Source organism: Staurois parvus, unplaced genomic scaffold, assembly GCF_062004578.1.
Source record: "Staurois parvus isolate SC_StPar_1 unplaced genomic scaffold, SC_StPar_1.0 ptg001287l, whole genome shotgun sequence".
NCBI lineage: Eukaryota > Metazoa > Chordata > Amphibia > Anura > Ranidae > Staurois > Staurois parvus.
In genome coordinates this window covers 404,559-548,737 of record NW_028319083.1, presented here as the reverse complement: position 1 = coordinate 548,737, position 144,179 = coordinate 404,559, and the positions used below count along the sequence as shown (strand labels likewise).

Sequence of the window (144,179 nt, the reverse complement as noted above, 5' to 3'; positions counted from 1 at the left end):
ACACGCTGATCTGTCACACTTTATATACACAGAAAGGACACGCTGATCTGTCACACTTTATATACACAGAAAGGACACGCTGATCTGTCACACTTTATATACACAGAGAGGACACAGTACAAGGTGGGTGGGGGCGCGGACTGTTCAGTCACACTGTACGCGGCGGGTGGGGGCGCGGACTGGTCGGTCACACTGTATGCGGCGGGTGGGGGCGCGGACTGTTTGATCACACTGTATGCGGCGGGTGGGGGCGCGGACTGTTTGATCACACTGTACGTGGCGGGTGGGGGCGCGGACTGCTTGGTCACACTGTACGCGGCGGGTGGGGGCGCGGACTGTTCGGTCACACTGTATGCGGCGGGTGGGGGCGCGGACTGTTCGGTCACACTGTACGCGGCGGGTGGGGGTGCGGACTGTTCGGTCACAGTATACGCGGCGGGTGGGGGGTGCGGACTGTTCGGTCACACTGTACGCGGTGGGTGGGAGTATGGACTGCTCTGTCACACTGTACGCGGTGGGGGGGTACGGACTGCTCTGTCACACTGTATATACACAGAAGTGACATGTTCACCTGTTACGTTGTCTATAACACTCAGGGATGATCCCTCCACGGATCCCACATTCACTGAGGATGTAATGATCCTTTATGAAGGAAGCGGATTGATTGATTTTCAAACCTTTCCATAGAGAGGTAATGTAGACATGGCTCCTCAATGCCCTCGTATACAAGATAAATACACGGAGATTGGGACATCTTCTACCCCCCACCTCCGGAAGTCTCCTTCTCCTGCCCCCCTCATTCTCACACACCTGTGACACAAAGGACCCTGTAATTAACATACTGACACGTCCTGCGTCACTCACCCACACAACACCCGCTCCCCGCACCATCCCTGCATCTGTAACCTTTCTCCAGCAAGCCCTGCAGCATGGCAAGCAATGAATTACATATGTTGGCTGGATATTTATAGCCACATTCTGCATAGAAGAATTCACAGCTACATGCATCCATTTTAATGAAACCGCCGCGGTATTCTATAAAAGCAGAGGATGTGAGAAGTGGAGGCTTTTGTCTATTCCAAATAATGAGAGGAGCGCTTTGCTTTCACTGTTTACGACCCGTAGAGGAGTTACTTCTGAAAACTGAAGGTGTTTACATCTTCATCTCATTCCATGAACAGAACAGAGATGTGCTTCTTATCAGAAAGTAGCGAGAAGTTGCGTCATTTTTACATCATTTAGATCTACTAAACAGAGCCAAAAATACAAAGCCGTTTATTCAGTCTGAATATATCGGGTCTACTTAGCATTCATCAATGCAAGGCTTGGAAGTGAGGGGTTCTGTGGAGTCATTCAGGTTATGGCGATGGGGGTCAGAAGGCAACAGAGTGCAGCTCAAGGTTTATAAAGTACAATCCAACTTTCCTTAAAGTAGAATATGTGCGAATGTCACACTTTGTTCAGATATGTCAATAACAAGGCCTTCATTTATCCTTTTACCAGTACAGTGCCAGTACATTTATCATTTTATCAGTACACTACTGGTACATTGACCCTTTTACCAGTGCAGTACCGGTATATTTATCCTTGTACCAGTACATTTATCATTTTACCAGTATAGTATCAGTACATTTATCCCTTTACCAGTACAATACCAATACACTTCTTTTAACCAGTACAGTACCAGTACATTTATCCTTTTACCAGTACGCTTATCCTTTTACCAGTACAGTGCTGGTAAATGTATTCTTTTACCAGTATAGTACCAGTATATTTATCCTTTTACCAGTACAGTGGCAGTACATTTATTCTTTTACCAGTACGCTTATCCTTTTACCAGTACAGTACCGGTACATTTATCCTTTTATCAGTCCACTTATCTTTTTACCAGTACAGTGCTGGTAAATGTATTCTTTTACCAGTATAGTACCAGTACATTTATCCTTTTACCAGTACAGTGGCAGTACATTTAGCCTTTTACCAGTCCATTTATCCTTTTACCAGTACACTTATCTTTTTACCAGTACAGTGCTGGTAAATGTATTCTTTTACCAGTATAGTACCAGTATATTTATCCTTTTACCAGTACAGTACCGGTACATTTATCCTTTTACCAGTACAGTGCCAGTACATTTATCCTTTTACCAGTACGCTTATCCTTTTACCAGTACGCTTATCTTTTTACCAGTACAGTACCGGTACATTTATCATTTTACCAGTACAGTGGCAGTACATTTATCCTTTTACCAGTACAGTACCAGTACATTTATTCTTTTACCAGTACGCTTATCCTTTTACCAGTACAGTACCGGTACATTTATCCTTTTATCAGTCCACTTATCTTTTTACCAGTACAGTGCTGGTAAATGTATTCTTTTACCAGTATAGTACCAGTATATTTATCCTTTTACCAGTACATTTATCCTTTTACCAGTACAGCACCAGTACACTTATCCTTTTACCAGTACAGTACCGGTACGTTTATCCTTTTACCAGTACAGTGGCAGTACATTTAGCCTTTTACCAGTACACTTATCTTTTTACCAGTACAGTGCTGGTAAATGTATTCTTTTGCCAGTATAGTACCAGTATATTTATCCTTTTACCAGTACAGTACCGGTACATTTATCCTTTTACCAGTACAGTACCAGTACGTTTATCCTTTTACCAGTACAGTGCCAGTACGCTTATCCTTTTACCAGTACAGTACCGGTACATTTATCATTTTACCAGTACAGTACCAGTCCATTTATCCTTTTACCAGTCCATTTATCCTTTTACCAGTCCACTTATCTTTTTACCAGTACAGTGCTGGTAAATGTATTCTTTTACCAGTACAGTACCAGTACATTTAGCCTTTTACCAGTACAGTACCAGTACATTTATCCTTTTACCAGTACAGTACCAGCATATTTATCCTTTTTCCAGTATAGTACCAGTACACATTTTTACTGGTGCATATATCTATTGCCACCTATACACCTCCTATGCCTAATGCACCTAAACGGGTTGGCAAAATGCGGCTTTAGCTGACATATGCAGATCGGAGCTCATTCCTTTGATCTACAAATGAATGAAACAGAATGAAATAGAAGAAACACAAAAAGGAGCATTGTTACTTTGTATATCTCTGTCTGTGTCTGAGCAATATGTCATTTTTTTGCCTGCAGCAGCTTTAATGAAAGCTGCATTTACAGTATATTGTGACAGCAGGGAAGCTGTATGGGAGAGTGACAGTGAAGTTTTTTGGTGGTGTTGTACCTCCTGTGTCCACAACTGGATAAATCAGAACTACACTACACCTGAGCGCCACAAACCAAAAACAATATTGAATTTACTTTTAATATTCAAGGCAAACTCCCCCATTCATTCATGTCTCCATGCTTTTTATTGCTGAGAAATAACCCCCCAAGCCGTGGCCATCTTGAGTAGGGGCAGATAATTCATGTAGCATTTACTTGCTTGAATCCATCTGACGTTAGCTCAGGCATGCAGGCAGGAGAGTGTGCTTAGCTAAGAAAACCCCTCCTGGGGAGACATGGGATGTGTGATGTCATTTGCCTAGGCATGGAAACCAGGAAGTAACTGAAGAAATGTAAAAAAAAAGTTTAAAACAAGTGAATATAATTTACATTCCTATCTATTTACTAATGCTAGCAGTATAAGGATTAAAAATATCCAATGCTGATTGAGGGAGCGAAGTTCAGCTTTAAGGATGCTGCCTGCGCTGATCAGCGGCAGCGGCATCACACTCAGCAATTGCAGCTGGGAATTCAGAGCCATATATCCAGTTTAACTGTTTCCAGGTTGCCAGCCCTCATCAGTGCAAGATACTGAAGTCACCACTGCTCTATAGAAAAAACACAGGACAGCCAATAGGATCAAAGTGAAAATGAAAGTTTATATTTTGAAACTGTCACTAAGAGACAGACCTCCATTTTTTTTCATCCTCTGTATTTATAGAATATCCTCCACATTATCATAATTGTTGGTCGAACTGGAAGGGCTATGTAAGGCTGGTCATACATGGGTCGAAATTCTTCCAAAAATCGGACCTAAGAATAATCGGCTGATTTTCGCTCTGTTAGTGGGTCAGTGGCACCGGCCGATTTTCATGGTTCCTCCCTTTTTCGGTGATCGGGCATGTTGGAAAATGTGAGAAAACGACCGATCTTCGACTCAATGATGGTACGATTGGTTTTTCAAAAAGAATATGCGCATGAGCCGTGACCTGGAAGGAACAGAAGTTTCGCCTGTTATATGGGGGGAACTTTATGACTTGGTCGGCCGATTTTCAACATCATTGATGGCACCATCGGATTACTGAGCAAACGACGTTTCCGATTTTCGGACGAAAAATCGTTTGCAATTCGAACCATGTAACAATAATCATATAATGTCCTAATGAGGACAGAACTGCAGAATGCAGCACTTCTAATCAATCCAAAAAGATATTCGTAACTACACGTGATGAAAGCTTCTGACTGGCTTGTGTATGAAAATGAATGTCAATACAAGCGCTATTGGAAGGCTGATGTCAGAACCCAGATGAAGTGACCACTTACCTCAACTACTGCCGCTGGGCCGCAAACGTTGCAGAACAGCGATGCAGCAGCATGTTGCTGCTCCGGCCAGTGATGGAGCGACTCTATAGGAAAAGAAAAGTGGTCTTTTAGTAATCCTGAAATCACTGACAAATTGTCACCGGTGACAGGATCCCTTGTCTGACACCATACTGAACGTTTTAATCCAGCATAATGATTGGATTGTGTAAGCAAAACGTGGCTCCATGCCCCCATCCCACTGGTTTAAAGTCCCAAAATGAGCACTTCTAAAACCAGTTGTCCTCCGTCTCTGTACCTCTGAAAATTCCTGGGACCCAATGGAGGCAAAGAAACTTGCAATACCCATGGAGCCTTACCATGACTTTGCAGCCTAGTCAGTTCTGTGCATCATTAGCAGGGGATTCCAGAAAAACTGAAAACATCCTTTCCATTTAGAACTGATAACAATGACTTTCCCCTCTAGCAGCTCCTACGTTTTCTTAAGACGGAATTCTGAATTCATACATTCACCCTGATGAAGTCTGGCTTTGTAGTACAACCTCAAGTCTCACTTCCATTTCTTTTAATGTGTTCCTTTCCCCAGGGGACATAGTAGTGCTTTGTCCAGTCTTCCTGTGTGCTGTCTGATGCTAACTGCAAGATGGGACAAGGCAACCCCTCCTCCCTCCACAGACGACCGACAACGCAGCTAGCAAGGAGACCACTGCTTTGAAAATGGACACACTTCCATCTCCAAACATTAGCTTGTTTGCCTGGAATATTTTAGCTGATAAGCCCTCCCCTCTGCATTTTGTGTGGAATGCTTATCTTCGGCAAGTGCCTCCAGATGAAGAAAAGTGCTATCTGTCAAATCAGCTATTTGTCTCCTTGCTAGCTGCGTTGTCGGATGGTCATGGAGGGAAGAGGGGTGCCCTGTCTGACCCCACAGCTAGACTTAGACAACACATAGCGAAATGGGACAAACTATTACAAGTACATTGTCCCCATGGGAACAGAATACGGCCAGAAGAAAGTCTCTCCGTTGTTTGCTTTGAAGCAGTGGGGAAGGCGAAGCTTGTCCTTGTTGCTACAAAGAAGGGTCCCTGTAGGCTCTTACAATGTGCAGCGACCATGCTGCGCAAGCTTGTTATTGAAAAATATATACTGATGCGTAACGCTGTTCAGTTTGTGTAAAGGCCAGTTTCACACAGTCTTCGGCTTGTACATGAGCAGTGGGAACAGCAAGCTTTGTTGAAGCTTATAAAGTACCCTTTGTGATGGGAGTCACTTTGGGTGGGGGGCCCATGGAACCCAGCTCCCTTTGGAGAGGTGGGGAGACCACTTTCTCAGCTCCCCATATCCCTATTATGTGTAAGTCACCCTGTGCCTGTTAGGGGTACAGGGTGATCTGTCCTCATATTGTGTAGACATGTCTAGTAGATAGGTGCGTTGGCGGTTGTGGATTGTTTGGTGTTATGTGGTTGCATATCATTGTCCCATTGTTCTATTGTGTGTCTTGCTTGGGAGCAAACTATTATGGGATGTATGTGTTTATGTGTATTGGCTTAGTGGGGAAGGGGGTGTCTCCAGCAGCCCTCCCTCATGATGTGACTGTCTGTTGGTGTGTCTCTTGTTCCTAAATGTAGATTGCCCTGCCCTGTGTGATTATGCTGGGAGAGGGGATTGCCCCTTGAGTGTATAAAAAGTCAGTTCAGGTTTCAAATAAAGAGTTCAATGTTCAGACAGATTGGTGTTGTCTAGTCTTGTATGGTCTGCTGTGGTGTCTGTGGTCGGTGTTCGGACGGGGAAGCGGTATTCTAACGGAAGTACTCAAGCGCAGTCTGGGGTCGGTTCCATTACGCCCTTTATCTCTAGTTTATAAATGTTGAAAACAGGTGCTCATGGAAGGTCTGATTGCCACTTTAAACAAGCTGCTAGCAGGCTTCAGAAAAGCTTGTTGAAAGCCTGCTAGCAGCTTGCTTAAAGTGGCAGTCAACACTCCTGTTGAGATCTGTGTTCAACATTTACAAACTATACCTGGAATGGTACTTTAAAAGCTTCAACAAAGCTTGCTGAAAGCTCTGCAAATGCTTTGTCAAAGCTTGCTGTTCACACTGCTTATACAAGCTGAAGTCTGTATGAAACAGGCCTAAAAGAATAGCCCTGGTGACTTTTTTTTTATGCCCCCAGATCGTTTTCTCATTGGCATTGCTTTTATTATTGCCCAGCCTGAATGGAGCAAACTATTCTATCAACTGATAGTAAATTGAATAAATGTGTTTCCAAAGGGTGGGATTAGAGTATGACTAATCTGCGGTACTTGCTTCTGTAACTGCGTGTCTTGGAGTGAGATGGTTTTGGGCAACAGGACTGCAGACGTCAGGGATTCGTACATAAGACGCTCAGGCTGCAATTTTTGTGTCGTGTGGATAAAACTAGCAAGGGTTGCATATTGGCAGTCATGTGATTTGGACTTTCTGTTCCAGTGAATCAGCACCTAGATGAAAAATGATTGTTTTCCTTTAGAATATGCTGAATCGGCGTCCAGGAGCTGGTCATCAGCGGCAAGATCTAGAATGACATACTTTTGGCATGAATGGCAGACTTACAATGTCACGTTTGTTGCATATGTAGAGAAGGGAGAATTTGAGCTTTAGCTACTTTAGGAAGTTTCCCAGATTGCCGTGAAGCCCTTTATTACATGCTGTTCTTGTGCTGTTTTTTTTAACCTGCCATATGTCTACAATCTGCAGTAGAAGTTGTGTGCAATTAGGCAAACTGAAAAAAATGTGAATGTTGGCTATATTGGTTAAACGTTTGTGGACATGTGGACTTTGTGAAGCTTTCTGGACATCCCATTCTAAAACCATAGGCATTGATATGGAATTGCCTCCTTCCCTTTGTGGCTCTTATAGCCTTCACTCTTTTAGGAAGGTTTTGAAGTGTGTCTCTAGGAATTTAAGGCCTTTCTGCCAAAAAGAGCATTTGGACTTTTGTTAAGCTTTTTGGACATCCCATTCCAAAACCGTGGCCGTTGATATGGAGTGGCCCCCTTCCCTTTGTGTCTTTTATAGCATTTACTCTTTTAGCAAGGATGATTTTGAAGTGTGTCTCTAGGACTTTGTGGCCTTTCAGCCAAAAAGAGCATATGGACTTTTGTGAAGCTTTCTGGACATCCCATTCCAAAACAGTGGACGTTGATATGGAGTGGCCCCCTTCCCTTTTAGGCTCTTGTAGCCTTCACTCTTTTAGCAAGGATGATTTTGAACTGTATCTCTAGGACTTTGCGGCGTTTCAGTCAAAAAGATCATATGGACTTTTGTGAAGCTTTCTGGACATCCCATTCCAAAACCGTGGACGTTGATATGGAGTGGCACCCTTTCCTTTGTGGCTCTTCTAGCCTTCACTCTTTTAGGAAGAATGGTATTGAAATGTGTCTCTAGGAATTTACGGCCTTTCAGCCAAAAAGAGCATATGGACTTTTGTGAAGCTTTCTGGACATCCCATTCCAAAACCGTGGACGTTGATATGGAGGGGCCCCCTTCCCTTTATAGTTCTTATAGCCTTCACTCTTTTAGGAAGGATGGGTTTGAAGTGTGTCTCTGGAAATTTGTGCCTTTTCAGCCAAAAGAGCATACGTGAGATCAGATACTGATGTTGGGTAAGAAGACCTGGCTAACGGTTGTGTTCCAGTTAATTCAAAACATTTACAGTAGGGTTGAGGTCAGGGTTCTTTGTAGACCACTCATGTTCCTCCACACCAAACTCCTCAAACCATGTCCTTATAGAGCTGGCTTTGTACACAGAGCACAGTCATGTTGGAGCAGATAAGGACCAAACGATGCTGCAGCATTAACCGTATCCTTCATGGAATCACCAGCATTTGGAGGGGTGTCTTCAGAATTGTAGACATATAGCAGCTGTGATGGTGAGGTCAACAAACATTTTGTCATATAGTGTAAATATCAATGTAACAGAACGTGTGAAGAAGATATTGACTTAGCAAAAGGAACCATTTTTAAATAATTTTCAACCAGAAGCCTTTGAAGTAGTCTCTATCTTCTACATTTGAGGTTCCCCAACTAGCCTTCAATCTTTGCCAGATGTGCATAATTTGTGCCTCTCCTCACAAAGGGTCCAGGCCAATTTGGCTACTTAATTTGACCAGGAATGAACCCAGCTTTGATGTAGGGGAATATTGACAATACATTCATTGTTGGTGTGGCTCAGGTTGTGACTGCGCTCTGTGTGAGTCAGGTCAATAGGTATACGGTAAATGTATCCATACATGAGGTAAAATGATCATTCCAAAAGACAACTGCTTGACTTTTGAGTGATATACCCATACCCCAGAGGGCAAAAGTTGGCCATTTTGTTTGTCAGCACCCTATAGAAATCGAGCGATATTAGCAATCTCTTCCACTGGTTTTATCTTAATTTCCTGAAACTGTCAGGATTTTTTGCACTGACTGATTCTTTGTGCCCATGTATGGGTATAGAGTTTTCCAACGAAGATCTAAATTCTCTGCTGACTGGGTGGCCTTGGGCGCATTCATCTCACCACATATATAATATATAATATCTCTGACATGGCAATTTTCTTCTGTCTCTCTCAGAATCTCTGTCATCCCTCCCTATTATCATAGTAAACGTTTGTCCTCTCCATTTCATCCATTTTCTCCTTGGTAAAAAATATGCCAAATCTCCACACCCAGCAACCTCCTACCCCACCAGCATCTGTCCTTCCCCTAAATGTACCATTTGTTTGCACCCTTTGTTGCTGTGGTCTCCCTGGCTCTGGTCTTATTGCAGGTGTGTGTTTTCAGTGGGGGCCGAGAGCGGGATATGAACATCCGCTATCACCCTTTCCGCCTCACCCCGTACCTGATGAAGGTGCGAGATTCGGACAACACTGAGGGGCAGCCCTGCTGTCTGCTAATCGCTGAGAAGATCCACTCTGGATATGAGGGTAAGAGAACAGACCTTAAGTCATCAAGCACCTAAATTAGGTAGCAGAAAGGAAGGCAAGGTAAGGTGCTCAGTAGGTGATGGGATGGAGGCTCCCAAATTTAAGGGTTTAGCTGTTTAACTAGAGTTGTAATTTAAGCAAAGCTCCTTTGCTTGAGGCTCTTTGGTTAAAGTGTCACTGAGATGTCCTACTTTACCTTCAAGTGCTCCCTTGGACATGAGCGTAAACCTGACATGAGATCTAAGCATGTGCTATAGAGGTCTGTGGAAGAGGAACTTAGAGCAGAATTTGGGATTCCAAGGATTGTTTTTTTTTTTTCAATGAGAAAATATAGTTGGTATGGCTTCGGGGGGGGGGACTGACAACTCATGGGGCCCCTGGGCAATAAGGGATCATGGGGCCCCTGTGTCCTTGCCCAAACTCAAAAAAGCCTATGAAAAAGGTACCAGGGGCATCTCATGGGCCCCTACTGACCTCGGGCCCTCAAGCAGTGCCCGAGTTTCCAAATGGTCAGTCCGCCCCTGTATGTCTTGAGTAGTGTAGCTAAGAAGAGTCTAGCTGGAGTGTCGGGAGATTCTGGTAAGATCTATTTTCCTGATATTTCATAGAAGTATCCATTTAATATATATTAAACACTCTGGTGGAGTAACCATTAACCAAGGAATAATTCAATTCAGAATTCTTCTTTTAAGAAGCCTGAGGTGGTGTCCCACCAAGAAAAGCAAGTGATGAGACATTTGCCTATCCTGGATTCCACCAAAATCCACCTCAATGTTCTTTAGAACTAAGGCAGTGGGTCCACTTGGCAGGCACATTGTTTTTCCCTTCCTTCCCTGTTATACATAGAGTAGTAAACAGTTACTGCTTCACATAGAGATTTCCCTGCAAGTTGGAGGATCTCTTGTCAGCAATAATGAGCTCTTCTGGTGGTCACATGTCTGCGGTATTGCTCTCTGCATTCGCCCTACACATTTGCCCTACGTAGCTTGATTGTTGCAGATGGTGGAAAAATAAATAGTATATTAGAATATTACATAACCTGATATCCTGAGTTTACTGTATATCCTTCCTGATTGGAGCTCTCCATTAGGTCCCATTGAGACACCATATGCATTGGGCTACGTTGGGCAACATTTCCCAACACAGTCCCAATGCGATGAAAAGGCTATCTGCCTTAAATCCTATAGGTTCAGTTCACACCACTCCAGGATATTTGCATTGCAGTGTGCTGTGATGCCGTACTTCATTTACAATGTGATGAATTCAGGGGAGGATTGGGTAGCAGGCAGCATCTAGAAAGGAAGGTAGAGATGGGGCCTATTGTCCTCTTGATGGGTCTTTCTCTTTCCTCAGCACCACGAATACCGGCAGATAAGCGAATTTTCACCACCAGGCATACGCCCAGCTGTGTGTTCCAGGAGGTAGATGAGAGGTAAGCTTCATCTCTCTTTGTGTACCACAAAAAAGTGCAGCGCATAAAATAAACCAATAAATATCTGAGATGATGTAAAACATATTGTTCCTCAATCAAAATATAGTCATAATCATCAATCAAGAAAACAGTAAAACAGCTCATGTGAGCACATATAGGAGTCCCAATATATAAACTCTATGGCGTGAAGGTGCTATTCAAAGTGAAAATCTAGCAGGCTGTGCACATATATTCTGGAAATCAGGAATCAACCGTAAAGTGGAAGGTGATAATCATCCGGTGGTGTGCGATAGATTAGTGGGATTGCAAACTCACCAGAAGCGCAATCGTAATGCGCATTAGTTAATATTAGCCAGCCTGGAGGTCTCCCTTCAATGGAACCTGGTCTGGTCTAGGATACCCCCTCTGATGGTATGGGCGCTTAGGGCGATGTCAATCAGAGGTCCCTCTCATGGATGGTATGGTGAGTCGGATGTAACCTGGGTCCTGAGGGTTTCAGTGTTCATAGTAGAGCAAATATCATCCAAGTAAACGAAGTTGAATAGCTCTGTAAACAATCAAATAAAGTAGCCTGTGCTGCCAATGTTACTGACCAGTCAGCTAGTTATGGTGGCCGACAGACCTCCGTGATCCGGCGGCGTGACGTCACTGGGTAGTGGGGCTCCTCCTCCACATCTCTTTGTCTGTGTGTCTATCTGTTCATTGTCCTGGAACTCTGTCTGATGGTCCTCCATTTTCTTCCAGAGCTGTCCCTCTCCTCGGCTACCTCCCACAAGACCTTATCGGCATGCCTGTTTTGTTTTTCATTCATCCCGAGGACCGACCGCTCATGCTTGCCATACACACTAAAGGTAATTTTGTTTGGGGGGAAAAAAGTGCTTTAATTATTTTTTTTAGCAAAATGTGAACTTATCTTTTAACACCCAAGAGCTTGATGCCTGTAAAAGCTCCTAAAAGCTTTAGACACTTTTACAGGCATCAGGCATTTTTTTCTGCAAAAATGCAGCTGGCTCCTAAGTTAAATAAACGTCCTGTGTGTATGAGGCTGTGACGGGATATGGGCCGTATGAATTCATGGACATCTTTGCCCTTCAGTCTTACAGCAGGCTGGCCAGCCTTTCGATCACTCTCCCATCCGCCTGTGTGCACGTTCTGGGGAGTATGTCACCATCGACACAAGCTGGAGCAGTTTCGTCAATCCGTGGAGTCGCAAAGTTTCCTTCATTCTTGGAAGGCACAAAGTTCGCACGTAAGTTCTGCTGTGGGGCGACTACCATTGGCCTGACATTTTTTAGGGTGCTTCAGTTTAAATAAGGCCTACTGCTAAACGGTAATGGGTTGAATTTAGTGTGCTCCACTACATGTGAGATCTAGTGTGATCCACTACATGTGAGATCACTACATGTGAGATTTAGTGTGATCCACTACATGTGAGATCACTACATGTGAGATTTAGTGTGATCCACTACATGTGAGATCACTACATGTGAGATTTAGTGTGATCCACTACATGTGAGATCACTACATGTGAGATTTAGTGTGATCCACTACATGTGAGATCACTACATGTGAGATTTAGTGTGGTCCACTACATGTGAGATCACTACATGTGAGATCACTACATGTGAGATTTAGTGTGGTCCACTACATGTGAGATCACTACTAGATTGTAAGCTCGAAAGAGCAGGGCCCTCGATCCCCTCATGTTTTCCATTGTATTGGTACTGTTCTGTCACATGTTCTGTCCCCCTTTGTAATGTACAGCGCTGAGCGAACTATTGGCGCTTTATAAATACTGTATAATAATGTGAGATTTAGTGTGATCCACTACATGTGAGATCACTACATGTGAGATTTAGTGTGATCCACTACATGTGAAATCACTACATGTGAGATTTAGTGTGGTCCACTACATGTGAGATCACTACATGTGAGATCACTACATGTGAGATTTAGTGTGGTCCACTACATGTGAGATCACTACATGTGAGATCACTACATGTGAGATTTAGTGTGGTCCACTACATGTGAGATCACTACATGTGAGATTTAGTGTGGTCCACTACATGTGAGATTTAGTGTGGTCCACTACATGTGAGATCACTACATGTGAGATTTAGTGTGATCCCTACATGTGAGATCCACTACATGTGAGATTTAGTGTGGTCCACTACAAGGGAGATCACTACATGTGAGATTTAGTGTGGTCCACTACATGTGAGATCACTACATGTGAGATTTAGTGTGGTCCACTACATGTGAGATCACTACATGTGAGATTTAGTGTGGTCCACTACATGTGAGATTTAGTGTGGTCCACTATTATTATTATTACTACGAGTTTATATAGCGCCAAAGGGTTTGCTCAGCGCTGTACAATAGGGGGGACAATACATGGCACAGTACAACAAAGACAGACAGCGTACGAGGGGTAAGAGGGCCCTACTCTTACGAGCTTACAATCTAGGAGGGAGGGGGTAAAGGTACAGTAGGAAGTGGCTGGGGGGGATGAAGTGGTAGGAGGAATGAGGGAGGATGGCCGTTAGGTGAGGGTGGGGTAGGCTTCCCTGAAGAGATGGGTTTTGAGGGAGCGCCTGAATGTGAATAGAGAAGGCGACAGTCTTCGCATTGACAGTATTCGCATGTTTTGCATTGTATTGGTATTGTTCTGTCACATGTTCTGTCCCCCTTTGTAATGTACAGCGCTGAGCGAACTATTGGCGCTTTATAAATACTGTATAATAATGTGAGATTTAGTGTGGTCCACTACATGTGAGATCACTACATGTGAGATTTAGTGTGGTCCACTGCATGTGAGATCCACTACATGTGAGATTTAGTGTGGTCCACTACATGTGAGATCACTACATGTGAGATTTAGTGTGGTCCACTGCATGTGAGATCCACTACATGTGAGATTTAGTGTGGTCCACTACATGTGAGATCACTACATGTGAGATTTAGTGTGGTCCACTACGTGTGAGATCACTACATGCGGGATTTAGTGTGGTCCACTACATGAGAGATTCCCATTATTCCTGGCACATCAGCTGTAAGTTAGGCAGCAGAAGTGACCCGTGTTGGGTACAGAATTAAGGAAGGGGAAGACTCTGCACTGCGTGTTACAAACCCCCGCCCGCTGTCTGTTCTGTGTGTGTCTCTGACAGTCTCCTGTCTCAGGCAGTACAGGCAGCAGGGAAGGTATTGCAGTCAGATTTCCGATACACCTGGAAAATGGTATTGTGGTTCCAAGGATAGAGAGCAGCATGACCAGAAAACTTACATTTTACACAGCCGTGTAGCATAAGGGGGCTATAACACCGGAACAGCTTTTTGGGAGAAAAAAAGGAGAGCCAGTAACTTTTAGTCGCTTGAAGGAAAAATTTTTATTTTTTTCACCTGTTTTGAAGTTGTCCATGTCTCTGCCTGGTCCCTCTAACCCTTTGGGTTCTGTGTCTGTCTCCATCTTACCCAGTTCTTGTTGTCTCTCTATAGAAGTCCTCTCAACGAAGACATCTTTACTGCTCCCAAAGGGGCAGAAATGAAGCCTATAGACCCGGACATTCAGGAACTGTCGGAGAAGATACACAGGATATTGATGCAGGTACAGACCATTCCTTCTCTGATTTCTTTCCTTCCATATTTTCTCCTACTTTTATTTCATCTTTCCTTCCTTTCCCCCTCCCTCTCATCTCCTTTTGTCTCATTTCTTTCTTCTCCTCTCCTTTCCACTTTTCTCCTTTCTTTTCCTTTCTTCCTCTTTCCTCTCCTCCTTTCCCCTCTCCTCTCCTCCTTCCTTTCCTCTCCCTTCACCTCATTTCACCTCTTGCTCTTCTCCCTCCGCTCTCCTCCCTCCGCTCTCCTCGCCTATCTCTTCGCTCACCTCTCTCTCCTCTATTTTCGTTCTCTTTCTCTCTTTCCTTTTTCCGTTCTTCTTTCTTTCCTCTCTACTCTTTCTTCTCTACTTTCTTTCCTCTCTCCTCTTCCCTCTTTTCTCTCCTCTCCTCTCCCCTCTTTTCTCTCCTCTCCTTTTCTCTCCTCTCCTCTCCCTCTTTTCTCTCCTCTCCTCCCCCCTCTTTTCTCTCCTCTCCTTTCCCCTCTTTTCTCTCCTCTCCTTTTCTCTCCTCTCCCCTCTTTTCTCTCCTCTCCTCTCCCCTCCCCTCTCCCCTCTTTTCTCTCCTCTCCTCTCCCCTCTTTTCTCTCCTCTCCCCTCTTTTCTCTCCTCTCCCCTCTTTTCTCTCCTCTCCCCTCTTTTCTCTCCTCTCCCCTCTTTTTTCTCCTCTCCCTTTCTCTCCTCTCCCTTCTTTTCTCTCCTCTCCCCTCCCCTCTCCCCTCTATTCTCCCCTCCCCCCTCTTTTCTCTCCTCTCCCCTCTTTTCTCCCCTCCCCTCTCCCCTCTTTTCTCTCCTCTCCCCTCTTTTCTCCCCTCCCCTCTCCCCTCTTTTCTCTCCTCTCCCCTCTTTTCTCTCCTCTCCTTTTCTCTCCTCTCCTCTCCCCTCCCCTCTCCCCTCCCCTCTTTTCTCTCCTCTCCTCTCCTCTCCCCTCCCCTCCCCTCTCCCCTCCTTTCTCTCCTCTCCCCTCTTTTCTCTCCTCTCCCCTCTTTTCTCTCCTCTCCCCTCTTTTCTCTCCTCTCCCCTCCTTTCTCTCCTCCCCCCTCCTTTCTCTCCTCTCCCCTCTTTTCTCTCCTCTCCCCTCTTTTCTCCCTTTGATTTTTTTACCTTCCTTTCCTACTGGCTTTTATTTTTTTCTATATTTTCCTTTTCCATTCCTCCCTTTCTTGTAGTCATTTGTGCTCTTTGTGTCATTTAATTAATTATTTTGATTGGCTTTTGAAACAGCTGCCATTTGTCTATAGGCATCAACCTCATTGGTGCAGCTGCCTGAACTTCTTTCTAATTGGCTGCCACAGGTAGTCCGTTGTAAGTGTAGTAGGAAAGCTGAGAATTTCGTTAAACTGCTCCATGAAAACTCTTATTGAGCAATTTACCTCAATTACTAAGTCTGGAGCAACTGCACTTGCAGTTCGCAGACTATTTGCCTTTAGTAATTCCACCCCAGTGTCTAGCAGCTGTTGCACGATATCGACTCGGCTGAAAACCTCAAAAATACTGTATATGTTTTTTTTTTATCCACCTGAATTATCTCTGCTGATTTAGGGAAGTTAGGACTTCACATTCTCATTATATTCCAGTTGTAACGTGACAATTGTACACATTGTATTTTACAGCCTGTACATAGCACGTCCTCCGGAGGCGGGAATGGAAGCGGCGGCAGCAACACATCCCAAGAACCGTATCACTGCAATGCTTCGTCCAGTGACAGCAATGCCATGGTCATCGAGGAGCGGACAGAGCCCAAACCTGTACGGGTGACAATGAATCTGTTAACACTGAGCTGCTCAGATCTTGATGAATAATAATACAGTGTAAAATTAATAATTATAATGAATTAGTAATGTATAATGATGTGTAATTTATCAATATAATTGTAATTTATCATTAACCTCTTCACGCCGCCGAACGCAAATGTGCAGCCTCCCGGCATCTGGACCTAGACGCCGAGCGGCCACACATTTGCGTTCTATTAAAAAAAGACATATCTGCTGAGAGCGCGTGCACTGCACGCTCCCTGCACACATGTCCGGTACTCACAGAAAGGTCCCGATCTCCTCTTTCAATTGGGACCTTTCCTGATCATGTGATGGCGTGTCACGGCGGTCACATGACCCTAAACCCTGCCCCACCTCCTGGCTTCTGAAACCCTTAAAGGACCGGGAGGCGCGGGCGCGAAGGGGTTAATGTATAATATTAATGTAATAACGTGTAATATTAATTAACCACTTCCTGTCTGCCCATGTACATAAACGGCCGGGCGGGAGCAATGCAGGAGCGGGTGGCCTGTTATAAACGTCCTCCCACATTCCCTGCCTGTGCGCGCTCCTTGGGAGCGCATGGCACTGCGATCTCCGGACACAGCGAAACACCAATCGCTGTACGAGACCTCTGTGTGATTCATATGATCCGTAATTGGCCAATCATGAATAGTAGTAAGCAAGATGTCACTTGCTGACATCATTCCTTACTACGTGTGAAATCTGTGAATGAGGGGATCATTGCCGAAGCGTGCTCCCTGGGAGCGAGCAGCACCGCGATCGGTGCCAGCTGTGCCCTCCGGACACAGATCGCTGTACAGGACCTCTGTGTGAGGTCCCAATTCATGTGATCACTGATTGGTCAATCAGTGATCACATGAAGAGTAGTAAGAAAGATGTCACTTCCTGACATCATTGCTTACCACGTGTAAAATCTGTGAATGATCACAGAGATTACATGGTACAGGGCTATTGACAACAGTTTTGTACCATGTGACAAGCTGTGACCAATCACAGCTCACACAGTCTTTCTCAATGGCTGCAAGAATGCAGCCAGAGAGAAGGAGCAATGATTGATTGCTTTTGCACCCATAAAGGCTGTAAAAGCAGTGTAAAAAAAAAACAAAAAACCATCACCCCCCACAAGCAGTACAGTACGTTTGCCCGCACCTGCCTGCACTGGATCACCATTGCATGTGATCTGGTTGCATGTGCTACTTTTGGTGCGGTGCAGTGCGATTTCAGCCAATTCCATATGAACGTGTGAATCGCATAGGAATGCAAAGCACGTTCCTGTGTGATACAGATGTGGGAAAAGTGAAGCGAATGAAGTGCAGCAATCAATAAATAAAAAACAGTGACCCCCTCCCCCCCCCAAAACCTATATAGGTTCATTTTTAAAATGGTTCTGGCAAGGATGGTCCAAAGCTGACTGTCATCAGCATCAACCAATAGGATCACAGATATTCTGTTACGGTAGCAAATGAGAAACTTTTCAGACCAGTTTGTGCCTCAAATCCTCCTCATTCCTCATCATGTGTTTTGTTGTTCCTTTAGATGACATTTCAGGAACTTTGCCAGAATGTCCACACAGTGAAGAGTGGGGGCCAGCAGATCTTCCTGGGCTCCAGGGTCATACGACCACCTCATCGAGGACATTTTCAGGGTACGTCCCCTCAGACTTATTGCTGTTCAGACATCTTTTGCAGCATTGTTGAATTCCTAAAGTAGAAGTTGAGTTGCGCACATACAAACCCTTGATCGTAGGGTGGACCTGTCATCGACACTAAGAGACAGAACATACACCAATCAGCCATAACATTTCGAACACTGAGAGGTAAAGTGAATCACCTTGCTACGATGGCATATATGGGCGGGATATATTAGGCAGCAAATGAACATGTTCTCCCTGAAGTTGATGTGTTGAAAGTAGAAAAAATGGACAAGTGTAAGGATCTGAGTGACTTTGACAAGGGCCAGATTGTAATGACTAGACCAGGGGTGGGCAACCTGCGGCTCTCTAGCTGTTGTGGAACTACATTTCCCATGAGGCATTGCAACATTACAAAACTGACAGTTACAGCTAAGACTTGCAGAGGCATGATGTAACTTGTAGTCCTGCATTGGCTGGAGAGCCGCAAGTTGCCTACCCCTGGACTAGACGATTGGGTCATAGCAACTCCAAAACTGCAGCTGTTGTGGGATGTTCCTGTTCTGCAGTGGTCAGGACCGACCAAAAGTGGTCCAAGGAAGTAAAACCGATGAACTGGTGACAGGGTCATTGATGCATATGGGGGGCGAAAGCTGGCCCATATAGTCCAATCCGATAGAAGGGCTACTGCAGCTCAGGTGTCAGAACACACAGTGCATTGCAGTTTGCTGTGTATGGGGCTGTGTAGCCGCACACTGGTTGAGGTGCCCATGCTGACCCGTGTCCACAGCCAAAAGGGCCTACAATGGACACGGGAGCATCAGAACTGGACCACAAAGCAATGGATAAAGGTGGCCCGGTCTGATGAATCAAGTTTTCTTTTACATCAGGTGGATGGCTGGGTGCGTGTGCGTTGCTTACCTGGGGAAGAGATGGCACCAGGGTGCAGTATGAGAAGTCTGATCCATGGCGGCCCCACCTTGTACCTAACAGGGCTTAAAGGATCTGCAACTGGCGGCTTGGTATCAGATACCACATCATACTTTCAGAGGTCTGGTGGAGTCCATGTCTCGATGGGTCAGGGCTGTTTTGGCTGCAAAAGGGTGACCTACTCAGTATTAGGTGGGTGGTCATAATGTTATGGCTGAGTGGTGTATGTCAGAATGACCAAATCACGATTATTTTCAGTAAAAAAAAAGTACTATTTGCCATAAATTAACACATCTGGTCCTGAGCTCCCTCCTGTAGCCTAGGAAGCCTGGATCACATGGTCCCTGGCTAAAAGGAGCTTTTAGGATGTTTAATGTGATTAGAGACTGCCAGTCACCTATTTAGGATGTTTGATGTCATTAGAGACTGCCAGTCACCTGTTTAGGATGTTTGATGTCATTAGAGACTGCCAGTCACCTGTTGTAGTCTTGATATTAAGCAGTTGATGACTGTCCAACAGTAAAAATACTGCAGACCGGTGGCTCTCCTGCACTGGATCGCGTACATGAGCCGGCTCTTCCGAGTAGGAGGCATGCACGAACACGCGCCTGCCTCCCCGTCTGTACTGTGATTCACTCTAACACAGTGGGCTCCGGCCAATGATTTAGCAAATTTTTTTTCTCCTTGCAAAGCAGCTACATTCTACCAAATACTGTGTCCTGTACCTCTGAATGGCCAGTCAAAGTATAAAAACTGACCACACTAACACAGATCCCCTCCTATGCTTTGTGTGGTCAGTTTAGAACAAGGAACGAAGGTGACTGGCAGGATCAACAAGGTACTTCAGATGGAAGAAGTACATGAAAATGATAGAGACTATGGGCAGCACAGTGGCTAAATGGTTAGCTCTTCCACTTGGCACTACTCGGGTCGTTGGTTCAAATCCCAACCATGGCACAACCTGCTTGGAGTTTCTATGTTCTCCCTGTGCCAGCATCTGTTTGCTCCGGGTACTTTGGTTTCCTCCCACACTCCAAAGACATGTTGGTAGGTTAATTGGATCCTGTCTAAGTTGTCCCTAGTATGTGTATGTATGAATGTGAGTTAGGGACCTTAGATTGTACACCCCTTGAGGGTTAGGGACCTTAGATTGTACACCCCTTGAGGGTTAAGGACCTTAGATTGTACCCCCCTTGAGGGTTAGGGACCTTAGATTGTACACCCCTTGAGGGTTAGGGACCTTAGATTGTACACCCCTTGAGGGTTAGGGACCTTAGATTGTACACCCCTTGAGGGTTAGGGACCTTAGATTGTACCCCCCTTGAGGGTTAGGGACCTTAGATTGTACCCCCCTTGAGGGTTAGGGACCTTAGATTGTACCCCCCTTGAGGGTTAGGGACCTTAGATTGTACCCCCCTTGAGGGTTAGGGACCTTAGATTGTACACCCCTTGAGGGTTAGGGACCTTAGATTGTACCCCCCTTGAGGGTTAGGGACCTTAGATTGTACGCCCCTTGAGGGTTAGGGACTGATGTGAATGTACAATATATATGTAAAGCGCTGCGTAAATTGGTGGCGCTATATAAGTACCAATAATAATAATAATTTATAAACTACACATACGGAAACACATAGAAAACAAATGCATATTTATGGTAACATTAGATGTGACTTTTCTTCCCCCAGCTCTCGCTCCGGCTCGCATAGTCCCTCCAGCCAACGTAGACAACACTCCTCCTGACACGGCGGCCCCTCGAATCCCTGAAGAACTTGCACGAAAAGAGACCTCTAACTATTCCTACCAGCAGATCAACTGCCTGGACAGCATCATCCGGTAAGAAGGGATCAGTAATCCAGCTGTGTGCAGGCCAATGCCATCCTCACCGTACCACCCTCCTGTGCCCTTTGCTGGTTGGCAGACTAGACTTTGGCACAATCAATGAGGCCCACTCAGTGGAATCTGGCCTTGGGCCTCTTTTTTCCTTTGCTGATCTTCCATCTCCTTTACAGATACCTGGAGAGCTGTAACCTTCCCGGCACGGTGAAGAGAAAATGTGGCTCCTCATCGTACACCTCATCCACCTCCACCTCCGAGGAGGAGAAACAGAGGACCGGGGAGAGCGACAAGGAAGGTGAGACTGGGGACACACGCTGGTGCAAGTAGCAGAAATTGAGGGGTGGAAATGTTAAAGTCGTGTTTTGCTGTTTGCATTTCTTCACAGATCCCTCGGCTGGCCCACCACAGCGGCAGGATCTGCCTCCTCCACCCACACCAGCAGCAGTGGCCTCCTCACCTCTGGCTCCTCTGCCTCCTCTTCCCCCCAGCAAGGCAGAGAGCGTGGTGTCCATCACTAGCCAAGGAAGCTTCAGCAGCACAATAGTCCATGTGGGAGACAAAAAACCGCCAGACTCGGGTAATTTGCTTGGGGGCCAGTCTACTGCTGAGGATTCGGGGTGGAAGGGACTGGTGGACCAATGCTGAGCAACGTGTGCAAAATCTACATCTTGTGTGCAAAATTGTGTATCTTTTTTTTTTCCTTCTGCTTTGGTGTGGTACTGCGGGTCTGTCACTTTCCAGCAGGGCAGATGAGGTCTGACGCTTAATTCTTTCAGAAGATCAACTATATAAAAAAAAAAAACAAGCTGAAAGTCTAAATCATACTCGCAATGGGAGCACTCGAATTCCTCCTAGTGAAGAGATGTTAAAGCGGAGCTCCACCCAAAAGGGGAAGTTCCGCTTTAAGGACTGCTCCCTTGCTCCCCATTAAGGATTGCACCTTTGGGGGGCGGGGGAGCGGGTACCCGAATTTAACAGGTACCTGCTCCCATTTCCGGTCCGATTGCCCAGGCCAGGGGTAGGCAACTTGCAGCTCTCCAGCTACAAGTTCCTTCATGCCTCTGCAAGTCATAGCTGTAACTGTCAATTTTGCAATGTCTCATGGGAAACAGCTAGAGAGCCGCAGGTTGCCTACCCCTGGCCTAGGCGATCGGAAACAGAAGGGGTCCTCCCTCCCCTCCCTGTAGTCTTTTGGGACACGTGACAGGTCCCAGAAGACTACAGGACCATTCATGAAGTGCAGCGCTACTCGCACATGTGCAGTGGGTACCCGGCTGTGAAGCCGTAAGCTGTCACCGCCGGGTATCCACACTGAAGATCGTGGAATCCAAGACGGCCAGTGAAACGGGCTGCGGGGGACACACCGTGGGACCAAGGGACAGGTAAGTGGCTGTTTTTTAAAAGTCAGCAGCTACAGTTTTTGTAGCTGCTGAATTTTATTTTTTAACAGGTGAGTGGAACTCGGCTTTAATTAACCACTTGAGCTCCGGAAGATTTTACCCCCTTCATGGTCAGGCTGTTTTTTGCTATTTAGCAGTGCACTACTTTTAATGGCGCGGTCAACACTGTACCCAAATAAAATTTATATCACTTTTTTCACACAAATAGAGCTTTTTTCCGGTGGTATTTGATCACCACTGGGATTTTTATTTTTATATTTCAATATTTTTATTGAGAAACAAGCATATTAAAGCGTAAAACAAGATGGCAAACAATAAAAGAGAAAAAAAAAGGGCCCACCCGCATGGTGGAACAAGATGTAGAATCATAATCATAACACTGGTAGGTGGATTTTTATTTTTTATACATTTTTTATATTTTTTTTATTTATATAATTTTTATGCAATATAAACAAAACAAGACCCAAAATAAATAAAATTAAAAAGAAAATTAAGAAAAAAATTTAAAATAAAATTTAAAAAAAAGTCTACTGTAAAACATATTCAATTAAAAAAAAAATCTAATTTCTTAATGAATTTTGGCCAAAATGTATTCTTCTAAATGTCTTTGGTACAAAAAAATAATCCCAATAAGTGTATATTGATTGGTTTGCCTGAAACTTATAGCGTCTACAAACTATTGTATAGATACTGGGATTTGTATTTATTTATTTTATACTAATAATGGTGGTGATCAGTGCCTTTTAGTAGGACTGCGATAGTGCAGCTGGCAATCTGACACTAACTGATGCTGGGAGTGGGGCTGACTAACTGCCACTGACATCTCCAGTGACACTAATACAGTGATCAGTGCTAAAATATAGACTGTCACTGTACTAATGACACTGGCAGGGAAGGGGTTAACGTCTAGGGCGATCAAAGGATTAACTATGTGCTGTGTGTGTGTGTGCTTTCAACTGTAAGCACACTGCTTTGTCTGACTATGCAGAGCCAGACAAAGCAGTGTGCAGGAGCTGACAGGGGAGAGATCTGTATTGTTTACATACAGTCCTCTCCCTCCGTCGGTGATTCTAAGCGATCACCGGGTGCCAGCGATTGACAGCCGAGGCTGCAAATAGCGGGCGGGTAGGGCGCGTGTACGGCTCACGGGCGTCCCCTACCTAAAATGTAAAGGATTAAATGTGTGCCTAACAATGTTTAGTGCATGTACTGTGTTCTGTTTTATTAAGCACTGTGCTGTTTTTTACTCCCTGCTTTGCAGAGAGAAAAAAAATACTGCATATTGCTGCTGTCTGAAGAGAGCCCTGTGTTGTTTACCAACACAGAGCTCACTGCTATCATTCCCAAAGCTGATCAGAAGGTCCCGGCCATAAATCATTGGCTGGGACTTGCTGATTGCCTTGCGCCTCCTCGAATGATAGCCCAGTGGTTCGGGTCTGCACGCATGCATGCGCTCGCGGACCCGGAAGGAAGCAGCGACGTACAGGTACGTGATTGTGCCTGTACAAGCCGACCTGCCGAAGTAAATGTACTGTGGCGGGTTGGCAAGCAGTTCTAGTGGACCTTGCATGAAAACAGTCTTGCTAGGCAGTAGCTCCTTCCGCCCTAGACTGGAAAAAAATGATTGAAGCAGCCTTTCCCAAGCTTTTTGACATGCAGGATCAGCCTCAGGGAACCCCTAAATATAATTACTATGTCTTCAGCTCCTAGAACAGTAGTGTGATCGTGGGGAAAAATGACCCTTCTATTTGTGGTCAGTGCTCAGAATCCCCCCTAAAGCCTCAGTTTAGGTATTTTTCTTATAATAATTCCAGTGATGGATATTTTATGACAGATTGGGGTTCAGTGAGCGCTAAAAGAAACAGCAGCTGATACACTAAAAAAGGGAAACTATAAAACCTTCCAAAATAATCTTAACATATGTAGTGCAGCGCTCAGAATAATGTATATGGGCACACCTACTATGGGATATATAAAACGGTACAAAGGTGCCTGAAATAACCAGTATTACTAAAGACACAGTGTATAAATAATGTCCTTAACAGCAGTGCAGTGGTTAAATTATACCAGACACATTCACTAGCTTCATAATACAGTGCAAATGATAGTCCAAAAAAATATTTGATGGCGATGAAACCACGATTAAACTGAAAAAAGGTGACTTGATTAAATCCCAGTGACAACTATGATCCGGTGTTGTGCAGGAATAATGAGTGAATTGCACACTCACCAGAGGTGCAATATAAATGCACATTTATGTCATATGCAACAAAGGTCCCCTCAGTCATAGATGGGATGTAGCCTGGAATGGATAACTCCTCAGTGGATAATAGAACTCCTAGAGGTCCCCTTTAAAGGCCTGGCTACAGACGGGATCTGCTGGGTACAGCTCTCCTCTGGGCCCTGGGATGGTCACCTGGTGGTCCAGGGGGGTTAAATGCTCAACGTAGAGCAGAACAAAGTACCCATGATGCAGTAATTTGATCAAAATGGAAATGACTTTATTAAAAGTCAAAGTAAAAGCACACTTTTTAGGTACTGGAGTAAAATTCAATCCTTGTGCACAAAGGATGCAATAATAGTAGAATGCAGCGTAAACTGTAGTGCACACTGACCAGCTGGTAGTATTGGGTGGCCGCCGGACCTCCTTGATGACGTCACGGCTAGCAGGGGCTCCTCCTTGACGCACGTTTTGTGTCACACGTACATCTTCAGAAGGGGTAAGCGCCATGGCAGCCGGACGTCAAAGCAGCTATATATATAGTATAGTGTATTGGGCGCCTGCATCAATTAACCTCCCTGGCGGTCTGATTATTTCCGCGGTCTGATTATTTGTGCTGAAATCGGTACTTTTTTTTGCATGGAAATATGTCGTTTTTTAATTGTAGGCCTGTAATTCTTAGGAATAACTCACTGAAATCTGTCCGAACAAGAGTCTAGTAAACATCCCGGGTAAAATTAAATTTGAAACCCAAAATCATAAATTATAATTTAATAAATAATCATAAAAAATAATAAAATAATAATAATAAATTTAATTCAATAATGTAATCAAACCAAAAACACTGAAATTTTAAATATAGAGGCAAATTCGCACATTGCTGAGCTCAGTCGCAGAATCGTTTTCAGTGTCTGATGAGGAATTTCCCCCACGAATCATTATCACTCAATTCTGCAAGTGGTTCTGATTTACTATCGCTGTTCTCTAGCCGGTCTAAAACCGCTTTTGACCTAAAGGGACGCTTTTTGGACGCCATGGACGTTTCTCAGTTTCCAGGCAGAAAGAACAGTCAAAATGCAGGCAGGGCGCCGGACAAAGCACTCGGGACAAAATGTATGTGAAATGCATTGAAACAGCAATGTTTTACTATATAATAATCATTTTTTAAAAAATGACATTTTTTAAAAATTTCAAATTTGCCGCCGGTTCCGGCGCCCGTACGTCCCGACGTCACAGGGACCGGAACACGGAAGCCGGATGCCGGCATCGGCCGGAGGAGATAGCCGGGGACGCTGCAGGGGACACATCGCGGGAGCGAAGGACAAGGTAAGTGCTGCAGGGACTCCCTGAGCAACGCCGCAGTGTATTCCTGAGTGTAGCTCGGGGTTACCGCTCTTGGTACTGAAATTTTACCCCGAGCTACACTCGGGAATACCGCCAGGGGGGTTAAGCAGGCACCATTTTGCCGATGACCGGTGCGCAGGATTTTATACATAGTTCCATTTGTTCCATCTTGGACCAATGGGTGTAGCTCTGATAAACCGCTTGATGACATTTCTCAGATACTCAGACTTTAGCGGTTTCCTTCCCGATCGGGTCACATGTAAGCCTGTCTTGCTTGGTTGGAATGCACTTTTTTCCTTAATCTTTTAATTTATAAAATGTAAGAGTGTCTCTGCCAGGGGCGGACTGACAACTCATGGGGCCCCCGGGCAACAGGAGATCATGGGGCCCCTGTGTCCTTGCCCAAACTCAAAAAAGCCTATGAAAAAGTTACCAGGGGCATCTCATGGGGCCCCCTACTGACCCCAGCCCTCCGGCAGTGCCCAAGTTTCCAAATGGTCAGTCCGCCCCTGGTCTCTGCCTTGCCTGCCCTTTCCATATGTACAAGTAAAAAAAAAATAAAGAATTCCTAGGTTTTTTATGAAGAACTTATGCATTATATTCTTGTGTTTTCTTCCCACAGCTGAAATGGTACCTTTGGAGGAGTCCCCATGCCCTGCAGCCCCACCACCTCCACTGCGACCGCTGGGGCTGACCAAAGAAGTCCTCTCTGCCCACACTCAACGGGAGGAGCAAGCCTTCCTAACCCGCGTGCACAACCTCAGCCAGCTGCGGGTGTTCGACCCTGTTCCTGCGGGAGCATGGGAGGAGCAGGGCCAACGGGGACCTAGAGGTCAGTTTTCCATCTTCACTGGTACTTTTAGAAGGTTCCAGTCTGCCCTTTGCTTTTGACATCCATTTGTTGTCACTTTAAAATAAGCCATGTTCTCCCAAAAAGAAAATAAGTACACATCTCTCTCCTTACCTGTGCCTCTAAACACCGTTGTAGTGAAGAGGAACTAAATATAATAATTTGGTGCTGCGCTAATAATTTATCCCTTGAATCAAAATAAATAGAAAACTTCACAGAGCATGTAAATCCCAAAATATATATAGAATAGAATGCACATAAAAATCATATATAACAGTGGAACCCCCAAAGTACTAAATCTAGGGTGTAACCTAAGTGCACCATATATAGGTACTAATGAATATGAAGATTTATAGAATAGAATGCACAGGAAAATACTAAATCATATTTTTATCTAGATTTAGTACTTTGGGGATTCCACTGTTATATATGATTTTTATGTGCATTCTATTCTATATATATTTTGGGATTTATATGCTTTCTGTGAAGTTTTCTGTTTATTTTGATTCAAGGGATAAATTATTAGCACAGCACCAAATTATTATATTTAATTATTGTCCATTGTGGTATGTGGTAGGGTGTTAGCGGCTATATTTAGAGATTGACATTCTGAGCGCGGGAGGACTATATAGATATATTAATGAAGAGGAACTGCGTACCAAGAATTCTTCAAAATCTGACACTTTCAGGAGTGTCAATTTCCTTGTCCCCCTGCTGTGCTCAGTGGTTTGATCCGCTGGGCCTTACATCACCACTGTGTCCTGTTTTATCATAGAGGTTGGTGGGAAGAACCACTAAGTGCAACGAGGGATCAGATGATCAATTCTCTCTTGTATTAAGAGGTATAGACTCCAAAGAGAGAGATATCATTTCCCCCGGTACAAATCATTAGTAAGACCTCATCTGGAATATGCAGTTCAGTTTTGGGCACCAATTCACAAAAAGAACATTGGGGAACTGGAGAAAGTACAGAGAAGGGCAACCAAACTGATAAGAGGAATGGAGGAGATCAGCTATGAGGAAAGATTAGAGGAACTGAATGTATTCTCTCCTGAGAAGAGGAGATTAAGGGGGATATGATCTCCATGTATAATACATAAGGGGGGATATGATCTCCATGTATAATACATAAGGGGGGATATGATCACCGTGTATAATACATAAGGGGGGATGTGATCTCCGTGTATAATACATAAGGGGGGATGTGATCTCCGTGTATAATACATAAGGGGGATATGATCTCCATGTATAATACATAAGGGGGGGATATGATCTCCATGTATAATACATAAGGGGGGATGTGATCACCGTGTATAATACATAAGGGGGGATGTGATCTCCGTGTATAATACATAAGGGGGGGATGTGATCTCCGTGTATAATACATAAGGGGGGGATGTGATCTCCGTGTATAATACATAAGGGGGGGATGTGATCTCCGTGTATAATACATAAGGGGGGGATATGATCTCCGTGTATAATACATAAGGGGGGATATGATCTCCGTGTATAATACATAAGGGGGGATATGATCTCCGTGTATAATACATAAGGGGGGGATATGATCTCCATGTATAATACATAAGGGGGGGATATGATCTCCATGTATAATACATAAGGGGGGATATGATCTCCATGTATAAATACATAAGGGGGGATATGATCTCCATGTATAATACATAAGGGGGGGATATGATCTCCATGTATAATACATAAGGGGGGATATGATCTCCATGTATAATACATAAGGGGGATATGATCTCCATGTATAATACATAAGGGGGGATATGATCTCCATGTATAATACACAAGGGGGGATATGATCTCCATGTATAAATACATAAGGGGGGATATGATCTCCATGTATAATACATAAGGGGGGGATATGATCTCCATGTATAATACATAAGGGGGGATATGATCTCCATGTATAAATACATAAGGGGGGATATGATCTCCATGTATAATACATAAGGGGGGGATATGATCTCCATGTATAATACATAAGGGGGGATATGATCTCCATGTATAATACATAAGGGGGATATGATCTCCATGTATAATACATAAGGGGGGATATGATCTCCATGTATAATTAATAAGGGGGGATATGATCTCCATGTATAATACATAAGGGGGGATATGATCTCCATGTATAATACATAAGGGGGGATATGATCTCCATGTATAATACATAGGGGGGGATATGATCACCATGTATAATACATAAGGGGGGATATGATCTCCATGTATAATACATAAGGGGGGATATGATCTCCATGTATAATACATAAGGGGGGATATGATCTCCATGTATAATACATAAGGGGGGATATGATCTCCATGTATAATACATAAGGGGGGATATGATCTCCATGTATAATACATAGGGGGGGATATGATCTCCATGTATAAATACATCAGTGGTTCATATAGTGAACTCGGTGTAGTTATTCCCCCTGAGGTCATCACAGAGGACAAGGGGGCATGCTTTAAGTCTGGAGGAAAAGAAATGTAATCTCCAAACACGGAAAGGTTTCTTCACAGTGAGAGCTGTGAAAATGTGGAATAGACTCCCTCAAGAGTTGGTTGTGGCCAGCTCAGTGGATTGCTGTAGGAAAGTCCTGGATTGTTTCTTGGATACACAGAATATAACTGGATATAACATTTATAGGTAAAGTTGATCCAGGGAATATCCGATTGCCTCTCGGGGGATCAGAAAGAATGTTTTTCCCCTGCAGGTGCAAATTGGATCATGCTTTGCTGTTTTTTTTTTTTACCTTCCTCTGGATCAACTGTGGGTATAGGATTAGAACTTTTTTTTTTCATTTATATGGTTGAACTGGATGGACTTTTGTCTTTTTTCAGCCAGACTATGTAACATTCTCAGTAGTGTCTGATTCTAAAGTTCTCCAGTGGCACTTTCTCCTAAATAAGGGGCCTTCAGCAGCATGAGCAATGGTAGAGGTAAGTATTTACTATATTGTTTCCAGGAGAACATTGTTTTGCCATTTTTATTTTACCGACCGAGCCGCTTTTAGAAGGCAACTCCAGCACAGAGGGCTTAGTACAGATCTAGTAGCAAGAGCCCAAAAATCAATGTAATAATATATTCTACTCTAATAAACTGGGCTATAGGAAGTCTAATTATTTCAGCATGGTGTCCTTGTCCTATGGGCTCACCTACATTGGAAAGTGACCTCTACAGTGGGATGGCTCTCCTTGGACCTCTCATACCTCAATATCTGAGCAGCCTTCCAGTTAGTTGGAGATGTTCAGCTTTTGTGTCCCATCCCTCCTTCCTATAGACAACCTGCATGTGCCATTCTCATCCTCCAAGGGGGATGCCAGAGCCCTATGTGATTTAAAGTGCTTCTAAAGCAAGGGTGTCCAAACTATGGCCCTCCAGGTGTTGAGGAACTGCAAGTCCCATGAGGCCTTGCAAGACTCTGACATCCACAGGCAAGACAACCCAGAGGCATGATGGGACTTGTAGTACTTCAACAGCATTACGGTAAAGAACCTTGTGTGCACAGGATCCCCCCAGCCCCCTTTATACTGACCTGAGTCCGAAACCCTCCAGCCTCCATTCTACTGACCTGAGTCCGAATCCCCCCAGCCCCCCATTAAACTGACCTGAGTCTGATCTCAATCCAAGAACAGCGGCTCTGTCTGCTCTCTCTCTCCTCACAGGACAGAGAGGCAGCAGCAGGAGCCAATGACTGTCAAATTCTGTGTTGGGGGGCTGGGCTATGCTGTCTGTGTCTATGAACGCAGGCAGCCTGGCTCGGGATTGAGTCTTCACAAGTGGCCCCATAGGAATCAGATTCCTAGGGGGGCATGCGCCGAAGAGGAGGGACCAGGAGTGCCGACGTTGACCCCAGAAGAGGAGGATTAGGGCTGTTTGGTGCAAAACCAGTGAAGGTAATTATGACAATCCTTTAGGAATGAAATGTCTATGCATGTTTTCTCCTGCTGAGGGGTAGTCCACTTCTTTAGTAAATTTACTGACATATGTACATTATTCAGGTTCATATTAATGAAGACACCTGTATTTATTTAGCAACATGATCTGTCCTGTGGAATTTATGTATCCGTAAATAAAGTTGACCTATGCTGTGAACATTGATCTGTGTTAATAGTCTTCTAAGGATTCATTAATTGAGAGAAGCAGAATGGCTGAAAGCTTTCCTGGGGCAGATGCTGCTCCTGGCACCCAATGGTCCTGCCAAGATGACCGAAGGCTCTAAATCAGTGGTTCTCAACCTGTGGGTCGTGACCCCTTTGATGGTCGAACGACCCTTTCACAGGGGTCACCTAAGATCATGGGAAATATATTTCCGATGTGTAAACAGCAGCTACTGTGCAGAAAGCAGCTGCTGTGCTGAAAGCAGCTACTGTGTAGAAAGCAGCTACTTTGCAGAAAGCAGCTGCTGTGTAGAAAGCAGCTACTGTGTAGAAAGCAGCTACTGTGTAGAAAGCAGCTACTGTGTTGAAAGCAGCAGTATTGGAGGTAAAACGACACTCATGAATTATAATTACTGGGTAAATAATTTTATGGTTGGGGGTCACCACAACATGAGGAACTGTATTAAAGGGTCACGGCATTAGGAAGGTTGAGAACCACTGCTCTAAATAGTCACATCACACAACCTCTGCTGGAGGGGGAGATTGGCCATTTGAACGTTAACCCTTTAGCAGAGTTCATGTGACTAAGGGCTGAGGCCTGTATAGTTACCTGACTCTAGGAAAAGATGCCCATCATGGCCATTCAGAATAAGTAATTTGGCTATGAATTGTTTAGATGTTTTCAGAAATTGGTACTTTATTTGGTGGTCATTTGTGAATATTACTTATTCTAATTTTCTTCCACACAGGAACTAAGCCCTCCAGATCCCACCAACATCACCACAGCTCTGCCAGCAATCCTGCTCCCCCATCGCGGGATGGTACAAATAATGGAGGTCGTCGGGGCAAAAGCAGAAAATCCAAAGCCAAGAGGCCAAAGCAGGGCAAACCTTTGTCACCCACTTCCATGCCAACGACCAATCTCCCTGAGGCTCCTCTCCTGCCTCCTCCGCCCCCAGTCATCCCTGGTTATCCCCTCCCCATGTTCCCTCCCCGACCTCCTGTTCCTGAACCAGCCCCGCCCCTCCCTAGATACCCTCTTGTCACACCCATTGTTGCCCTCGTACTCCCCAACTATCTCTTCCAACCTCCCCCAGTGGCACCGCCCTTCTTTCCTGGAGTTTCAGGGTTCCCTACCTTTAATCCCACTCCAGAAGCTCCAACGCCAGCCTCTGAAGCCCCTCCACCCACACCAACTCCTCCCACCCCTGTGGCCACCTGCCCACCACCTCCTCCTTCACGCTCCTCTTCCCCGCCCCAGCGGCTCTTCCCGTCACGATGCAGCTCTCCGCTACAGCTTGACTTACTGCAGATGGAGGAGCTGCCGCAGCCCAGTACTGGAGGAGGAGGACCAGGAGGGGAGCCAGAGGAGGAAGGAGGAGGAGCCCCTGGTAATACTACATCCGGAGGGCCCAACCAGGGGACAGGAACTGGAGAAGAAGACAGACAGCCAGAGAACTGCATGGTGATTATTTATGTTTCAATGCCTCCTTTACATTGTTACAGTGTCATGCGCTGTCATCACCTTTCCCATCTTGTCATTCTGTATCCACCCGACCTTTACAAATCCCATGTGACCCCAATATTATATCTTGGTGTGTGTATACCACCCTATTATATCCTTTGTGTGTGTTCTGTACTGTCCTCCCTATCTCCGTCCTGTCATTGTGTGTACCATTCTGTACTATCCTCATCTCCTCTGTCTACTCAGACCTATCTAACGGCCTCCTTTCTTGTCCATGGAGGGACACAGGAAATGTATAATATTTGGGATATTTTGCCACATAAAGGAGGAATGTACACCCGCAAACAAAAAGACTGTAGGCCAGCCCAGCATAGCCCCTCCAGCTACCAACATGTCTCCATTTTTGCTAGTGTCCTAGGAGGGTGGACTTCTTTATTGCAGCTTTGCTGTGTTGATGACTGAAGGTTTTAGACAAATTCATTTTTTTTGGTAGAACCTTTTTTCTTTAATTAAGACTACATCACTGCTGGAACATCAATTGCAGCAATCCAGTGTGGCTGTCCTCAGTGCCACGTCTGGACCCCCTGCATTGCTGTAGGGATAACTTTGGGCACTGGGTTCCTTGTAGGACACTTTCCAGAATCTGTGCTGCTACAGGTTAGTCATGGAGTGCTTTCCAGGCCCAGAGCTCTTGGAATTGCCTCAGCTCTTGTCCTGCTTCTGGAGAGTTGCTTTTTGAGTAGGCCGGTTGGGCTGAGCACTCGGAGCTACCTCATTTACTTAGGTCCCTGGGCACCTTTTAAAATTCTCCATTTCCCACAAGATTTCTCTACATACAGGGTTAATACTGTTGGACTGAATGCTGACATCATCTACTGGGGGGGGGGGGGTCCCGTGTCCCATGCGCTCAGCTCTGTTTCTTGTCATACAGCATCAAGGAATCATATCCATGCTGCTCCTGCTTGCAAAAGCAAGGTAAAACTCCAGGCTTTGGTCCAATCCTGTTCCATGCCTACAATGATTTTGGTCACCTGTAGCCATCTGCTACCAGCTGTCCAGGTTTTGTGATTCTCTGGTGACCTTGCCATGAGTCCTGAGCCTTGCGTTGCTTTACCACTGTGTTTCTATAACATGTCTGATTCTGGACATGGGGGAGGAGGACAATCCCATTGTACCAAGTGCCTTCATCTCTCACTCTACCAGCGTCTCCAGGGCTGTTTGTATTGTGCCTACTGATAGTGGCGACACATGCTGCCTGGAGTGATGTTGCCCTCTTAGAGTTGGCACCAAGAAGTGACATACAACACATTAAACACCCAACTCTTTTTTAAGCAAGCAAGCTTATGGTCTCACGGATCAGGTTCCACCCTCTCCATTGAAAAAATGAGGCATATGCCGGTAGTGGGAAGGGCCTGGACTGGCCTACAGTTTCATTTTGTTTGTTAGGGCCCATTTTTCCCCTAGGCAGCAGTACAACCTGAAGGTTAAATGCTTCACGTTGGTTTCCCATGAAAATAATTATATCATGAAAATTCTCTTTCTCCTCATCTCCAGGGTGATAATCAGGAGTCCTCATCGCACCACGATGCTCTGTCTAGTTCTAGTGATCTTCTGGATCTCCTCCTCCAAGAGGATTCCTGCTCTGGCACCGGCTCTGCTGTTTCTGGTTTCATGGGCTCTAATGGAGGCAGCACTTCCGCATGCGGCACCAGTAAGATATTTGATTTATTTGTGTTTATCTGTAGATTAACTGAGACAACATTTTTTTTGTTATATTTGCAATACACGTTTATATCTTTTTGTAGAACAAAAAATTTCAAGCAAACCTGTCCTATAAACTAAAAACCAAACCAGTGCTGTGTGCTTTTAGTGCCTCTCCAATCCCTGCTTCAGCTCTTCAGTAAGTGCACACTCTATAATAGTCTCCCTGATGCCCATGAAACAGCGCTGGGGCCTTGGGATTGGCTGTAGAAACCTGAAGAGAGGCAGGGGGCACGTCTTGGGCTCTGTTTCTTTGAATCACCAACATTTTGAAAAACACACAGGAGGGCTCAAATGCAGCCCTCCTCAGATCAGGAATCTTCAACAAACTGCCTAGTACATTACCACCATAAAATGGAACGGGTGTGGAGCATAGCTCTGGAGAAAGGGGCATGTTCCCCGAAACACGTCAGCCTTCCAACTGTGGTATGCATGGTTAGATGACATTGCCTTACAGCTGGAGTTGTTTTTTAACACGTCTGTTCCATTTTATGTTTGTATGTTTTTGTCTTCTGGATTCAATAAATATTTATGGTGGTAATGCTCTAGGCGTTTGCAGTTTGTTGATTCCTGATCTGAGGAGGGCTGCATTGGGCAAGACATTACAGGCTATGACACCATCAGATGTACTACTGTCTGAGTGCTGGGGTATTTGAACTTTTGTGAACACCAGCATTTTGACTGAGTTGTAGCTTAGATTGGGGTGACGGGCGATTGATAGGTTTTTGGTTTGCTGCAAATGTTGTTTCATATTACGGTCCATGGGGATGCAAAGGTGGCCCTCCTGCATTGCCCAATTTTGGGTCTGTCGAGGTCTCAGCAGAAATTGGCATCCTACCTATTCATTTCAGCCAGACATGCTATAGCTCAAGCTTTGAGAACCCCTTCGGTTGTCTTCCAGGGGGTGAAGACCCGGATGAATGCTATGCTGATCAATGAACAGATGGGTAGCCTTCTTCAAGATTCTCATCCGAGATTCCTTAAGGTTTGGGAACCTTGGATACATTATTCCCCGCCATCCTTGCCTCCTACTAGTTATGGTCTCTTATAGTCGTTGCCTGTGCTGGCCCTGGATCCGTGACTCTTCTAGTCTTCTTTTCTTCCATGTTTTCTCTCTGAATCCTTCTTTTTTCCTTCTTTTTTCTATGTTTTTATATTTTCTTATTGCTTTTTTCTATGTTTTTTTTTTCCGGTAATATGATGGATTGCTGCTGCTACTATTCGCTTTTTGCCGTCCCTCTTTGATGTGATTGGACATTCCATTATTTGGCTAATACAAGTCAGCAGGATGCATCTCTATTTATGTATGTTATTATTCTGCTCTGACCCTGCGTGGGCGTATCTTGAGCTTGTTGTATTATTAAAACAAAAACTTTCTTAATAAAAATATTAAAATAGATTGGGGTGACGAGCTACAGGCAAGCTACATGGATGGGTGCCCAGCACAAGAGTAAGTTTGACTTCTAGTTTGCACGACAGGTTTGTTTAAAATATTATTCCATGGATTTTAATTGAACCACTTTATCCCTCCTAATCCATATTTCGCTTCCTTTTTCCTTTTCTTCTCTTAGGGAGCAGCGAGAGCAGCAACACCAGCAAATATTTTGGGAGCATCGATTCATCGGAGACAGATTTGAGGGTTAAAAAGGCAGAGCGGGAAGAGGCTGAGCGGAAAGTTATCAGATATGTCATGCAGGACCCACTGTGGCTACTGATGGCCAATGCTGACCATGAAGTGATGATGTCCTACCAGATTCCCTCAAGGTTAGAACCCTAGATGTTTACTACATGAATAAGGTCTTTAGACTGTTCTAAAATTAGTGTCTGTTATATTTATGGTTTCCGTTGTTTGCATCCACACAGAGACATGCAAAGCGTCCTTCAGGAAGATCGGGAGAAACTCAAGCAACTCCAGAGAAACCAGCCGAGGTTTAGTGAGGAGCAGAAGAGGGAGCTGGGGGAAGTCCATAGCTGGGTCAGAAGAGGACGATTACCGCACGTCATCAATATCACTGTGAGTGTACACGTTTATTGCTCTCACCGCTAGGGGGACTCAGCCTCTATATATCACGGTTACTGTTATCACTGAGAGTGAAAGTAAAGAAATTCCCAAATTTTGGGTTGTCCACAGAATAGTAATAATGGGGACATTAGTTCATGTGACCCATGAGTCCCGTGAAGACTGAGATTGAGCTCTACACTCACTTTTGCAGCAGTTGTTTTCTTATTCCGGGTCACAATCCTGCTCAATGTCCTTTTTGTCTCATGTTGACTGCACTATTGCTTATCAGACGATTGTTTCCTGGAAACTGTATACGCCATCATAACCTTTGATATTGTACCTGGCGACACGGCAAATAAATTGGCAACTTCAGTCACAGAGGCACCAGCTAAGTGGCACCAGCAATTTGCCCTTTTTGAAGCTCAGCAAGCTCTGACATGACCCCGTTACTTGCAGTGAATGACAAAAGTTAGGATTTTCACCTGTTAGGTGTCTCATCACATAGCAGGAGCAAAAGAATGTTGCTTCACTTCTGCTTTCAATGCAAAACATGTTTTCACACCTGCAAATCATGTAGTGTTTCCATTTTTTTGTCTAACCCCTGTACTTTAACCCCATTTATGCGGGTGGTGCCGCTGCAGATCCGCATGAAAATCCGTGCAGCTGCACCACCCTCACAGAGAAATGCGGACCCGAGGGCGGGTGCCATTAGTTCTAATGGCACTGTTAGGAATCCGCCTGGTGATGCCTCTGGCAGCCCACTAGGCAGGATTACCCAGAGCGTGGAGTCTAAGTCCCGGTCTGCGTGTTCACCGGGGCCCCTGATGGTGGGGATGGACTTGAAGCAGACCAGGACCAGGTCACGACCTCCGAGCAATCCCACCCGTGGCAGAGGGAACCTCCGGGGATGGATACAGGAGGAGAGCCTGATGTGAGGAGGCCGGCAGGCCCAGGCAGGATGGATGGATGGAGGGATGGATGGACGGATCGTGGTCAAACTAGCTAGTTGTCACCGAGGGGGCAGCGAGGTACAGAAACGGCAGGCAAAGGATAGTCAGGTCACTTGCAGGGTCAGTAAGGGAAGGTCAGTCCGCAGAGAGGTCAAAACAAGCTGGGGGTCAATATCAGGAGAAAGCAGCGTAGTCAGGGCAATCCGGGTCAATATCAGGAGAAGGCAGCGTAGTCAGGGCAATCCGGGTCAATATCAGGAGAAGGCAGCGTAGTCAGGGCAATCCGGGTCAATATCAGGAGAAGGCAGCGTAGTCAGGGCAATCCGGGTCAATATCAGGAGAAGGCAGCGTAGTCAGGGCAATCCGGGTCAATAATGGTACAGGTACAGGAAGAGACCTTGCGGCAATTCATTACAGCGCAAGGCATCTTTAAATACCGCGCCCTGTGCTGTCATTGGCCACCCAGCAGGGACTCGTGGCGCCTACTGCGCATGCGCGAGTCTCCCTCAGCCGCGGCCGGCCGGGACCTAGTGCCCGTATCCCGGCGCGAGCTGACAAGACCGCGCATGCGTCGGGCGCGATGCTGCAGCGGACCCTGACAGGCACACTGCCCGCACTGGGAAACGCAACCGTACTGGGAACCTCGGTTCCTGTGCGGGCTGTGTTTTCCAAAGTAGTGCAGGGACTTCTTTCCCTGTGTGTCAGGGGCACGGGAGTCCATTCAAATGATTGTGCTCTCGTACCCGAGCAAAACGTGGCCTGCACGGCCGCATAGGTGTGAACCTAGGGTAAGTCGCTACAACACTGAATTTTTATTTCTAGGGATGGTTGTGTGCGCTGTTATTCAATTGTATTCGCTCCTTGTCAGATCAGACATTTCCGCCCAGGGTCAGGCTTAGAGGCCTTTCTCCTGCCCAAGCCCAGGGTTGATATCTCATACTTTTTTTAACGTAATCTTGACACCAGCCTTGTTATGTAAATGTTTTTTTTCTTCATATACCAATTGTAGGGGATTTTACAGGGGAAGGGCCCTTGACATTATAAGCGGACCTTGCATTTTACGCCGCAGTCCGATTTTAGGCGTTTTATTGGTTTCAGCTGTTTCTGAATAATAATTGTTTGTCCTTTCCAGGCCTGCACAGGTTGCTCTCCGGATGCTCCTCCTTATGAAGATGACCTGGACCTCTCTATAATGATGGAAGAGGGAGGAGAGTGCACAGAGGGGGGAGAAGAGGCCAGGGCGAAAACGAATGCCAGCTGAAAAGCCTCCTTGCTTCTTCTGAGCTGATCAGTGACAATCCTAAGCTGCCTTATACACAAACTTGCCACAGCGATTTACTCGATAGAACTGCTGGAACGCCCTCGCAACGACGCTTGGAGGGGGGTGGGAAGATGTACCGGCTGTAAAGCTGACATTCATCCTCCGCCGTGATTCGGCCACAGTGGATTTCCACAATCCTAGGTTTGGGTCTCGCAGAACCTCTAAGTGTTATCCGTGTGGGCTACAAAAAACATGATGGCTTAACCAGGCCACCATTTTGAAGAATGAAAGAGATCTGGATGAATGTTTATTTTTCCTATATATATTTTTGTAAATTTTTAATTTATCATCTTGTGAAAGTTAAGAGAAAGGGAAAGCTTTATGTTATTTTGGGCTGCTGGTCAACGTGTCGTTGTCCGCTGTTCGTACAGTTTTTGTAAATAAAGATATGTTGTTTTTTTATTCCTTACAAATATGGAGAAAGTTATTGTTAGAAGCTTTTGCTTCATCTTCCCATTTAAGGGCTACATGGGTGTCGGGCTCAGAACAAGATGAATTGATGTAGCCACAAGGAAAGAGCTTTTTTAGGAAAAGTGGATTGCTTTTGAGATGCATATACCATCTGATTACATTGCAATTAGGGGAGGACTGACAACGCATGGGGCCCCTGGGCAATAGGGGATCATGGGGCCCTCATGTCCTCACCCACACTTAAAACCACACCCCAAAAAAAGCCTATAAAAGGTACTAAGGGCATCTCATGGGGCCTCTGGACAATAGGGGATCATGGGGACCCTGTGTCCTCACCCACACTTAAAACCACACCCCAAACTTGCCTATGAAAGGTACTAAGTGTGGGTGAGGACACAGGTGCCCCATGATTCCCTATTGCCCAGGGGCCCCATGAGATGCCCTTAGTACCTTTCATAGGATTTTTTTGGGTGTGGTTTTAAGGGCATCTCATGGGGCCCCTGGGCAATAGGGGATCATGGGGCCCGTGTCCTCACCCACACTTAGTACCTTGCATAGGCTTTTTTTGGGTGTGGTTTTAAGGGCATCTCATGGGGCCCCTGGGTAATAGGGGATCATGGGACCCCTGTGTCCTCACCCACACTTAGTACCTTTCATAGGCTTTTTTTGGGTGTGGTTTTAAGTGTGGGTGTGGACACAGGGGTCCCATGATCCCCTATTACCCAGGGGCCCCATGAGATGCCCTTAAAACCACACCCAAAAAAAGCCTATGAAAGGTACTAAGTGTGGGTGAGGACACGGGGGCCCCATGATCCCCTATTGCCCAGGGGCCCCATGCGATGCCCTTAGGACCTTTCATAGGCTTTTTTGTCTATCCCACCTCACACCCTAAAGGCCTATCAGAAAGGGACTAAATTACTACTAGAATCATCTGGTGGCTAAATTCTATAACTACACAACATTTTTACTATGAATGCCTATATCATAATGCTGCATTATGGGATTGATGAATAGGGACTTGATGCCAATGCTACACCAAAAGAACATGACGTCCCAGGGGCGGACTGACAACTCATGGGGGCCCCGGGCAATAGGGGATCATGGGGCCCCTGTGTCCTTGCCCAAACTCAAAAAAGCCTATGAAAAAGGTACCAGGGGCATCTCATGGGGCCCCCTACTGACCCTGGGCCCTCGGGCAGTGCCCGAGAACCCGAATGGTCAGTCTGCCCCTGATTGCAATCCCGCTGGTTTGTACAGAAGAAAAGCCACTTGGTGCAAAAACATGACAAAAGCAACACTGCTGCATGCAGTTCAACACAAAACTCAAACACTGTGCTGTACTGTTCAGGATCTTTCAAAATGTTAAAAGCAATGAGGCACAGGTTCCAGCCATCTGTGTTATCATGCTCTTGGTATTGCTTTGTTACAAACCTATGGCATGCTGGTAGTGGGAGGGGTTATCCTGGGCTGGCCTACAGTATTTTTTTATTTTGTTTGCCAATGACCAAGCCTCTTAAAAGTGAAGGTTAATCATTTCATATATCCTGCCAATGACTCTTAAAGGATTTTACAGTACAAAAATGATTTTCCTCCATTGTGGGACACCAGAAGTCTTTAACCTTCAGGACGTCCAAAAGCAGTCCAGCCAAAGGCTGGGCAACACAGCAGACGCTAACAGGCCCAAGAAAAGAACAGAGATCTGGGGACTGACTGCAGCTTAAAGTGCCAGTTGAAGGACCTTATGCCTGAAGCTGGCATCAGTTGACGAGGTGGCAGCATTGTCAAGCTGGAAAACAGTTGCTTGATGCCAAAAAGCCCAAGAAGCATTCAAAGATCTACACCTGAAACTCGAAAAATTAGAATATCATGCAAAAGTTCATTTATTTTAGTAATGCAACTTAAAAGGTGAAACTAATATATGAGATAGACTCATTACATGCAAAGCAAGATAGTTCAAGCTGTGATTTGTCATCATTGTGATGATTATGGCTTACAGCTCATGAAAACCCCAAATCCACAATCTCAGAAAATGAGAATATTCCATGCAATCAATAAAACAAGGATTGTACATAGAACAATATCGGACCTCTGAAAAGTAGAAGCATGCATATGTACTCAGTACTTGGTTTGGGCCCCTTTTGCAGCAATTACTCCCTCAGTGCGACGTGGCAAGGAAGCTATCAGCCTGTGGCACTGCTGAGGTGTTATGGAAGACCAGGATGCTTCAATAGCGGCCTTCAGCTCTTCTGCATTGTTCGGTCTCATGTCTCTCATCTTTCTCTTGGCAATGCCCCATAGATTCTCTATGCGGTTCAGGTCAGGCGAGTTTGCTGGCCAATCAAGCACAGTAATCCCACAGTCATTGAACCAGGTTTTGATGCTTTTGGCAGTGTGGGCAGAGCCAAGTCCTGCTGGAAAATGAAGTCAGCATCCCCATAAAGCTCGTCTGCGGAAGGAAGCATGAAGTGCTCCAAAATCTCCTGGTAGATGGTTGCGTTGACCCTGGACTTAATGAAGCACAGTGGACCAACACCAGCAGATGACATGGCTCCCCAAATCAACACAGACTGTGGAAACTTCACACTGGACTTCAAGCATCTTGGAGTGTGTGCCTCTCCATTCTTCCTCCATACTCGGGGTCCTTGGGCCTCTCCATTCTTCCTTGGGGGTCCTCGGTTTCCAAATGAGATGCAAAAGTTGCTCTCATCAGAAAAGAGGACTTTGGACCACTGAGCAACAGACCAGGTCTGTTTTTCTTTAGCCCAGGTATGACGCTTCTGATGTTGTTTGTTGTTCAGGAGCGGCTTGACAAGAGGAATACGACATTTGAAGCCCATGTCCAGGATCCGTCTGTGTGTGGTGGCTCTTGATGCACTGACTCCAGCCTTAGTCCACTCCTTGTGAAAGTCCCCAACACTTTTGAATGGCCTTTTCCTGACAATCCTCTCCAGGCTGCAGTCATCCCTGCTGCTTGTGCACCTTTTTCTTCCACACTTTTCCCTTCCACATAACTTTCTATTAATGTGCTTTGATACAGCACTTTGGGAACATCCAACTTCTATTGCAATTACCTTTGAGGCTTTCCCTCCTTATGGAGGGTGTCAATGATGGTTTTCTGCACAACTGTCAGATCAGCAGTCTTTCCCATGATTGTGATTCCTACTGAACCAGACTGAGAGACCATTTAAAGGCTCAGGAACCCTTTGCAGGTGTTATGGCCTAATTAGCTGATTAGAGTGGGACACTTTGAGCCGAGAATATTGCACATTTTCACAATATTCTAATTTTCTGAGATTGTGGATTTGGGGTTTTCATGAGCTGTAAGCCATAATCATCACAATGATGACAAATCACGGCTTGAACTATCTTGCTTTGCATGTAATGAGTCTGTCTCATATATTCGTTTCACCTTTTAAGTTGCATTACTGAAATAAATTAACTTTTGCACAATATTCAAATTTTTCGAGTTTCACCTGTAGATCAAAGTGCACCTTGACAGGAAAAGGTGGAACCCAATCCTCGAGACCATAAACATGGACGATTGTTTGCTGAGTCACCTAAAAATAGTAGAATGAATAGCTGGTGCACCCTCATGGGGTCAATCATGGAAAACAAAAAGGAAATTGGTCTTTCTGAAAGAAGAAGCAGTATCTCGCAGATAGACTCTTACAGCCTGGACCCCATCCAGACAATGGAGTTGAATTTCCTTTTGTTGCACTGGAGTCGGTCAGAGGGATGGAAGAATGATATCCTTGAGTTGAAAGGCAGAAACTACCTTGGGCTTGAAGGATGTTCTGGGCCTCACCATCACTTGGTCCCTGTGCAAAACCAGAAAGAGCACATGGATTGTCTGCCAGGAGTCTCACCTTGTTGGTGTACCATATCCACCTGGGCCAGTCCTGAAGAATGGGCATCACCAGAATGCTGTCCATCCTAATCCTGCAAAACAGAGGAAGATGTTGGGGGGGGGGGGGGAGGAATAGATCAGAGTGTATGGAGCCCACATAGCCACCAGGGCATCCTGTGACTTTACTGCACCTTCCGGTGAAAATGTCTGTACCTGGAAACAAATCTGTCCAGTTTGTTGTTGAATCTGGAGGACCGTATCTTGTGCCCCCCAGATGGGACACCCATGGGTGTAGAGACCAATCCCTTGGGTCCAGGCACTGTTAGTTGTGGCAGTCTGCCAATTGTTTATACCTGGGATGTACATGGAGGACAAGGCTGGAACATGCATGATAATCTGCCCAGGACAGAATCCAATCTACCCGCTTCGCCATAGCGAGACTTCTGGTTGCTCCGATGGTTGATATGCCATCACCATGTTGCTGTCTGACTGAATCTGGATCAGATGACCCTCTAGCAGAATGGTCTAATGATGCAGAGTTCCAGAATGTTGATAATAAGACAAGACTCCTCTGCTGACCAAGTCCCCTGCCCAACAGGCTAATATCTGTTGACAGGATCTTCCAAAGACATTAAGGGACTTCCCCGATTCCAGAGCTATGAAGTCAGGGACAAGCTGGTTTTTGGTGCCAAATTAGTTTGTCTGTCCAAGAACTAGAGCGACTTGTCCCTTGCTGATAGAATGTTGTGTTGTAGAGGTCTGGAGAGAAATTGTACAATCAGAATTGTCTTAAATGGGGCTACAATCTGACCTAGGACTTTCATACAAAAGCATAAAGTCAGACAACTCCTGGACTGGACAGCCTGAATTTTAAATTGGAGAGTCTGAAGTTTCTCCTGTGGGACACTGTGGTCTGAGCTGTGTCCAGGGCAAGACCAACATACTCCAACTGATAAGTTAGTGCCAGTGGCAAGTTCTGAAGTTTCAGGAGCCATCTGAATCACTGTAGCGTCCAGACAGTCAGTCAGTTGTCTGACCAGAGCCTGCATTGACTGGTCCTTTAACAGGAAGTTGTCCAAGTGTCCCACCATAAAGAACATCTGTGCTCAGCTGAACATCATTGACTGCTTTTACAGAGGAAACAGTCAGAAAACAGGGAATTTGAAAGACGCCCAGCGACCTGTGTAATTAAGGTAGCTCTTGGTGCTTGGTCCGACTGACGTCTCTGGTAATGCCAGCAGCTCTGGACTGGGAAAGTACTCACCAGCAACTTTTAATTGATGAAAAAAGAGATTTGAAGAGTAAGAACGTGCTAGCAAAAATAGGTTTGTCTTTTATTCAGCTCTGCTATGTGAAAGACTTCCATGTTTCTAGAACACTAGCAAGATACTAAGTCGTACCCAAATTACTTCCTGTGTTCCTCAATGGACGAGAAAGAAGCAACAACATCTATACAAAACCTTAAAGTATAATAAGCAGCACACAAATATAGGCAAGAGTTTGGTTTATGGACACTACTCCAAATTAATGAGTTCAGGTGTTTCCATTGTGGGGGTTTTACACAAATGTGCATTTCCAACCATGTTGTAGGTTTGAGAAAGGCCCATTTCTGTTCCAGCATGACTGTGCCCTTGTTTACAAAACCAACTCCATAAAAGACATGGTTTGACATGGAAGAACTCAAATGGTCTGCACACAGCCCTGACTTCAACCCTACTGAACACCTCTGGGATGAATTGAAATGCTGGCTGGGAACCAGGTCTTCTAGTTCAGCATTAGTACCTGACCTCACAAATGGTTTGGTTGAATGGGCACACATTCCCACAGGAACACTAAAATCTCATGGAAAGGCTTCTTAGAAGAGTGGAGGTTGTTAGTCACAAAGGGGGTCAACTCCATATGAATGCCTATGGTTTGGGAATGGAATGTCCAACAAGCTCATATACAGTTGTGTTGAAAATAATAGCAGTGTGTTGCAAAAAGTGAATAAAGCTCAAAATCCTTCTAATAGCTTTTATTTCCATCCACACAAATGCATTGGGAACACGACACATTCTATTCCAAATCAAAACATGAAGAAAAATAGATCAGATTTGTGTTGTTCCTCTAAAAAAAATTGAATATTAGACTGTTCAAAAAAAGTGTTTGTATTCTTCTTTACAAACTCAAGAATACACTATATAAACTGAGAAATGTTTGAAGATTTTGCTTTCCTTTGAATCACAATGAATATTTGGTTGTAGTCGCACTGTTTCTGAGAACTGCTGTACATCTGTGTTGCATGGAGTCACCCAACTTCTGGCCCCTGTGATCAGGTATTCCAGCCCAGGATGATTGGACTACATTCCATAGTTCTTCTCTATTTCTTGGTTTTGCCTCAGAAACTGCATTTTTGAGGTCACCCCACAAGTTTTCTATTGGATTAAGATCCGGGGATTGGGCTGGCCACTCCAGAACGTCCATCTTGTTGGTCTGGAACCAAGATGTTGCACGTTTACTGGTGTGTTTGGGGTCGTTGTCTTGTTGGAACACCCATTTCAAGGGCATTTCCTCTTCAGCATAAGGCAGCATGACCTCTTCAAGTGTTCTGATGTATTCAAACTGATCCATGATCCCTGGTATGCGATAAATAGGCCCAACACCGTAGTATGAGAAACATCCCCATATCATGATGCTTGCACCACCATGCTTCACTGTCTTCACAGTGTACTGTGGCTTGAATTCACTGTTTGGGGGTCGTCTGACAAACTGTCTCCGGCCACTAGACCCAAAAAGAACAATCTTACTTTCATCAGTCCACAAAATATTGCGTCATTTCTCTTTAGGCCAGTCAATGTGCTCTTTGGCAGATTGTAACCTCTTCAGCACATGTCTTTTTTCCAACAGTGGGACTTTGCGGGGGCTTCTTGCAGATAGTTTGGCTTCACATAGGCGTCTTCTAATTGTAACAGTCCTCACAGGGAACGTCACACCTTCTTTCATCTTCCTGGAGCTGATTATTGGCTGAGTCCGCGCCATTTTGGCTATTCTATCCATTCGAATGGTAGTTTTTCGCTTTCTTCCACGTCTTTCAGGTTTTGGTTGACATTTTAAAGCATTTGCGATCATTTTAGCTGAGCAGCCGATCATTTTCTGCACTTCTTTATATGGTTTCCCCTCTCCAATCAACTTTTTAATCAAGGTACGCTGTTCTTCTGAACAATGTCTGGAACGACCCATTTTCCTCAGAATTTCAGACAGAAATGCACTGTAACCAACATGTACAACATTTGCTGCCTTCCTTCCTTAAATAAGGGCAATAATTGCCACCTGTTTATCAAAGAATGAATGACCTCACTAATAGAACTCCACACTGCTATTATTTTGAACATGTCCCTTTCAATGAGTGATTCAATGACACAGAATCAGCAGCATGCATGTCATGACTGTTGGGTCTGTTGGATTTCTATTACTCTACTACACCTGCTAGGAAATTATTTGCCATGTAGAAATATCATTTCTACCAAAAACAGTGATTGATCCGGTTAGTGATGTCTGACTGCTATTATTTTGAACACAACTGTAGGTATGATGGTCAGGTGTCCACGAACTTGATGCCTACTGTGGAAGGAATATATAGGTCTCCAATTGCCAGTGATTTCGTTGCTCAGAACAGACTACAAGTGACAAATAGCACTACCACAATCCAACCAATAGGCGATATACAAAAACTGTCAAAATTAATGAAAAAAAAAAAGTTATGCCTGTCTCCATCCACACCACGTCCTTTTGTCTAAGACTACACTACTGATTTTCCAATGGAGAACAAAATGAAGCCAATTTTCCTAAATTAGTCGTATCACACTCTATTTGGAAGCATTAAACATTCTGCAGCGCGCAGGGCATTAAAGTAGAACTCCTGGCAAACAGCTAAATATAGATTTAAAGCCAGCCTGTGCATTGCCCTATAGTTTCTTTGGGGATTACTTGGAGTTTTGCATGAATTGGGCATAAAATGTGCTCTGAACGTCATCTAAGTCACAACAATAGAAGAACACAGTCTGCTAAACATAATACTACACAAACATTAGATGTTGCCATGGTTTAATTGCACATAACATGTAAACATTCACAGTGCAGGGAGGAAAACGTATGTGAGGCCCTAGCTTAATGACTTCTCCCAGAGCTAATTGGAGCCAGGAGTGAGCCAACCTTGACTCCAATCAGTGTGATGATATTGGATGTGTTCCTGACAGCTGTCCTGCCCTTAAAAAACACACACCTGTTTTGGGTTTACTGGTTTCAAGAAGCATTGTCTGATGTGAACCATGCCTCGCAGAAAAGAGCTCTCAGAAGACCTATGATCAAGAACTGTTGACTTGCATGAAGCCGGAAAGGGTTAAAAAAGTATCTCCAAAAGCCTTGATGTTCATGTGTCCACGGTAAGACAGACTGTCTACAAATGGAGAAAGTTTAGCACTGTTGCTACTCTCCCTAGGCGTGGTTGTCCTGTAAGAGGAGTGGTCCAAAATGACTCCAGATCATTGTGCAGGTCTGATCTGCAACTACAGGAAACATTTGGTTGAGGTTATTGCTGCCAAAGGAGGGTCAACCAGTTATTAAGTCCAAAGGTTCACATACTTTTTCCTCCCTGCACTGTGAATGTTTACATGTTATGTGCAATTAAACCATGGCAACTTCTAATGTTTGTGTAGTATTATGTTTAGCAGACTGTGTTCTTCTATTGTTGTGACTTGATGATGTTCAGAGCACATTTTATGCCCAATTCATGCAAAACTCCACGTAATCCCAAGGGGTTCACATACTTTTTCTTGCAACTGTACCTTTCATTCACTCCTCCACCTCCCTGTTCAGCTGGCAGGAGGGAGCAGAAGGAGCCAGTAGTCTCCCGGTCTCTTTGCCCATTCACAATAAAGCAACAGAATTGCTTTAATACCCCTCCCCCACCACTATAAATGTACCTTTCCTGCCCCCCCCACCTCTACGTTTAATGTTGGAAGCCATAGCAAATACACGGTACTTTTGGATATAGAGGAGTATGCGACAGTGCGGGTATTGTAGTGATTGGTCCAGTGCTGGGGAGAGGTCTCAGCCCTCTGTAAGCTTTGATGGAGCGTTGTCACATGCAGGGGCGGACTGACCATTTGGAAACTCGGGCACTGCCCGAAGGCCCGGGGTCAGTAGGTAGCCGCATGAGATGCCCGTTACCTTTTTCATAGGCTTTTTTGAGTTTGGGCAAGGACACAGGGGCCCCATGATTCCCTATTGCCCGGGGGCCCCATGAGTTGTCAGTCCACCCCTGGTCACATGGGAAATCCATAGCCCATGTGTGACTTGGAGCTTAGATGGGTCTTTGCTTTCACCCCTGGTGTCTGAACAGAGCAGCTACAGTGGGGTAGGTACAGTATATGCATCAGTAGAGACCTGCAAGGTCAAAGCACAGATATATTTTAACAAGACCCTCAGCAAATAAGGGGACCGGAGGGTCTCCGTGGTGAGGAAGGACTGCAAGCATTACACTGATTCTCCCTGGAGAAGAGACGATTGGGAGGGGATAGCGATATACAAATACCTCAATGGTGATCCCAGCATAGGGGGAAAACTATTCAGCCTCAGGGAATGTAAGAAGACACGTTGGTCACTCCATGACATTGGAGGAGAAATAGTTTAACCTTAAACTGCGTAGGGGGTTCTTCACGGTTAGAGCGGTAAGGATGTGGAACTCCCTTCCATAGTCAGTGGCACCAGCGGGAGGTGTCGATAGTTTAAAAAAGCTCTTAGGTTAGGTTCACATTGATGCAGATTGTGGCTGATGCACTTTCCGGGTGCATTTTGCGATCTTTTCGCACCTATTTTCAATACTTTTTTATGCATTTTGTGCTGTGTGTGACTTTACTGGTTGTTGAGGACGCTGGCAGCTGCCTGTTCCTTAACAACCAGCTAAACAGCATAGTTGTTAAGGAGTGGGTGGGCGCCATGTCCTTAAAAACAAATGAGTCATCAGTTGTCAGCGGGATTCAAAAAATTTCCGTCAATTAAAAAGTCAGAAATAAAACAGTGTGGGGACCCCCCCCCCCCCCCCCGAATCAACACCAGGTCTCGGGTCTGGTATGGATTTTAAAGGGAACCCCATGCCAAAACTAAAAAAAAAAAAAAAAAAAAAAAAAAAACCAGCATGGGGTCCCACCACTAGAATCCATGCAAGACCCTTATCTGAGCATGCAGGTCAGCAGAGGGAGGCTAGCGAGCCCCTTCACCCCCACCCCCTCCTGAATCATACCAAGGGGGCCCCCATCTCCTGACCCTTCTATGTGAATGCGTATGGGGGTACATAATAGGGGAGTGTTAGAGAGGAGGGAGTGAGATTTACAGATGCTGGCACTTCTCCCTGAATGGGCATGTTTAGGTCATTGACCAGATGTCACTAATATTCCAGATTGCCATTACTTCTTCTATGTCAGTTTTGAAGCCAGAGGGGGGTCATAACAACAGCCAGGCAACCAGAATTTTCAGACAGAAGCAATAGCTGTAATGTATTCCTCTTATTATTATTATACAGGATTTATATATTATTATTATTATACTGGATTTATATATTATTATTATTATACTGGATTTATATATTATTATTATTATTATTATACTGGATTTATATATTATTATTATACTGGATTTATATATTATTATTATACTGGATTTATATATTATTATTATTATTATTATACTGGATTTATATATTATTATTATTATTATACAGGATTTATATATTATTATTATTATACAGGATTTATATATTATTATTATACAGGATTTATATATTATTATTATACTGGATTTATATATTATTATTATTATTATACAGGATTTATATATTATTATTATACTGGATTTATATATTATTATTATTATTATACAGGATTTATATATTATTATTATTATTATACTGGATTTATATATTATTATTATTATACAGGATTTATATATTATTATTATTATACAGGATGTACCGTATTTTTCGGACTATAAGGCGCACCGGATTATAAGACGCAGTATTAGTGAACGGATCTATTTTCATATATAAGACGCACCGGATTATAAGGCGCATAAAGCGAAACAAAATACCGGTAGTCGGATAAGTCAGACTTTATTCAAATCATTAACAATAACTGTCAATATTACACAATAGATCCAGTCAGACCACAATATTACACAATATTAAAGCGAAACAAAATAGCCGGATAGGTCAGATATTACACAAGAGTATGCTCACTTTTTCAATCATTCATATTCTACAAATCCATCAAATTCCTCGTCTTCGGTGTCGGAATTTAACAGTTGGGCGATAGCGGCATCAAGCAAGCCCGGATCCCTCTCGTCATCATCCGATTCAGTCTCATTGCTGTTGCTTGGCTGTTCATTGATGATTCCGGCCTTCGTGAAAGCTCGGACGACAGTTGAAACCGATACCTTAGCCCAGGCATCGACGATCCATTGGCAGACAGTGGCATAACTAGCCCGGCGTTGCCTGCCTGTGTTGGTAAATGTGTGCTCGCTCACCTTCTGTCATCCATTGCTCCCATGCGGCTCGCAATTTAGCCTTGAACGCCCTGTTGACACCAATATCTAGTGGTTGGAGTTCTTTGGTCAATCCTCCAGGAATGATGGCAAGCTCCGAATTGGTTTTCTTCACTTGGCTTTTGACAGTGTCAGTGAGATGAGCGCACATAGAGTCGTAGATCAATAAGGCCGGAGACTTGTGGAAGAAGCCATCTGGTCTCCTGACGTAAACTTCTCTCAGCCACTCACTCATTTTCTCCTCGTCCATCCAGCCTTTTGGATTGACCTTGACGATGATCCCAAGAGGAAATGTTTCCTTTGGCAAAGTCTTCCTCTTAAAAATGACCATGGGTGGTAGTTTCTGGCCATTAGCCTGGCAACCGAGAACTACAGTGAAGGATGATTTCTCATTCCCTGTGGTGCGTATAGATACAGTAGACGTCCCTGTTTTTTCTACAGTACGGTTCGCGGGGATGTCAAAGGTGAGAGGGATCTCGTCCATGTTTGTGATGTGGTCTGACTGGATCTTCTTTTCGATGATCTTGTCCTTGCAGTAAGTGCGGCGATGGCCATCCTTTCTTCATAATCCTTTGGCAGTTGCTGCAAAGTGGTAGTTCTTGTGCGGATGGAGAGATGACGCCTTTTCATAAAACGGAAGCACCAAGAAGGACCTCCTTGAAATTCGTTGATCTTCATATCTAGTGCCATCGCTGTTGCCTTAAGTCGAATGGAGACTGTAGAGACGCTTCTACCTGCTGTTCTATGTTCAATAATCCACTGCTCAATTTTGTCCTCTAATTGTGGCCATCTTGCCTTGTTCCCTCGGAAACTCTTCTTCGTCTTCTTTACTTGACGCAGGTCATCTTCTTGTTTCCTCCACTTCCGTACCATTGATTCATTAATGTTGAATTTTTTCGCTGCTGCTCTATTCCCATGTTGTACTGCTTGGCTGATGGCCTTGAGTTTGAAATCCGCGTCGTAAGCATGTCTCTTAACAGGTCTCTTAACAGGTGCCATTTTGGGGTCCTTAATTTAGAAGCACAGTACATATCAGGAAATGTAGTTTTCGGTAAGTGAAAAAGCTTTGATTTGTTGTTGATTGCTTGGCTCTGATTGGTTTATCGTCGTCAGGATAAGCTCGAATAAGCAAGGGGAGTGGCTTCGTCGCTTACCAAAGTCATAATAAAACATTTTGACAGATTGTTCAGCACAGTGTGAACATACACTGTTCATACATAAGGCGCATCGGAATATAAGGCGCATTGCCGATTTTTGTACAAATATAGGGATTTTATGTGCGCCTTATAGTCCGAAAAATACGGTATATATTATTACTATTATACAGGATTTATATATTATTATACAGGATTTATATATTATTATTATTATTATACAGGATTTATATATTATTATTATTATACAGGATGTATATATTATTATTATACAGGATTTATATATTATTATTATTATACAGGATTTATATATTATTATTATACAGGATTTATATATTATTATTATTATACAGGATTTATATATTATTATTATACAGGATTTATATATTATTATTATTATACAGGATTTATATATTATTATTATACAGGATTTATATAGCACCAACAGTTTGCTCAGCGCTTTACAATATAACAGGAGACAATACAGCAACAATACCGTTCAATACAAGAGGGATAGGAGGGCCTGATCCTGGGAGCTTACAATCTAAGAGGGAGGAGCTAGTGGTACAAAATGTAATAATTGTGGGGGATGGACTGGTAGGAGGAATAGAAGATTCCATTATTAGCTGAGGGCAGGATAGGCTTCCCTGAAGAGATAGGTTTTCAGAGATCACCTAAAAGTGAGCAGAGTAGGCGATAGTCTGATAAATTGGGGTAGAGAGTTCCAGAGGATGGGGGAGGCTCTGGAGAAGTCCTGGAGACGAGCATGGGAGCTAGAGAGCAGGAGGTTGTGCGAGGAGCGCAGACTGATGACTCTTATGACTGGTTTACTTACGGGAACAGGTTCGATTTAGGAAATAATCATGAAATTGCTTCTCTACCCTTTTAGGGAACCCCTGCGAGCAAACATTCTTTGAATCAAGTGTAGTCTGGCCTTTCCCACTGTGGTATCTGTCCCTATAGACGAAGGGCACATGACTACTCATGAAGGGAATATACCAGCCCCTATGGAAGTATAAAACACATAGTGACGATGTAACTTTACATATAAATATATTAGATCCTCTTTAACGAAGAATAAATATTTCTTTATAACAAAAATAAAGATCGGATAGAATTTCTGGTCAATGTAGAAGAAAATATACATGTGGAATGCACACAGATCTAACTGGCACGTGATTGGCGCTCTCTGATCAGGTGGCACAAGTCACGGGGCTCCACTTCCTGCAGCTGCAGACAGGTCAGAGTGGGAGGTGACGGCACACGAGTCGAGTAATCTCTGTCTCCTCGGGTGAATCGGGTAAGCTGAGCCGCTGCTGCGGGGGAGGGGAAACAAAGTATGAATCAATATACAAAAAATAATGTCAAAATGGACCAACAATTTGCTCTTAATAAAAAACAGAAAAAAAAAAAAGAAATTTTAACTTTTCCGCGCCCTATAGCAGATACAGGGTGGCACGGGTGCGCAAAATCACGTGTATATATATGTGCTTTTTCACTTCCGGGTAGGGGGCACTTGTGCCCTACCAGCGCCACTATTCACAGCCTCGGCTGTCAATCACTGGGTCCCAGCCGGTGATTACTCACCGGCACCCGGTGATCGCTGAGTATTACCGATAGGGGAGAGAACTGTATGTAAACAATACAGTTCTCTCCCCTGTCAGCTCCAGCACACTGCTTCGTATGGCTCTGCATAGCAGACCAATATAGAGCAGTGTGCTTACAGTAGAAATCACAGACACAGCTTACAGTGAAACTGCACACAGTTAACCCTTTGATCAACCCACATGTTAACCCCTTCCTGCCCAGTGTCATTAGTACAGTGTCAGTGCTTTTTATTAGCATTGGTCACTGCTTTGGTGTCACTGGGGATGTCAGTGACACCAAGTCCGTTCCCCCCACCAGTGTCAGAATGCCCGGCACAGTCCGGCTATAAGTCGCTGATTGCCGCCATTACTGGTAATAAAAAAAAATTCCAGTATCTATACCGCCATTTGTAAACGCTATAACTTTCAGGTAAACCAATTAATTTACACGTATTGAGATTTTTTTTTTAGCAAAGACACGGAGCAGAATACATTTTGGCCAAAATTTATGACAAAATTAGATTTTTTTTTTTACTGCACATGTTTTACAGCAAAAAGTCAAAAATATTTATTTTCTCAAAATTGTCTTTTTTTTTCTATAGCGCAAAAAATAAAAACTGCACAGGTGCTCAAATACCGAAAGAAAGCTCAATTTGTGGGGAAAAAAGGGCATAAATTTCATTTGGGTGCAGCGTTGCATGACCGCGCAATTATCAGTTAAAGTAATGCAGCGCCGTATCGCAAAAAAATGGCCTGGTCAGGAAGGGGGAGGGTAAATCCTCTGGAGGGGGAGGGGTTAAACTATAAAATACAACATTCTACCTTTGGCCCTCATTTTATTCACTTTTCTGTACCCCTCTGACCCCATCCATTTCCTCACATTCAGGTGGTTGTCATAGTTGAACTCAGGGGCGGACTGACAACTCATGGGGCTCCCGGGCAATAGGGGATCATAGGACCCCTGCGTCCTTGCCCAAACTCAAAAAAGCCTATGAAAAAGGTACCAGGGGCATCTCATGGGGCCCCCTACTGACCCCGGACCCTCGGGCAGTACCCGAGTTTCCAAATGGTCTGTCCGCCCCTGGTTGAACTGTGTCTATGAAGATGGCTGCTGGAATGGCCCTAACATGACTGTGACTGTCAATTGTACATAGCTTACCACAAAGCAGGTTACATCAACCTCAGGAGAAAAGCAGATTGTAACCAGATTATTTGATAGTAAAGGGTAGACTCACCTTTCTTAACATGCTGCATCCATATTCAAGGTATAATATGTAATATGTTCGGAACGGACTGGCCCCCCGCTCCCCACTGTGACAGCTAAGGGGGGAATCCTCTCCTCTCGCTAGCTGATACAATTAAAAAAAAAAAACGCAGCCAAGTGAGGCTCCGCCCGCCCGACCGTGTCATTCATTCACAGAGTTCTGTGAATGAATGAACTACAAGTCCCAACAGCCTTAGCCGCTGTGGTAGTGCATGGATTCTCCCTGTCAGTATATCTGATGGCCCGTACATCCTGTATGGGCAAGAAGGTATACTGACAGATCTGCATGGCACCAGTGATCCGCTGATCGCTGGTGCAATGCTTTACAGGCTCCAGAAACAAAAATAAATGCACATGATTTTACCTGCACAATGTGCATTCATTATTTATTTATTTTTTTTAAATTAACTTATCCTTTAACTACTTCCAGTCCGGACACTTTTACCCCCCTTCTAGTCCGGACACTTTTACCCCCCTTCCAGTCCGGACACTTTTACCCCCCTTCCAGTCCGGACACTTTCACCAACTTCCAGTCCGGACACTTTCACCAACTTCCAGTCCGGACACTTTTACCCCCTTCCAGTCCGGACACTTTTACCCCCTTCCAGTCCGGACACTTTTACCCCCTTCCAGTCCGGACACTTTCACCCCCTTCCAGTCCGGACACTTTCACCTCCTTCTAGTCCGGACACTTTCCCCCCCTTCCAGTCCGGACACTTTCCCCCCCTTCCAGTCCGGACACTTTTACCCCCCTTCCAGTCCGGACACTTTCACCAACTTCCAGTCCGGACACTTTACCCCCTTCCAGTCCGGACACTTTTACCCCCTTCCAGTCCGGACACTTTTACCCCCTTCCAGTCCGGACACTTTTACCCCCTTCCAGTCCGGACACTTTCACCCCCTTCCAGTCCGGACACTTTCACCCCCTTCTAGTCCGGACACTTTCCCCCCCCTTCCAGTCCGGACACTTTCCCCCCCTTCCAGTCCGGACACTTTTACCCCCTTCCAGTCCGGACACTTTCACCTCCTTCTAGTCCGGACACTGTCACCCCCTTCCAGTCCGGACACTTTCCCCCCCTTCCAGTCCGGATACTTTCACCTCCTTCTAGTCCGGACACTTTCACCCCCTTCCAGTCCGGACACTTTCCCCCCCTTCCAGTCCGGACACTTTCCCCCCCTTCCAGTCCGGACACTTTTACCCCCTTCCAGTCCGGACACTTTCACCTCCTTCTAGTCCGGACACTGTCACCCCCTTCCAGTCCGGACACTTTCCCCCCCTTCCAGTCCGGACACTTTCACCTCCTTCTAGTCCGGACACTGTCACCCCCTTCCAGTCCGGACACTTTCACCCCCTTCCAGTTCGGACACTTTCACCCCCCTTCCAGTCCGGACACTTTCACCCCCTTCCAGTTCGGACACTTTCACCCCCCTTCCAGTCCGGACACTTTCACCCACTTCCTGTCCAGGCCAATTTTCAGCTTTCAGCGCTATCACACTTTGAATGACAATTGCACGGTCATGCAACACTGTACCCATATGAATTTTTTAGCATTTTTTTGAGACAGATAAAACTTTATTTTGGTGGTATTTATTAACCGCTGGGATTTTTTTTTTTGCTATGTAAATGAAAAAGTCCAAAAATATTGAAAAAAAGTGTTTTTCTTATAACATTTTGCAAATAAATAATATTTCCTCATAAATCTTGGCCAAAATGTATTCCGTTAGATTTTTAGTAAAAAAAAATAAGCCAAATTAGTTTATAACCAAAAATTATAATTTTTAAACATTTTTTTTTACATTTTTATATTATTGTTTATGTTTTTGGTTTTTTTTTTTTGTACATACTGTCACCGTAGCAGTACAGTGTACTACTTGTGGGGGGTGATGAAGATTTTTTTTTTTTTTTTTACACTGATTGCTTTTACACCCATATAGGATGTAAAAGCAATCATTTCTCTTTCTCTCTGTCTGCATTCTTGCAGCCATTGAGAACTACTGAGTGAGCAGCGATTGGGCACAGCTTGTCACATGGTACAAGGCTGTTGTGAATAGCCCTGTACCACGTGATCTCTGTGATCATTCACAGATTTCGCACGTAGTAAGCAATGATGTCACAAGTGACATCTTGCTTACTATTTTGCATGTGATCACCGATTGGCCTTTTTTTTTTGGAGAAGATTATCTTATATATTTTTTGGGAAGAAGGACGTTTTAATTTATTTTATTTTTAAATAATTTTTTTTGTACACTTTTTTAAATTATAAAATATTCAGTGTATATTTAAGAATATTTATATTGATTTATATATTGTTTTTGTTGATCGATGTTATATATTTGGTGAGGAGGTTTTTTGATTTGCGCTGTTTATATATTATTTCTACTTAATTGGTGTATTACACCGGTGCGCAGCAGCATACGTCTACCTTTATCATCTGCTGATAGGTTTTCTTGTGCGCTGGGGTTTGTGATATATTTATAACTTCATCTTTTGCACCATGTTATGTTCATAATTAGGGTGTAATATGTAACATGGTGCAAATACCCCCCCCCCCCCACATAATAGTATGCTGGGGTTCTTCTCCGCAGCCCCTGTCACTTTTGAAATTGCTGCGGCTGTGCCGGGGTCCATCTGCGTCATTCATTCAGAAAGATCTGTGAATGAATGGACTGCAAGTCCTGTCTGCCACTGCAGCAGTCGACTTGTAGTTCTCAATGGAACACAAGTGTGATTGACGGCTCCCATGTACTGTAAAGGGATTAGATATCATTTTATGTCCATAGAAAGGGGAAGACTGAACTACACATGTCATTGGTCTCCAGCAGTCACGCGTACAGGTCCGCCGTCACGCGTACAGGTCCGCCGTCACGCGTACAGGTCCGCCGTCACGCGTACAGGTCCGCCGTCACGCGCACAGGTCCGCAGTCACGCGCACAGGTCGGTCCGCAGTCACACGCACAGGTCGGTCCGCAGTCACACGCACAGGTCGGTCCGCAGTCACACGCACAGGTCGGTCCGCAGTCACACGCACAGGTCGGTCCGCAGTCACACGCACAGGTCGGTCCGCAGTCACACGCACAGGTCGGTCCGCAGTCACACGCACAGGTCGGTCCGCAGTCACACGCACAGGTCGGTCCGCAGTCACACGTACAGGTCCGCAGTCACACGTACAGGTCCGCAGTCACACGTACAGGTCCGCAGTCACACGCACAGGTCCGCAGTCACACGCACAGGTCCGCAGTCACACGCACAGGTCCGCAGTCACACGCACAGGTCCACAGGCACACGCACAGGTCCACAGGCACACGCACAGGTCCACAGGCACACGCACAGGTCGGTCTGCAGTCACACGCACAGGTCCGCAGTCACACGTACAGGTCCGCAGTCACACGTACAGGTCCGCAGTCACACGTACAGGTCCGCAGTCACACGCACAGGTCGGTCCGCAGTCACACGCACAGGTCGGTCCGCAGTCACACGCACAGGTCGGTCCGCAGTCACACGCACAGGTCCGCAGTCACACGCACAGGTCCGCAGTCACACGCACAGGTCCGCAGTCATTACCTGAGGTCTGGGCTCCACCAATTCTCGTCTGTTTGAATGTCACGACTAGGGGACGAGACACAGCTGAGCGGGACATGAGGCGGCTCACATGATCCACCAGAGAGTCTTCACTGTGCTCTTCACTCTGTGGAGAAAGACGGAATTCGGACATGAAACTGATATTAGAGGTTCGGACAAAAAAATATATAAATACTTACCTGCTCTGTGTTTTGCACAGAGTAACCCCTGATCCTCTTTTCAGGTCCCCCGCTGGCACTCCTCTCCCTTGACCAGTAACCCAAATGGCAAGTCGCTCTCTATGGGGGCACTGGTGCGTGCTCACTCCCGAGCCCTGCTTTACGCATCCATAAGACACAGAGCTGTGGCTCGGCCCCCACTCTCTCCTCATTCGCTCAGTTGCTATGATTGACAGCAGTGGGAGCCAATGAATCCCGCTGCTGTCTCAGTGAGTCGAGTCCTGGGACAGCTGAGGCTCTCGTGCACAACCCTGGATCGAGAGGAGGCTCAGATATTGGGGGGGGGGGGGGGGGGTCTGTGGGGGGAGCAGCACACAGGATTTTACCTTCATGCACAGAAAAAACCTTCAGCCTTTACAACCACTTTAACCATTTCACCTCCGGAATGTTTTACCCCCTACATGACTAGGCCATTTTTAGCTTTTGGGCGCAGCACTTTAACTGGCAATTGCGTAGTCATGCAACACTGTACCCAAATGAAACATACCGTATATACTTGAGTATAAGCCGAGTTTTTCAGCACATTTTTTATGCTGAAAAACGGCCCCCTCGGCTTATACTCGAGTCAACATCTGCAGATAGTGGGGCGCGAGGCTCCATCAAGGGGGGCGCGTACAGGGGTGGGCAGAGGGCTGCTGTCTCTTACCTGGCTCCCGATGATCCATCCAGGAAGCGCTGCTCCTTCCGTCACTCCGGCCACTCCCTCACTCCTGCCGCTCGGCTCCACCTCCTCACCAGTGATTGGCCGCCAGAACTGTAGCTCAGGAAAGGTACACAGGCGGCCAATCACGGGTGAGGAGGCGGAGCCGAGCGGACCCGCGAAAATCGAGTGAGGGTGAGAGGTGCTGCTGCAGGGGTCAGCAAGTGTCATTGGTGTCAGTGGGAGGAATAGTGCAGCATCATTGGTGTCACTGATACTAATGATGGGGCACTATTCCTCCCACTGATACCAATGATGGGGCACTATTCCTGCCACTGATACCAATGATGGGGCACTATTCCTCCCACTGACACCAATGATGGGGCACTATTCCTCCCACTGATACCAATGATGGGGCACTATTCCTCCCACTGATACCAGTGATGGGACACTATTCCTCCCACTGATACCAATGATGGGGCACTATTCCTCCCACTGACACCAATGATGGGGCACTATTCCTCCCACTGATACCAATGATGGGACACTATTCCTCCCAGTGATACCAATGATGGGGCACTATTCCTCCCACTGACAACAATGATGGGGGCATTATTCCTCCCCCTGATACCAATGATGTGGCACTGTTCCTCCCCCTGATACCAATGATGGGGCACTATTCCTCCCAGTGATACCAATGATGGGGCACTATTCCTCCCACTGACACCAATGATGGGGCACTATTCCTCCCACTGACACCAATGATGGGGCACTATTCCTCCCACTGATACCAATGATGGGGCACTATTCATCCCACTGACACCAATGATGGGGCACTATTCCTCCCAGGGATACCAATGATGGGGCACTATTCCTCCCACTGATACCAATGATGGGGCACTATTCCTCCCACTGACACCAATGATGGGGCACTATTCCTCCCACTGACACCAATGATGGGGCACTATTCCTCCCACTGACACCAATGATGGGGCACTATTCCTCCCACTGATACCAATGATGGGGCACTATTCCTCCCAGGGATACCAATGATGGGGCACTATTCCTCCCACTGATACCAATGATGGGGCACTATTCCTCACACTGATACCAATGATGGGACACTATTCCTCACACTGATACCAATGATGGGACACTATTCCTCACACTGATACCAATGATGGGGCACTATTCCTCACACTGATACCAATGATGGGACACTATTCCTCACACTGATACCAATGATGGGGCACTATTCCTCCCACTGATACCAATGATGGGGCACTATTCCTCCCACTGACACCAATGATGGGACACTATTCCTCCCACTGACACCAATGATGGGGCACTATTCCTCCCACTGACACCAATTTTTTACATTGACTAGTAGGTGCCTAATTTCCCACCCTCGGCTTATACTCGAGTCAATAGTTTTTCCCAGTTTTTTGTGGTAAAATTAGGTACCTCGGCTTATACTCGAGTATATACGGTATCTTTTTTTTTTTTTTCTTTTTAAACACAAATAGAGCTTTCTTTTGATGGTATTTCATCACCACTGGAGTTATTTTTTTTGTTATATAAACAAAAAAAGACCAAGCATTTTGAAAAAAATAAATAAATATTTTTTACTTTCTGCTAAAAAACATATCCAATTGAAAAAAAAAAGATATATAAAAACATATCCAATTTAAAAAAAAAAATATATATATATATATATATATATATATATATATATATATATATATTTTCTTTCTGCTCAAAACATCCAAAAAAAATATTTTTTACTTTTTGCTAAAAAACATCCAAATTAAAAAATATATATATTTTTTACTTTCTGCTAAAAAACATTTCCAATTAAAAAAAAAATATTTTTTACTTTCTGCTAAAAAACATTTCCAATTAAAAAAAAATATTTTTTACTTTCTGCTAAAAAAACATCCAGCACCCAGAGGATCACCAATGTGGGTCCAAAGGTTTTAATGAACAATCACATAGTTACAGCAAGGCAACGTTTCGGAGTCTCGCAGGACCCCTTCATCAGGCATGTGACGTGTGCTGGTGACATTTTCCCTTGCATGTAGACAATGACTCACCCTGACGTGTACTCGCCTGCACAAAGGTAAAACATTTCATAAAAGTCACCTTGAGATAAAACAGACCAACGTACCGGCAGTTCACTTCTGCCCCGATTCTTCACCGTTACTTTCCCTCTAGTCACAACTTGGCTCTTCAGCGCCTCCCAGAGGTTGCTGGGGATGGCCAGGAGCAGACAGACCGCATCATCCTGGAGGTACAGCTGGACCTCCCCGGAGCCGTCCTCTGCCTTCACACTGAGATATAAAAGAGAAGATGGCGGGCAGGTCAGTCCTGAGTACAAAACACGCCAGAAATATTTACATCTTTATCACAGAAACACCAGAGCTCCACTCTGCATGCCGAGCTGTACACTGAACACTGAGCTCTATGTACATTGATACGCGGTATCTTTATATCCCTCATTTTTAGATTTGTAACTTAAAGGAGACGTACGGCCAAAGCTCTTTTGGTCAAACTTCTCCTGTAGAGGAGTGCAGAACGAAGTGCACTCTTGTGACCCATTTTCAGCCAACAGTGGGCTAAAGCTTGCTGCCGGCTGACATCACTCAGCCAGTCTAGGCTCTGGAGAAATCCAGACTTTAAAGTGATACTAAACCCCCGGACCCTGCATTCACTTTATCCGCTCTCCCCGGACCCCGCATTCACTATATCCGCTCTCCCCGGACCCTGCATTCACTATATCCGGTCTCCCCGGACCCCGCATTCACTATATCTGCTCTCCCCGGACCCTGCATTCACTATATCCACTCTCCCCGGACCCCGCATTCACTATATCCACTCTCCCCGGACCCCGCATTCACTATATCCGCTCTCACCGGACCCCGCATTCACTATATCCGCTCTCCCCGGACCCTGCATTCACTATATCCGCTCTCCCCGGACCCTGCATTCACTATATCCGCTCTCCCCGGACCCTGCATTCACTATATCCGCTCTCCCCGGACCCTGCATTCACTATATCCGCTCTCCCTGGACCCCGCATTCACTATATCCGGTTTCCCCAGACCCCGCATTCACCATATCCGCTCTCCCCGGACCCTGCATTCACTATATCCGCTCTCCCTGGACCCCGCATTCACTATATCCGGTTTCCCCAGACCCCGCATTCACTATATCCGCTCTCCCCGGACTCTGCATTTACTATATCTGGTCTCCCCGGACCCTGCATTCACTATATCTGGTCTCCCCGGACCCTGCATTCACTATATCCGGTCTCCCCGGACCCTGCATTCACTATATCCGCTCTTCCCGGACCCTGCATTCACTATATCCGCTCTCCCCGGATCTCGCATTCACTATATCCGCTCTCCCAGGACCCTGCATTCACTATATCTGGTCTCCCCGGACCCTGCATTCACTATATCTGGTCTCCCCGGACCCTGCATTCACTATATCTGGTCTCCCCGGACCCCGCATTCACTATATCCGTTCCCCAGGACCCTGCATTCACTATATCCGGTCTCCCCGGACCCTGCATTCACTATATCCGGTCTCCCCGGACCCTGCATTCACTATATCCGGTCTCCCCGGACCCTGCATTCACTATATCCGGTCTCCCCGGACTCTGCATTCACTATATCCGGTCTCCCCGGGCCCTGCATTCACTATATCTAGTCTCCCCAGACCCTGCATTCACTATATCTAGTCTCCCACAGGACACAGTACATGGAAATGCAATTATTTTAGTAAATATAAACTGCTAAATACCTTTCCTCATCAGCAGTTAGAGCGGTCTTGAGACTTCAGCAGAGCACTAGTTAAAGCTTGTAGGAGTTTTCATTTTTCTCTAGGAGGATGCAGAACCCCTGACCTTTGTCTGGACAGTGCCGATTGGACCTGTGCTGATCACATGCACTCTCCCAAGGGGAAAAAAAAAAAAACCTCCCTAGGAATACACACCAAAGTGAGCATGTGCATGTGACTACGGATTCAGTCTGTATCAGGTGGTCATATCAACAAGAGGAGGGGCAGAGAAGACAGGATCAAACAGCTTTTTTAAGCCATGCAGAGGATTAACCCCTTAGGTTCCACAGTGAGTATAACAAGCATGCTTTACTGCATCTACAGACTGATTGTACTGTTGTGGGTTTAGTAACACTTTAATGTCAGGAGCCACCCAGAAGCCTGGACCGGCAGTTGGCTTAACCTCTCAGAAAGCCGCTGAAAGCCTGAGCCAGTCCTTCCCACTCCCTCCACAGCCTGGCGCTGCAGTGAGCACTGGAGGGGCAGAGCAGAGAGCCGGAGACTGACAGTCACTACTCAGTGATCAGAGCTGACCAAGAACTGAGCGATCAGCGGTCTTTGTTCATTGGTTCTCAGTCGTAGAAGCAGTGGGGAACAGACGCAACATAAGAATGATGCTGCACCCAACTAGGGGAGTAAAAAAGTGGGGTTTTTTTTTAGAGACCTGAACTTCTCTTTCTTGCACCCTTTACGCTGTGAAAGGGAAAAGCCTTTTGAGTTGCTCACCTGCCTTTCTCAGGATTTTGCACTTTCTATTGTCCCGGACTGTCTGTCCTTTACAGAGAACATAGGTGGTGGTGGGTGGGGCTATCTTTTGGTTTCATCCCAGTGTAAAGCAGCCTATAGGGGATTCATTTTTTTTTGTGCAGCCAGCAGGTTGCAAGAAAAAAAAAAAAAAAAAAAAAAAATTATGACTCGACATCCGCACATTTGATGTGGATGGGGGAATCCTTCCCATTGTGCCTTTGTATTCTGACCAGGGGCGAACTGACAACTCATGGGGCCCCCAGGCAATAGGGGATCATGGGGCCACTGTGTCCTTGCCCAAACTCAAAAAAGCCTAAGAAAAAGGTACCAGGGGCATCTCATGGGGCCCCCTACTGACCCCGGGCCCTCGGGCAGTGCCCGAGTTTCCAAATGGTCAGTCCGCCTCTGATTCTGACAGCGGAGAGACCCCCCCCACCATCAGAATACACTGATCAGAGCTTCTGGCAATAGATAGTGAAGCTGATCGAGTGGCACACATCTGACAGTGCGGTTCTGCAGAAGCTGATCGATAGATCTACTTCTGTACAACCAGCCTGCCCATACATTGATCGAGATTCGTCCGGTCCTGCTGAATCAGTCAAATTGTGATCCATGTATGACCGGCTTAAGGTGCAGGCAATACGAGGTGGTATCAAAATGTTTCGTAACACGCCAACAGATGGCAGCACGGGGCCGCACGCACAGTTACAGGGAGCACCTACCTTCATAAGTCAGTATGCTAAAAGACATTTTATTTTATTTTTATCGTCCTGTGTACATCGGGAGCTGTGCAACTGGTGATCTTCTGACCACATGCATTATCACGTTTGCTATTTCATCACGGACAGCAAGTTAGAACAAAAAGCAAACGTGAAACTCTGTGTGAAACCGGCAAATCTGTCACAGAGACATCTGACATGATTCGGCAAGTTTACGGAGATGCTGCAATGAGTCGCTCGAGGTGTTCTGAGTGACAAGAGCAGAAGAACATCGCTGGAAGATGGCGAGAGATCAGGAAGACCTTCAACAAGCTCATCCCCAGAAAATACCCTGTTCCTGAAGATGAAGATCCCGCTCAAAGGTCGCTGTTTTTACAACATTGCATAGATCCAGTGATTTGCCCGGATTCACGCAGAATTTCACGTTTTCTCTTTGTTCTAACTTGCTGTCCGTGATAAAATAGCAGACACAGTAACGCACGTGGTCAGAACCGCACCAGAACCACAACTCCCGAGGTACACAGGATGATGTCTTTTGGCGCAGTGACTTATGGTGCTCCCTGTGTCTGTGAATGCAGCCTTGTACTGCCATCTGGTGGCGTGTTACAAAACTAGTCTCAAATCTTTTTGATATGACCTAGCTATATCACGGGCGGCACAGTGGCTTAGCACGTCTGCAGTAATTGGGTCATGGGTTAGATTCCCGACAATGGTGCCTCCTGCATGGAGTTTGTATGTTCTCCCTGTGCTTGCGTGGGTTTCCTCCGGGTGCTCCGGTTTCCTCCCACACTCCAAAGACATGCTGATAGGTTAATTGGCTCCTGTCTAAATTGTCCTAGTTTCATCCCTGGCCATGCAGGATCTCCTGCATCGTGGGGGTTGGGGAAAGACCTGGCAACCTACCCTGTAAAAATAATTGCTAAGAGAATTCATGGAAAAAGTCACTTACGAGTGACGGTCCATGCAATCGCCAAGGGTCGGATACAACTGAATGGATAGAGAGAGAGAGCTATATCACAGAGTCGTGTCTCACGCAGACCATATGTGTGTTTTATTGGCTGTTATCAGCCGCAGCACCTGGGAGCTTGGCATGCTGTGCTCAGATCACATACAGCAGAGAGCTCTGGGAAGATCTTCCTCTCCTCTCCTCCATTCAGAAAATGTTTTGTATTCTTTTCATGGACTGCAAGGCAATCTTTGAATGGACGAAGGGAGATCCTGTCAAGTCAATTCCAAAAAAAGTGGGAGAAGTAAGTGTTGTACTCACCAAGCATTTGCTCGGAAGACTCCAGACTGAGAGGTGCAGAAGGGCGATCGCTCGCATGATCCCTGGGGAAAGAAATACAGAACAGATGGCCGCTGTGAGGAGTTAGATATGGGCAAAGCACAGGTTTATTTTAAGCTCATTACAGTCCCAATGTATGATGGCTATGCACAAGACGATAAATTATTCATCGATCTAAGATAAAATCATTTAAAGCTGAGCTCCAGCCTTCCCTTCAGCTTCTCACAGTGTGCATTAGTAGCTGAAGCATGTCAGATGGAGCCCACCACCAGGGCTGCTGTTAGAAACCACGGGGCCCCATACGGCCAACCTGACAGGGCTCCCTCAACCCAAAAAAAAAAATCAGTTTACCATGCTTCAGTTATGAATGAACACATAAGTGATCAGCACCAATCACCCATTGTGTTCATTCAGGAAAGGAATGGGCTGGTGACATATTTACTGAACCCTTGTAGCACTGCGGCGGTGGGGTTTTGGGTGTGGAGGAGGGGCCCACCCATCACCCCCCCTGCCCACATCAGATTCACCCAGCTGCCTGGGCCCCCCTGGCTGGTCTGGGCCCCGTACAGGAGGACTGGTGGTACCCCCTTATCCACGGCCCTGCCCACCACATTTCCTGGCTGGAGGACATCCAGCACTATAGAACGCTTTCCTCCCCAGCCTGAATGCCATTCCCCCCATCCCTTTCATTCACTGGATTTCAGTTCTTTCATAGAGGCTCAGCATCACATGTGGGCATTAGGGATCTGCATGCAAATACAGCCTGCCTAGGAATGCCCACTACTCCAGACTGACATTTACCCACCAAGGCATTTTGATATTTGCATAACTCCTCCCAAGACCCAGCCCACTGCTTGTATCAGGGATTGTGGGAGGAGACCGGGTGCTGTGATGTTATGTACAGCACCCTGCTGATCCCTACCATCTGCAATGATCTGCTTGCATTGTATAGAAAACCACCCATCACTGGGTGCAAACTAACCTACTAAAAATGGAAAGGCTTTATTGGTATGTGATGTACTAAGTGTCCTGAAAACATCACAGCACCCTGCCGGCCCGTCCAACCAGCCGTCATCTGCCTACATTGCATACAGAGGCACAGAGACCTAACAGGGTCTAAAATATGGCATGAATAATATACTGTATACAGAAAGATTTTATTTAAAAATGTAACTAGCATGTTATTGAGAAACCAGAGAAGACAAAATGAAAAAACAAAAAACAACAAAAACCAGAGGCAATGAAATCTCAAAGCTTTTTACTATGGGAACAGATATTAGCAGGCTTCTAGCCCTCTATTGTACACTCACCGCATGTGTTTCTAAGCAGTTAGAAATCTACTGAAACTAGAGTTTAGAGTCTGTTGTGATCTTTTAGGATATTTGGGAATGAATTAGTTCACAGTGCAAGCAGCTAGAGAGGTCAGTTATGGTTTGTTTTAGCACCTATTTACTGATTGTTACAAATACATTATTATTATACAGGATTTATATATTATTATTATTATACAGGATTTATATATTATTATTACTATACAGGATTTATATATTATTATATTATACAGGAATTATATATTATTATTATTATACAGGATTTATATATTACTATTATACAGGAATTATATATTATTATTATTATACAGGATTTATATATTATTATATTATACAGGATTTATATATTATTATTACTATACAGGATTTATATATTATTATACAGGATTTATATATTACTATTATACAGGAATTATATATTATTATTATTATTATACAGGATTTATATATTATTATACAGGATTTATATATTATTATTATTATACAGGATTTATATATTATTATACAGGATTTATATATTATTATTATTATTATTATTATACTACATTTATATATTATTATTATACAGGATTTATATATTATTATTATTATACAGGATTTATATATTATTATTATACAGGATTTATATATTATTATTATTATACAGGATTTATATATTATTATTATTATTATACAGGATTTATATATTATTATTATACAGGATTTATATATTATTATTATACAGGATTTATATATTATTATTATTATACAGGATTTATATATTATTATTATACAGGATTTATATATTATTATTATTATACAGGATTTATATATTATTACTATACAGGATTTATATATTATTATTATACAGGATTTATACATTATTATTATTATTATTATACAGGATTTATATATTATTATTATACAGGATTTATATATTATTATTATTATACAGGATTTATATATTATTATTATTATTATACAGGATTTATATATTATTATTATACAGGATTTATATATTATTATTATTATACAGGATTTATATATTATTATTATTATACAGGATTTATATATTATTATTATACAGGATTTATATATTATTATTATACAGGATTTATATATTATTATTATTATACAGGATTTATATATTATTACTATTATTATACAGGATTTATATATTATTATTATTATTATACAGGATTTATATATTATTATTATTATACAGGATTTATATATTATTATTATTATACAGGATTTATATAGCGCCAACAGTTTGCTCAGCGCTTTACAATATAACGAGAGACAATACAGCAACAATACAGTTCAATCAAAGAGGGAAAGTTTTATTATTCATGGTCTGTTCTCCGACACACTTCAAAGAACATTGATGGAAAATGATGAAAAATGGCCGTGCAGGACTAATATTTCTAGCTATGACTGGTTGCACTGTAATGAGAAGAGATCCGATGTGCTTACCTGGGTGAAAGTGCTGTAACACAAGGAGCAGTCCCAGGACAAGGTGACACTGAGGACACAAGTCACTGAACACACGGCACGCTGGGGTGATGGAAAACCGGAAAGTTGCCTGAATAGCACCAGAGGTGGAGCTGGATAACTGTCACTGTTTACAGCACGGGGGGAGAAAGAAAACAGACAAGATATAAGGTAGGGCAAAAAAAAAAAATCAGCAATCGAGAAAATCCAACTACCTAGTCACAAAGTGAGACGAAACCTGTTGTGTACATTGGGGGGCACTACATATACCCCCCCCCGAAAAAAATATATTTGAGATAGATTTTAAAAATATCTTTCCCAAATAGAATGACATATATTTGAAATACTACAATTTTGGCCATATTCAATATATTTGAAAATATATTTCAATAGAAAAAAATATATATATACACACACATACAGTCAGGTCCATAAATATTGGGACATCGACACAATTCTAACATTTTTGGCTCTATACACCACCACAATGGATTTGAAATGAAACGAACAAGATGTGCTTTAACTGCAGACTGTCAGCTTTAATTTGAGGGTATTTACATCCAAATCAGGTGAACGGGTGTTTTCTTCACCAGGGAAAGAATTCTTCGCTCATCCACCACAGTTGTTTTCCGTGGTCTTCCGGGTCTTTTGGTGTTGCTGAGCTCACCGGTGCGTTCCTTCTTTTTAAGAATGTTCCAAACAGTTGTTCTGGCCACACCTAATGTTTTTGCTATCTCTCTGATGGGTTTGTTTTGTTTTTTCAGCCTAATGATGGCTTCACTGATAGTGACAGCTCTTTGGGTCTCATCTTGAGATTTGACAGCAACAGATTCCAAATGCAAATAGCACACTTGAAATGAACTCTGGACCTTTTATCTGCTCATTGTAATTGGGATAATGAGGGAATAACACACACTTGGCTATGGAACAGCTGAGAAGCCAATTGTCCCATTACTTTTGGTCCCTTAACAAGTGGGAGGCACATATGCAAACTGTTGTAATTCCTACACCGTTTACCTGATTTGGATGTAAATACCCTCAAATTAAAGCTGACAGTCTGCAGTTAAAGCACATCTTGTTCGTTTCATTTCAAATCCATTGTGGTGGTGTATAGAGCCAAAAATGTTAGAATTGTGTCCATGTCCCAATATTTATGGACCTGACTGTATATATATATATATACACACACACATATATATATATATATATATATATATATATATATATATATATATATATACACACACATATACATACACACACACATATATGGTGGGCGGGAGGCGGTTAAAGAGGGGTGGGCTCCCTCCGAACAAACCTGCCCTTAATACCCCCACTGCTATATGTGCTCCAACTTGGAGACGCTCAAATTTATAGAGTTAGGACCGCAGTACACTGGGGTGCCTTGACGTGGCCACTGCAGCTTACACATAGATTTGCAAATGTGTGTGACTAAACCCTTTTGGGTTTTTTTTTTTTAGAGAGAGTCAATCTGGTTTTGTTGCAGGCTAGCTGGTAAGGGAACTGAGAAACTTTTGTTTGTTTTTGACCTCTCATCAGCCTGCTCCACTCTGATCAGCAGAGGATTAGCGGACAGATCCCCTGCTAATCAGAGTCTGCCCCGTGTGAAAAGGGCCTAAAAGGACTTCCTGACAGTGTTTATAAACATTCTTCAGATGAGAGATAGACATATACACATCTGATTCCATCATCTGCAGATCAAAGGGAGGAGCTTCCATTTGTATAAGTTAGAGCAGCCTGACAAGTTAAAAAAAAAAAAAAAAATTGTTCCTTAAACCACTTATTAGCCCTTAGTATATCATATTAAGCTCCAATTAAATCCTTCTTCTCCTTCTGATCCTAGGGCTAGGCTCACACTGATGCAGGTGATGGAACGTGTGCAAATTGCATGCATCCCCCCACCCGCAGGCAAATGATCTACAGCAGATGGGCAGTGATGCCATTCATTCTTAATGCAACCACCATGCATCTGAAAATGTAGCTTGTTTTTGGGTGCAGGAAACCGCATGGTGCAAAAGCACTAGGTGGTTCCCATGTGGCTGCAATTTTAAACAGCTATGTTTCCCGCAGGTACAGCAGCCCATTCAAATCAACAGAACACACACAAGGCATGCAGGAATCGCATATATGTAACCCTAGCCTAAACCACAATTGGATTGCATAAAAAAAAATCATTTTTGAAAGAAAATATCACCAAAATACAGCATTTTTTGTCCTAAAAAAACATATATGTATTTGTTATGTTAAAAATAGACAAAGATACTGCTGAATAAACAGGCCCACAGCAGATATGTAAAAATGACTTTGTTCCATAGGGGGCGTACCGGTGGGTGAGCTGAACTGGTTAGGGCTCATGTACACTGCAGCTGATAAACTGACGTTCAGGAGATGTTCTGCGTTTTTTTCACCGGCCTTGAACTCTCCCTAATGTTTCCCTATGTGTCCGTGTACACAACGTCATTTACAGGCATTTGAGTTTACAGTCGATTTTTGAACGCACCAAACTTGTGTTCAGGAGTAGATTTTACCGGCGTTCCAAACGCTTGTAAACGCGGTTAACTGCGTTTATAAGCATTTGCGTTTAGAAGCGTTTTTTAACTGTTCCATATCCAGATGCTGTCCGGAGCCTTTTTTCATCATCAGAAATGCATGCAAAGTGTTTTCCATGTATTCAAATGGACCCGGTACACCAGCACAGTCAGTGCCAGGTTTGGCGTGAAGGATAAAATGGTAGAACGCGCCGCATTATTCTCATGATGGGATCCATAGTGAATACAACCAGAAAAAAACAGGTCATCACAACACATACTGCTCTCTCTGCTTCTGCTCTCTCTATTTCTCTTGAAATATCTGAAATAGTTAATTTTTTACTGTTTTTCAGTGCATTCTGGGCATTTGGGAAGGTCTCCTGAGGTTATCTTTTAAAACCGCTTCTGAACGCAAACGCACATAAACGCGGCTAAACTGACGTTTTTTAACCCACGTTTTCCAGCAGTCAGTTTCCATCGTTCAGAAGAGTTTTCCAAACGCCCCGTGTACATGAGCCCTTAAAAAGAGATGTGGGTCCAAGAGGGCTTTTGGCAAAGGGAGGTAATTGCAATAACCGTGTGGTACCTGCATAGGTACAGGAAAGAAAATCGAATACTTCTATAGAACAGAGGGAGCCACCCAAACACCTTCACCGCCTTTCTAACTAGTGTATGACATATTGATTCCTCCACAATGACAGGTACTCTTTATTGTTTTATAAAGGATCATTTTAATGTATAAAAGACCCGGCACAGACCTGATCTCTGTCGGAGGGCTCAGAACCTTGATGTAGGTGGTGGACACACTGCGAAGATAAGCTCTGCCTGACCTGAATAGATAAGAACACAAGTATCAGCAGCAGGACAAGCAGGCAAATGGGGATTTCCAACTGTACCTGCTCACTGCATGCTGCAGGTCGCCTGAAAGCTACAACATATTTATTTATTTCAGGTACTTGTATATCGCCATCACTTTACATATATATTGTACATTCACATCAGTCCCTAACCCTCAAGGGGTGTACAATCTAAGGTCCCTAACCCTCAAGGGGCGTACAATCTAAGGTCCCTAACCCTCAAGGGGCGTACAATCTAAGGTCCCTAACTCACATTCATACATACACAGACTAAGGACAATTTAGACAGGATCCAACTCACCTGCCAGCGTGTCTTTAACTGGCAGCCAGCAATGTCACCAAAATGCTTTTGTGACACCATTGCTGACCGGTTACAGTTTAGCATAAAGCAAGTAAAAACTATCACATATAAAACAGATCTCCTGCTAAGGGGCGGACTGACAACTCATGGGGCCCCCGGGCAATAGGGGATCATAGAGCCCCTGTGTCCTTGCCCAAACTCAAAAAAGCCTATGAAAAAAGGTACCAGGGGCATCTCATGGGGCCCCCTACTGACCCTGGGCCCTAGTGCCTGAGTTTCCAAATGGTCAGTCCGCCCCTGCTCCTCTGTATTTTAAAGCTAAACTCTAGAAATAGCCCCCCTCCAGAGCTCAATTGACACCCCCCTTCCCAATCTCTTCCCACCCACCAAGCCTGCTGTATTTTTTTTTTTTATATATATTAAAATCTAAAGGCATGGGGTCCTTTTCCTCCTAATGTCTTCTCCCTGTGGTGGTCGGTCTCCAGTGATGCAGAGAGTGGTGCTGATGTGATGCTCCCTGTGTCATTACACTGTATTGGCAGTACATTGTGTGGTGAAGACCCCTCATGGGCGGGTCCAAGACATCCTGAACTTAATGCAAGTCCACAGTGCTGGATATCATTCAGCTTTGAAGACTCAGGGCATCTTGTGGTGGAAAAGGGGAACTGTGCAGGACAGAGCCGAAGAAGGTAAGATAAATATTGCCCAAACCGTCCTCTCCGCTCCTCGCAACACCTCCTACTCTCTAGCTCCCTTGTCTCCTCCTCCCATGCTCGTCTCCAGGACTTCTCCAGAGCTTCCCCCATCCTCTGGAACTCTCTACCCCAATTTATCAGACTATCGCCTACTCTGCTCACTTTTAGGCGATCTCTGAAAACCTATCTCTTCAGGGAAGCCTATCCTGCCCTCAGCTAATAATGGAATCTTCTACTCTTCCTACCAGTCCATCCCCCACAGTTACTACCTTTTGTACCACTAGCCCCTCCCTCCTAGATTGTAAGCTCCCAGGATCAGGGCCCTCCTAACCCTCTTGTATTGAACTGTATTGTTGCTGTATTGTCTCCTGTTATATTGTAAAGCGCTGAGCAAACTGTTGGCGCTATATAAATCCTGTATAATAATAATATATAAATCCTGTATAATAATAATATATAAATCCTGTATAATAATAATAATAATAATATATAAATCCTGTATAATAATAATATATAAATCCTGTATAATAATAATAATATATAAATCCTGTATAATAATAATAATAATAATATATAAATCCTGTATAATAATCATAATATATAAATCCAGTATAATAATAATATATAAATCCTGTATAATAATAATAATATTGAACCCAAAGCTGCTTTTTAGTTTTGAACACTGGACGGGGCTTCTTTTTTATTTTCTCTGAAGTCAGGCTTTAACCACTTTCGTGCCCAGGCCAATTTTCAGGTTTCAATGCTGTCGCACTTTGAATGAAAATTGCGCAGTCATGCAACATTGTACCCATATTAAAAGTTTTATCATTTTTTTCACCAACATAGAGCTTTCTTTTGGTGGTATTTAATCACCACTGGGGTTTTTTATTTACAAAAAAAAAGTTTTTCTTTGTTTCTATTTAAAAATTCTGCAAACAGGTAATTTTTATCCTTCACTGATGTGTGTTGATGAGGCTGCACTGATGGGCACTGATAGGCAGCACTGGTGGGCATTGATGAGGTTGCACTGATAGACAGCACTGATGAGAACAGATGGGCAGCACTGATGAGGTGGCACAGATAGGCAGCACTGATGAGGCTGCACTGGTGGGCATTGATGAGGTTGCACTGATATACAGCAATGATGGTCACTGATAGGCGGCACTGATGGGTGACAATGACGGGCGGAACTGACTGGCAGCACGGTTTGATGGCACTTATGGGCAGCACTGCTGGGCACGTATGGGTGCAACTGCTGGGCAGCACTGATGGGTGGAACTGCTGGGGGGCACTGATGGGTGACACTGATGGGCACTGGTGGGAGGCACTGCATGGCACTGATCGTCAGGTCACTGATCATCAGTGCCCTGATGATCAGTGCCAATCTGCTCTGTGACAGCTGCCGGTTTTCGTGATAATGTGGTAAAAGGCTGCTCTGATTGGCCTTTTACCTCATCACATGCTGTGTCCGTTGGGTGCACAGCGATCGCCAGGGTGCGCTCCCCTAGGGGCGCGTGGGAGAGTGCGTTCTGGGAGGACGTCATTTGACGCCCTCCCAGACCTGCGTAACCGCGCTGTAGCCGTCATTCAGCTATAGCACAGTTACCGAATGGTTAAAGGAGACTTGTATTAAGAAAGACAGAATCTCACCACTGCTGGCCTCCCCTTCTGAAAATACTATTTCCTCAGTTGTCATACTTCTCCAGTGGCTTCAATACTTTCTAAGTGACTGATGTGATACAAGTATACAGATTACGTTCTCTGACTTCCTCAGATCTGCATACTTGTCCCAAAGTAATGAAGCCAGAGACAGCTAGGCAACCAGTGTCTTCAGAAGGTGGTCAGCAATGGCAGCCTTACATTTCATTTAAAACAGATCATTTAAAACCAAACTACTGATGTTTCTGTTTAAAAGTAAGGGCTCGTCCGGGATTTGAACCCGGGACCTCTCGCACCCAAAGCGAGAATCATACCCCTAGACCAACGAGCCAGCTGATCGCATTCAGTTATACTGAAAGTCAGTTAGGCATGAAGTCACTTTCTGAACAAATGCAAAGACACCAATGGCAGCCTCCTAAATTACTCATGACAGGTTTACAGTAAACAGGCCACCCGCATGGTAGAGGCCCAGAGCTATTACAAGAATGTCAAGCACAGACGCCAGGGTGGGAAGCGTATGGCCCTCCAGCTGCAGAGGGAATACCAGAAAGTCCGGCCAGCTTGCTAAGACATGTTATACGATACCTGGACACTTTCCTCTCCAGCCCTTGCATCAGCACGGTGGCCCCCGGGAGCAGCCCAAGAGGGTACGAGCCCAGCGTCAGATCTAAATAGACGGATACTGTTGATTGGCTGGTAGGCTGAGTCAGGATCACCTTAATGGAGACACCAGGTGGCAGGAAATTGTCTGTTGAGAGAAGATTGAGGATCAGTGCTGCATGGAAAAATTATTATTATTATACAGGATTTATATATTATTATTATACAGGATTTATATAGCGCTGACAGTTTGCTCAGCGCTTTACAATATAACGGGAGACAATACAGCAACAATACAGTTCAATACAAAAGGGTTAGGAGGGCCCTGCTCCTTGGAGCTTACAATCTAAGAGGGAGGGGCTAGTGGTACAAAAGGTAGTAACTGTGGGGGATGGACTGGTAGGAGGAATAGAGGATACCGTTCTTAACTGAAGGCAGGATAGGCTTCCCTGAAGAGATCGGTTTTCAGAGATCGCCTAAAAGTGAGCAGAGTAGGCAATAATCTGATAAATTGGGGTAGAGAGTTCCAGAAGATGAGGGAAGTTCTGAAGAAGTCCTGGAGACAAGCATGGGAGGAGGAGACAAGGGAGCTAGAGAGCAGGAGGTCATGCGAGGAGCGGAGACTGATGACTCCTATGACTGGTTTACTTAAGGGGACAGGTTTGATTTAGGAAATAATCATGAAAATAGGATGCTTACCTAGAGGACGTATTCGGCGTTGCTGTGTGTGCGTGTTCTGCATGTCACACATGGAACGAGAGGACACCATGCCACTTACAGACACCAGAGATCCACTAGAACTGGAAGAAAACATAAGCAGTGCATTTATGGGGGGCAATAAAACTTATAAATGGCAACCCATAACATTAATAGCCCTCTTAGATTGTAAGCTCCCAGGATCAGGGCCCTCCTATCCCTCTTGTATTGAACTGTATTGTTGCTGTATTGTCTCCCGTTATATTGTAAAGCGCTGAGCAAACTGTTGGCGCTATATAAATCCTGTATAATAATAATAATATATAAATCCTGTATAATAATAATATATATAAATCCTGTATAATAATAATAATAATATATACATCCTGTATAATAATAATAAATAAATCCTGTATAATAATAATAAATAAATCCTGTATAATAATAATAAATAAATCCTGTATAATAATAATAATAATATATACATCCTGTATAATAATAATAATAATAATATATAAATCCTGTATAATAATAATATATAAATCCTGTATAATAATAATTTTTTCTTTTTATTATTATTATACAGGATTTATATATTATTATGATTATTATACAGGATTTATATATTATTATTATACAGGATTTATATATTATTATTATTATTATTATTATACAGGATTTATATATTATTATTATTATTATACGGGATTTATATATTATTATTATTATTATACAGGATTTATATATTATTATTATTATACGGGATTTATATATTATTATTATTATTATTATAATACAGGATTTATATATTATTATTATTATACGGGATTTATATATTATTATTATTATTATTATAATACAGGATTTATATAGAGCCAGCAGTTTGCTCAGCGCTTTACAATGTAACAATAATAATAATAATACTATATTAATAATAATAATTATTATTATTACATAAGCAAGAGTAGATTTTATCATCTGGAGAACATGTAGGGCCTTGTTCAAGTAAAAATGCAAAAATGATTGCAAAGAAGGCATCAGAAGGCTGCAAGAGGCCCAAAAAATACCAGATTGATTTGGCTCCTCTATAGGGATCAATATGATGACTGACAAACAAGCTTGCAGACACCACAGGGACCTGTACTTCAGTACTGCCACTATAATTATTATACAGGATTCATATAGCGCCAACAGTTTACGCAGCGTTGTACAATATAAAGGGCGACAATCGGGTGGACTGACAACTCATGGGGCCCCTGGGCAATAGGGGATCATGGGGCCCCTGTGTCCTTGCCCAAACTCAAAAAAGCCTTTGAAAAAAAGGTACCAGGGGCATCTCATGGGGCCCCCTACTGACCCCGGACCCTTGGGCAGTGCCCGAGTTTCCAAATAGTCAGTCCGCCCCTGGGGACAATACAATTACAATGCAGTTCAATACAGAAGGAATAAGAGAGCCTTGCTCATGGAGCTTACAATCTTCTAAAATAGTTGCGGGGGATGATCTGATGGAGGTGACTCAAATACAGTTTTTCGGTGGAGGTGGGTTAGGCTTCCCTGAATGAATGAGTTTTTAATGATCACCTAAAGGCAGACAGGGTAGGAGCCGACCGGGCATACTGGGGTAGGAAGTTCCAGAGAATGGGAGAGGCTCTGGAGAAGTCCTGGAAGCGAGCGCGGGAGGAGGTAACAAGGCAGCTAGAGAGCAGGTCGTCTTAGGAGGAGCGGAGAGAACACTTTGGGCGATATCCAGTGAAGAGATTGACAGAGAGGGACAGCGGTCACGGATCGGTTAGTAAGGTGTATTAGTCTAGCAGCAGCAGTCATAATAGACTGGAGGGAGGATAGCCTGTGTAAAGGTAAGCCAAGGAGGAGGGAGCTGCAGTAGTCTAGGAGAGAAAGAACCAAGGAGTGAAAAAGCCATTTTGTGGTGTCGTTAGTCAGGAAGGGGCGAATTCTGGAAATGTTGTGGAGGTTAACCCCTTGACGCTGACACAAATATGCGGCCTCACAGAACTTGTATTTTTTCCGTGGGGCCGCATATTTGCGTACCTGTCTTTCTGTTGGAAGCGCACCGCAGGGGCACAAAGACCGCGGTGTCACTGAGAGCACCAGGTCCTGTTCTAACAATCAGGAACCGGGACTTCCAATTCCGGGTCACATGATCGCTGTGATAGCCTCTGATTGGCTATCACAGTGATCAGTCACTGTACAGTCCGGCCCCCTTGTTTTTTTCTCTCTCTATGAATGGAGGAGAGGGATACATTTTCGCTCTCTAACTCCTGGCATAGAGGGAAAAAAAAATGTTTGTAAAAAAAGGAAAAATAAATATATAAAAAAAAAAGAAAAACTATTTAGATCAAGGTTTGATCTAGTTCACTGATTAAAAAAAAAAAAAAAGTTAGTTTCCGCGTGTTTTAGGTAAAAAAAAACAAACAAACAAAAAAAACACCCAAAATGTGCACTATTGTTTCTGGGCTGTACTCCGGGTACAAACAACAAATAACCTACACATATGTGGTATCGCTGTGATCGTCAAGAGCTTTAAAATGTATTTTGGGTTGTTCTTTGGTGGTAGGTTATGGTAGTAACAAGAAACACACAGCTACATTTTAAATGTTTTTTTTTTACTATTTTGGGCCAGTTTTCCTTTGATAATAAAAAAAAAAAATCAGGAGATATCCAGTACCATTTACCACCAACTGAAAGCCCAATTTGTCCTGAAAAAACGTGGTATAATTCACCCGGATGTACAAAGTAGTTGTGATGATATGTACGGTTTTACTAACACACGTCAACGTTGCAAAATTGTGCTTAGGCATTAAGATTTGTTTTACCCTCAGGCCTGGAGGGGTTAAGGCAGCAAGATTTAGCCAGTGATTGGATGTGGGGGCTGAAGGAGAGGTCAAGAGACTAGGATCACACCTCAAATGAACCAACAGTGGGTGGATACTCTATATCAGGCTCTCCTTACCATTGAAGGAATGTCCACTTTAAGGTTTCTTGGTAACTGGACGTTTCAGCTCCCTCCATAAATGTTCTATAAGATTAAGGTCTGGAGACTGGCTGGGCCACTCCAGGACCTTAATGTGCTTCTTCTGGAGCCACTCCTTTGTTGCCTTTGTGGTATGTTTTGGGCCAGTGTTCTGGCTGAGGGAAGAAAGTTCTTATCCAAGATTTTACAATACATGGCCCCATCCAGTGGCCCTTCAATACGGCAAAATTGGCGTGTACATTTATCAGAAAAACAGCCCCAAAGCATAATGTTCCCACCTCCATGCTTGACTGCAGGGATGGTGTTCTTAGGGTCATAGCCAGCATTTTTCTTCCTCCAAACACGGTAAGTCGCGTTAATGCCAAAGAGCTCAATTTTGGTCTCATCTGACCACAACACTTTCTCCCAATCCTTCTCTGAATCATTTAGATGTTCACTTCAGACGGGCCTGGACATGTGCCTTCTTGATGAGGGGGACCTTGCAGGCGCTGCAGGATTTCAATCCATGGCGGCGTATTGTGTTACCAGCGGTTTGTTTGGTGACTGTGGTCCTAACTGCCTTGAGATCATTCACAAGCTCCTCTTCTGGGCTGACCTCTCACTTTTCTCATGATCATCCCTACCCCATGAGGTGAAATCCTGCATGGAGCTCCAGACTGAGGGCTCCAGATGGTTATTTTGTATTTCTTCCATTTCCTAATAATCGCTCCAACAGTTGTGTCCGTCTCACCAAGCTTCTTGTTGATGGTCTTGTAGCCCATTCCAGCCTTGTGCAGGTCTACAATCTTGTCCCTGACGTCCTTTGACACCTCTTTGGTCTTGCTCATGATGATGGAGAGGTTTGAATGGAAGAAAGAGATTCTGTGGACAGGTGTCTTTTATACACACAATGAGTTGTCGTTAGGACCCCTTCTTAAATTGACAGGACTAATCTGTGTACCACATGAGCACATAGTCTGTGGGAGCCAGAATTATTGTTGGTTGGTTGGTAGGGGATCAAATACTTAATTTACTTACTGAACTGCAACTCAATTTATAACATTTGTATCATGTGTGATTTTTCTGGTTGATATTCTGTGCTAATTATTTAACTACCTGCCGACCGCAGATAGCCGAATGACGGCTACACTGCGGCCGGCCAGTTCTGGGTGGGCGTCATATGACGTCCTCCCAGAACGCGCTCTGCTGCGTGCCCCCGGCGATCTCCATGATCGCTGTGTCCTATGGACACAGCTGATCATGTGATGTGGTAAAAGGCCAATCACAGTGCCCTTTTACCACGTGATCAGCCGTGTCCCATGACACGCTGATCACCAGGAAATGCAATTGCCGGTTCTCGGCTGCACTTTCCTCACGCTGTCAGATCGTGAGGAAAGTACTGCCGAGAACCGGCAGTTGTCAGAGCAGGGATCGGCACTGATCATCAGGGCACTGATGATCAGTGCCCTGATGATCGGTGCCCAGCAGTGCCACCCACAAATTCCGCCCACCTGTGCCCAGCAGTGCGCCCACCTGTGCCAACCAGCAGTGCACCTACCTGTGCCACCCAGCAGTGTCACACACCTGTGCCCAGAAGTGCCACCCACCTGTGCCCAGAAGTGCCACCCACCTGTGCCCAGAAGTGCCCATCAGTGCAGCCCAGCAGTGCCACCAGTCAGTGCCCAGCGGTTGTGCTGGTCAGTGCCCAGCAGTGATGCCAGTCAGTGCCACCTATCAGTGCTATCAGTACCCATCATCAGTGTCGCCTATCAGTGCCGCCTATCCGTGACACCTCATTAGTGCTGGCTATCAGTGCCGCCTATCTGTGCCCTTCAGTGCCGCCTATCAGTGCCCATCAGTGCTGCCTCATCAACGCACATCATTGAAGGAGAAAAATTACCTGTTTGAAAAATTTTATAATAGAAACAAAGAAACTTTTTTTTTTTTCAAATTTTTTGCAATTTTTTTTTTTTATAGCGCAAAGAGTAAAGCGCCCAGCGGCGATTAAATACCACCAAACAAAAACTCTATTTGTGAGAAAAAAAAGATAAAAATTTAATGTGGGTACAATGCTGCATGACCGCGCAATTGTCAATCAAAGTGCGACAGTGCTGAAAGCTGAAAATTGGCCTGGTAAAGAAGGGGGTATAAGTGCCCGGTAGGCAAGGGGTTAAAATACATGAAATATATATATTTATTATGATATAAATTATAGACCCTTCATTTCTTTTTGGGCAAAGAACAGTCCAGTCCTGAATGAGCTCCCCTCAGAACGGCTGTGGTAGAAGGACGGAAGATCCTGGGAATAGTAGAACGCATTCACACACATCCACCCAAAACTGAATGACGTTTTTGATGGACAGAAGTAGAATATACGGGGTTACCTGCTCTTCACTGCCTCCTCTATGGAGAAGCTTTCAACATTGTATGAATGTTCAGAATTCTGTGGACACAAGAAGAAAACATGACCTGTATTGCAGATATCAAATACACAGATTATTCACCTGATAATCTAGAATGTACCTCTACATCTTCCAGCATCCAATCACTGGGGACCTTCAGACACTGCAGACCACCTGGCATATCTACACAGCACCCCGACAATGGATCAAATATACCAGCATCCTGCAATACAAGAGAACAGGAAACTAGGAGTCTGTCCTCCTCCTGCAGGGTGATACAGACAGAAGGGGGCTACGAGTCTGTCCTCCTCCTGCAGGGTGATACAGACAGAAGGGAGCTATGAGTCTGTCCTCCTCCTGCAGGGCGATACAGACAGAAGGGAGCTATGAGTCTGTCCTCCTCCTGCAGGGTGATACAGACATAAGGGGGCTATGAGTCTGTCCTCCTCCTGCAGAGTGATACAGACAGAAGGGGGCTATGAGTCTGTCCTCCTCCTGCAGGGTGATACAGACAGAAGGGGGCTATGAGTCTGTCCTCCTCCTGCAGGGTGATACAGACAGAAGGGAGCTATGAGTCTGTCCTCCTCCTGCAGGGCGATACAGACAGAAGGGAGCTATGAGTCTGTCCTCCTCCTGCAGGGCGATACAGACAGAAGGGAGCTATGAGTCTGTCCTCCTCCTGCAGGGTGATACAGACAGAAGGGGGCTATGAGTCTGTCCTCCTCCTGCAGGGTGATACAGACAGAAGGGGGCTATGAGTCTGTCCTCCTCCTGCAGGGTGATACAGACAGAAGGGGGCTATGAGTCTGTCCTCCTCCTGCAAGGTGATACAGACAGAAGGGGGCTATGAGTCTGTCCTCCTCCTGCAGGGTGATACAGACAGAAGGGGGCTAGGAGTCTGTCCTCCTGCTGGGTAATACAGACAGAAGGGGGCTATGAGTCTGTCCTCCTCCTGCAGGGCGATACAGACAGAAGGGGGCTATGAGTCTGTTCTCCTCCTGCAGGGTGATACAGACAAAAGGGGGCTATGAGTCTGTCCTCCTCCTGCAGGGCGATACAGACAGAAGGGGGCTATGAGTCTGTCCTCCTCCTGCAGCGTGATACAGACAGAAGGGGGCTATGAGTCTGTCCTCCTCCTGCAGGGTGATACAGACAGAAGGGGGATATGAGTCTGAACTCCTCCTGCAGGGTGATACAGACAGAAGGGAGCTATGAGTCTGTCCTCCTCCTGCAGCGTGATACAGACAGAAGGGGGCTATGAGTCTGATCTCCTCCTCCTCACAGATTAGGTCTCGCCTTTTTCTGATCATCACCAGTTTTTCTCACCGTTACTCTGCTGGCAATAATCTGATATTGTGTATTGGGCTGGAGTAATGGAAACCATCGAACGGAGGAGGAAGAGAAGAGCAGCAGAACCTGCAGATGAGAGAAAATGAAGACTTTACAGACGGTTAGATTAGTATGACAATATTTAAGGCATTCTAACTAAAAGGTAGAATAACACAGTAAAAATCACAACCTGTAACTGCGTGTGTAGTAAAAATTATACGTTATGTGGAAATTACATTCAGAAAAAAAATATTTCATTTTAATTGAGGGGAAATGATCCTCTTCAGACCAATGTCATGCTATAAAAAGATTTTAGAAGATGTAATTGTTGATTCTTGCTTGCTTACCTGCTGCAAATACTGAGAACGGCCATTGTAGTAACCTTTTCTGACTTAGTAAGGTGGGAGGGCCTGCCAGCTATGATCACAAGATCAGTTCCAGTAGGAAAGTACAGTAATACCTCGGTTTACGAATTAAATTCGTTCTGCAGGACTTTTCGCATAGCAAAAAAATTTGTAAACCGAAACGCCGTTTCCCATAGGAATGCATTGAAAACCAATTAATCCGTTCCAGGGATCAGAAAAAACGTAAACACTACTAAAGTCCCGCATGAGTTATTTTACTGTCATGCGGTATTTTAGTAGTGACAAACGTGTTAATTTTTCAGCTGCCAGCAGGGTTCCCCACTGACAGCTGAATGTAAAAGAATTGCTGGCAACTAAAAAAAAACAATTTAAAAAAACAGCGTGGGATCCCCCCTCCCATCCATACCAAGCCCTTCGGGTCTGGTGTGGACCTTGAGGGGAACTCCCACACGAAAAAAAAAAAAAAGCGTGGGGGTCCCCCCAAAATCCATACCAGCGAGCACGAGCGCCCCCCCCCCCCCCGAACTAACAACGTACACTCTCCTGCCCCCTCGTTCCCTGCTGTACTTACCTCTGTGAATGATTAGTTTTTTTTATAATCCTATTTCTGCTTTCCAATCAGAAAGCCAATGGAATGCTTTTGGACGGCTCATGTATAATTGACTAATCTAGTCCTTGCTGGGAAGTTAGAAAAAGAAGAGGGTGTGACCCTCATTTTGTTGAGTGTGTAGTCTGATCTCCCCTGCTGTTCAGATTTCATATCAGTTTTTATTATAATCCCCATACACAATCCTGTGTGCACCTTACCTTGCTAGGTGGCTTGTCACCATCTTTTGAAAGTCCTGTGTTTTGTTCTCCATCTTGTCCCCTGCAGGCTGTTTCTTGCACATCCCCCCATGAAGCTTTGGCCTGAAACTGAAGCCCCTTTTCATGGCCCGGCTTAGCCAGCATACCCTCTATGGTCTCGATCAGCAGAAGACGCCGTGCCCAGGAACTATCCACCCGCCGCACCTTACTAGGACACGGTTCAGCAGGTCTGGGGACTGAGCAAGAGGGACAGCTGTGCGGTGAGTGAAGAATGGTCACATGTTCAGCAAGGAACACAGCGTAGGTCCTGAGGGACAAGACATAGAGATGGTCCAGTTAGTCTATGTTAAAGTGAACCTGATCTCTTCACATGGAGGGAAAAAAAACAACAGGTTCACTTTATTTCCAGCCCCACCAGCAGCACAGTCCCCCACTGTGCCATTCAGAAGAAAGACAGCTCAGAGTAATCTCCAAGTCACACCATTCAATGCTTACACAGGGTTACTAAACCCCCAACAGTACAATCAGTCTGTAGATGCAGGAAAGCATGCTTGTTATACTCATTGTGGAACCTAAGGGGTTAATCCTCTGCATTGTGTAAAAACGCTGTTTGATCCTGACTTCTCTGATCCTCCCCTTCTTCCAGTGTCCCCCTCTTATCTCCTGATAAGACATATTGTATGGAGACATGCTCAGTCTGGTGTGTATCGCTAGAGAGTTTTGTTTTTTTTTCTTGGGAGAGTGCATGTGATCAGCACAGGGTCAATCAGCACGGTCCAGACAGAGGTCAGGGGTTCTGCATCCTCCTAGAGCAAAATGAAACCTCCTACAAGCTTTAACCAGTGCTCTGCTGGACACTGATAGAAGTCACAAGACTGCTCTAACTGCTAATGAGAAAAGGTATTTAGCAGTTTATATTTACTAAAATAGTTTCCATTTTCATGTTGTGTGTGCTGTGGGAGACCAGATATAGTGAATGCAGGGCCCGGGGAGACCAGATATAGTGAATGCAGGGTCCGGGGAGACCAGATATAGTGAATGCAGGGTCCGGGGAGACCGGATATAGTGAATGCAGGGTCCGGGGAGACCAGATATAGTGAATGCAGAGTCCGGGGAGACCAGATATAATGAATGCAGGGTCCGGGGAGACCGGATATAGTAAATGCAGGGTCTGTGGAGAGCGGATACAGTGAATGCAGGGTCCGGGGAGAGCAGATATAGTGAATGCAGGGTCCAGGGAGACCAGATATAGTGAATGCAGGGTCCAGGGAGACCAGATATAGTGAATGCAGGGTCCGGGGAGAGCAGATATAGTGAATGCAGGGTCTCAGGAGAGCGGATATAGTGAATGCAGGGTCCGGGGAGACCGGATATAGTGAATGCAGGGTCCGGGGAGACCAGATAGAGTGGATGCAGGGTCCGGGGAGACCAGATATAGTAAATGCAGGGTCCGGGGAGACTAGATATAGTGAATGCAGGGTCCGGGGAGACCAGATATAGTGAATGCAGGGTCCGGGGAGACCAGATATAGTGAATGCAGGGTCCGGGGAGACCAGATATAGTGAATGCAGGGTCCGGGGAGACCGGATATAGTGAATGCAGGGTCCGGGGAGACCAGATATAGTGAATGCAGAGTCCGGGGAGACCAGATATAATGAATGCAGGGTCCGGGGAGACCGGATATAGTAAATGCAGGGTCTGTGGAGAGCGGATACAGTGAATGCAGGGTCCGGGGAGAGCAGATATAGTGAATGCAGGGTCCGGGGAGACCAGATATAATGAATGCAGGGCCTGGGGAGAGCGGATATAGTGAATACAGGGTCCGGGGAGACCAGATATAGTGAATGAAGGGTCTGTGGAGAGCGGATATAGTGAATGCACGGTCCGGGGAGACCAGATATAGTGAATGCAGGGTCCTGGGAGAGCAGATATAGTGAATGCAGGGTCCGGGGAGACCAGATATAGTGAATGCAGGGTCTGGGGAGACCAGATAGAGTGGATGCAGGGTCCAGGGAGACCAGATATAGTGAATGCAGGGTCCGGGGAGACCAGATATAGTGAATGCAGGGTCCGGGGAGACCAGATATAGTGAATGCAGGGTCCGGGGAGACCAGATATAGTGAATGCAGGGTCCGGGGAGACCAGATATAGTGAATGCAGGGTCCGGGGAGAGCGGATATAGTGAATGCAGGGTCTGGGGAGACCAGATAGAGTGAATGCAGGGTCCGGGGAGACCAGATATAGTGAATGCAGGGTCCGGGGAGACCAGATAGAGTGGATGCAGAGTCCGGGCTTTAGTAACACATTAACATACCCCATGTGACAGCACTGGGTCAATCAACAATTACCTGAGCTGTCACACAGCTGCCTCTTGCTGTAACTCCTGCTCCGTCCAAGGTTACAATGAAAATTTTAAATTTCTGAATGGAAAAAACTATAACTGTGCTGGCTCTTTAGCTAAGCCATATTGCTCTTGGAATCCTCCTTCACGTATACAATTTTATACATATGTAGTAAAACATTAGTTTAACCAGTTCCCACCTGGCCTATTGTCAAATTACAGCAGGGCAGGACACTCGTTGCTTTGGGTGGACGCCATATGACTGGACACAGCAGACAACCAGTGTACTGACCACTACTGGTCCCTTGTATCTCCCTCACCAATCACAGCAGATCACGACAATTGTACCCAATGTGATTGGTCAGAGTGATCACATGGTACAGACAAAGCCAATCATAGCCCATTTGTACCATGTGAGAGATTTTTTTGTTTGCATTCGGTCACCAGTCAGTGTCTCTGATTACCGCCATACCAGTTATATGATGATGCTCTGTACTGCACTGGTGACGATTTGTAAAAAAAAAAGAAAAAAGAAAAAAAAAATTGTTTTTAGAATTTCTTCATTTTCCAAAAAATTACAAGTGCAAAAAAATTGCCATGCCTCTTACTAAATACTTTGGACTGTCTATTTTCCAAAAAGGGGTCATTTGGGGGTCTTTGTACTGTCCTGGCGTTTTCGAGCCTCAATAAATGAGATCGTCCATCAATACATTAGGACTGATCAATTTTCAGATATATAGTTTGTAGACCCTATAACATTCACACAGACTAAATAATTCACCAAAGAAATTTAGCAGAATACATTTTGGCCTAAATTTATGAAGAAAGATCATTTGTTTGTAAAATTTAATAACAGAAGTTAAGAAAAAACGCATTTTTTTTTTCATAAATGTTCGGTCTTTTTTTGTTTATTGAGCTAGTAATTAAAACCCCAGTGGTGATTAAATACCACCAAAAGAAAGCTTTGTTTGAAAAAAAAAAAAAAATATATATAAAAATTTTGTATGGGTACAGTGTTGCATGACCACGTAATTGTCATTCAAAGTATGATAGTGCTTATAGCTGAAAATTGGTCTGGGCAGGAAGGGGGTGAAAGTGCCCAGTATTGAAGTGGTTAAAAACGTAACATTAAAAAAACAAAAAAGAACAATTAAAATCTAAATTGATTATCATGTTTGTAACCATGCAGATCTCACCATCGATGTGCTCTCTTTCTCCTGCGTTATTTTTTGTATATACATATATATATATATATATATCAATAAAAATTGTTAACCTCTTGCCGTCCGCCTGCTGTTTATAAACGGCAGGGCGGTGGCAGTCCAAGGTCGGGTTGCCGTTCCTAAACGGCACCCGCCTTTTCTAGCTGTGCGCGCTCCCTAGGAGCGCGCACCACCGCGATCCGGTGTCCGCTGTGTCCTCCGGACACAGTGAAACACCGATCGTCGGACGGGACCTCTGCACGAGGTCCCGGTCATGTGATCACTGATTGGCGAATCAGTGATCACATGCAAAGTAGTAAGCAAGATGTCACTTGTGACATCATTGCTTACTACGTGTGAAATCTGTGAATGATCACAGAGGTCACATGGTACAAGGCTATTCACAACAGCCTTGTACCATGTGACAAGCTGTGACCAATCACAGCTCACTCAGTATTTCTCAATGACTGCAAGAATGCAGACAGAGAGAAAGAGAAATGATTGCTTTTACATCCTATATGGGTGTAAAAGCAATCAGTGTAAAAAAAAAAAAAAAAATCTTCATCACCCCCCACAAGTAGTACAGTGTCACCATGGTGACACTGTACTGCTAGGGTGACAGTATGTAAAAATAAAAAATAAAAATAAAAAATAATATAAAAAAAAATAAAATAAAAATGTAAAAAAAAATGTTTAAAAATTATAATGTTTGGTTATAAACTAATTTGGATTTTTTTTTTTTACAAAAAAAATAACGGAATAAATTTTGGCCAAGATTTAGGATGAAATATTATTTATTTGCAACATTTTATAAAAAAAACCACTTTTTTTCAAAATTTTTGGACTTTTTCATTTACATAGTAAAAAAAATAAAAATCTCAGCGGTGAATAAATACCACCAAAATAAAGCTTTATCTGTCTAAAAAAAATGGTAAAAAATTCATATGGGTACAGTATTGCATGACCGCGCAATTGTCATTCAAAGTGTGATAGCGCTGAAAGCTGAAAATTGCCCTGGACAGGAAGGGGGTAAAAGTGTCCGGACAGGAAGTGGTTAATATAAAAAAAAAAATCTAAATTGAGTGGACAGATGCATTAGTCGCTGGATATAGTTAGCTGGAAGCTGATTTATCCTACTTGTTGCTGCTCTATATAAACACTTCTACTGAATACCAACAATTATGTAACAATTACACCAGACAAATGAGGATGATTCTCACACGCCCACATTTGTACATGACGTTTCATTACTGACTCAGATAACAAAGTTACATACAACGCGAAAAAGTCTTTATGTGCTATCAGTGGGGAGAATCTTTCTACATTCCCAGATCATCACCGTCGGACCCTCACTGTAATCAATTATTAAAGTAACCAGCCCATCCCTGTTATACTTTCACATGATAAAAAATAGCTGGGCTTGAAACAGCACTTGGCTTCCATGCTGACTAGTCATGACCAAATAGGCATTTGGTCACATTATTTTAGCTGAAATGTCCATGGAGAACTCCAATTGTAGCACAGTTGCCCAATCAACAACTCAGCTGGGATTGCATGACCATCTCATATCTCTGAAAACCTTTCAGGTATTAAAAACTAGAGTAATATGTAAGTTAAATGTACCAGCAGGGATGCTCACTCGTCTGAGCTTTTGTGGCTGCTGAAGGACCATTGTTATTTCTTTTGGCTTTTCCCCAACTACTCCACACATCTGCTGCCCGTGCCTTCTCAGGAAGAAATGCCTATGCATAGATTACTCTTGTTTTAAGATATAGGAGTACCTATTTGAGATGATTGCAAAATGAGCAAACAGTGCGGCCTGGAAATGTGGAAAGCAATCAGAATTCTGGGATGCATTACTAGAGAGATCACCAGAAGAAAGAAGGTCCTGATTCTTCTATATAGATCTTTTGTTATCAATAGAGGGATCACCAGAAGGGTGAAGGAGGTCCTGATTCCCCTATAAAGACCTTTATTTATCACTAGAGGGGTTCACCAGCAGGAAGAAGGAGGTCCTCGTTTCTCTATATAGATCTTTAGAGATCACTAGAGGGATCACCAGAAGGAGGACCTGATTCCCCTCTATAGACTTTTAGTTATCACCTAATCTTAAAATCCCCTATAGAGATCTATAATTATCTAAAGAGCTATATAGAGGAATCAGGACCTCCTTCTTGCTGGTGATCCATCTAGTCATAATTATAGATCTATATTAGGGGAATTAAGACCTCCTTCATCCTGCTGGTGGTCCCCGTAGTGGTAACTAAACTCTATAGAGAGGAATCAGGACCTCCTTCCTCCATCTGGTGATCCATATAATGATATCTAAAGATATATTTAGAGGAATCAGGACCTCCTTCCTTCTGCTGGTGATATCTAAAGATCTATATAGAGGAATCAGGACCACCTTCCTCCTGCTGGTAACCTCTCTAGTGATATCTAAAGATCTATATAGAGGAATCAGGACCTCCTTCCTCCTTTTGGTGATCCATATAATGATATCTAAAGATCTATATAGAGTTATCAGGACCTCCTTCCTCCTTCTGGTGATGCATCTAGTGATATCTATATAGAGGAATCAGGACCACCTTCCTCCTGCTGGTGATATCTAAAGATCTATATAGAGGAATAAGGACCTTCTTCCTCCTTCTGGTGATCCATATAATGATATCTAAAGATCTACATAGAGGAATCAGGACCACCTTCCTCCTTCTGGTGATGCATCTAGTGATATCTAAAGATCTATTTAGAGGAATCAGGACCACCTTCCTCCTGCTGGTGATATATAAAGATCTATATAGAGGAATCAGGACCACCTTCCTCCTGCTGGTGAACCCTCTAGTGATATCTATAGATTTATATAGAGGAATCAGGACCTCCTTCCTCCTTCTGTTGATCCACCTAGTGATATCTAAAGATCTATATAAAGGAATCAGGACCTCCTCCCTCCTGCTGGTGGTCCATCTAGTAATATCTAAAGATCTATATAGAGGAATCAGGACCTCCTTCCTCCTTCTGGTGATCCACCTAGTGATATCTAAAGATCTATATAAAGGAATTAGGACCTCCTTCCTCCTGCTGGTGGTCCATCTAGTAATATCTAAAGATTTATATAGAGGAATCAGGACCTCCTTCCTCCTGCTGCTGGTCCATTTAGTAATATCTAAAGATCTGTATAGAGGAATCAGGACCTCCTTCTTCTTGCTGGTGATCCAATTAGTCATATCACTAGAGAGGTCACCAGCAGGAGGAAGGAGATTCTGATTCTATATAGATCTGCATGCGAATGCACAGCTCAATGTACTTGTAAGAAGATTTCGAACAGGCAGGCAAGTGTATTTTATTGCAGAAGAGACATTGGATGTTTCTTCAGCAATAAAGACCTTCCTTGTACGTAGTTTTTAAACTTTAGTTCTACTTTAAGGTTGGCATAGCCTTTTATTATGGCCTCTGCTGGACAGTCATCCTACGAAAAATTATAGGGAGGTGTTACCTGTTACGTTGTTCTATGGCATTGTCTTTGCGTTGCAGAGTTTCCACCACTAGCTGATACTGACGCACCTCGAGGACACATCCTGAAACACAGAGAGTATATGAGAGATCAGAGCCAGACCGGGAAAAGAAGCACCACGAGATTCAGCTTTTCCCCACTACAGACCAGCTGTGTCATACTGTCATACAGGATATTTTATTTGTATTTTAACTGCAATATTGCAGCAAACACGAAGGTCAAAACACAACACCTTAACAGACTATGCCCTTGTGTCTACCCTATCATTCTGATAGCACTGTTCATGTGGCAGCACTGTGCAAGGTACATTTTAGAAATACATTTTCTGGATTTACCTATCCAAGCAATGGGGGAGTTCGGCAGAATCAGGCAGGTGAGGGATGAGGACCGGTCCCTTAACTGGAGGATACCTGAGGAGGAAGCATGAAGAACACCGAGGAGGACCTGGGAGTGGGACAAAGCAAGAGAGCGAGACAGAGAGAGAGAGAAACAGAGAGAGAGAGAGAGAGAGAGAGAGAGAGAGAAAGAGAGAGAGAAAGAAAGAAAGAAAGAGAGAGAGAGTAACACAGAGAGAGAGGGAGAGGGGGGGCAGAGAGAGGGGGCAGAGAGAGAGATAGAGAGAGAGGGGGGGGGGGAGAGAGAGAGAGGGAGAGAGATACAGATAGAGAGAGGGGGGGGGGCAGAGACAGAGAGTGAGACAGAGAAGAGAGACAGAGAAACACAGAGAGAGAGAGAAACAGAGACAGAGAGAGACACAGATAGAGATAGAGAGGGGGGAGAGAGACAGAGAGAGAGTGCAAGAATGAGGGAAAACAAGGAAGAAAGTGGGAGAGAGGAGGAGAGGTATAAGATAAATAAATATGAGGGGGAGAGAGATGGCATTAAAATGAATAGAGATGCAAAACCAGATTTTGTTCAGTCTCAGTCCATTTATACAAAACTCTGGTGAAATAGCTAAATGTCTTATTTAGGCGAACATTCCACACTGCACGACCAGACAGGTGACACCTGCAGTTCCCAATGATACATGACTAGTATCTGGACAAGGAGACATTAGGAAGCTAAATTTCCAAACCCAGGGAGTGGCATCATCCTCTGTCCAGTGAGCAACTAGATGACCCAGGAAAGAGCGATGGTAGCCCAGGAAAGAGCGATGGTAGCCCAGGAAAGAGCGATGGTAGCCCAGGAACCATCAGAGTAATGTACCTAACTGTTGTGTATAGAAGAAGAACGGACACAAAGAGTGAGAGGAGATCTCTCCAAAGTAGGGAAAATCCCCTCTTAGAATGATGTTGCTGGAACAAGTGTCCACATTGGAAGACTTCCACTCTGCTCCTGCTCAATGACATCTGAAAATGTTGGACTTTCCCTCCCTTCCCTAGAGAAAATGAATAAAAAAAATGGTCAGAGGCTAAAACCCCAAACCACTCTAGCTTGAAAAACAAAACAAAAAACAGAAAAACCTTTAGCCTGGGTTCACATATGTGCTGCTCCATATATCGCATGTGATTTGCACATTCCTGTGCAAATCACATGCGATTTGTGTGCGGTGCAATCGGAGCCATACATTTTGTATGGCTCTACTCACACCGCACCCATACTAAACATGCAGGACCCTTTTATGGTCCACACTAGAATCGGATCGCATGGGTATTCACACATATGCGATCCAATTCTTCACATCGCACCGCGTTATGTGGACCGCTTTCAGGGTGTTGTTAACTTGCGATTCTGATGCGGTGAGGAATTTGCACTGAAAACGCTGCAAATTCCGCACCGCATCAGCGTGAACCAGGGCTTAATCTGCTTATAATTAGACTCCCAATACATGCTGTCTATGTATTCTCTATCATGTCTGGCGGGAGCGGCCGGCTTCCTGAACACATCACAGCACCCTGCCTCAGTACTCCCTCTCAACAGCCATCAGTCTTGTTGCAAGTAGTGGGATGGCTCTTGGGAGGAGTTATGCAAATATGCAAGACCAATCCCTGAAAAACACCCCTACACCATAAACCCCCCTCCACCAAACTTTACACTTGGCACAATGCAGTCAGGCAAGTACCATTCTCCTGGCAACCGTCAAACCCAGATACGACCATCACATTGCCAGCCAGAGAAGCGTGATTGGTCACACCAGAGAACACGTCTCCACTGCTCTAGTGTCCAGTGGCAGCGTGCTTTACACCACAGCATCCGACGCTTTGTATTGCGCTTGGTGATGTAAGGCTTGGATGCAGCTGCTCGGCCATGGAAACCCATTCCATGAAGCTCTCTACGCACTGTTGTTGGGCTCATCTGAAGGCCACATTAAGTTTGGAGGTCTTTAGCTATTGACTCTGCAGACAGTTGGCGACTTCTGCGCACTGTGCGCTTCAGCATGCGCTGACCCCGCTCTGTTATGCGACGTGGCCTACCACTTGGTGGCTGAGTTGCTGTTGTTCCCAGTTGCTTCCACTTTGTTATAATCCCACTAACAGTTGAGCGTGGAATATTTAGTAGCCAGGAAATGTCACGGATGGACTTATTGCCCAGGTGACCACCTATCACGGGACCACGCTTGGAGTCACTGAGCTCCTGAGAGCGACCCATTCTTTCACCAATGTTTGTAGAAGCAGTCTGCATGCCTAGGGGCTTGATTGTATACACCTGTGTCCATGGAGGGGACTGGAACACCTGAGTTCAAGGATTTGGAGGGCTGATCCAATATTTTTGGCAATATAGTGTATATCTTAGTCTTCTGGGAAAAATCAGTGAGCAAAATCACAAAAGCAGAAAATGATATTTCTGGAGGTGCAACTCACAGCACTGGTGTAAGGAACATCTCCAGGTTGCCATATTGCATTGAATTTTACAGCGCTGCAGATTGAAAAGGATGGGTCATATCTAATCACATTCAATTGCAATATGACTTGTGTAGCAATAGTATACACTACATTGTAAATTTTGTTTTTATTTTACTTTTTTCCCACGAAAGTGGAGTTATCCTTTAAAATGACTGGTACTCACATGAGGGGGAGAGATGTCCTCTGATGGCAGACAGTAATGACACCAGTCAAGACTGCGGTTCGACTCCTTCCTTCGCACATACTGTGACTTACAGGCTAGAGATGAGAAGTGAGAGAGCGGTGGGAGACACCAGGGTGGAGGCAGGGGGGAGTACTGAAAACAAGATCCAAAAAGGGATATTAGAATAAATAATTCAACAAAAAAGTGTCTTACTGAGACAAATTCCTCCTGACTCCACATGAGGCGTCAATTTTGCCGCAACGTGATGCTAACGCTTCAGTGTGAACAGCACTGTGTGCTGCCATGCATAGAATTTTCATAGGCATTTGAGGAGCGTTAAAAACGCTATCCAAATGCCTGTCTAACACCTGCTGACAAAGCTAGTGTGAACATAGCCTAAAGTGGCTGTAAAGGCTGAAGGTTTCTTACCTTCATGCAGTCTATGCATGAGAGTAAAAAAAACTTCTGTGTGCTGCTCCCCCCCCAGATACACTCCACCCAGTACTCACCTGAGCCCGATCTTAGTCCAGCGATATGCACGGGAGCCTTGGCTGTCTCTGGCCTCAGTCCCCACATTGGCTGAGACAGCAGCAGGAGCTATTGGCTCCCACTGCTGTCGTCAATCACAGCCAGCAAGCCAATGGGGAGAGAGAGCAGAGGGGGTGGGGGCGAGTCGCGGCTCTATGGTCTTATGGAAGCATAGAGCAGGGCTCGGGAGCGAGCACGTACCAGTGCACACCCCCGCCTCCAAAAAAACATTCCAATAACCCATCCCTCAAGAGTTGGTTCTGGCCAGCTCAGTGGGTTGCTTTAAAAAAAGTCCTGGATTCTTTCTTGGATACACAGAATATAACGGGATATAACATTTATAGGTAAAGTTGATCCAGGGAATATCTGACTGCCTCTCGGGGGATCAGGAAGGAATTTTTTCCCTGCAGGAGCAAATTGGATCATGCTTTGCTGGGTTTTTTTTTTGCCTTCCTCTGGATTAACTGTAGGTATAGGATTATAACTTTTTTTTTTTCTATGGTTGAACTGGATGGACTTTTGTCTTTTTTCAGCCAGACTAACTATGTAACTATCCCGTCTCTTTCTGGTTCTCAGGACAATGAGGCGGATGGTTGATAGTAAAGGTGAGCTCCACCCAAAAGGGGAAGTTCCGCTGTAAGCCTTTGTCCCCCGCTCCCCATTAAGCCCATTAAGGATCGGCACCTTTGGGAGCTGGGGGGGGGGTGGAGTAGGGGGTACCCAAATTTGACAGGTACCCGCTCCCACTGCGTTCGCCTAGGCCAGGCAACCTGAGAGCCGCAGGACTACAAGTTCCATCATCCCTCTGCAAGTCATAGCTGTAACTGTCAGTTTTGTAATCTTTGCAATGCCTCATGGGAAATGTAGTTCCACAACAGCTAGAGAGCCATAGGTTGCCTACCCCTGGCCTAGGCAATCGGAAGTGGAAATTGTCCCCCCCCCCCTCCCTCCCCGTAGTCTTGTGGGAAACGTGACATGTCCCAGAAGACTACGGGGCCATTCACAAAGCGAAGTGCTGCTCGCACATGCGCAGTGGGCACCCGGCTGTGAAGCTGTAAGCTGTCAAAGCCGGGTGCCCACACTGAAGATGCCAGCACCGGGGAGAGAAGATGGCCGGTGATCCCAACGGTGGTGAGTACACCGCTGGACCGAGGGACAGGTAAATGGCTGTATTTTAAGAGTCAGCAGCTACAGTTTTTGTAGCTGCTGACTTTTATTTTTTTTTTCTAGGTGGAACTCCACTTTAGTTTCCCAATAAAGAACCGACCAGGATACCGCTCACCAGGTAGAGCTGCAGGACTGATAGCAACTTTTGAAGCTTTATGCACATGTGCTTGGGGTGGGCTTTAATTCCCATGTCACACAAAAGTGTCAATGGGCGGCCATTGTTTTTGCACTGAGCGCAAGCTCTTGGTGTGCTCCCACCACAAAGACTGAGCGGTCAAAGATTTCTCTGAGTAGTTGGTGGGACTGGTTTCTGAGTAGTTGGTGGGACTGTTTTCTGAATATGTGACCACTCTGACAGCCAATCACAGAGGTCACATGATCACAGATCCTTCCCGCACACTGGGCATACAGACTCTAACAAAGGGATGCTGGGCGGGAAGGGGTTAACAAACCTGCAATGTATATTTTGTGGCCTTATAAACACCAATCAACACCCACAACTATTCCTCGTCCATCCAGTGGCCCTATGTCCTCCCTTCAAGATGCTCCTACCGCTCGGAGTGGACAGTTGTGTGGATTGGCCACCATCTCCTCATACAGGTCCCTTTCCTGCCTCCCATCCGACAAAGATGACAGCGAGGAATCCAGCAGCTTCTCCGTGACGCCGTGGGAAGAGGACTCTGTGTGTTGGGTGAGGCAGCGCTGCCGGACAAGAGAAGGCCGCAGTCTGGAAGATGCAAAAAGAACATTTAAATCATATCTAAACCCATGATCAAAAATGTTATATATTTGCAATTTACCAGACTATAGAGGTGTTTATTTTATATTTATTTTAGATGTGTTGGCTGCATTCGTTTTTTTTTTTTTTTTTAAGTGTTACTAAACCCACAACAGTACAATCAGTCTGTAGATGCAGGAAAGCATGCTTGTTATACTCACTGTGGAACCTAAGGGGTTAATCCTCTGCATTGTGTAAAAAGGATGTTTGATCCTGACTTCCCTGAATCTCCCCTTCTTCTACTGTCCCCAATTTATCTGCTGATAGATCAGAGCCTTGGGGGAAAGCTGCACATGCCCAGTTAGGTGTGTATAGCTAGAGAGTACTTTTTTTTTCTTGGGAGACTGCATGTGATCAGCACAGGGCCAATCAGCACTGTCCAGACAGAGGGTCAGCAGTTATGCAGCATCACAGGACAGTCAGAGGAGAATGAAGACTTTTCCTTCAAGCTTTAACCAGTGCTCTGTTGGACACTGATAGAAGTCACAAGACTGCTCTAACTGCTGTTCAGAAAAGATATTTAGCAGTTTATCTTTACTAAATTAAAGTGTTACTAACCCCAGGACCCTGCATCCACTATACCTGGTCTCCCCGGACCCCGCATTCACTATATCCGGTCTCCCCGGACCCTGCATTCACTACATCCGGTCTCCCCGGACCCTGCATCCACTATACCTGGTCTCCCCGCACCCTGCATTCACTATATCTGGTCTCCCAGGACCCTGCATTCATTATATCTGGTCTCCCCGGACCCTGAATTCACTATATCTGGTCTCCCCAGACCCCGCATTCACTATATCTGGTCTCCCCGGACCCCGCATTCACTATATCTGGTCTCCCCGGACCCTGCATTCACTATATCCGGTCTCCCCGGACCCTGCATTCACTATATCTGGTCTCCCCAGACCCCGCATTCACTATATCTGGTCTCCCCGGACCCCGCATTCACTATATCTGGATGCCCCGGACCCCGCATTCACTATATCTGGTCTCCCCGGACCCTGTATTCACTATATCTGGTATCCCCGGACCCCGCAATCACTATATCTGGTCTCCCCGGACCCCGCATTCACTATACCTGGTCTCCCGGACCCCGCATCCACTATTTCCGCTCTCCCCGGACCCAACATTCACTATATCTGGTCTCCCCAGACCCTGTATCTGGTCTCCCCAGACCCCGTATTTACTATATATGGTCTCCCCGGACCCTGTATGTGGTCTCCCCGGACCCCGCATTCACTATATCTGGTCTCCCCGGACCCCGCATTCACTATATCTGGATGCCCCGGACCCCGCATTCACTATATCTGGATGCCCCAGACCCCGCATTCACTATATCTGGTATCCCCGGACCCCGCAATCACTATATCTGGTCACCCCGGACCCCGCATTCACTATACCTGGTCTCCCGGACCCCGCATCCACTATTTCCGCTCTCCTCGGACCCAGCATTCACTATATCTGGTCTCCCTAGACCCTGTATCTGGTCTCCCCAGACCCCGTATTTACTATATATGGTCTCCCCGGACCCCGCATTCACTATATCTGGTCTCCCCGGACCCTGCATTCACTATATCTGGTCTCCCCGGACCCCACATTCACTATACCTGGTCTCCCGGACCCCGCATCCACTATTTCCGCTCTCCTCGGACCCAGCATTCACTATATCTGGTCTCCCTAGACCCTGTATCTGGTCTCCCCAGACCCCGTATTTACTATATATGGTCTCCCCGGACCCCGCATTCACTATATCTGGTCTCCCCGGACCCTGCATTCACTATATCTGGTCTCCCCGGACCCCACATTCACTATATCTGGTGTCCTCGGACCCTGCATTCACTATATCTGGTCTCCCCGGACCCTGCATTCACTATATCCAGTCTCCCCGGACCCTGCATTCACTATATCTGGTCTCCCAGGTCCCTGCATTCACTATATCTGGTCTCCCCGGACCCTGCATTCACTATATCTGGTCTCCCCGGACCCTGCATTCACTATAACCGCTTTCCCACAGTACACAGAACATGGAAGTGCAGTCGTGCAAGATTTTCCGTGGTGTTTAACCACCACGGTTTGTTTTTTTTTTGATTAAGAAATGAAAAATACCAAACATTTTGGGGAAAAAAAACAAAAACGTTTTCTCTTAGTTTTTGTTATAAAATTTAGCAAATAAGTTTGCAAAAAATAAAATTTTGCTCCGTCACTGATAGGCTGCACTGATGGGCACTGGCAGGCTGCACCAATGAGGAGGCACTAATGGGGCTGCACTGATAATCAATGCCCTGATTTCAGTGTAAAATGTCCCCTGTGTAAATTGCTGGTTACTGGCTTTCCTCTCCTCACTCTGACAGCACATGAGGAAAGGACTGCTGATAACCAGCAAGTCTGTTTACAATGTGACCAGCTGTGATTGCACACAGCTGATCACATGGTAAAGGGCTGCTTTGATTGGCCCTTTACCATGACCACAAAGTATGCCTCAGGGGGCACGCTGGGGGGCGTGATTCTGGGAGGATGTCTAAAGACGCTCTCCCGCAACAAGCCAACCACGCTGTAGCCGTCTATTGATAGGCAAGTGGTTGCAAAAAATGCAAAAATGGCTCTGGCGGTGAAAAGGTTAAAACAACATTGTGCCAAATAAAAGCCTTTTTTAAAAAAAATATGCAAATAAGTCACAATGGTCATTTATAAAGTGATTTTTTTTTTAATAACAAACGATGTTATACTTACCTGCTCTGCAATGGTTTTGCACAGAGCGGTCCTGATCCTCCTCTTCTCAGGTCCCCTGCTGGCGCTCCCGTCTGCGCCTAGGGCTTTGAGGAAGAGGCTGAGTCCTCGAAACGCGTCAGCCATTTGGTCATCCATGGTTCCATCGTATGGACTCAGATGCTATTTGGATTGAACACCTTGTTCATTGTGATATGCCTGTGTTTTATATGTCCATTGTGAGTATCATACTTACCTTTTTCTCTCAATAAATATTTTTAAATGATAATGCACTAGGCCGGTGCACCCTCTTTTTGTTTTTCCATTTGCTCCCGTCTCCTCCCCTGTGCTGAGTGCTCCAATAGCAAGCCGCTTGCTATGGGGGCACGCGTGCATGCTCGCTCCCGAGCCGCCACTGATTGACACACAGAGCGCGGTTCGGCCGCATCCCCATTCCCTCCTTATTGGCTGTCATTGACAGCGGCAGGAGCTAATGGCTTTCGCTGCTGCCTCTCTGTCCAGTGAGGAGACAGAAAGCTAGGAGAGCCGCTGCTCTCGTGTACATTACTGGATTGAGATGGGGCTCGGGTAAGTATTGGGGGGGGGGGGGTACCTTAATGCAGAGAATGCAATGTGCAGTAATCCCTACTGTGGCCCCGTGGTGTGCTGCACTAATCACATCTGGTACAGGAGCAATTTTTGGTCCGTCATAATGGATGGCTTACCTTAACGCAACAAACACTACTGGAGTGACATACCAATACAATACAATACAAACCCTAAGGCTAGGCTCACATCTATGCAAGTAGGGAACTCACACAGAATTGCACGCTTTCCCGACACGCAAAGAAACGTGCTGCCCTTTAGCAGATGCACGGCATTAATTGTTAGTGGCATCCCCACCCATCTGCAAGTCTGTATGTCAAACTGCAAGGTGATGTAGTGTCATGCGGTTTGGCGCAGTGCGCTTTTTGAAGAAAAGTCTTTTCCGCGCTTCTCGGGCATAGGGTAGGCCATTGAAATAAAAAGGCTGCCCTACATGTGATGTGTAGAAACGCAACCTTGCTTGTTCACACCTGTAGGAAGCAAGCCTAAGACACACCAACCTGTTTGCACTGCATGGGTCTCATAGCTCGAATACCTCCCAGGAGGCCCCCCCGAATACCTTCCAGGAGGCGCCTCCCCGGAATACCTCCCCCCCCGAATACCTCCCAAGGGGCCCCCTCCCCCTGAATACCTCCCAGGAGGCCTCCCGAATACCTCCCAGGAGGCCCCCCACCCCGGAATACCTCTCAGGAGGCCCCCTCAATACCTCCCAGGACGACACCTCCCCCCCCCCCCGAATACCTCCCAGGAGGTCCCTCCCTGAATACCTCCCAGGAGGCCCCCCCCCCGGAATACCTCTTAGGAGGCCCCACCCAATACCTCCCCACCCCCCCCCCGAATACCTCCCAGGAGGTCCCTCCCCGAATACCTCCCAAGAGGCCCCCTCCCCCTGAATACCTCCCAGGAGGCCTCCCGAATACCTCCCAGGAGGCCCCCCACCCCGGAATACCTCTCAGGAGGCCCCCTGAATACCTCCCAGGACGACACCTCCCCCCCCCTGAATACCTCCCAGGAGGTCCCTCCCTGAATACCTCCCAGGAGGCCCCCCCCCCGTAATAACTCTTAGGAGGCCCCACCCAATACCTCCCCACCCCCCCCAAATACCTCCCAGGAGGTCCCTCCCCGAATACCTCCCAGGAGGCCCCCCCCAATACTTCCCAGGAGGACACCTCCCCTCCCCACCGAATACCTCCCAGGAGGTCCCTCCCGAATACCGCCCAGGAGGACACCTCCCCCCCCCCCACCAGGAGGCCCCCCCCCATGGTCAAGATGAGCTCATAGCAAATGCCCTATTTCTTTTGTAAATGGATGTGGCGTGAATAAACACCTTCACCAATCAATATCTCCAAACCACAATTCCAATCCAATCCAAATGTTTAGCTGCCAAGTGCCAGCTCCGACACCCTTCCAGCTGCTGTCACGCCCTGCAGTCTCCTTGGCCATCCGCCCGGACATGTCACACAGGGAAATGCTGAGTGTTCGAAAAGTGGATTGCAGCAAACCGAACGCTCTTATCCCTTTTCTCTTTCATTTTTCATGGCAAAATGTGCATTTTTGGGATTGAAAACTCCCCAGATCACGTATAGTTTTGAAAGCAGAAGACCTACAGAATAGAATGGTGGCAGCTGCAGGGCCGGTGCAAGCGTAAGGCAGCTTAGGCAGCTGCTTTAGGGCACCAGGCTTGGGGAGGGGATACAAAATTCAAATCCCCAGCCACTTGCTGGGGATTTGGATTTTTATAATACCAGTCTTCCATACACTGCAGCTGGCAAACTAAAACTTCCACGCTGCTTCCGGTAGTAGAGAGGGTGCAGCGTGGAAGTTTTAGTTTGCCTGCTGCAGCTTACTAGGCTGCTGTCAGATCACGGGGAGCGCAGTAGGCAGGCAGGACGGTCTGCATATCCTGCTGTCAGAGCGGATCTGCTAGGATGCACAGAAGGGCAGATAGCAGGTGTGTGCTGGTAGTGGTTGGGGCCCACTGTTAAGCAGGCTCTGGTCAGGAATTGTGGCATGCATCTGGCTGTGTGGGGTGAGTCAGGCCAGGGGGTTCTGGTGGAGGGCCCCATGGGAGGAGAAGGCAGAAGAGGAGGAGGAGATCGGGGTCCCAACCCCGCTCTTTGCTACAGCCAGGGATCTTCTCTTGTCTGCCCAGGACACAGCTACCCCTCCTGGCACCAGATCTTCTACATACACTGACACCATCTGGAGGAGCTGCAGCAGGATAGGTGAGATCTGGGAGGATTGGTCATTCCCTATGTGTGTGATCACAGTGATACTGCCCCCCTGCTGTCACACTGGCAGGTGTGATGGTAGGATGGTGTTAGGGATGGGGCGGGGGTGCTGGATGGAGGGATGAGGGGGGGTGCTGGATGGAAGGATGGGGCAGGGGTGCTGGATGGAGGGATGGGGGGTGCTGGATGGAGGGATGGGGCGGGGGTGCTGGATGGAGGGATGGGGCGGGGTGCTGGATGGAGGGATGAGGGGGGGTGCTGGATGGAAGGATGAGGCAGGGGTGCTGGATAGAGGGATGGGGGGGTGCTGGATGGAGGGATGGGGCGGGGGTGCTGGATGGAGGGATGGGGCGGGGGTGCTGGATGGAGGGATGGGGCGGGGTGCTGGATGGAGTGATGGGGGGGGTGCGAGAAGCACCTTCGCCCATGTAGACAAAAATCCTTGCACCGACCCTGGGCAGCTGCAACTTATGGTGAACAATATTTGTGAAAATGTCTATCAAATCAATATTTTTAGTAAAAAATACAATCCAATCACGCAAACGCCATACAATCCAAGACTGTATTAAGTAAATAGATACCTCATATGTCAGGTATCAAAACTGCAGAACTCCAGTAAATGACAAAACAAATGACAATACCCATAATGGTCAATAGGAGAGACTTTAACCACTACCTGTCTGGACACTTTCACCCCCTTCCTGGCAATTTTCAGTTTTCAGCGCTATCACACTTTGAATGACAATTGCGCGGTCATGCAATACTGTACCCATATGAATTTTTTACCATTTTTTTGAGACAGATAAAGCTTTATTTTGGTGGTATTTATTCACCACTGGGATTTTTATTTTTTTTACTATGTAAATGAAAAAGTCAAAAAATTTTGAAAAAAAGTGTTTTGTTTTTTTTTATAAAATTTTGCAAATAAATAATATTTCATCATACATCTTGGCCAAAATTTATTCCGTTATTTTTTTAGTAAAAAAAAATCCAAATTAGTTTATAACCAAAAATTATAATTTTTAAAAAAATTTTTTTACATTTTTATTTTATTTTTTTATATTATTATTTTTTATTTTTTTACATACTGTCACCCTAGCAGTACAGTGTCACCATGGTGACACTGTACTACTTGTGGGGGGTGATGAAGATTTTTTTTTTTTTTACACTGATTGCTTTTACACCCATATAGGATGTTAAACCAATCATTTCTCTTTCTCTCTGGCTGCTTTCTTGCAGTCATTGAGAAGTACTGAGTGAGCTGTGATTGGTCACAGCTTGTCACATGGTACAAGGCTGTTGTGAATAGCCTTGTACCATGTGACCTCTGTGATCATTCACAGATTTCACACGTAGTAAGCAATGATGTCAAAAGTTACATCTTGCTTACTACTTTGCATGTGATCACTGATTGGCCAATCAGTGATCACATGATCGGAACCTCGTACAGAGGTCCCATCCGACGATCGGTGTTTCACTGTGTCCGGGGGACACAGCGGGCACCGGATCGCGGTGGTGCGCGCTCCCAGGGAGCGCTCACAGCTAGAAAAGGTGGGTGCCGTTTAGGAACGGCAACCCGCCCCTGGACTGCCACCGCCCTGCCGTTTATAAACAGCAGGCGGATGGCAAGAGGTTAAAGGTCTTTACAGCTTATTATTATAATACAGGATTTATATATTATTATTATACAGGATTTATATATTATTATTATAATACAGGATTTATATATTATTATTATAATACAGGATTTATATATTATTATTATACAGGATTTATATATTATTATTATTATACAGGATTTATATATATATTATTATTATTATACAGGATTTATATATTATTATTATTATTATAATACAGGATTTATATATTATTATTATTATACAGGATTTATATATTATTATTATACAGGATTTATATATTATTATTATAATACAGGATTTATATATTATTATAATACAGGATTTATATATTATTATTATACAGGATTTATATTATTATTATTATAATACAGGATTTATATATTATTATTATTATACAGGATTTATATATTATTAATATACAGGATTTATATATTATTATTATTATACAGGATTTATATTATTATTATTATTATACAGGATTTATATATTATTATTATTATTATACAGGATTTATATATTATTATTATTATACAGGATTTATATATTATTATTATACAGGATTTATATATATATTATTATTATTATACAGGATTTATATATTATTATAATACAGGATTTATATAGCGCCAACAGTTTGCACAGCGTTTTACAATGTAAAGGGAATGCAGTTACAATATAATAAAATACAAGGTGGCCCTGCTAATAAGAGCTTACAATCTTACAGGGTGGGGCAAGTGGTACAGAAAGTAATAACTGTGAGGCATGAGCTGGTGGAAGAAGTAAAAGTTCAGCTATAAGATGGAGGTGGGATAGGCTTCCCTGAAGAGATGAGTTTTCAGGGATTGCCTAAAGGTGGAACAAATAGGAGATAGTTAGACAGATTGAGTTAAGGAGTTCCAGAGGATGGGAGAGGCTCTGGAGAAGTCCTGGAGACAAGTATAGGAGGAGAGTAGGAGACTAGAGAGCAGGAGGTCTTGGGAGGAGCGGAGAGGACAGTTTGGGTGATATTTGGAGACAAAATTGGTGATGTAGCTCAAGGCAGCTTATTTGTTTAACCCTTTCGCTTCCAGAGCCCTTCTGGCACATGCTTACAAAAAAAAATCATTTTGGCCTAAAGATCACTTAAACCCCCCCTAAAAAATATATTTTTTCTGAAAGCAGAGACCCTAAAGCAAAAATGGTGGTGGTTCCAGATTTTTATGTCACACAATATTAGTGCAACAGTTTATCAAGCGCAAAATTTCAGTAAAAAAAAAAAAAAAAAAAAACAAACACACTAAACATACACTATATTGCCAAAAGTATTGGTTGGCCGGCCTTTACACACACATGACCTTTAATGGCCCCCCAGTCTTAGTCCGTAGGGTTCAGTATTGAGTTGGCCCCGCCCTTTGCAGCTATAACAGCTTCAACTCTTCTGGGAAGGCCGTCCACAAGGTTTAGGAGGGTGTCTATGGGAAGGTTGGACCATTCTTCCAGAAGCACATTTGTGAGGTCAGGTACTGATGTCGGGGGAGGAGGCCTGGCTCACAGTCTCCGCTCTAATTCATCTCAAAGGTGTTCTATGGGGTTGAGGTCAGGACTCTGTGCAGGCCAGTCAAGTTCCTCCACCCCAAACTGGCTCCTCCATGTCTTTATGGACCTTGCTTTGTGCACTGGTGTGCAGTCATGTTGGAACAGGAAGGGGCCATCCCCAAACTCTTCCCACAAAGTTGGGAGCATGAAATTGTCCGAAATGTCTTGGTATGCTGATGCCTTAAGGGTTCACTTCACTGGAACTAGGGGGCCAAGCCCAACGCCTGAAAAACAACCCCACACAATAATCTCACCTCCACCAAACTTTACACTTGGCACAATGCAGTCAGGCAAGTACCGTTCTCCTGGCAACCACCAAACCCAGACACATCCATCGGATTGCCAGACAGAGAAGCGTGGTTGGTCACTCCAGAGAACACGTCTCCACTGCTCTAGAGTCCAGTGGTGGCGTGCTTTACACCACGACATCCGACGCTTTTCATTGCACTTGGTGATGGAAGGCTTGGATGCAGCTGCTCGGCCATGGAAACCCATTCCATGAAGCTCTCTACGCATTGTTGTTGTGCTCATCTGAAGGCCACACCAAGTTTGGAGGTCTTTAGCTATTGACTCTGCAGACAGTTGGCGACTTCTCCGCACTGTGCGCTTCAGCATGCGCTGACCCCGCCCTGTCATGTGACGTGGCCTACCACTTGGTGGCTGAGTTGCTGTTGTTTCCAGTTGCTTCCACTTTGTTATAATCCCACGAACAGCTGACTGTGGAATATTTAGTAGCCAGGAAATGTCACGAATGGACTTATTGCCCAGGTGGCCACCTATCACGGGACCGTGTTGAGGATTGGAACAACTGAATCAAATGATTTGGAGGGCGGGACCAATACTTTTGGCAATATAGTGTACTTTTAGGACACACAAACTGCAATAGATTACCCTATTTTTGGTAACAAAAAATAAAATAAAAGGTGAGGTTGCACCAAGTAAATAGATAAGGAGCATGTCAAACCTTAAAAGAGTAAAAAAAAACAGCAAATAAAAAAAAATAGCATATACATTGCGAGAAGTCATATTGAAATTGAATGTTTTTAAACATTGCCTTTCCTTTTCAACCTGCAACTCTATCATTTGTAATCTGTAAAATGCAATGCAATACAGCTACCTGGAGGTCTGTACACATTCTGTGTACAGAACACCCTCAGCAACATCATTTCCTGATTGTGTGATTGGCTCAATGATTTTCCCAGAAGTTTACACTAGGATCCATGTCAGATTTTAGGCATCTCCTGCACCAAAAAAATGTCAGTTTTGCTGAGATACTCCCAATAGGAAATCACGTCTAAAGGGATGCAGACCCTGCCACTTTCCTCAGAATCAGCTCTCAGAACCCTCCTCACTGATGTAACTTCAGCTCCCCAATCCCTGTGTGATCCTGTGTGCATGTTGCACTTTGAATGGATGTAGGGGAGAGACGGCTGTAGAAAAACAGGTACAACTTATGCAGGAGGATTTGTATCATCTCTGTGTATCACCTGAGGCCAGTCACTTCACTGGATTTATGTAAGACTGCTTTCACACAGATCCATTTTTCTTCAGCTTTTGCATTAAAAAAAAAGTGGAAGAAAAATATGTGACCATGTCATCCTATGGAACTCTTCACACTGATATGTTGCGTTTAGTAAAAGCCTGTGTTTAGTAAATAATGCACCAAAAACGCACCTCCCCATTTAAATGCATTCAAAAGGTGGAAAACGCATAAAAAAAAAATCAAAAATGCATCCGCATTTCATTTTTGATGTGATTTTTGAGTCACATGTCCTGTGAAAAATGCACCGCAAACGTGGTAAAAATGCATATGTGTCTTTACTACGGATCAGCGTGAAAGTAGCCTTATGCAGGCCTTAGACGGGTCAAAAATCGGGCGATTTTTCACCAGAAAAAAAAAAAACTGGCTGATTTTCGCACCGTTAGTGGGTTAATTGGTCGGACGTTTTTCAGGGCTTTGGCACATTTTTTTTTTATCGGTCAAGTTGGAAAACTTGCGGACGATTTTGACGGCAATGATGGGCAAATCGGCCAATCGTTTTACTGATAAAAAATCTGCGCATGAGAAGAAGAAAGAGAGGAAGAAGAGGAAGAAGAAGAAGGAGGAAGAAGAAGAAGAGGAAGAAGAGGAGGAAGAGGAAGAAGAAGAAGAAGAGGAAGAAGAGGAAGAAAAAGAGGAAGAAGAAAAAGAGGAAGAAGAAGTAGGAGAGGAAGAAGAAGAGGAAGAAGCAGCAGAAGAAGAAGAAGAAGAAGAAGGAGAGGAAGAAGAAGAAGGAGAGGAAGAAGAAGAGGAAGAAGCAGCAGAAGAAGAAGAAGAGGAAGAAGAAGAAGAAGGAGAGGAAGAAGAAGGAAGAAGGAGAAGAAGAATTCCAGTCCGCCATTATATTTTATATGAAAAGTCTCGCGATTGCAACAATGTATCTATTTGTATCCGAATAAAAACATCTGTATCCAAAATCGATACATTGTTGCAACCGCAATACTTTTTCATGTCAAATATAATAGCAGAGCTCTCTGCAAGGGACAGAAGTAATTAAATGCCGGCCGTAGACGGGACGAAGATCGTCCGATTATTTTTACCGTTGGTGGTAATGTCGGCCGATCGAACGACCGATTTTTCATTTATTAATAAAAAACGTCTGGTTTTCAACCCATCTATGGCCTGCATTAGGGTTTACAACCACTTTAAAGCAGTACTCCAGGTTACACACGTACTCTGGTCCAGCTTGGATGAGGTGGAGAATGTGACGCCACTGTACCCTCTCTCCACCTTGTCCAACCAAAGAACGCTTTGTATTCACTGAAAAACATACAAAGCATTGTACGACGTATGAATGGCGGCCGTGCAAGCGACCCTTTTGGTCAGTGTGCAAGGGGGAAGCTGCTCAGTACAGGACCTTGAAGATTGTAGAAGCTTCGACTAGTACAGCGTTTTCCAGGTTCCCCATCAGCCCCTCAGGTATCTGACATGTATACGTACATTGTGCCAAGCTGGACCAATAAAAGTATCCAAAGAAAAACTTCTGGAGTTCAGCTTTAAGCCCCGCCCATGAAAGTCTGCTGTCAAGTTCCACGCCAGGTATTTGCTAGATGAATGCTAAAGGTGGGAATACATGACCGATCGGTCATCCGACGACCAAGAGGCGTTCGTTCGTTGGTCGAAATCGTGGCCCACATTAACCTCCCTGGCGGTATGATTATTTCAGATTTTTGGTGCTGAAAGCGGTACCATTATTTTGCATGGAAATATGTCGTTTTTTTATTGTAGGCTGTAATTTTTAGGAATAACTCACTGAAATCTGTCCGAACAAGAGTCTAGTAAACATCCCGGGAAGGATAAAATTTGAAACATAAAATCCTAAATTATAAATTAATAAATAATCATAAAAAAATAATAATATTAATACATTTAATTGAATAATATAATCAAACCAAAAACACTGAAATGTGAAATATAGCGCCAAGTTCGCACATTGCTGAGCAAAGTCGCAGAATCGTTTTCAGTGTCTGATGATGAATTTCCCCCACCAATCATTATCACTCAATTCTGCAAGTGGTTCTGATTTCCTATCGCTGTTCTCTAGCCGGTCTAAAACCGCTTTTGACCTAAAGGGACACTTTTTGGACACCATGGACTTTTCTCAGTTTCCAGGCAGAAAGAACAGTAAAAATGCAGGCAGGGCGCCGGACAAAGCACTCGGGACAAAATGTATGTGAAATGGGTTGAAACAGCAATGTTTTACTATGTAAAATTTGTTTGGAAAAAAATGACATTTTTTAAAATTTTCAAATTTCCCGCCGCCGGCGCCCGTACGTCCCGACGTCACAGGGACCGGAACACAGAAGCCGGATGTCGGCATTGGCCGGAGGAGATGGCCGGGGACGCTGCAGGGGGGACATCGCGGGAGCGCAGGACAAGGTAAGCTCTGCAGGGACTCCCTATGCAGCGCCGCATGGTAAGCCCGAGTGTAGCTCGGGGTTACTGCTTTTGGTATTGAAACTTTACCCCGAGCTACACTCGGGAATACCGCCAGGGGGGTTAACCAATCTAAAAAAATCGTTCGTCGGGCAATATGTAGTGTTGATGTCTTCCGTACAAGTGGAAGTGATGCGGTGTGCGTGTGACCTTGTAGCCACGCCCTTCCGGCCAGAACAAGCGATATACACAATTCCCAGCAATGAGTATAATATAGATTATTACATGACCTATATACAGAAATAGTGATACATAAAATATAATCTGCAGAATTCTAGTTTCATCATCTCATTGGGCCGATCTACTTTTAACATTTGGATTTTTCGTTCGTGTTTACGAAGATTCCTCAGACATAAACATCCGGGTCACCTTCTGTTTCCGATCATGCGTGATCGCGCTTGATAGATTTTTTTCGTATGACCGTCATACCACCGCATAGAAAATCGGTCGTTCATATGTGCAAACGACAACATTTTTCACTGTTGTTCAACCGGATTTTTTTGTTCACAATATCGTTATCGGTTAAAACATCCTGCTCATCAACAAAGAGAAAATCGTTCGATCAGGGGTTCCGCTAAATGTTTTGTACGATTTTCTTATCGTGTGTAAGGGGCATAAGGGTAGGGCTTAGTGTTGGGAAGGGGCTGGGCCTAATGTAGATTTGGGCAAAAGCCAAAACCCTATGTACAGCCTAAGCATAGGATCCGAAGGTGATCTACTAGGAATAGTTTAACCCCTTGACGCCGACGTCACACAAATATGCGGCCTCACAGAACTGGGATTTTTTCCGTGGGGCTGCATATTTGCGTACCTGTCTTTCTGCTGGGAGTGCACCGCATGGCGCGCTCCCAGCACAAAGACTGGGATTTCATAGAGCACTGGGTCCCGTTCTAACGATCGGGACACGGGACTCCTGATTCCGGGTCACATGATCACTGTGATAGCCTCTGATTGGCTATCACAGTGATCAGTCACTGTACAGCCCGGCCCCCTTGTTTTTTTTTCTCTTTATGAATGAATGAGAGAGATACATTGTATTTCTCTAACTCCTGGCATAAACGGAAAAAAAATATTTGTAAAGAAAAAAAAAAAAAAAAAGGATAAATAAATATTAATAAATAAAAGAAAAAATGCCCTTGTTTTTTGACTCTATGAATGGAGGAGAGAGATACATTGTATCGCTCTAACTCCTGGCATAAAGTGAAAAAAAAAAATTTTTTTTCTTTACAAAAAGTATAAAAAAATATTTAAAAAATAAAAGAAAAAATGACTAGATCAAAGGTTTGATCTAGTTCAGTGCCAGGGTAAGTGTTTGGGTCAAGGTCAGGGTCAAAGGTCAGGATTGAAAAATTTTTTTTAGTGTCAGTGTGTTTTAGGTAAAAGAAAACAAAAATAAAATGTTCACTATTGTTTCTGGGCTGTACTATGGGTACAAACAACAAATAACATACACATATAGGGTATCGCTGGGATCGTCAAGAGCTGCAGAATTTATTTTGTGTTGTTTGTTGTTACTACCATAACCTCACAGCTAAATGAAAAAAAAAAATTTTTTTTTACTATTTTTTGGCCAGTTTTCCTTTGATAATAATAAAAAAATCAGGAGATATCCATTACCATTTACCACCAACTGAAAGCCCAATTTGTCCTGAAAAAATGCGGTAGAATTCACCCGGATGTACAAAGTAGTTGTGATGATATGTACGGTTTTATTAACACAGGTCAACGTTGCAAAATTGTGCTTAGGCATTTGGATTTGTTATACCCTTAGGCATGAAGGGGTTAAAGAATAACTCTCTTTAAACCACAAGGTGCTACCAGATAAAGTTCACTTTCAATAGCCGGTAGACATGGCTTCCCCACCCACCTGCCCCACCACTTACTTCTCCTGCAGCTGCCTTATGATGTCACAAACCCAGAGGTATTCTGGAAGTCTCAGTCGGTAGTGGAAGAGAAGGTGGAGGAAGAGATTCCCAGAACCGGAAAACAAAGAACACGGAACGCTAAGACGAGAGAATTCGAAGACTCGGACTCGGCTTCTTAGACAGGTGGAGAGGATGATGGTAGGGAAGAGGGGGCTCGGAGACTGCTGGAGGTGAACGTCACATGCCTGAGACAGATGGGAGGGACAGACAGACAAGTAAACATTAGTGATAGCCATTGCATCCCCCCCTTTTCCTTGAACCGGTAATTTGCAATGTTGCAAGAGAGTTTTTTAGCGGCTGAGCTACAGAACACCCCCAAAGTTAAAGAGATGACGAGAGGTGGAGGTTTTCTGTAGTCTAGCAGGAAAGAACTCAGGTGGGGGTGACACTACTGGTGACAGGCATACAGTTTAAGACTTAGTTAAACGTCTTCGCCCTTTAAGAGGTTTCAGATGCCGGGAGGCAGGGCGGGGTTTTAGGGTCATGTGACTGCTGTGATTTGCTGTCACATGATCGGAAAAGGTCCCAATCGTAAGGGGAGATCGGGACCTTTCCGTGAGACACCGACATATGTGCTGGGAGTGCGCAGGGTGAGCGCTCTCAGCAAATGTGTGTTTTCAAATGGTATGCAAATAGCACTACAGAGTTTGATGCCATTGGCAGTGAGATAGGTAAGTATTAAGTGTTTGCTTTGCATGGAGCTGCAGGGGGAATAGCAGCAGGGTTCCTTTACGTGTCACAGTGCCTGTGAAGGGGAGAATGGCATGTAATAGAGGGGTGTGAGGAAAATCATGTAATACAGAAGTATGATGCACTGCATGCAATAGAGAAGCATGATGCACTGTGTGTAGCAAATCAGTATGAGGCACCGTGTGCAATAAAGGTATTAGGTACTGTGTGATAAAGAAGGATTAGGCACCGCTTGTGAGGGTTGGTATTGTGTGTAACAGAGAGGCCTAAGGCAATCTGTGTAATAAAGGGGTATGAAGCACTGTGCCTATCAGAGAGGCTCAAGGCAGCACATCTGATACAGAGGCATGAGGCACTCACATAACAGAGTGGAAAGAGGTTCTGTGTGTGGTTTGGGAGAGAACAGAAGGGTCAAGGAGAATACACACTTAGGAGCTGCATCCACAAAACTTAGAATGCATTTCTTTTTCCAGTAGAATACATTTCAAATGTGGGCATTTTGCAGGTTAATAAATGTATAATAAATATCTGTCTAGGATCCAGCTTTACCCATATGGAAGAAAATTATATTTTAAAAATATTCTTCACAAATATATTATTATTATTATTATACAGTATTTATAAAGCGCCAATAGTTCGGTCAGCGCTGTACATTACAATGGGGGACAGAACATGTGACAGAACAATACCAATACAATGCAAAACATGAGGGGATCGAGGGCCCTGCTCTTTTGAGCTTACAATGTTGGCCATATTTAAAAATATATATTTAAATATATTCTTCAGATTTTTTTTTAACATCTAAAAAAGTAATTTTAACATATATTTTTTTACATATATTTGTAAATGCATTCCAAATATGTAGATTTGTATTTTTAAAGACATACAGTATATTTGAAATATTAAAAATATTTTGGAATAAAAACGCATTTCAACATGCAGTGTGTGTGTGTGTATATATATATATATACAGTTGCAAGAAAAAGTATGTGAACCCCTTGGGATTACGTGGAGTTTTGCATGAATTGGGCATAAAATGTGCTCTGAACGTCATCTAAGTCACAGCAATAGAAGAACACAGTCTGCTGAACATAATACTACACAAACATTAGATGTTGCCATGGTTTAATTGCACATAACGTAAACATTCACAGTGCAGGGAGGAAAAAGTATGTGAGGCCCTAGCTTAATGACTTCTCCCAGAGCTAATTGGAGCCAGGAGTGAGCCAACCTTGACTCCAATCAGTGTGATGATATTGGATGTGTTGCTGACAGCTGTCCTGCCCTTAAAAAACACACACCTGTTTTGGGTTTACTGGTTTCAAGAAGCCCTGTCTGATGTGAACCATGCCTCGCAGAAAAGAGCTCTCGAAAGACCTACGATCAAGAATTGTTGACTTGCATGAAGATGGAAAGGGTTACAAAAGTATCTCCAAAAGCCTTGATGTTCATGTGTCCACGGTAAGACAGACTGTCTACAAATGGAGAAAGTTTAGCACTGTTGCTACTCTCCCTAGGCGTGGTCATCCTGTAAAAATGACTGCAAGAGCACAGCGCAGAATGCTGCATGAGGTAAAGAAGAATCCCAGTGTCAGCTAAAGACCTACAGAAATCTCTGGCACATGCTAACATTTTTGTTGACACATCTACAATAAGGAAAACATTAAACAAGAATGGAGTACATGGGAGGACACCACGGGGGAAGCCATTGCTGTCCAAAAAGAATATTGCAGCATGTTTGAAGTTTGCAAAAGAGCACCTGGATGTTCCACAGCACTACTGGCAAAATATACTGTGGACAGATGAAACCAAGATTGAGTTGTTTGGGAAGAACACACAACACTATGTGTGGAGAAAAAAAGGCACAGCACACCAACATCAAAACCTCATCCCCACTGTAAAACATGGCGGAGGGAGCATCATGGTTTGGGGCTGCTTTGCTGCCTCAGGGCCTGGACGGATTGTTGTCATTGATGGGAAAATGAATTCCAGAGTTTATCAAGACATTTTGCAGGAAAATGTACGACCATCTGTCCGCCAACTGAAGCTCCACAGAGGATGGGTGATGCAACAGGACAATGACCCAAAGCATACAAGTAATTCAACAAAACAATGGCTGCAACAGCAGAGAATACGCCTTCTGGAGTGGTCCAGTCAGAGTCCTGACCTCAACCAGATTGAAATGCTGTGGCATGACCTTAAGAGAGCGATTCACACCAGACATCCCAAGAATATTGCTACACTGAAACAGTTTTGTGAAGAGGAGTGGTCCAAAATGACTCCAGATCGTTGTGCAGGTCTGATCTGCAACTACAGGAAACATTTGGTTGAGGTTATTGCTGCCAAAGGAGGGTCAACCAGTTATTAAGTCCAAAGGTTCACATACTTTTTCCTCCCTGCACTGTGAATGTTTACATGTTATGTGCAATTAAACCATGGCAACATCTAATGTTTGTGTAGTATTATGTTCAGCAGACTGTGTTCTTCTATTGTTGTGACTTAGATGACATTCACAGCACATTTTATGCCCAATTCATGCAAAACTCCACATAATCCCAAGGGGTTCACATACTTTTTCTTGCAAATATATATATATATATATATATATACACACACACATACATATACATACACACACACAGCATGTTGAAATGCGTTTTCATTCCAAAACATATGAAAAATGTTTTTAAAAATAAAATTTCAAATATACTGTATGCCTTTAAAAATACAAATCTACATTTTTGGAATGTATTTACAAATATATGTAAAAATATATGTTAAAATTACTTTTTTATATGTTAAAAAAACAATCTGAAGAATATATTTCAAAAAAATATTTTTTAAAAAATATATATTTTTAAATATGGCCAACATTGTAGCATTTCAAATATATGGCAATACATTTGGGAAGAATATTTTTAAAATATATTTTAAATATATTTTTCTTCTATATGGGTATTTACACACTGAATAGACTGAGGTTCCTGGGCTATAGGCTCCTCCTAGAAAAGGACAGAGAAGAAGGACTCAGTACTCTGTACATTGCAGAGGTCTAGGCCTGCCCTGAACAGATGAGTAATGATACCATCACAGCGAAAGAGAAATGAATATAATTAGGAAGCTGCAGGCAGTCATACTTCCATTCACAACAGGAAAATCTTCAGGATAGCCATCAGCTACAATATTTTGAACATGCTGGTGGAGTTTTTTTTTCCTTTTATTTCATACAGGACATATGGAGTTTTATTAAGCCCAGTCTCACCCGTCAGCAGAGTAACTAGCCTCTCCTTCCACATCTACTTACCTCAACTCTCGCCCCCTCTCTAAGTCCTCTTCCCCCATTATGAAGCTGTGTGTAAGCAGTGCAGAGTACCACTGCCCCATCCAGCTCATATAGACCGGCACTGGCATCCCGGACACGTGTCACAACACCCTACAGATAAAGAACAAATCATTATAATGTGATGTATAAATCACTGATCTCTACTGTCAGCAGGATGTGTTCTCGTAAATGTTAAGTCTCAGTGATGTCACTGGTCTCTAGTGATTGGACGGGCTGTGTTCTCATGAATATGAAGTGTCGGTGATGTCACTGGTCTCTAGTGATTGGACGGGCTGTGTTCACAGGAATATGAAGTTTTGGTGATATCACTGGTCTCTAGTGATTGGACAGGCTGTGTTCTCATGAATATGAAGTGTCTGTGATGTCACTGGTCTCTAGTGATTGGTTGATCTGTGTTCTCATGATTATGAAGTGTTGGTGATGTCACTGGTCTCTAGTGATTGGACGGGCTGTGTTCTCAGGAATATGAAGTGTTGGTGATGTCACTGGTCTCTAGTGATTGGACGGGCTGTGTTCTCAGGAATATGAAGTGTCAGCGATGTCACTGGTCTCTAGTGATTGGATGGGCTGTGTTCTCATGAATATGAAGTGTCTGTGATGTCACTGGTCTCTAGTGATTGGACAAGCTGTGTTCTCATGAATATGAAATGTTGATAATGTCACTGGTCTCTAGTGATTGGATGGGCTGTGTTCTCATGAATATGAAGTGTCGGTGATGTCACTGGTCTCTAGTGATTGGACGGGCTGTGTTCTCATGAATATGAAGTGTCGGTGATGTCACTGGTCTCTAGTGATTGTACGGGCTGTGTTCACAGGAATATGAAGTTTTGGTGATATCACTGGTCTCTAGTGATTGGACGGGCTGTGTTCTCATGAATATGAAGTGTCGGTGATGTCACTGGTCTCTAGTGATTGGACGGGCTGTGTTCTCATGAATATGAAGTGTCGGTGATGTCACTGGTCTCTAGTGATTGGATGGGCTGTGTTCTCATGAATATGAAGTGTCGGTGATGTCACTGGTCTCTAGTGATTGGATGGGCTGTGTTCTCATGAATATGAAGTGTCGGTGATGTCACTGGTCTCTAGTGATTGGATGGGCTGTGTTCTCATGAATATGAAGTGTCGGTGATGTCACTGGTCTCTAGTGATTGGATAGGCTGAGTCACCATAAGCACTAGTGAATCAGACTCATTTTTCTATTGGCACCATGAAAACATGAAAAAAACACTTTAACAGAGAAGACAGACACAGTATAAGAGGTTAGGACTTGAATTTACTCACCTCATAGGTTAGGGTCTTTGACATCTTTTGTTGCTTTTCCCTCACCTGTTCCTCTGGGTTAAAGCACTGCTCTTCCCTGCCACTGGAGGTATCTGTAAGCTCTTCTGAATTTTCTTTAGTATGGATGGAGGAACATGGCGGGGGAAGTGTAGGACGAGGGATGAGACGAGAAGAGGAGGTAATGGCAAAAATTTGCTGCACAGACCCACGGAGAGAGGATACTGAGAGAGATGTCACTTCGTATGTGTTGCCGATGTGCAGAGCATGATACCAACAGAGCTTTTGTGGCACCTGCAAAGACAGGAACAGAAGGGAGTTATGAGTCTGTCCTCCTCCTGCAGGGTGATACAGACAGAAGGGAGCTATGAGTCTGTCCTCCTCCTGCAGGGTGATACAGACAGAAGGGGGCTATGAGTCTGTCCTCCTCCTGCAGGGTGATACAGACAGAAGCGGTCTAGGAGTCTGTCCTCCTCCTGCAGGGTGATACAGACAGAAGGGGGCTGTGAATCTGTCCTTCTCCTGCAGGGTGATACAGACAGAAGGGGGCTACGAGTCTGTCCTCCTCCTGCAGGGTGATACAGACAGAAGGGGGCTATGAGTCTGTCCTCCTCCTGCAGGGTGATACAGACAGAAGGGGTCTAGGAGTCTGTCCTCCTCCTGCAGGGTGATACAGACAGAAGGGGGCTATGAGTCTGTCCTCCTCCTGCAGGGTGATACAGACAGAAGGGGTCTAGGAGTCTGTCCTCCTCCTGCAGGGTGATACAGACAGAAGGGGTCTAGGAGTCTGTCCACCTCCTGCAGGGTGATACAGACAGCAGGGGGCTGTGAATCTGTCCTCCTCCTGCAGGGTGATACAGACAGAAGGGGGCTGTGAATCTGTCCTTCTCCTGCAGGGTGATACAGACAGAAGGGGGCTACGAGTCTGTCCTCCTCCTGCAGGGTGATACAGACAGAATGGGGCTATGAGTCTGTCCTCCTCCTGCAAAGTGATACAGACAGAAGGGGGCTATGAGTCTGTCCTCCTCCTGCAAAGTGATACAGACAGAAGGGGGCTATAAGTCTGTCCTCCTCCTGCAGGGTGATACAGACAGAAGGGGGCTAGGAGTCTGTCCTCCTCCTGCAGGGTGATACAGACAGAAGGGGGCTATGAGTTTGTCCTCCCAACTGTGGGGTGACACATACAGACAGAAGGGAAAGGAGCTATGTGTCTGTCCTCCTCCTGCAGGGTGATACAGACAGAAGGAGCTATGAGTCCTCCTAGATTGTAAGCTCCCAGGATCAGGGTCCTCCTAACCCTCTTGTATTGAACTGTATTGTTGCTGTATTGTCTCCCGTTATAATGTAAAGCGCTGAGCAAACTGTTGGCACTATATAAGTCCTGTATAAAAACAATAATGAGTCTGTCCTCCTCCTGCAGGATGAAACAGATAGAAGATAGCTAATGTAGGCCATACATTATGCAGTTTTCTTTCCTCCGATCACGGGTTTAAAGAAAAGAAAATATCTTGATTCCCTCATCAACACATTCAGTGTTGATGAGGGAATCCTTCTCACTACACTTTTGTACTCTGACAGAAAGAAACTTTCTCAGCCGCCAGAATACAATGATCACAGCTGGAGGCTATAGCTGCCGACTGTGATTAACCATTTGCCGCCCGCCCTATGGCCGAATGGCGGGCGGCAAATGTCATCAGCGTTCCGGGTGGACGCCATACGGCATCCTCCCGCATATGCGCAGATTGCGCTCCTGCAGAACGGCGCAGCGGCGCGATCTGTCACCGGCCGTGTACCTCGGACACGGCCGATGACAGATCTGAGTATCGGCCCCGTTGCCGGTACCATGTGACCTGCTGTGACCAATCACAGCAGGACACATGACAGTTGTATACAATGGATGGCTTCATTCATGCCATCCATTGTATACTAGTGCCTAGCTGTGAATGGTCACAGCTAATCACAAGCACATGTCATGTGATTAGCTGTGGCCAAATCACAGCTAAGCACAAAAAAAAAAACAAAAAAAAAACAAAAAAAAACCCTGAATGAATCGATGTCATTCAGGTAAATGCTTGCTTATAGCAAAGTAATTCTTTGCTATAAGCAAATTGTGTAAAAAAAAAAAAAAAAAAAATACTGATCACTTCCCCTAAGTAGTACAATGATACTATGGTAACATTGTACTACTTTGGTCATAGTGAAATATGAAAAAAAAAATCTTAAAAAAAATGTAATAAAAAAATAAAAAATAATAAAATAAAAAAAAAATATATATATATTTTTTTTTTTCATACTGTCACCAGTCAGTGTCCCTGATCACCGCCATGCCAGTTATATGATGATGCTGTACTGCACTGGTGACAATATGTAAAAAAAAAACAGTGAAACTAATTTTTTTAAGTTTTTAATTTTCCGAAAAATTATGACAAAAAAATACAACTTCGAAAAACTCGCCATTCCTCTTATGAAGTACGTCGGACTGTCTACTTTGCAAAAAGGGGTCATTTGGGGGATATCTGTACTGTTCTGACATTTGGGGGATATCTGTACTGTTCTGACATTCTTGGACCTCAAGAAATTAGATTGGCCGTCAGTACTTCAGGATTGATCAATATTCAGATCTATACCATAGTTTGTGAACTCTATAACTTTCCTACAAACTAAATAATACATCCTAATTTGGGTTATTTTCACCAAAGACATGTAGCAGAATACATCTCGGCCTAAATTTATGAAGAACAATTATTTATTTGCAAACTTTTATAACAGAAACAAAGAAAAACTTTTTTTTTTAAAAATTTTTGGATTTTGTTGTTAATTTAGCAAAAAATAAAAACTCCAGCGGTGATTAAATACCACCAAAAGAAAGCTCTAGTTGTGTGAAGAAAATGTTAAAATTTTAGTTTGGGTACAATGTTGTATGACCGCGCAATTGTCATTCAAAGTGTGAGAACGCTGAAAACTGGCCTGGGCAGGAAGGTGTAAAATTGTCCGGTATGGAATTGGTTAAAAACCCCACCGATAACACACAGTTTGGCTGTACTGAAGTTGATCGACAGATCAACTTCAGTACAACCAACCTGATCAAAAGATGGATCATATCTCCTAGATTGTAAGCTCCCAGGATCAGGGCCCTCCTAACCCTCTTGTATTGCACTGTATTGTTGCTGTATTGTCTCCCATTATAAAGCGCTGAGCAAACTGTTGGAGCTATATAAATCCTGTATAATAATAATAATAATATATAAATCCTGTATAATAATAATATATAAATCCTGTATAATAATAATAATATATAAATCCTGTATAATAATATTAATATATAAATCCTGTATAATAATAATAATATATAAATCCTGTATAATAATATTAATATATAAATCCTGTATAATAATAATAATATATAAATCCTGTATAATAATAATAATATATAAATCCTGTATAATAATAATAATAAATAAATCCTGTATAATAATATTAATATATAAATCCTGTATAATAATATTAATATATAAATCCTGTATAATAATAATATATAAATCCTGTATAATAATAATAATATATAAATCCTGTATAATAATATTAATATATAAATCCTGTATAATAATAATAATATATAAATCCTGTATAATAATAATATATAAATCCTGTATAATAATATATAAATCCTGTATAATAATAATAATATATAAATCCTGTATAATAATAATAATATATAAATCCTGTATAATAATAATATATAAATCCTGTATAATAATAATAATAATTTGATCTGTCTATGGCCAGCTTACGAGTCTGTCCTTCTCCTGCAGGGAGGCACAGCAACAAGAGGCTGATTTCATGCATGTTTCCCATCCATTACACAACGAAGAATACACAGCGAAGAATACACAACGAAGAATACACAGCGAAGAATACACAGCGAAGAATACACACACCTTCACTATGACTGGAACAAACTTTGCTTTATCTCTATCCTGAAGAAAGAAAAAGAAGAAAGGTTTGTCCCGGATATTGATGAGTGATGTGATGGACACCAGCTGACCAGTCACTGAAACTCGAAACCCTCGAGGATGGGACCTGGGAGAAGAAGAGGCACAGACAGTTCATACATGGAATCATACATGGAATCATACATGGAATCATACATGGAATCGTACATGGAATCACTGCTGATATGAATAAGAATTAGATCCCGTCATGCAATGTAAATATGGGGTAAATGACACAACAGCAATAATATAACAAACCTATCTGCATATACTTTGGGCATGCTTATAAGAACAATGACATCCATAAACTGATACTCTGGATAGGAATTACATTCTACTGTTTATCAGATCCTCAAGTTGGTGGAGAGATAGTTTAATGACTACACTGCAGAGAAGAGAAGCTGGAAAAGCGAGAGTTTTAGATGAGACTGAATGTAATAAAATGCGGAAAATCAGTGAGGGTGTAAAAATCAGAAGAGAAGAAAGGAAGAGGATCAGATCCGGGAAGGAGCATGGGCAGGCCAGAATCAAGGAAGGAGAATGGGGAGGCCAGAATCAAGGAAGGAGAATGGGGAGGCCAGAATCAAGGAAGGAGAATGGAGAGGACAGAATCAAGGAAGGAGCATGGGGAGGCCAGAATCAAGGAAGGAGAATGGGGAGGCCAGAATCAAGGAAGGAGAATGGGGAGGCCAGAATCAAGGAAGGAGAATGGAGAGGACAGAATCAAGGAAGGAGCATGGGGAGGCCAGAATCAAGGAAGGAGAATGGGGAGGCCAGAATCAAGGAAGGAGAATGGGGAAGCCAGAATCAAGGAAGAAGCATGGGGAAGCCAGAATCAAGGAAGGAGAATGGGGAAGCCAGAATCAAGGAAGGAGAATGGGGAAGCCAGAATCAAGGAAGGAGAATGGGGAAGCCAGAATCAAGGAAGGAGAATGGGGAAGCCAGAATCAAGGAAGGAGAATGGGGAAGCCAGAATCAAGGAAGGAGAATGGGGAGGCCAGAATCAAGGAAGGAGAATGGGGAAGCCAGAATCAAGGAAGGAGCATGGGGAAGCCAGAATCAAGGAAGGAGAATGGAGAGGCCAGAATCATGGAAGGAGAATGGAGAGGCCAGAATCAAGGAAGGAGAATGGGGAGGCCAGAATAAAGGAAGGAGAATGGAGAGGCCAGAATCAAGGAAGGAGAATGGGGAGGCCAGAATCAAGGAAGGAGAATGGGGAAGCCAGAATCCAGGAAGGAGCATGGGGAGACTGGAATCAGAACCAAAGATTAAAGATGTGGAAGCTAGAATTAAAAATCATGGCTGCAGAGGGCAGGACTGCAGGCCGAGGCTGGAGAGGGCAGATTTAGAGAACAGAGCTGGATAACCAGAAAAAGAAAAGAAGGCTGGGGAAGCCGAAAAAAAAAATTTGAAAAAGAGACATAGGCTGGGCGAGTTGAACGAAGAGGAAACGGACAGAATAAAAAAAGAAAGAAAACATCCTTTTACCTGCTACACAAAAGCTGAGAGGCTTTGCCAGGGTTAAGAGCTGTGGTGTTGGCCGGGTCCAGCACTTCTGGTCTCACCACTGGGGTGGTGACTGAGATAGGAGAAGACAGGACCTCCACATAGCTGCCTCCATGTTGGATGGGAATGTAGGACCAGCAAGGGAAGAAGACTAGTGACCCCAATAGGTTTAAATCGCACATGGACATCTGGGGGGGGAAAAAAAACAATAATACTGTGATATAAACCCGAAGGTACCTAGCCAACACAATGTAACAGTCACGGTATGGGACCTCCGTCACAGTAACAATGTAACAGTCTGTATATAGGAAGGACAATAAAGACACGGAATCACAGCTGAGATAATATTGTGTCACAAGGACCATTGATAATGCAGATTTCATTTTAACTCCAGCAGTAGAAGTCGTTGGCACTGCAGTCAGACTTGCAATAGGCTAGATCAGGGGTGGGCAACTGTGGCCCTGCAGCTGTTGTAGGACTACAAGTCCCATGGGGCATTGCAAAACTGACCGTTACAAGCATGACTCCCAAAGGCAGAGGCATGATGGGACTTGTAGTTCAACAACAGCTGGAGGGCCACAGTTGCCCACCAAGGGCAAGTTGACGCCCACAGCAGCTTATACTCATCTTCACTTTGCTCCGCTGCCTTTCCACCACCAGAAGTGAAGAGTAGAAGCCAAGCCTCGACTTGGGAGCTTACACAGGGCTGAGGGCTCTCCCCTTGTTCCCATGAGACAGGACAGCTGCATGATCCGGGAAGGAGAGTGAGTTACAAGCTCCTCCATAGTGGAAGTGTAGGGTACCTCCTTCAGGCAGAAGAGGAGTAAAGGATACGTGAGCATAGGCTGCTGCAGGGACTGGCGTCAGCTTTTTCTCAGCCACAGCCATTTTTTTTGCACACAATTAAAAAATCATTTTAGGCCCGAAGACTGTATAACCCCCCCCCCCCCCCCCCTGAAAAAAGTATATATTTTCTGAAAGCAGACACCCTGGAGAATAATATTGCGGTAGTTGCAATTTTTTATGTCACGCAATATGACCACAAAGGTCCGGGAAATCCAAAATGTCAGTAAAAAATACTCTACAGTTAAGTTTTAGGACACAAATATGCAATAAATTACCCAATTTGGTAAAATATAAAAGGAGGAAGATATACCAAGTAAATAGATACCAAACATGTTAAATTTTAACCCCTCGCCTACAGGGCACTTCTACCCCCTTCCTGCCTACAGGGCACTTCTACCCCCTTCCTGCCTACAGGGCACTTCTACCCCCTTCCTGCCTACAGGGCACTTCTACCCCCTTCCTGCCTACAGGGCACTTATACCCCCTTCCTGCCCAGGCCATTTTTCAGCTCTCAGCGCTGTCACACTTTGAATGACAATTGCGCGGTCATGCAACACTGTACTCATATGAAATTTTTATCATTTTTTGAGACAGAGCTTTCTTTTGGTGGTATTTAAGCACCTCTGGGTTTTTTTTATTTTTTGCTAAACAAACCAAAAACCACTGATGGACACTGATAGGTGGCACTGATGAGGAGGCACTGGTAGGTGGCACTGACAAGCATCACTGATGGGCACTGAAAGACAGCACTCATATAGGGCACTGACTGGCAGCACTGATAGGTAGCACTGACTGGCATTGATAGGTGGCACTGACAGGTAACACTGAAAGGCAGCTTAGATGGGCACTGATATGTGGCATTCATGTGCACTGGTAGGCACTGATATGTGGCACTGATGTAGCACTGATGGGTACTGGCAGGTGGCATTGATGAGCACTGACAGCTGGCACTGATGGACACTGACAGGTGGCACTTCTGGGGCTACACAGATCATCAGGGCACACAGATCATCAGTGCCCTGATGTTCAGTGTACATGTCCCCTCTGAGTAATGCCGATTACCAGCTCTCCTCTCCTCTGTCAGCGTGACATCTCATGAGGAGAGAAATGCCGATAACTGGCATTTCCCTGTTTACATGTGATCAGCTGTGATTGGACACAGCTGATCACATGACCGAGCCGACATCTTCAGCTCTGTCCGTTGATCGGTGATCCGCTGTGTCCGTCATTACCTTATATTGCGGGCGGGAGGCGGTTAAATTTGTGTGCGCCTGTGAAATGGCGACAAACTTCAGTACCCTATATTTTTTTTGCCATGGGCGATGCTTTAAAAGCTCCCTGTAAGTCATCAGTTTGGCGTAACAGAGGGGTCTGGTGCTAGAAATACTGCGCTCTCTCCAGCATGTGTGGTGATATGTAACGTGTATTGCAATCAACATGTGCATGCGTAGGCGCCTCCAACACATGTGTTATACATACATACGTACAAATGTAGTGTGTGTGTGTAATTTTCTAGAGGGATTTTAAATGCTTGGGTGTGACTTTAATGTTATACAATTTCAAAACATTTTTTTTTTTTACTTAACTTTTTTTTTTTTCATGTGTGAGGATTTCTTGGAGACAGATTCTCTGTAACCACTTCCAGTCCGGACACTTTCCCCCCCTTCCAGTCCAGGACAATTTTCAGCTTTCAGCGCTGTCACACTTGAACTGAATGACAATTGCGCGGTCATGCAACACTGTACCCATATGAATTTTTTAGCATTTTTTTGAGACAGATAAAACTTTATTTTGGTGGTATTTATTCACCACTGGGATTTTTATTTTTTTTTGCTATATAAATTAAAAAGTCCAAACATTTTGAAAAAAAGTGTTTTTTCTTATAAAATTTTGCAAATAAATAATCTTTCTTCATAAAATTTGGCCAAAAAACACATTTTGGCCAAATTTTAGTAGAAAAAAAAAATAACCCAAATTAGTTTATAACCAAAAATTATAATTTTTCAAAAAGATGTTTTACATTATTTTATTATTTATTGTTTTTTTTAAACATACTGTCATCCTAGCAGTACAGTGTCACCATAGTGACACTGTACTACTTGTGGGGGGTGATGAAGATTTTTTATTTTTTTTTACACTGATTGCTTTTACATAACGGCTGTAAAAGCAATCATTTCTCCTTCTCTTTGGCTGCATTCTTGCAGCCATTGAGAAATACTGTGAGAGCTGTGATTGGTCACAGCTTGTCACATGGTACAAGGCTGTTCTGAATAGCCCTGTACCATGTGATCTCTGTGATCATTCACAGATTTCACAAATAGTAAGCAATGATGTCAGGAAGTGACAATGGCCAATTATAATTATTATTATACAAGATTTATGGCGCCAACAGTTTGCTCAGCGCTTTACAATATAAGGAGGGCGGTACAATTACAATAAATTTCAGTACAGAAGGAATATGAGGGCCCGGCTCGTGGAGCTTACAATCTAAAGGAAGGAAATCAGTGATCACATGAATTGGGACCTCACACAGAGGTCCCGTACAGCGATCGGTGTTCCGCTGTTTCCTCCAAACACAGCAGGCACCGGATTGCGGTGCCGCGTGCTCCCAGGGAGCGCGAACAGGCAGGGAATGAGGGTGCTGTTTATAAATGGCAACCCGCTTCGGCACTGCTCCCGTCCGGCTGTTTATGTACATGGGCCAGACAGGAACTGGTTAATGAGTCTTTTAAACCCTGAATGTCTCTCCTGCGCTCCACTGAACCGAATGCAGTGCAGGTCGCACTGCGTTAGATTCTTTCTCGGCCATACTTGCCGGGGGAAACTGTCATTGGGACCTGCAAGTGACATCCTACATGTTGTATCTGGATCAGCAACATGAAGGGAGGAAAGCAGGAGGAAACACAGTTCATTCTACAAGGAAATTGTAGAGCGGCATTGTCACCCTGTGGACAGGGTAGTCTTATAGATCAGAGCGATGGTCATCAATCAGAATCGCTCTGATCCGTCCTGGAAACCCTGAAGAAAGAGGAGGGATATAAGGAAGGAGAGGGAGAATGCTGCACCGGCTGCAGGGGCACCGTCAGTTCATCACCCACGGAGGTAAGTACAGTGGAGATATGGGGGGGGGGGGGCTAGGGTGTATAGTACTAGTTCATCTTCTCATTTTTTGGAAAACACTTTAACCAATCAGGGCTCTTTCCCGTGGACACTTTAACCAATCAGGGCTCTTTCCCGTGGACACTTTAACCAATCAGGGCTCTTTCCCCGTGGACACTTTAACCAATCAGGGCTCTTTCCCATGGACACATTAACTAATCAGGGCTCTTTCCCCGTGGACACTTTAACCAATCAGGGCTCTTTCCCCGTGGACACTTTAACCAATGAGGGCTCTTTCCCGTGGACACTTTAACCAATCAGGGCTCTTTCACGTGGACACTTTAACCAATCAGGGCTCTTTCACGTGGACACTTTAACCAATCAGGGCTCTTTCCCCGTGGACACTTTAACCAATCAGGGCTCTTTCCCCGTGGACACTTTAACCAATCAGGGCTCTTTCCCCGTGGACACTTTAACCAATCAGGGCTCTTTCCCCGTGGACACTTTAACCAATCAGGGCTCTTTCACACGGACACTTCAACCAATAACGGCTCTTTCCCATGGACACTTTAACCAATCAGGGCTCTTTCACGTGGACACTTTAACCAATCAGGGCTCTTTCCCATGGACACATTAACTAATCAGGGCTCTTTCCCCGTGGACACTTTAACCAATCAGGGCTCTTTCCCATGGACACTTTAACCAATCAGGGCTCTTTCCCCGTGGACACTTTAACCAATCAGGGCTCTTTCCCCGTGGACACTTTAACCAATCAGGGCTCTTTCCCCGTGGACACTTTAACCAATCAGGGCTCTTTCCCGTGGACACTTTAACCAATCAGGGCTCTTTCACACGGACACTTTAACCAATCAGGGCTCTTTCACACGGACACTTTAACCAATCAGGGCTCTTTCACACGGACACTTTAACCAATCAGGGCTCTTTCACATGGATGACACTCTTCTCTTGCTTTAGAATTGAGGAGTGCTGACCATACTACATACATGGATCCAAACGTTACCCTCCATGATCTAGTTTCCAGGAAAAAGCTGCAGGTTTTCTGAAGATGCTCTGGGGTTCTAATATATTATCAGTTCTTTGAGGAGAAGCCCTGTCCTCGATATACAACTTACCTCGCAAGGTATGCATCCACTGGAGTCCCTGACGTACAAGTTCCCATCATACACTGGGCTGTCTCTTGTCCGACTGTTGGATATATACCCCACCAGGAGGAGGCGAGCTCTGGAGAGGACGGCTGGAGGTTGGCTCACTTTTGTCTGCTGCAAACCCTCGTGTCTCCATTGCTGAAAGCGCTCGGTGTCCCAGCCCAGGGCGGACACACATGGAGACTTCTGCAGGGACAGGAGCTGGGAGACCGTTGTGAAACTGCAATAGAAAAAGAGCATCACGTGTGACTTTATGGGTTTGCTCATAGTTCCTTTCAGCTATATAGGCAGTGCACGGTGTCAGAGGGTCAGTACACCAACATGCTGGGATTGGGAGCAATAAAGCAAAACAGTTGTAAAGCCTGTGTATGGAGCAAATATGGCTGCACCCATGAGCACAATGAACCCCAAATCACACACAGAAACCCTCAAAGGGGGTACAATCTAAGGTCCCTAACTCACATTCATACATACACATACTAGGGACAATTTAGACAGGAGCCAATTCACCTACCAGCATGTCTTTGGAGCATGGTAAGAAACTGAAATACCCAGAGGAAACCAACGCAGGCACAGGGAGAACATGCAAACTCCAGGCAAACTCTCAGCCTGCCTATTGATAAAGTTCTATTTAGACTTTCAATTAGAGAGAGATAGTCTAAAAGGAAACAGCTTCTACTAATGTCTGTCTTTTGAATGTCCACAGTGCCCTATGATGCCGGGATATACAGCAATGGCATATCCATGTAAAAAAAGAGATCAGCTTCATGTAGGGCAGCACAGTGGATAAATGGTTAGCCAGGCAGAAGTGAATTCAGGGTCCGGAGAGATCAAATATAGTGAATGCAGGGTCAGGGGAGACAAGATATAGTGAATGCAAGGTCCGGGGAGACCAGATATAGTGAATGCAGGGTCCGGGGAGACCACATATAGTGAATGCAGGGTCCGGGGAGACCGGATATAGTGAATGCAGAGTCCGGGGAGACCGGATATAGTGAATGCAGGGTCAGAGGAGACCGGATATAGTGAATGCGGGGTCCGGGGAGACCGGATATAGTGAATGCAGGGTCCGGGGAGACCGGATATAGTGAATGCAGGGTCCAGGGAGACCGGATATAGTGAATGCAGGGTCCAGGGAGAGCGGATATAGTGAATGCAGGGTCTGAGGAGACCGGATATAGTGAATGCAGGGTCCGGAGAGAGCAGATATAGTGAATGCAGGGTCCGGGGAGAGCGGATATAGTGAGTGCAGGGTCCGGGGAGACCAGATATAGTGAATGCAGGGTCCGGGGAGACCAGATATAGTGAATGCAGGGTCTGAGGAGACCAGATATAGTGAATGCAGGGTCTGGGGAGACCAAGTATAGTGAATGCAGGGTCCGGAGAGACCAGGTATAGTGAATGCAGGGTCCGGGGAGACCAGATATAGTGAATGCAGGGTCCGGAGAGAGCAGATATAGTGAGTGCAGGGTCCGGGGAGACCAAATATAGTGAATGCAGGGTCCGCAACGAGCAGATATAGTGAATGCAGGGTCCGGAGAGAGCAGATATAGTGAGTGCAGGGTCCGGGGATACCGGATATAGTGAATGCAGGGTCCGAGGAGACCCAATATAGTGAATGCAGGGTCCGGGGAGACCGGATATAGTGAATGCAGGGTCCGGGGAGACCGGATATAGTGAATGCAGGGTCCGGGGAGACCGGATATAGTGAATGCAGGGTCCAGGGAGACCGGATATAGTGAATGCAGGGTCCAGGGAGAGCGGATATAGTGAATGCAGGGTCTGAGGAGACCGGATATAGTGAATGCAGGGTCCGGAGAGAGCAGATATAGTGAATGCAGGGTCCGGGGAGAGCAGATATAGTGAGTGCAGGGTCCGGGGAGACCAGATATAGTGAATGCAGGGTCCGGGGAGACCAGATATAGTGAATGCAGGGTCTGAGGAGACCAGATATAGTGAATGCAGGGTCTGGGGAGACCAAGTATAGTGAATGCAGGGTCCGGAGAGACCAGGTATAGTGAATGAAGGGTCCGGGGAGACCAGATATAGTGAATGCAGGGTCCGGAGAGAGCAGATATAGTGAGTGCAGGGTCCGGGGAGACCAAATATAGTGAATGCAGGGTCCGCAACGAGCAGATATAGTGAATGCAGGGTCCGGAGAGAGCAGATATAGTGAGTGCAGGGTCCGGGGATACCGGATATAGTGAATGCAGGGTCCGAGGAGACCCAATATAGTGAATGCAGGGTCCGGGGAGACCGGATATAGTGAATGCAGGGTCCGGGGAGACCGGATATAGTGAATGCAGGGTCCGGGGAGACCGGATATAGTGAATGCAGGGTCCGGGGAGACCAGATATAGTGAATGCAGGGTCCGGGGAGACCAGATATAGTGAATGCAGGGTCCGGGGAGACCAGATATAGTGAATGCAGGGTCTGGGGTTTAGTAACACTCATCGGCTTACATAGCAGCAGGAGCCATTGGCTACCGCTGCTGTCAATCATAGCCAGTGAAGAGTGCAGGGGCCGACGCCGAGCCACGCTCTATGTGTGAAGGGACAATGTCCATTCACAGGAGCGAGCCTGCTTGAGTGCCCCCATAGCAAGAGCCTTGCTAATTGGGGCACTCAGCTGGGGAACGGAGGACGGGGGGAGTAGCCAGGACTGCCAGTGGGGGGACCAAAGCAAAAGAGAAGACCGGGGCTACACAGAGCAGGTAAGTAGAACATGTTTGTCATAAAAAAGAAAAAAAAACAAAAAAAGTTTAGGATCACTTTAAACAGGACAGGGGCGGAGCAAAGCCTTCCTAATGCCTTGTGCTGTGCAATGTAGGATGAACATGGCGGCTGCGGCATTCATATCACAGTTTTCATTCCTCAGTGAAGCCGTCCCATCTGCTGAGACTACGCAGAGCTGTACAGATCAGGTTACTCTCCGGGGTGAACTTTGCTATTGCAGAAGGTTTGTTACACTGCTTCTAAGGAGAGTATGTAACAGGCGACGACATGTACTACTGTATTCTGTATGGAGTACCTGTGCGGGACTCTGGTGAGTGCAGCAACAAGCAAACACATTCCATGTACTTACCTACCTACATACATACATACATACATACGACCCAAATCCCCCACATCTGAAAACTTCTCACATAACCACCAACATCAGCTGGCTCGTTGGTCTAGGGGTATGATTCTCGCTTTGGGTGCGAGAGGTCCCGGGTTCAAATCCCGGACGAGCCCCACTTTTACTTTAGTTCCTACATCCCACCCAAAGTAATGTCAACCAACATTTTCTAGTTGAAGGTAAACTATACTGTCCTTTCACAAATCTCACATTTCCATTTACTCTTGTATAGGGCTCCAAGAGAATGAAGAGTCCGGGGAGACCGGATATAGTGAATGCAGGGTCCGGGGAGACCGGATATAGTGAATGCAGGGTCCTGGGAGACCGGATATAGTGAATGCAGGGTCCGGGGGAGACCAGATATAGTGAATGCAGGGTCCGGGGAGACCAGATATAGTGAATGCAGGGTCCGGGGAGACCAGATATAGTGAATGCAGGGTCCGGGGAGACCGGATAGAGTGAATGCAGGGTCCGGGGAGAGCGGATAGAGTGAATGCAGGGTCCGGGGAGAGCGGATAGAGTGAATGCAGGGTCCGGGGAGACCGGATATAGTGAATGCAGGGTCCGGGGAGAGCAGATATAGTGAATGCAGGGTCCGGGGAGACCGGATATAGTGAATGCAGGGTCCGGGGAGAGCGGATAGAGTGAATGCAGACTCCGGGGAGAGCGGATAGAGTGAATGCAGGGTCCGGGGAGACCGGATATAGTAAATGCAGGGTCCGGGGAGACCGGATATAGTGAATGCAGGGTCCGGGGAGAGCGGATAGAGTGAATGCAGACTCCGGGGAGAGCGGATAGAGTGAATGCAGGCTCCGGGGAGAGCGGATAGAGTGAATGCAGGCTCCGGGGAGAGCGGATAGAGTGAATGCAGGGTCCGGGGAGAGCGGATAGAGTGAATGCAGGGTCCGGGGAGAGCGGATATAGTGAATGCAGGCTCCGGGGAGAGCGGAGAGAGTGAATGCAGGCTCCGGGGAGAGCGGATAGAGTGAATGCAGGCTCCGGGGAGAGCGGATAGAGTGAATGCAGGCTCCGGGGAGAGCGGATAGAGTGAATGCAGGCTCCGGGGAGAGCGGATAGAGTGAATGCAGGCTCCGGGGAGAGCGGATAGAGTGAATGCAGGCTCCGGGGAGAGCGGATAGAGTGAATGCAGGGTCCGGGGAGACCGGATATAGTGAATGCAGGGTCCGGGGAGAGCAGATATAGTGAATGCAGGGTCCGGGGAGACCGGATATAGTGAATGCAGGGTCCGGGGAGAGCGGATAGAGTGAATGCAGACTCCGGGGAGAGCGGATAGAGTGAATGCAGGGTCCGGGGAGACCGGATATAGTAAATGCAGGGTCCGGGGAGACCGAATATAGTGAATGCAGGGTCCGGGGAGAGCGGATAGAGTGAATGCAGACTCCGGGGAGAGCGGATAGAGTGAATGCAGGCTCCGGGGAGAGCGGATAGAGTGAATGCAGGCTCCGGGGAGAGCGGATAGAGTGAATGCAGGGTCCGGGGAGAGCGGATAGAGTGAATGCAGGGTCCGGGGAGACCGGATATAGTGAATGCAGGGTCCGGGGAGAGCGGATATAGTGAATGCAGGGTCCGGGGAGAGCGGAGAGAGTGAATGCAGGCTCCGGGGAGAGCGGATAGAGTGAATGCAGGCTCCGGGGAGAGCGGATAGAGTGAATGCAGGCTCCGGGGAGAGCGGATAGAGTGAATGCAGGCTCCGGGGAGAGCGGATAGAGTGAATGCAGGCTCCGGGGAGAGCGGATAGAGTGAATGCAGGGTCCGGGGAGAGCGGATAGAGTGAATGCAGGGTCCGGGGAGAGCGGATAGAGTGAATGCAGGGTCCGGGGAGAGCGGATAGAGTGAATGCAGGGTCCGGGGAGAGCGGATCTAGTGAATGCAGGGTCCGGGGAGAGCGGATATAGTGAATGAAGGTTCCTGGGAGAACAGATATAGTGAATGCAGGGTCCGGGGAGACCAGATATAGTGAATGCAGGGTCCGGGAAGACCGGATATAGTGAATGCAGGGTCCGAGGAGACCGGATATAGTGAATGCAGGGTCCGGGGAGACCAGATATAGTGAATGCAGGGTCCAGGGAGAGCGGATATAGTGAATGCAGGGTCCGGGGAGACCAGATATAGTGAATGCAGGGTCCGGGGAGAGGGGATATAGTGAATGTAGGGTCCGGGGAGACCAGATATAGTGAATGCAGGGTCCGGGGAGACCAGATATAGTGAATGCAGGGTCCGGGGAGAGCGGATATAGTGAATGCAGGGTCTGGGGAGAGCGGATATAGTGAATGCAGGGTCCGGGGAGAGCAGATATAGTGAATGCAGGGTCCGGGGAGAGCGGATATAGTGAATGCAGGGTCCGGGGAGAGCGGATATAGTGAATGCAGGCTCCGGGGAGAGCGGATATAGTGAATGCGGGGTCCGGGGAGAGCAGATATAGTGAATGCAGGGTTCGGGGAGACCAGATATAGTGAATGCAGGGTCCGGGGAGAGCGGATATAGTGAATGCAGGGTCCGGGAGACCAGATATAGTGAATGCAGGGTCCGGGGAGAGCGGATATAGTGAATGCAGGGTCCGGGGAGAGCGGATATAGTGAATGCAGGCTCCGGGGAGAGCGGATATAGTGAATGCGGGGTCCGGGGAGAGCAGATATAGTGAATGCAGGGTTCGGGTAGACCAGATATAGTGAATGCAGGGTCCGGGGAGAGCGGATATAGTGAATGCAGGGTCCGGGGAGAGCAGATATAGTGAATGCGGGGTCCGGGGAGAGCGGATATAGTGAATGCAGGGTCCGGGGAGAGCAGATATAGTGAATGCAGGGTTCGGGGAGACTAGTATAGTTTCCATTCTAGTTGAAGGGAAACTATACTGTCCTTTCACCAATCTCACATTTCCTTTTACTCCTTTATAGGGCTCCAAGAGAAATCACCACGTGTGCACAATACATATTGTTCCCCTTTTGGGGTGTGCACTCACCACATAGCTGTGCCTCCCATTCTCATGTTTGGCTAAATCGCTTAAAGATGTTCATCCAAAGAGAAGAAGATCAACTCCCACTCAATGACAATCCCCTCCTCCGATTCACCAAGATATCCATCTTTTCAAGATACACAGATGACATTGCATAGATTGATTGATAATTGCTATAAAAGGTGCTAAGAATGATCTACAGCCAATCTCCTTCCTCATTTGCAATCATCTCTCAGATGGTCGAACAAAAAGACCAAGCACAAGAGAAGCCCAATGGTGCAGTACAAAACAGCTCCTTTATTCGCTTCAATAGACAGCCACTTACAAGCTATAAAACATATTGCGGATAAAGAAACCAGACAAATAAGTTACGGAAATCTCTGCAGTGCTCTCACTACCGCCGAGTTCCACAAAATGGCGCTGTTCACGTCACTTCCAGTTCAGCTCACATCACTTCTGGTTGCCGCAGTCCCACCCTGACATGTTTCGTCATATCTGACTTACTCATAGGGATGAACTGGAAGTGACGTGAGCGGAAGTCGCATTCAAGTGTCACACTACATGAACAGAACTGTCAAACTTTCCTATTAGCAAAAAAAAAGTTGCATCAAAGTCACAGCCATCCAAAGCTGCATCCGAATCAATACTTTCCTATTGGCAAAAAAAAACTAAAAAAAGACATCAAACTCACACCCATCTGAATCAATACTTTCCTATTGGCAAAAAAAAACTAAAAAAAAGACATCAAACTCACACCCATCCGAATCAATACTTTCCTATTGGCAAAAAAAAACTAAAAAAAAGTCATCAAACTCACACCCATCCAAATCAATACTTTCCTATTGGCAAAAAGAAAAAAAAAAAGAAAAAAAAGGAAGGTCACATCAAAGTCGCACTCATGCAAAGCTGCATCAAAGTCAATACTTTCCTATTGGTAAAAAAAGTCATTAAACTCACACCCATCCAAATCAATACTTTCCTATTAGCAAAAGAAAAAAAAAAAAGTTGCATCAAAGTCACACCCATCCAAAGCTGCATCAAAATCAATACTTTCTTATTGGCAAAAAAACAAAAAAAAAAAAAGGAATCAACCTCACACCTATCCAAATCAATACTTTCCTATTGGTAAAAAAAAAAAAAAAAAAAAAGAAAACACACACAGGTCGCATCAAAGTCACACCCATGGAAAGCTGCATCCAAATCAATACTTTCTTATTGGCAAAAAAAAAATAAAAATTCATCAAAGTCACACCCATCCAAATCAATACTTTCCTATTGGCAAAAAGAAAAAAAAAAGTTGCATAAAAGTCACACCCATCCAAATCAATACTTTCCTATTGGTAAAAAAAACAAAAAACAAAAAAAAAACAGGTCACATCAATGTCACACCCATGCAAAGCTGCATCCAAATCAATACTTTCCTACTGGCAAAACAAAAAAAAAAAGTAATCAAAGTCACACCCATCCAAATCAATACTTTCCTATTAGCAAAAAAAAAAAAAAAGTTGCATAAAAGTCACACCCATCCTAAGCTTCATCCAAATCAATACTTTCTTATTGGCAAAAAAAAAAAAAAAAAGTCATCAAAGTCACACCCATCCAAATCAATGCTTTCCTATTGGTAAAAAAAAAAAAAGTTGCATAAAAGTCACACCCATCCAAAGCTGCAACCAAATCAATACTTTCCTATTGGTAAAAAAAAAAAAACACAGGTCACATCAATGTCACACCCATGCAAAGCTGCATCCAAATCAATACTTTCCTATTGGTAAAAAAAAAAAAGTTGCATAAAAGTCACACCCATCCAAAGCTGCAACCAAATCAATACTTTCCTATTGGTAAAAAAAAAAAAACACAGGTCACATCAAAGTCACACCCATCCTAAGCTGCATCCAAATCAATACTTTCTTATTGGCAAAAAAAAAAAAAAAAAGTCATCAAAGTCACACCCATCCAAATCAATACTTTCCTACTGGCAAAAAACAAACAAAAAAAAAAAAAAAAGTTCCATAAAAGTCATACTTTATGCATTCCAATTAATTTTTTCCCCTCTTTTTCTTCAATTTAAATGACGTGCATTGCAGTGTGTTTTTGTCACGTTCCAGTGCGTTTTTTATGCATTCCAGCTCATTTTTCCCCCTCTCTATTCAATTTAAATAGGGACGTGAGTTCCGGTGCTTTTTTGGCGTGTTCCAGTACATTTTTTATGCATTCCAATTCATTTTTTCCACTCTCTTTTTTTTCAATTTGAATAGGGACGTTTGTTGCAGTGCGTTTTGGCGCGTTCCAGTGCGTTTATGCATTATAGTTTATTATTTCCCCTCTTTTTTTTCAATTTAAATAAGGACACGTGTGTTCCGGTGCGCTTTTAGCGCGTTCCGGTGCGTTTTTTATGCATTCAAGTTCATTTTCCCCTCTCTTTTTTTTCAATTTAAATAGGGACATGTGCGTTTTAACGCGTTACACTACAGTTCTGTGCAGAAAAAAAATGCAGCCTGTTGTTTTTTTTCTCTGCACCTGGAACGCTCCGGAACTGCAAGCGCCGATGTGAACTATGACATTGACCACCATATCACCTACTTTCTGTGCGTTTTTTCTGATGCAGAAAAAAAGCAACTGAAAACGCATGTCGTGTGAACCGGCCCTAAAATAGCATGAAAAGGCAAAATGTGAGCAGATAAAAGTTTGCGGATCATCACACTCCATCACAGGGGCGGACTGACAACTCATGGGGCCCCCGGGCAATAGGGGATCTTGAGGCCCCACACTCAAAAAAGCCTATAAAAAATGTACCAGGGAATTTCATGGGGCCCCCTACTGACCCCGGGCCCCCGGGCAGTGCCCAAGTGCTCAAATGGTCAGTCCGCCCCGGCTCCATCATTCATACACATTGTATAAACTGGACTGCCCGGGGAGCGCTTCTTCCTGATACCAGGGATTTGTGGGACTACAAGTGTCATCCTAACACAGAGGCCGCCTATGTCACGTCTGACCCACGTCTATACATACAGTACTGATAGGCCAGGCAAGTCACATCTTACAAATCGGTCATCTATGTGAATCGATTCACTGATTTCCTACAACTGGTGACTTAAAAAAAAGATATGAAATCAAAAGCTGGGCTCGTCCGGGATTTGAACCCGGGACCTCTCGCACCCAAAGCGAGAATCATACCCCTAGACCAACGAGCCGAGGTGCTAGGAGAGCCGGTTAGACAGGAAGTAACTTTCCCATTCCACCTGACGTTATGAAGTCGTTCATGACTGATGGACTTTCCTTGTGTACACACCCCTCCCGCCGTAGGATAAAGCCGGCCATACATGACATTTTTCGAACAGAAAAAAAAAAAAAAAAAAAACAGAGCAAATTTCCCCATCCACACATTCAAGGTGAGTGGGGAAATCCTCGCTGCTGATCGAGATTCTCCAACAAGCCCCTTCATAGAGAAAAAAAATAAATAAAAAGCGGTCAATAGATTGACTTCTCATTAACGGGAACTGCTGCATGTAGCCGGTTGCTGCTGAACCCGCCAAAATCCCATCCCTCTAGCCCCGTGATATTAACACCTTCCCGCCTGGCTGATAGTAAAATGTGGGCGGGACATTCACCATTCGGGGTGGACGTCATATGACCGCGCGGCAGCACAATCTGTCGCCTGCTGTCTCCACAGTGGATGACAGGTCAGTGTGCCGGGCTGCTGCCAGTACCATGTGATCACTGCGACCAATCATAGCAGATCACATGACAAATGCATGTTCTCCCTGTGCCTGCGTGGGTTTCCTCTGGATACTCCAGTTTCCTCCCACACTCCAAAGACATGCTGGTAGGTTAATTGGTTCCTGTCTAGTATGTGTATGTATGAATGTGAGTTAGGGACCTTAGATTGTACACCCCTTGAGGGTTAGGGACCTTAGATTGTACACCCCTTGAGGGTTAGGGACTGATGTGAATGTACAATATATATGTAAAGTGCTCCGTAAATTGACGGCACTATATAAGTACCTGAAATAAATGCATTGTACACAGCGGATGGCTTCCATTCATTGTGTACTATTGTGCTGATTGGTCACGGTGATCACATGGTACAGACAGGGCACAGCCCATCTGGATCACATGATGGCACAGACGGGGCACAGCCCATCTGGATCACATGGCACAGACGGGGCACAGCCCATCTGGGTCACATGGTACAGCCCATCTGGGTCACATGGCACAGACGGGGCACCGCCCATCTGGATCACATGGCACAGACGGGGCACCGCCCATCTGGATCACATGGCACAGACGGGGCACAGCCCATCTGGGTCACATGGTACAGCACATCTGTATCATGTGATTAGCTGTGGCCAACAGAAATTACTGAATGAATAGATTTCATTCAAGAAAAAGTGTTGCTTATAACAGTGACATTTACCATTATAAGCAATCATTGTGGAAAAAAAAAATCCTGATCACCTCCCCAGAGTGGTAAAGTGTTACTATGGTAATACTGTATTGCTCTGGTCACAAAATGTTAACAAAAAATAAAAAAAATCGTAAAAAAATAAAAAATAAATAAAATTTTTATTTTTTTAATTTTAAAACTGTGAAACTTTTAATTTCTTCATTTTTCAAAAAAAAAAAACAAAAAATGACAAAAGATGACAACTTAAAAAAAAAATTGCCATGCTTCTTACTAAATACCTCGGACTTTCTGCTTTCCAAAAAGGGGTTATTTGGGGGATTGGGGGTTGTACTGTTCTGGCATTTTTGGGCCTCAAGAAAGGAGATCAGCCATCACTACATCAGGATTGATCGATTTTCAGATATATACCACACGCTACACGAGATGGTCCGAACCCGGGGGGTGTACACACGATACACAGATATGGTCCGAGCCCAGGGGGGGTGTGCACACGATACACAGATATGGTCCAAGCCCGGGGGCCCGCGCGCTACTCGAGAAGGTCCGAGCCCGGGGGCCCGCGCGCTACACGAGATGGTCCGAGCCCGGGGGCCCGAGCGCTACAGGAGATGGTCCGAGCCCGGGGGACCGCGCGCTACACGAGATGATCCGAGCACGGGGGACCGCGCGCTACACGAGATGGTCCGAGCCCGGGGGACCGCGCGCTACACGAGATGGTCCGAGCCCGGGGGACCGCGCGCTACACGAGATGGTCCGAGCCCGGGGGGACCGCGCGCTACACGAGATGATCCGAGCACGGGGGACCGCGCGCTACACGAGATGGTCCGAGCACGGGGGACCGCGCGCTACACGAGATGGTCCGAGCCCGGGGGACCGCGCGCTACACGAGATGATCCGAGCACGGGGGACCGCGCGCTACACGAGATGGTCCGAGCCCGGGGGACCGCGCGCTACACGAGATGGTCCGAGCCCGGGGGACCGCGCGCTACACGAGATGGTCCGAGCCCGGGGGACCGCGCGCTACACGAGATGGTCCGAGCCCGGGGGGACCGCGCGCTACACGAGATGGTCCGAGCCCGGGGGACCGCGCGCTACACGAGATGGTCCGAGCCCGGGGGACCGCGCGCTACACGAGATGGTCCGAGCCCGGGGGACCGCGCGCTACACGAGATGGTCCGAGCCCGGGGGACCGCGCGCTACACGAGATGGTCCGAGCCCGGGGGACCGCGCGCTACACGAGATGGTCCGAGCCCGGGGGGACCGCGCGCTACACGAGATGGTCCGAGCCCGGGGGACCGCGCGCTACACGAGATGGTCCGAGCCCGGGGGACCGCGCGCTACACGAGATGGTCCGAGCCCGGGGGACCGCGCGCTACACGAGATGGTCCGAGCCCGGGGGACCGCGCGCTACACGAGATGGTCCGAGCCCGGGGGGACCGCGCGCTACACGAGATGGTCCGAGCCCGGGGGACCGCGCGCTACACGAGATGGTCCGAGCCCGGGGGACCGCGCGCTACACGAGATGGTCCGAGCCCGGGGGACCGCGCGCTACACGAGATGGTCCGAGCCCGGGGGACCGCGCGCTACACGAGATGGTCCGAGCCCGGGGGGTGTACACACGATACACAGATATGGTCCGAGCCCAGGGGGGGGGGTGTGCACACGCTACACAATTTGGTCCGAGCCCGGGGGCCTGCGCGCTACACGAGAAGTTCCGAGCCCTGGGGCCCGCGCGCTACACGAGATGGTCAGAGCCCGGGGGCCCGCGCGCTACACGAGATGGTCAGAGCCCGGGGGCCCGCGCGCTACACGAGATGGTCAGAGCCCGGGGGCCCGCGCGCTACACGAGATGGTCAGAGCCCGGGGGCCCGCGCGCTACACGAGATGGTCAGAGCCCGGGGGCCCGCGCGCTACACGAGATGGTCAGAGCCCGGGGGCCCGCGCGCTACACGAGATGGTCAGAGCCCGGGGGCCCGCGCGCTACACGAGATGGTCAGAGCCCGGGGGCCCGCGCGCTACACGAGATGGTCAGAGCCCGGGGGCCCGCGCGCTACACGAGATGGTCAGAGCCCGGGGGCCCGCGCGCTACACGAGATGGTCAGAGCCTGGGGGCCCGCGCGCTACACGAGATGGTCAGAGCCCGGGGGCCCGCGCGCTACACGAGATGGTCCGAGCCCGGGGGACCGCGCGCTACACGAGATGGTCCAAGCCTGGAGGACTTGGGGGATTGCGGGTTGTACTCTCCTGGCATTTTTGGGCCTCAAGAAAGGGGATCAGCCCTGGGGCCCGCATGCTACATGAGATGGTCTGAGCCTGGAGGACGCACGCTACATAAGATGGTCCGAGCCTGGGGGACCCCATGCTAAAGGAGATGGTCCGAGCCTAGGGGGGCCGCACGCTACACGAGATGGTCCGAGCCTGGGGGATCGCACGCTACACGAGATGGTCCGAGCCTGGGGGATCGCACGCTACACGAGATGGTCTGAGCCTGGGGGATCGCACGCTACACGAGATGGTCCGAGCCCGGGGGACCGCGCGCTACACGAGATGGTCTGAGCCTGGGGGACCACGCACTGCACGAGATGGTTCAAGCTCGATAACCTAAGAATGGGGACCATGCTGCAGGGAAAGGTCAGAGATTGCCATGTTTTAACTTCTGTGACCCCACTGGGGGAGATTTTCCTTCACTTCCTGCCTCTGGGACACCTGAATCGGGAACAGTTTTGCACAGACAGCAATAAAAACCAGACAGAGGCTCTACCTGTAGCTGAGTGGCACCTGGGGGCAGAAATTCTGAATGCACCTGATGACGTCATCACAGAGCCCAGGGGCCCCTCCCTCCTCCTGCAGGTAGTCCAGGACATGTCTGTGAGCAGCCTGCAGCCAACCACTGACCTGTAACACAAAACAACCTCATTAGACAGACACTCCTATCATTCCCACCCAGCTCTGCAGGACTCACACCCACCTGGGCCCCTGGGGGCCTCTCTGCCTCCATAGCTAAGCACAGCTCTGCTCCTCTCACCGCTCCATGATTTCAAATTTAAGGAAGTAATGGCAAATAAACACGGAAATGACGTCAATGAACAGTTTCATTGTACTGGCGGAAAAAGCTGTTCCCGGTCTTCGGCGCCACCTGCCGTTCAAACTACAGACGTTCCCAGTCAAAAACGTAAATTTAAGTATCGCCACCTCGTGTTTAAGACTTGAACTACACCCTTGGGAACTCTCAGTATAGTATTTAGCGCCACCTGGTGTGAAAATCCCGAACTGCACCCTAATTCCAGAGCCATGTGAGTACTTAGTATTAAGTATGTGAGTATTTATATGTAATTATTATGTTTATATATTTACATGTAAATATTTAGCAGGTGAGTATTTTTGTATGTGTATTTACTTACAGCGCCTTGAAGAAGTCTTCATACCCCTTGAAATGTCCCCCATGTTGTCATGTTACAACCAAAACTGTCAAATGTATTTTTATTGGGATTGGATGTGATAGACCAACACAAAGTGACACCTAATTGTGAAGTGGAAGGAAAATGAGAAATGTTTTTCAGCAATTGTGACCAATAAATCTGTGAAAAGTGTGGCGGCATTTGTACATACTATTCTAGATCCACAGCATCTCCACCTGGGCAGGAAGGGGGGAAATCCTCTGGAGGGCGAGGGGTTAAGAAGTCTTTTCTTTCAATACTTGCATGGAGAGATCCTTTAACCACCTCCCACCCGCCATATAAGGAAATGATGGGCGCAAGGCGGTTCTCTCGTTCTGGGAGGACGTCATATGACGTCCTGCCATTCTAACCACGCATGCGCGTGTGTGCAGCACGGCTATCGGTGGTGCGCTGTGTCCCTCGGATACAGCGGATCACCGATCAACGGAAAGAGCTGAAGATGTCGGCTCAGTCAAGTGATCTGCTGTGTCCAATCAGAGCTGATCACATGTAAACAGAGAAATGCCAGTTATCGGCAGTTCTCTCCTCATGAGCTGTCACGCTGACAGAGGAGAGGAGAGCCGGTAATCGGCATTCCTCGGAGGGGACATGTACACTGATCATCAGTGTAGCCCTAGCAGTGCTACCTGTCAGTGCTCATCAGTGCCACATATCAGTGCCTACCAATGCACATCAATGCCACATATCAGTGCCCATCTGAGCTACCAATCAGTGCCGCCTGTCAGTGCCAGTCAGTGCCACATATCAGTGCCTACCAGTGCACATCAATGCCACATATCAGTGCCCATCTGAGCTGCCTTTCAGTGCCACCTATCAGTGCCAGTCAGTGCCACCTATCAGTGCCAGTCAGTGCCACATATCAGTGCCTACCAGTGCACATCAATGCCACATATCAGTGCCCATCTGAGCTGCCTTTCAGTGCCACCTATCAGTGCCAGTCAGTGCCACCTATCAGTGCCAGTCAGTGCCACATATCAGTGCCTACCAGTGCACATCAATGCCACATATCAGTGCCCATCTGAGCTGCCTTTCAGTGCCACCTATCAGTGCCAGTCAGCACCACCTATCAGTGCCAGTCAGTGCTGCCTATCAGTACCTGTCAGTGCTGCCTATCAGTGCTGCCTAACAGTGCCAGTCAGTGCCACCTATCAGTGCCAGTCAGCGCCACCTATCAATGCCAGTCAGTGCCGCCTATCAGTGCTGCCAATCAGTGCCACCTATCAGTGCCAGTCAGTGCCACCTCTCATTGCCAGTCAGTGCCACCTATCAGTGAGCATCAGTGCCGCCTGTCAATGCTGCCTATCAGTGCCACCTATCAGTGCCATATATGAGTTCTGCCTTTCAGTGCCCATCGGTGATGCCTGTCAATGCCCTTCAGTGACACCTACCAGTGCCTCCTCATCAGTGCCACCTATCAGTGCCCATCACTGCAGCCTCATTAGCGCACATCAGTGAAGGAGAAAAATCACTTATTTACAAAATGTTAAAACAAAAACTAAGAAAAAAATTTTTTTTTTCAAAATTTTCAGTAGTTTTTGGTTTGTTTAGCAAAAAATAAAAACCCCGGAGGTGATTAAATACCACCAAAATAAAGCTCTGTCTCAAAAAAATGTTAAAAATGTCATATGGGTACAGTGTTGCATGACTGTGCAATTGTCATTCAAAGTGTAACAGCGCTGAGAGCTGGAAATTGTCCTGGCCAGGAAGGGGTATAAGTGCCCGGTAGGTGAGGGGTTAAATCAGTAACAAATCAAGGAAAGTGTTCTGGGATATTTATCCTTCATCACACAGCCATGTATATGGTGTCATCAGGTAGCGTGGCCGAGCGGTCTAAGGCGCTGGATTAAGGCTCCAGTCTCTTCGGAGGCGTGGGTTCGAATCCCACCGCTGCCAGCTGGGTTTTTGTTTTGTAATGGATGCAAGTATTTCCTTCACACATCAGATGTCCCCAGAGTGCAGATCCCCGGATGAACCTTTCCTGACACCTCCCATAGAGGAGAGCCCAGCGTGCCGTGTCCTGATATCAGTCATCTCCTTGTATAATGCTGTCCATGGAACCCCCAGACCATGGAGTCCCATCATCACATCCCCTTCATGGCACTGATCATCTGTCAGATGTCACATGCTGTGTCAGTGTATGGACCTACATACTACACGTGTGTGCTCCATTACATACAGTATACACTATATACTCCACCACATGGCTGCTTTCTTACATTGTATTGCCTGGTGCTGTATGTTGTTACATTGTAATATAAAGGACTGTATGTTGTTACCAGGGGTGGACTGACCATTTGGAAACTCGGGCACTGCCCGAGGGCCCGGGGTCAGTAGGGGGCCCCATGAGATGCCCCTGGTACCTTTTTCATAGGCTTTTTTGAGTTTGGGCAAGGACACAGGGGCCCCATGATCCCCTATTGCCCGGGGGCCCCATGAGTTGTCAGTCCGCCCCTGGTTGTTACATTGTATTGCCTAGCACTGTATGTTGTTACATTGTACTGTATATCGCTGTATGTTGTTACATTGTATTGTATAGGACTGTATGTTGATACATTGTATTGCATAGGACTGTATGTTGATACATTGTACTGTATATCACTGTATGTTGTTACATTGTACTGTATAGGATTGTATGTTGTTACGTTGTATTGCCTAGCGCTGTATGTTGTTACATTGTATTGTACAGCTCTGTATGTTTTTACATTGCACCATGTAGAGCTGTATGTTTTTTTACATTGTATTGTATAGCACGGTATGTTGTTACATTTTACTGTACAGCTCTTTATGTTGTTACATTATACTGTATAGGATTGTATTTTGTTACATTGTATTGTATAGGATTGTATGTTGTTATATTACTGTATAGGGTTGTATGTTGTTACGTTGTATTGCCTAGCGCTGTATGTTTTTACATTGTTCTGTGTAGAGCTGTATGTTTGTTTTTTTTACATTGTATCGTATAGCATGGTATGTTGTTACATTGTACTGTTCAGCTCTTTATGTTGTTACATTGTACTGTATAGCACTTTATGTTGTTTCATTACACCGTGTGTCTGAGAATGTTGATACATTGTACTGTACAGCTCTTTATGTTGTTACATTGTACTGTATAAGACTGTATACTGTTACATTGTACCATGTGAAGCTTTATGTTGTTACATTGTATTATATAGCATGGTATGTTGTTTCATTACACCATGTGTCTGAGAATGTTGATACATTGTATTGTATAGGATTGTATACTGTTACATTGTACTGTATAGCACAGTGGTTCTCAACCTTTCTAACGCCGCGACCCCTTAATACAGTTCCTCATGTTGTGGTGACCCCCAACCATAAAATTATTTTCGTTGCTACTTCATAACTGTAATTTTGCAGTGGGAGGAGTAGTGCCCCATCACTGATGTCAGTGGGGGGAATAGTGCCCCATCGTTGGTGTCAGTGGGATGAATAGTGCCCCATCGTTGGTGTCAGTAGGAGGAATAGTGCCCCATCGTTGGTGTCAGTGGGGGGAATAGTGCCCCATCGTTGGTGTCAGTGGGGGGAATAGTGCCCCATCGTTGGTGTCAGTGGGAGGAATAGTGCCCCATCGTTGGTGTCAGTGGGAGGAATAGTGCCCCATCGTTGGTGTCAGTGGGATGAATAGTGCCCCATCGTTGGTGTCAGTAGGAGGAATAGTGCCCCATCGTTGGTGTCAGTGGGGGGAATAGTGCCCCATCGTTGGTGTCAGTGGGGGGAATAGTGCCCCATCGTTGGTGTCAGTGGGAGGAATAGTGCCCCATCGTTGGTGTCAGTGGGAGGAATAGTGCCCCATCGTTGGTGTCAGTGGGAGGAATAGTGCCCCATCGTTGGTGTCAGTGGGAGGAATAGTGCCCCATCGTTGGTGTCAGTGGGAGGAATAGTGCCCCATCGTTGGTGTCAGTGGGAGGAATAGTGCCCCATCGTTGGTGTCAGTGGGGGGAATAGTGCCCCATCGTTGGTGTCAGTGGGGGGAATAGTGCCCCGTCATTGGTGTCAGTGGGGGGAATAGTG

General features: G+C 45.1%; 2 protein-coding genes and 4 non-coding genes across 7 annotated transcripts in view; 3 read left to right on the top strand and 3 right to left on the bottom strand.

Moving 5' to 3' along the window:
* The window catches only part of PER1 (period circadian regulator 1), a 103,918-nt gene extending 65,331 nt beyond the window's left edge, over positions 1-38,587 (top strand). For both annotated transcript variants that reach the window (XM_089660902.1, XM_089660901.1), the window contains exons 8-23: positions 9,371-9,513; positions 10,867-10,945; positions 11,690-11,796; positions 12,041-12,194; positions 14,441-14,549; positions 16,172-16,306; positions 17,873-17,981; positions 20,582-20,729; positions 20,906-21,027; positions 21,118-21,309; positions 26,320-26,529; positions 31,425-32,140; positions 33,695-33,851; positions 35,473-35,665; positions 35,765-35,915; positions 37,986-38,587. In XM_089660902.1, coding sequence (XP_089517028.1) covers positions 9,371-9,513; positions 10,867-10,945; positions 11,690-11,796; positions 12,041-12,194; positions 14,441-14,549; positions 16,172-16,306; positions 17,873-17,981; positions 20,582-20,729; positions 20,906-21,027; positions 21,118-21,309; positions 26,320-26,529; positions 31,425-32,140; positions 33,695-33,851; positions 35,473-35,665; positions 35,765-35,915; positions 37,986-38,114 — 2,854 coding nt within the window. In that variant the 3' untranslated portion in view covers positions 38,115-38,587. The remainder of the gene's footprint in view (positions 1-9,370; positions 9,514-10,866; positions 10,946-11,689; positions 11,797-12,040; positions 12,195-14,440; positions 14,550-16,171; positions 16,307-17,872; positions 17,982-20,581; positions 20,730-20,905; positions 21,028-21,117; positions 21,310-26,319; positions 26,530-31,424; positions 32,141-33,694; positions 33,852-35,472; positions 35,666-35,764; positions 35,916-37,985) is intronic.
* A 13,610-nt stretch (positions 38,588-52,197) lies between these two features.
* CTC1 (CST telomere replication complex component 1) lies at positions 52,198-139,726 on the bottom strand. The gene is made up of 24 exons (XM_089660900.1): positions 139,658-139,726; positions 139,451-139,584; positions 126,158-126,410; positions 121,062-121,267; positions 119,520-119,661; positions 115,585-115,875; positions 114,265-114,393; positions 110,229-110,455; positions 95,383-95,557; positions 93,136-93,288; positions 90,465-90,573; positions 90,112-90,193; positions 83,076-83,382; positions 81,901-81,990; positions 80,696-80,797; positions 80,557-80,615; positions 75,205-75,305; positions 74,491-74,653; positions 71,152-71,223; positions 67,827-67,971; positions 65,023-65,084; positions 60,617-60,779; positions 57,574-57,697; positions 52,198-52,477 (listed from the first exon to the last, which is right to left on the bottom strand). Exons 1-24 carry the CDS (start codon positions 139,685-139,687, stop codon positions 52,326-52,328), a joined length of 3,471 nt encoding a protein of 1,156 aa, XP_089517026.1. The 5' UTR covers positions 139,688-139,726; the 3' UTR covers positions 52,198-52,325.
* TRNAP-UGG (transfer RNA proline (anticodon UGG)) lies at positions 74,165-74,236 on the bottom strand. The gene has a single exon. It is a non-coding gene; the product is annotated as a tRNA-Pro (tRNA).
* On the top strand, positions 129,355-129,426 carry TRNAP-UGG (transfer RNA proline (anticodon UGG)). Its single transcript has one exon. It is a non-coding gene; the product is annotated as a tRNA-Pro (tRNA).
* Positions 135,404-135,475, bottom strand: TRNAP-UGG (transfer RNA proline (anticodon UGG)). The gene has a single exon. It is a non-coding gene; the product is annotated as a tRNA-Pro (tRNA).
* A 2,232-nt stretch (positions 139,727-141,958) lies between the features above and the next one.
* Positions 141,959-142,040, top strand: TRNAL-AAG (transfer RNA leucine (anticodon AAG)). The gene has a single exon. It is a non-coding gene; the product is annotated as a tRNA-Leu (tRNA).
* The last annotated feature ends 2,139 nt before the right edge of the window (positions 142,041-144,179 follow it).

Coding starts and splice junctions, on each gene's coding strand:
- CTC1 (XM_089660900.1), bottom strand. CDS start 139,687: ATGGAGGCAGAGAGGCCCCCAGGGGCCCAG. Junction 93,289..95,382: donor ACAACTGTCCACTCCGAGCG/GTAGGAGCATCT, acceptor TCTTGTTTTCAG/TACTCCCCCCTGCCTCCACC. Junction 80,798..81,900: donor TTATTGCCAGCAGAGTAACG/GTGAGAAAAACT, acceptor CTTGTATTGCAG/GATGCTGGTATATTTGATCC.